We start from the raw sequence: 141,240 nt of genomic DNA, 5'->3' as shown, positions 1-141,240 counted from the left end.
TTTTAATGTATTGATACAAATTTAAGTTTATTTTTGTTAGAACATAATATATATATATATATATATATATATATTTCTACTCTAGTTTAAATATTGTACCTATGCAGCTCATTTAAAAATGTAATATATAGTTGTAGTCCTGGAAAGCTATTGCTTCAAGTTGTTTAGAATAATAAAAATACAGGTTTGTAGTTAGTCATCTATAACAACCAAACTTATGTTAGGTATGTTTTCAAGGTTAAACAGATATATTTTAGATGATATATGGTCTTCAAAAATCTCAGAAACCTATAGAATATGAAATTTAAGATGTTTAAATAACATAAGACTATTTATTACAGTGAAATACATCTGTTTCTGACAACACCAAACTACTTCAAGAAGGATAATAGGCATTGAAGAACCTCCATATGGAGTTTGCATTCTTTATGACAAAACCTAGCCACTGGGCAAGAAACTGCCCTTGATTAAACTGCTAACAGTATGCTTTCCAAGTTGGACAAGCAGGACATAAAAGAAAGGGACTGTCACTCTTTTCCAAGACATGGTAGGACAGTCCTTCAAAATTCCTGCTTCACAGAAAAGTCTGTCAGATACTCTAGGCCTGTAGGCTGAAGATGCATGCCCCAACATTACAGAGGAAACTTGGGTGACTGTCCGGGTAACCAGCAGTTCCTGTAATTTCTATAGTTTTGGAAGTTGTTTGTTCTGTTCTTCCTGGTTACTCAGGTAAAATTTTATCCTTCTCAGGTTTCTGATGGGGATTGAAGACTAGATAGCTATACTGTTTTTGCTACCAATTTTTTTAAAAAAAATTTACAAAAGAAATGATTATAAGGTTGAGAGACATAAAAGCTTAAATTGTTTATCTAAGAAAATATTTTAAGGCTGAGAAGATATTTTCAGGATGGTAATACTAGTTAAGAAAGTGATTTTAGGTATAAAATGTTAGATTCATCAAGATAGAATAGATAATAGTCCCTTCAAAATTTCCAAATACTAATGGACTAGACACTGGTTTTTTTGGTTTTTTTAATATTTATTTATTTATTTATCTATTTATTATGTATGCAATATTCTGTCTGCATGTATTCCTGAAGAGGGCACCAGACCTCATTATAGATGGTTGTTGTGAGCCACCATGTGGTTGCTGGGAATTGAACTCAGGACTTTCGGAAGAGCAGGCAATACTCTTAACCGCTGAGCCATCTCTCCAGCCCCCTGGACTAGACACTGCTAATATAATTCTTAGCAGATAATTGTGTGTGTGTGTGTGTGAGAGAGAGAGAGAGAGAGAGAGAGAGAGAGAGAGAGAGAGAGAGAGTTTAAGAACTTTCTTTTACTTAGACAAAAAGGGGAAAATGTTGTGGGATAATATTTTTGTACACTGTAAAGATATGTCTCTGCCTAAGGTACCTTCTGATTGGTTTAATAAAGAGCTGAATAACCAGTTGGTAGGCAAGAGAGAATAGGTAAGACTTCAGAGGAGAGAGAGGACTCTGAGAAGAAGTGAGTCAGAAACACCTGTGAGACATACAAAATGGAAGAATGGTTTAAAAGTCACATGACAGAATGTAGAGTAATAGAAGCAAGTTAATTTAGGTTAACTGGTTAAGAACAAGCCTAAGCTAATGTCCAAGTTACCATAATTATCCATAAGTCTACATGTCATCATTTGGGGGCTTGGGGGCCAAGAAAGTCCTGCTACAAGGAACCCCTTTAATTTAAGTTACAGATGTTTGTGAGTAGCCATGTGGACTCTGAAAATTGAAACTGAGTCCTTTGTAAAACCAGAAAGTGCTCTTAACTTCTGAGTGGTGGTGTATGCATGTAGTCCCATTCTTGAAGAATGAAACAGGAGGATTGATTGAGTCATGCAGTTCTGGGAGTTAGTGTGCTAACATGAGTAACTGCTCATAATAGTTGGCATTAATATGGTAACTTCCCAGTTGAGGGGAAACTCCATACTGCTTACTGGCCCATGCTTGATAATGAGAAACTAAAACTTTCCATTATGATATAAAAGAAAAGTTACAAATCAGTAGACTAAGCTTATATCTTCAAACCATGAGGAGAAAGAGTACAAAGTAAGCACAATCAAATACAATGTAACAATGTTTCACTTTATTATGAACATATACATGGTAATCACATAAAATAATAAATAGCATTGCAATCATCTTAGTTTGTAGTGATACATTCTATAATTATCTCACAATGAAATCACCTAATGATGTATCTCTTAGAATGTAGCTACATGATTAAACAACACATAGATGTAATAATAACCATAGTGAATATTAATTAGAATATAAAATGTGTTTGATCCCACTACTGATAAAAAGAAAACACATGGGAGCAATCAATGTCATTAAGTGTTGATCAACAAGTGAAATTTCATGCTTGGAAAAATGGTGCACTTGGGAAGCAGGGGCAAGTGAATCTCTGTGAGCTGGAAGCCAGTCTTGCCTACATAGTAATTTCCATGCCAGTTAAGGGTATATAGTTAGATCCCGTATCCAAAAAAATAAATTTTGTCTATCAAATTCTATGAAACTACTAGTACTCTGATGCTAAAACCCCAATTACAATGGAGAAGTTTTTTAATTTCATTTATTTTTATGTATGTGTGCTATACATGTATATACCTGCATGCTAGAAAAGGGCATCAGATCCTATTATTATAGATGGTTGTGAGCTACCATGTGGTTGCTGGGAATTGAACTAAGGACTTCTGAAAGAGCAACCAGTGCTCTTAACCACAGAGCCATCTCTCCAGCCTGGAAAAGATGTTCTAGAAATACCTTTTACAGATCAAAATGTAAAACTGATCAAGAACACATTAGCATATAAAATTCACAAATATCTCTGAAGACTACAAATTATGACTGTGGTGGGTTTGAGAGAGAATGACTCCATAAGCGCATATGTTTGAATAATTGATCCACACTTGGTGGAACTGTTTGCAAAAGACTCTATAGTGGTCTTGTTGGAGGAGAAGTGTCACTGGAGTCAGGTTTCAGGTTTCAAATACCCATGCCATTCTTTGTTAGTGCTTTCTGATTCATGGTTGTGACTCAAGATGTGAATTCTCAGCTACAACAGAAGTGCGGTACCTGCCTGCCTGCTGCCATGCTTCCTTGCTAAGTTGTTCAAGGACTCACCCTCTGAAGCTATAAGTTCCAATAAACTCTTATTTCTACTAGTTTCTTTGGTCATGGTGTCTGACCACATTTAACAAAAAATATCTAAGACAATGACCAAGAGATTATGGGAGTTCAAAGTTATTTTAACACTCTAAAACATATTAATAAAATAATCCACACTAATAAACATAAAACCATGCAGATCACTTCCTTAGATACTTCTGTATTTTTATTTTGGTACGTATAAACTTGAAGCAGTGTCCCAAAATCGAAATGATATGACATGTGATGTTCCAAATGCAATTTTAAAATAATATTTTTCATTTATTTTTATATGCATCTACATGTATATCTGTGTACCACATACATGCACGTGGTGACTTTGGAGGCTAGAAGTTATTGGATCTCCTATGACTGAAGTTACAGATGGTTGTGAACTGTTGTGTGAGTGCTGGGTATTGAACCTAGGTCTTCAGGAAGTATTTTTAGCCATTGAACCATTTCTCCAGAGCCTCACACACATCAATTTTATGATGCATAGGGGTAAAAAGAAAGAGTAAAGTGAAGAACTAGTGAAGGTTCGGTGAGATCTTGGAAGTGAATAAGAGAAATGTAGGCTGCATAGGAAATGAATACAATGGGTTTTCCTGCATTAAAAATTTGGCAGTTATGAATTTCACATGTTTTTCAACTGCTTTAGTCTAAAGAAAAACTTGTTGAAAATTGAAGTTCATATTTTGCTTGAATATTACATAGTTATTTCATTCCTCTTTCACAAAATACGCAAATTAAATCTAATGGAAAACAGAAATTTTATTTCCTGCTAGTTCCAAGTTTCCTCTAAATTGTACAACCCACGCCATATCTGTGGTGGGTAAAAGTTTCACCTTGACACAATCTATCAGATATCAGGCACACACGTAAGGATTACCTATATCAGGTTACTCTTCGGGATGCCTATGAGGGATCTTCACATTAGAGTGGGAAAATCCACACTAAATTTGGACAGTGCCATTCCATTAGCTTGGGTTCCAAACCGTATGAAATTTTTTGTGAGCCAAAATGAACACCTTCCTTCCTTGTGTTGCTCTTTCAAGGTATTTTATCACAGCAACAAAAAATATAATTAATATAGAAAACTGGTTCTAATAAGGGGGTCCATGGCTATGATAAACCTGATTATGTAATCTATTGGAACTGGGGGAAGGTATGGAAGAGTTTGAAACTGTGAATTATAAAAGTATTTGAATACAATAAGCAGAGATTTGTGGACCATTAGTGACAGAAATCAGGTATACCAGAAGGCCAAGAAAAATGCAGACTGTAAAGGACTGTCTTATAAGGTTTCCATAAGGAAAAGGGACTTTATCACTAACTGGAGCCATTCATGTGATATTTAGGTTTAGAATCTAACTTCATTTCTGCACATATCCTGAGAACTTCCATGTAGTTGAGTTTAATAATAAAGGATGAATTTTATTGGTAGTGGAAATGTTAACCACACTCAGGCTGTGTCATGACTACTTTTTGTTGTGCTTATGCATAGCTACAGAAAATATAAAAAACAGTTTGTCAGTGAGCAAAAAAGCAGGAAGAGTTAAACTTTTCAGCCAATAAATATCCTTAAAAAAAAGAAGTTGTAACTATTAAAAAAAAAACCATTGTCCCCTGCATTGAGGCAGTAGGAACTGTGGCTAAGGGGGAAAGTTCATCCGTCAAAGCCTTCAGGTTGTAAAAATATGAACTGATTTGAAGAGAGAACCTGAACTAAGAATGCAACTGATTGGGCTTCTTATACCTCGAAATTGCATGCCTAGAAAAGTGTTGCCCTTGGAGTCATCACCCAGAAGTAGAAACAACTGTAGCTCAAGGTAGCCAAGCTACATCTTATGCTGGCAGCAAAAAAGTGTGGGAGTCATTCACATGGTATCAGTTCACAGGCATTAAAAGAAGCAAGACTGAGAGCCTATTAGGGTCTTTCTCCTGAGAGGTCATTGTGAGAAGCTATGAAAGCAAAGCCTACATTGAAGTGGAGATCACAGGAAGTTGAAGGTACCAGACTATGGGATGTCTGCCAGAGAAAGCTGCATGTATGGAGTAGACCATCCCTAAATTAAAGGCTGTGTGTGCTTCAGGAACCACATCTGGTTGGGTGGGATGTCCTAGTTTTTTGAAGCCCAAATTATTCTAACACAAACCCTAGATGCTAAGTATGTAGCTGAAGGATTTGGTGTTTTCCAGGTGGGATTTTCGGTATTGCTTTGGTCCTATTTGCCTTGCTATTCCCCAATTGTTGCTGTTGTTTTTACACAGGGTTTCTCTGCGTAGTCTGGCTATCCTGGAACTCATTTTGTATACCAAGTTGGCCTTGAATTTAGATATCATCTACTTCTGGTTTCCAGGTGCTGGGATTAATGGGCATGTGCCATCATGCATATCCTATAACTTTTGTGTTAAAAAGGCCTTGAGAGATTGCTTTGAGTCTGAAAAGAGACAAGACTTTTAAAGAATGGTACTGTCAAAAACTACATGGATTTGAAAATTAGACTAAATGTATATTTGCATTATGACATGGCCGTAAGTCTATATGGTCAAGGAGAGGAAGTTATGACTTAAGTATGATGTATTTGTATGTCATGTTAACAAAAGGTAGACCTGCGATGAATAATATTATCAACTTGATTGATACAATCTACAATTAACCACTCAACCAGCTTCTGATCACACCTGAAATATATTTTCTAGATCACTTGAGACTCCAGACATGCCTGTAGGACATTTTCTTGATTAAGTTAGTGTAAGTGGGGAAAACCCACCCTAAATGTGGACAGTAGCATACCATGGGATTGAGTAGCAAATTACACAAAATAAAAAAAGCTTGCTGAACATGGGCATTCACTTGCCCCTGTGTTATGACTTTTGATGACATATGATTAGCTACTTCTGTTGCATGACTTCTATATTACGATGAACTGGAGTCTGACCTGTGAGCCACTTCTTTCTGTCACGGAATTTTATCATAGCAATGAGAAAGGCAGTTAATAGGTTGTCAAATATCCTCCATAGTGACCTCCGTGAGCCTAAACTTTACATGGTAAAACTATGTAACTTAGAGAGATATAATCTTAAGACTATATGTTTTCCAAATAGTCTTGAGGATAGATATTATGTCATTCCACAAATACATACGTAAAAAATACATGCAGGCTAGGCATGATGGTGCACAACTTTAATTGTAACATGGGTGAGGCAAAGGCAGATGGAGCTCTGTGTGTCTGATGCCAACCTGGCCTAAGCATCAAGTTCCAATTAGCCAAGGCTACATAGTGAGATCCTGTCTCAAAAAAAAGAATTCATGACTAACTTAATATCACACAGCACAGAATATATAAACATAGAATTTTCAACAGTATGAATTCTCTTTTGTATATTGTTTATTTCTTTCTTTGACTATGTAATTTATTGTACACAGTATACGTCATGAATTTCTAATGCTGCGTAATAGGCACTCAACATCCTTCCTGTGGGTCTTATAAGCATTTTTGCTATAGTTAATTATTTAAATAAATACTTCATATTCATGTTTTAAATCCTATATGAATTCTCTTACATTGAGCAAATTGATGTTCATTTATTAGCATTTGCTCTGCTTGAACTTGAAATGCCTCTAATGGAACCATGTACTGGGTGTCTTTGGCACCATTGAATGTCATTGTTTTAGGAGGTTATGAAGATTTTAGGAGGTAGTACTTAGCAAAAGGAAATAGGTTCTGTGTATATGATCATGGAACACATTTCCCTGGCTCCTAGTATGATTTCAAATTTATGTCCACTATTAAGTGAACACCTCTGGTCTTCCAGATATTCCTAACAACATGACACCATGAGAGACCCGATGACTATGGAATGAAACCTCTAAAACCATGACTCCATGAATCATGAACCCACATAGGTTTATCCTCTTTAACTTATTTATTTCAGGTATTTGATCACAGAAAATTATTTTTGCTAACACATCTCTCCATTGTGTTAGTGATTGTAGGAGTTTTCGTCAGTATGAATTCTCTATATTTTTAATATTTACTAATATTTACTAATATTTACCCTTTCTTTTTTGAATAAATGGATAATTTGTATAAGTATAAATTCACTGATAAATACTAAAATCAATCCTGAGTTTCCTACATATAAAGACCATTTCAACAATAGAAATATTCTGATTTAGCCATTTGTCAATATGCACTAGTAGTTTTATTAATTTTCTTTTATTTATAACAAATTTCAAAACATATATCATATATATATATAACAAATTTCAAAACATATATCATATATATATATATATGTTCAAATTTTCTGAACCTGATAAATCACAGTAGGGCTTTATTGCCATTTTGTTAATAATATACAAAAACACCAGTATGACTTCTCTGGAATATATTAAGGACAAAATAAAGTAAAAATATTTTCTTATATTTCTTACAGTCACTAGGTTCTCTGCAGTATGAATTCTCTATAAGCAACTTGTCCATAAAGAATAGTGACAGTTAAATATCCAATACACTAAAAGTTTTATCAACAGTATAATTTAATCAAGTTTTGGGGAGAACTAAATTATGTATAAAGACTATTATGTATTGCTTACAATCATGGAATTTCTCAAATGTGTGAAAACTATGGTGCTTAATAAATTGACTACATTTCTTTTTTTTTTGATTTTTCGAGACAGGGTTTCTCCGTAGCTTTTGGTTCCTGTCCTGGAACTAGCTCTTGTAGACCAGGCTGGCCTCGAACTCACAGAGATCCGCCTGCCTCTGCCTCCCGAGTGCTGGGATTAAAGGCGTGCGCCACCACCGCCCGGCTTGACTACATTTCATTAAAACTTTACTGTATTCCTTATATTCATGAGTTTTCTTATCAGTATGAATTCTCTTTCACATAATAAAAACTGAATCCTGAACATATATGCATATTAAATTCATTATTTATCTTACTGGTATGAAGGTTTTAATATTTAGTAACTCCTCAAATACAATAAAGGCTTTCTCATATAGCTATCATCCATAAGAATACACAGTATGAATTCTCTCATTTTCAGAACAAATTTAACTAGCTGAAAATAACTTCCTTGTTCTGTATTTTCATGGAATTTCTTACCCCGAATGAATCCTCAGATGCTGATTACTTACAATGATAACATTTTTCTCACATTCTTGATAGGTATGGTTTCTCACTAAAATAAATGTATTATGGTGTGGTAAAGATAGATTAAATTTAAACCTGTATTCTAATTATTTGCTGTCATTGTGGTTTTTACCAGTATGAGTTCTCTGATGTTGAGTAAATCATTTCTAGACTTACAGTTCATCTCAAATTATTTATATTCACAATATTTTGGATCAGAGGATTTTTCCTAATTTTTAGAAGAATCTGATGCATGATATTACATACATAAACATTCAATTATGAATTACATAAAAGAACACAGAATATTTATGAGTGGTCATATAATATTATAGAGGATAATTAAAAGTAAATCATTTCATCTGAATCATGTTCATACAATTTCAATCATTTATTTTTTTCTTTTAAATTAGGGTCTTGATATATAGCCTAGTTGACTTTGACCTTCTTATCCTTCTCTCTCATCCTCCAAAATGCTGAGATTACAGGTATACCTAACCAACACCTATTTTCATTCATTTAAAAGCATATGTACTAGTTACCTTTCTATTCTTGTGATAAAAATGTTATGGTCAATACAACTTGTTAAAAAAAAACTCTTTAATTGGGATTATGGCTTCAGAGAGTTGGAGTCCAGGATGATTGAGCGAAGGCATGACAGCAGGAACAATAGAGAACTCATATCTCAATTTATAAGCAAGACGCATAGAGCACAAAATTGATAATGTGAGTCATTGAGACCTTCAAAGCCCACACCCAGTGGAGTGAGTCCAATTAGGCTGTGACTCCTAATCCTTCCCAAATCATTCCACCAACCAAGAACAGAGCATTCAAATATATGAGCCTTTCGGTGCCACTCAAATACCATATTACAACTACCACTGCATGGAAGCCTTATAGTCAAATTTATTATTTCTTTTTTTTATTTTTGTAATGCTCTTTCCTAGTTAAACTTGTTATTTCTTAATATGTGTTCTGTGTGGTGTGTGTGTTCTTTGACATAGGGTTTCTATGTCTGTCCTGGAATTCACTCTGAAGACCAGATTGGCTTCAAACTCACAGAAATCCACCTGCCTCTGCCACCTGAGAGCTGGGATTAAAATGGTGTGCCTTCACCACCTGACTTTAATATGTTTTCTTAATTACTATTTGACATATTTGCTGTCTTCTCTCCAGAATGATGTGTTCATAGGCTGGTGGTGATCTGTATGACTCTCCCCCCTATTAACACATTTGCAGTTTGAATTAATCTCTATTGCTGTGAAAAAAAATACCATGACCAAGGCAGCACATAGAAGGAAGGATTTGTTTGGCCAACAGTTACAGAAAAAGTTACAGAAAATTAGAGTGCATCATGGGAGGAAGTGTGGCATCAAGAAAAGGCATGATGGAGGCAGGCGGATCTCTGTGAGTTCGAGACCAGCCTGGTCTACAGAGCTAGTTCCAGGACAGGCTCCAAAGCCACAGAGAAACCCTGTCTCGAAAAACCAAAAAAATAAAATAAAATAAGAAAAGGCATGATGGCAGAAACTGGATGCCGAGAACTCACATTTTGAAAACAGCAAGCATAAAGCAGATAAAGAAACCAGAAGTGGTGTGAGTCTCTGAGCTCTCACAGCCTACCTCCAGTGACACGTGTCCTGCAGACAATGTTCAACCTCCTAAGGCTCCCCAAACAGCACTACCAACTGGTAGGGAAGTGTTAAGTGCCTGAGACTACATGAAACATTTTTCATTCAACCCAAATAGTTGTTTTTATTTTTGCATTAAAAATGGACTAAAATAGCTAAAAGATTAAAATGAAATGGTACCTAAAAGCATCTTATTCATTTGCATGTCTATTTACCACATATGTAGAAGCTCAAAGTAACAAATTCAGTCTTTCACAGTTCTAGTGGTAAAATACATAAGATCAAGAAGTTAATAAGTCTATATTCCATCTAAAAGCATAAGAGGAGATTATATCCCCTACCATCTCCAGATTCTGGTGATTAACAGTATTTCTTATTACTGTATCACTCCGTTCTATGGATCCAGTTTATATAACTTTATACTCACTCTGTATCTTTTTCTGACCTTATGAGGATATTCATTAATGGGGTTAATGACCACCTTTGTAGTTCAAGATATTTATATCTTAATATCCTTAGCGTAATTACATGTGGAAATACCCTTTCCCCCATAAGTAACATTTTAAGAGTATATTGGGGCATGGACAGACCTTATTAAGGATTTCCATTTAGAAAAGTAGAGTATTAAATAAGACTCAATGATTCTTATTTAACTAATTATTTTGGGTGGATGTGGATTTTGAGACAGGGTTTTTCTGTGTAGCCCTGGATGTCCTGAAACTCACTCTGAAGAACATGCTGGCCTCAAACTCAGAAATACATCTGTCTATGCCTCCAAAGTACTGAGATTAAAGGAGTGTGCCACCACCATCCAACTGACTAATTCTTCTTTAAAAAAAATAATGTGTAGATTTTGGAATACTATTCAGTGTTGAAAGAAAACAAAATCAGAACATTGCAGGTGAATAGATGAAACAAGAAAATACAGTATTCAAAGAGATAACCCAGACCTAGAAAGACAAATTTTGCATCTTCTGTCTTACTGGAGGCTCCAAGTTCCAAAGCAAATGCAGAACAGCAAAGTAGAGCTAGGCCATTGTCAGTATAAAAGGTTTGCTGGGGAGAAATAGAGTAGGAAACAGCAGGGTATTAGTAATCTGATCAATGAAATGAGGAAATTGAAGGCTCCTTAAGGAGTGGGAAGAAGGTAAATAAGGATAGAGAAAGAGTCAAGCATGATTAATAAAAACACAAAGTCAGATATTGGGGTTCAGCCTGAAGGTCAGAAAAGCAAAATGGCCAGCCACTGGCTCTTACCTCTACCTTGGTCCAAATATGGTGATCCTGCCTCCAGGAATCTCAGGATGAGACTGCGGGTGAGAACTGTCTCCTCCCATTTTATAATCCTCTCTAGTTCTGGGATTAAAGACATGCACCACTATTGCCTGGTTTCTATAGCAAACTAGTGTGGTCATTGCTGCCTAATGAGTAAGGCTGGCCAGTGAGGCTGTTGTACTTTTCTGACCTTCAGGCAAGCTTTATTTATTAAAATACAAATGAAATGCCAGTACAGAAGGAGGTTAAGTAAAATAGCAGGATACCAGGGATGCAATTAGGGAAATGAGAAAGGGGACCTCCTTATGGAGAGAGCAAGAGATAAATAAATGCAGGAAAAGCTGTGGTGAGGAGCACCTGTAAAAGCTGTTGGCAATTGTCCCAAGTGGGCTGGCAGGTAATCAGAACAGATTCTATGAGTCGTGAGAGAAAGAAGGACTATGAGTTTTCCAATTATAAAGATCAGAGGCTGAGAAAGGCCAGTATTATAGTTGGCCTGGAACTGAGTGGAGGGGAAGCACTTGGGAAGTCCATCTTTCCGTTGTGGATGTTCCCCCCTTTTCTCAGTGGAGACGTAGGTGGCCTGACAGCTGCGGGCTAGACCCCCCCAGAAGCGGTCTCAGTTGTATCAGGACTAGGAGCCCGATCAGGATCGCCAGCAGGTTCTTCAGGAACAGGTGTGAGGAGGGGGTGCCTCGACCTGAGGCAGAGGCGGTTGAGGGTAGGGAGGAGGAGGATCGAAGAGCAGGAGGTCGGACTGGGTGTCAGAGAGGACCAGTGATGTCGGGGATCTCTGTTTTGATTAATCCTGCACTGGAGAAAGAGAAGACAAGGGGCTCGGAGCGGGGCAGACAGGGCTGGCACTGCCATCATCGGGGTCAGAGGGGTGTAAGATGGCCAGGGGACCGGTATTGGGCTTTGTGTTCCTGTAGGTGGGACAAATGGTTTGACTCAGGGTGGGGGTTTCTGGACAAGCTCTCCCAGGTAACAATGTATGGAACCTGGTCGGGGTGGCCATGCAGACCGGCTAGAAGACTTTCATCTTGACCTACAGAATATCTAGATTAAATGTCCCATAATGTGGCTGGCCCACTTTAAAAGTGGGCCATTCAGAGGAGCAGAACATCTGCCAGTGTTTCTTTCGGATGTCCAATGATTGATTATGAGCTCGGTCGGCAACCTCTTTCCAATGATCTAAAGACAGGGTCAAAGGGGTGGTCATTTGTTGCCCCATTGTATCAGATGCAAGTTCAGAAACAAACAGATACACAAAAACGAAAATACAAAAAGACAAACACAGACTCAAAATCAGGAGCCGCGCGGCAACAGATCGGCATAAAACCGAAAGTACAAATCGAGATAGAAGCAGGCGACATGAGTCGTGCTTCTTTTGAGAGCTTTCTGTTCTGTTCTGGTGATAATTACTCTTGGTTGTCAATTTGACTACATCTGAAATTAACTAAAATGCAAATGGCTGGATCACCTGTGAGGGAATTTTTTTTTTGATTGAATCATTTGAAGTTAAAAGACCTACTTCTGATCTGGATCTTTGAAGTGAGAATCCACCTTTAATCAGAGCCACGCCTTCTATTGAGAGCCTATGTGAAGAACATAGAAGAATCTCTCTCTCTCTCTCTCTCTCTCTCTCTCTCTCTCTCTCTCTCTCTCTGACTAGCAAGTCCATTCCTTCACTGACATTCATACTTCTTTGGGATTCCAGCACCTATTGAAGACCAACTGAGACATCCAGATACATGTATTGAACAACTGCTGGACTCCTGGGCCTTCCATTTCCTAGGCAGCCACTGTTGGATTAGCTGGACTGCAACCTGTAAGCCACTCTAATAAATCCCCTTTATGAATATATGTTTCTGTGTGTGCATATATATGTATGTATATAGAGAGAGAGAAATTTATTCTAAAAGTTTTGTTACTCTAGAGAACTCTAATACAGATTTTGATGCTGGGGTGTTTCTAAAGCAACAGAAGTATAAGAATTATTTTTTTTACATCCCATCCACAGTTTCCCATCCCTCTATTCCTCTTAGCTCCCCCCACTTCCTCAGTCCCACAGATTCACTCCCCCTCCATTTTCTCTTCAGGAAAGAACAGGTTTCCAATAGACAACAGCCAGACAGAACAAAACAAGACAAGGAAAAAGCCCTTTTTTAAGTATCTGGAATAGGCTTTCCAATTTGCCAACACCTAGAGTTACCAAAGCCCCTCCAGTTACTGAAGCTATCCTAAGAGCTCAGAGAGTACTGAAAGCTCTTTTGTTAACTGTTTTAGAAGCTTAAGGGGACAAACACATTTAATTATCTTGATTCACCAACTGTGAGAGACAGCATATTTGATGACTCTTTACATAACACTTTTGACAGTTTGTGGGAAAATGATGGTTGCTCCTAACACCTATGGATAAACTGACAAAGGAAAAGAATGACCTTCATGATAAAATCAACCAACTTCTCACATCTCAGAATACAGTGAAGGACAACAATGAACTCAGTAACACAACCTGACTGGCTCTAGATCCTCTTAAACAGCCTAAAGCAGGCTGGGCGGTGGTGGCACACACCTTTAATCCCAGCACTTGGGAGGCAGAGGCAGGCGGATCTCTGGGAGTTGGAGGCCAGCCTGGTCTACAAGAGCTAGTTCCAGGACAGGCACCAAAGCTACAGAGAAACCCTGTCTCGAAAAACCAAAAAAAGAAAAAGAAACTGCCTAAATCAGTGATTTTCAACCTTCCTAAGGCTGTGACCCTTTTCTCATGTTGTGGCAACTCCCAACTATTATTTCATTGTTACTTCAAAACTGTTAATTTTCTTTTATTATAAATCATAATGTAAATGTGTGATGGTCTTAGGTAATCTCTGTGAAAGGGTGATTAAACCCCCCAAAGGGAATCATGGCCCACAGGTTTAGAACCACTGGTTAAACATTTCTAAGCGCCCTGGAGGAGAATCTTCTCTCTAGCAGTCACGAGCTCAAGCTGAAGAAAATAAGCAGAAGTCCTCATTATAAGGTTGACTGAATTCCAGCAAAAATTCAAGTTCCAGCCTCAGAGTTGTGAGTGGTTAAAGTAAGGGCATTACTGATAAAGAATGGAATCCTGATACTTGGGATGGAGGTGTGGAGGAAGACTTTGTTAAAGCTGAGAACTTTGGACCCTCGGATTCTCAAGGGTTTATCTCACCTGAGGAAGTAGCACCCCCAGCCTCACCCCTTGAAATATTGCCATTTTCACATTTCACTGAGGGAATTAATCCTTCAGTTCTGCTAAGTAACTTTCTCTGGAGAATATGCCAGGCAAGACAATACTGGCATCCCACAAGGCCCACCAGTAGTTGCCTCGATAACCTGTAACCTGATTAAAGGCTGAGTAGGCTTCTAGAGGAAAGATAGGAAGTGAAGTCCATGAAGAGGTGCACTATAATACTAAAAAGCTTAATGAGTTGGCTAATTCATTAAAGCAGAACATTGAGAAATACACATAGGAATGGATTTTAAGGGTGTGGATAATGGTAGAAAGAACAAAAAAAAAGTAGACCAGACTGAACTTATTGATATGGGCCCACTTAGTAGAGATTCCAGGTTTAATATGGAAGCTTGCACAGTCAAAAAAAAAGGGTGTCAAAAGGTTGTTTGAATGGTTGGCTGAAATATTTGTCAAATGGGCATAGTCTAATTGAAAGGAGTTGGAAATGCCTGAGAGCCCTTGGCTTTATGTTAATGAAGGGATTTTAAGGCTCAGGGAAATTACAGTGCTAGAGTGGGTATGTTATGTAAAAATACTCTACAATGGGAAGGCCCAAAAGACGCATCCTTCACTAATCCTATAAGGTAAGATGCAAAATGGTGAGAAGGGCACCAGAACATCTGAAAAGCTTTGTAGTAACCTTTTTCCTTGTGCTAGACCTTAGGGCTGGAGATGCTGCTGCTCAGTTGAATGAATTAAATGCAAAGAGTTTAACTGAGCCACAAAGTAGCAGGGGCCATACGGCATCCCTGCAAAGTCAAGGTGTTCGTAGCTATTATAATGGGATGCACAGACGAATGGATGCCCACAAATGCCTAAGCCATAGTGGTCAGTACAGACAAGGTAAAATTTATAGTGGCATTGTAAAGGCGTAAACGAATGCAGACAGATTGTAACAATATATATAGTTTTAATGTAGAAATAGACTTACAGAACCACCGGTCCCGCGGAGACCAGGAAAGCAGAAGAGACAGCTCGGAGCTTGCTCGCCAAATTTATAGGCAGACATTAGCCCGAGGCGAACACGCCCCTTAAGGGGCGGGACTTATCACTACATCTCCCCTTTTTGTCTAAATAAGACAGAACTAGACCAAATACAACTACATACAATAACAACAAATAATAAATATAACAAACAATATTGAGAACAAAAGCTTTGCTAAACATTCTATCTCAAGGAGTCCAAATAATGTAAAGAGTAACTACAATTATATAATCTTCAACTCAGTCAAAGATCTGGGAAGGGAATAAACACTACTCAACAAACGAGATATATCCAAAATGTGCAACAATTGACAGAGACAACTGACTACCTGGGCAATCACCCAAAGTCTCGTTTGCAATGTTGAGTCAACCAATTTTGGCTAAGGCCTAACATAACTGACATACCATTATTAAAGGCAAGGAACTTTTCACAACTATCTTACCCTGTCTTGGCAGGATATGACAGTCCTGTTTTATCCATTGATGCACGCTCTGTATCTGTGTCAGTGGTTGAGGTATGGGCATTTCTTTGCCCCAAGGCCAGTTCTGCCTAATAGAAAGGCTCCAGGTGGAGTGTCTTTGGTGCTCAACATTCTCTCGGGAATAGAGTGGTGTTGCCAGGAGCAATTGTGTCTCACTATCACGAAACTCTGAGTTAGATTAAAGGCCATTTTCTACAGCTCTTTGAAGAGGTTGAAGATTATCTATCTATACTGAGTATAATCTCTATATATCTAAAGAACCTGATTAGTCTAATTATAAATGACAAACTTAGATGACTATTTATCTATATAATTCTCAATATCTATCTAACTTAAAGACTAAGACAATAAACAACTGTGTAACAAATGAGGATAATGACCTCCAAATATAAACACTGTACAAATATACATTGCAATATGGTAAATATATATCAATACACAAACATTATATAAGTATCTTAATCAGAGGTAGAAATGTACATTGCAATATGGTAAATATATACAATATATATATCAATACAATATATGTCAATACATAAAAATGTTTTAAACAGACATAGAAACATGCATGCATATAATAGTCAATATAATTTAACTTTGTTTCAATATACAAGAATTGATACCAATATATTTGTCTAAAAGCAGTAACTCACAATTATAAATCTATTATCCCATCATTCCCTCTTTTTTTTTTCAAAATGATTCCTGAGCTTATAAAATTCCTCCCCCAACCTCCCAACCCCTAAATGATGTCCCTAAACCCAGGGGTAAACTTTACTGGGAGACAGGACGTCGTCCTCTAGAATTATTTCCAGCTGTCATGGGGGCGACGTTCTTTCTGGGGGATCCTGTGAAAGTAAAATGATGGTTAAATTTCAAGATCAATGTCTTTTAAAATTGCAAATAGTCTCTGAGTATTTTGTGGAGGTCTGGCCAGAATGTTGTACAAGATGTGCACCATTTCAGCTAACCAAGTTGGGATCGTCTTGTGCAGCTGGTATCCAAAACAGGTCTTGTAGTAGCGCTATCAGTATCATGACGTCATATCAACCAGGTAGAGTTATTGTTGTGGGGCCCCATCTTCTTCCTGGAAACTTCAAATGTCACTTCAGGAAAAACTCATTGTTCATTATGAAAAACTTAAACATTAATCATGTAGACATACATATATATATATATATATATATTCAATGAAAGGCATGATAGATATATTCAATAAAAAGTATGATAGATATGAAGAAAAGCAAAGATGTTTTCTAAACTCATATTTCTTTCTGTCCCACATCATGGCTCTTGACATGAGACAGAAACTCCAGAAACTCTGGGTTTTTCTCTTACTAACAGGCTTGGAATTGGAGAGGGACTGAGCCAGAGTCCAACTTCAAAACCAGCTCTATATATTTATAAAGAAATGTTTAATAAGACATATATATATATATATATATATATTAATACTTACAAAATGTGTCCATCCATCAGTAATTAAATATTCAGGGTTCCTCAATTTCTTTGAAGATGAGTATTTTCCTGTGGAGATAAGAAAAGAACCCTGCCCCCAACCAATCTGTATTTCTTACCATCAGTATGCTCACCATCCTTGCGCAAGAATTGTTATTTATCTTTTCCAAGTGGCTTCTCTTCTTCAAACCGAACCTTTATTAATTTTGATGGTATCCACAATTTTTCCTCACCTGTGGAGATAAGAGCAAAACCCCTTCCCCAACGTAGCACATATCCTGGCTTCCATTGTGAGGTCAGCACATCCTTGAAATAAACTGGTTGATTTAGTTCAGTAGACTTTTCCATTATCCAATGTCTTTCTGCAGCCGTTGTTCCCTTCTCATTAGCGTTGAGAAAATTCAAGGTTAACAAAGCATTATGTAGCCTATTTCTGGGGGTGTTTTCCACCCCTTTCTGTTTGTTCAACATATCTTTTATAGTTCGATTTGATCTTTCTATGACTGCTTGACCTGTAGGATTGTATGGTATACCTGTAACATGCTTGATATTGTAATAATCAAAAAACCGTTTCATTTTCATAGAAACATAAACAGGACCATTATCCGTCTTTATTTGTGTAGGTATACCCATGATAGCCATGACTTCTAATAAATGAGTGATTACTGAATCAGCTTTTTCTGAACTTAAAGCAGTTGCCCACTGAAAGCCTGAATAAGTGTCAATGGTGTGATGAACATATTTTAATTTGCCAAATTCTGCAAAGTGGAACACATCCATCTGCCAGATTTCATTCCTTTGGGTGCCCTTTGGATTAGCCCCTGCAGGCAGTGGCGTTTGGTTATAGAAAGAGCAAGTAGGGCATTTCTTTACAATCTCCTTAGCTTGTTGCCATGTAATTGAAAATTCTTTCTTCAAACCTTTGCTATTAACATGGTGTTTTTTATGAAATTCAGAGGCTTGTAGCACACTGCCAATCAATAATTGATCAATTTCTGCATTACCTTGTGCTAGAGGACCTGGCAGACCCGTATGGGATCGGATGTGTTTTATGTACATAGGGCAAAGCCTGTTCCTGATCAAATCTTGAACCTGGAGAAACAATGAGGTTAGTTCTGTATCATCAGGTATAAATTCAGCAGTTTCAATATGTAAAATAACTCTTTCTGCATATTGTGAATCAGTGACTATATTAATAGGTTCTTTAAAATCCCTTAGCACCATAAGAATGGCATATAATTCCGCCTTCTGGACAGAATTATACGGACTTTGTTCCACCTTACCCAAGTCTTCTGATTTGTAACCTGCCTTCCCTGATTTATTGGCATCAGTATAGAATGTACGGGCTCCAGTTATTGGAGCATCACGGACGATTCGAGGAAGAATCCAAGAAGTTCTCTTTATGAAGTTAAGCCGCTTGCTTTTTGGATAGTTGTTATTAATGTCTCCCAAAAAAATAGCACAAGCTCTTTGCCATGGTTCATTATCTTCCCATAATTTCTTTAGTTCATCAGCAGTGAAAGGCACTATAATTTCTGCTGGGTCTATGCCTGCTAGTTGACGAAGTTTCAGCTTGCCTTTTATAATTAACTCAGAGACTTTTTCCACATAAGTTTTCAGTTTCTTACTTGGTTTATGTGGTAAAAAGATCCATTCCAAAATAATATCATCTCTCTGCACTAAAATTCCTGTAGGAGAAATTTTTGATGGTAGTATGACGAGAATACAATCGAGCTCTGGATTCACCCTGTCCACATGTGCCTGTTGTAATTTTTCCTCAATCATTGTCAGTTCCTTTTCTGCTTCAGCTGTTAATTCTCTGGGACTGTTTAAATCTTTATCACCATCCAAGGTTTTGTTCAAATGAATTATTAAATCAGATGTTATTCCAATAGCTGGTTGTAGACTGGAAATGTCTCCTAACAGTCTTTGAAAGTCATTAAGAGTCCGTAGGTGATCTCTCCTAATTTGTGCTTTTTGTGTCTTAATTTTTTGCAAACCTATTTTATAACCTAAATAATTAACAGAATCTCCCTTCTGAATCTTTTCAGGAGCGATTTGCAATCCCCATTTAGGTAAAAGTATCTTTATTTCTTCAAACAGTCTGTTCAAGGTATCCATGTTTGAATCGGATAACAAGATGTCGTCCATGTAATGGTATACTATAGATTTGGGAAATTTCTTGCGTATTATTTGCAATGGTTGGTTCACAAAATATTGGCACAGGGAGGGGCTATTTAATATACCCTGGGGGAGAACGGTCCAGTGGTACCTCCTGGAAGGTTGAGAATTGTTATAAGTAGGCACTGTGAAGGCAAATTTTTCTCTATCTTCTTTTTGCAAAGATATAGTGAAAAAACAATCCTTTAAATCAATAACTATGAGAGGCCATCCTTTTGGTAATAAAGAGGGCAAAGGAATTCCAGATTGCAGAGGGCCCATAGGTTGAATAACCTTGTTGATGACCCTGAGATCTGTCACCATTCTCCATTTACCTGATATTTTCTTAACCACAAATACAGGAGAATTCCAAGGGCTGGTAGATTCTTCTATATGTCCAGCATCTAATTGTTCTTGTACCAGCTGTTCTAAAGCCTGTAACTTTTCCTCAGCTAAAGGCCATTGCTTTGTCCATATTGGTTTCTCAGTCAACCATTTTAGAGGCAAGGCTGTTGGTATCTCTGAAGGGACATCAATTGCTTGTTCTTGTACAGCCCGAATGGCCGGTTTTCTCCGTTTGTAATATCTTTTAATATTATTCTCAGAAATATAGGCTTTAGATTTAGCAGGAATGTTAATTTCGGTATTCCATTGTTGTAATAGGTCACGACCCTATAAATTCATTGCGATATTGGCTACATATGGCTTTAATTTTCCTATTTGTCCCTCTGGCCCTATACATTCAACCCATCTCGTGCTCTGCCTTACTCGAGATAGGGTTCCAATTCCCAGGAGCTGAACATTTACATTCTGAAGAGGCCAACACGGATGCCAAGATTCTGGGGTAATGATACTTACATCAGCACCTGTGTCCAGCAGGCCAGTAATAAAAATGCCATTTACACACACTCTCAGTTTAGGTCTTTGATCATTTATAGAAGTTTGCCAAAACACATGTAACTTATCTTTCTGATCATTATTGCTTGTAACAGTAGGCATGGGGCTTCCTAATTGTCCTGATGAGGCATGTTCTCTGCAGAAACTGGATATGACTGAACCATGTTTGCCATGGGGGCCTGTGAGGCCCCCCCTCTCATGTTTCCCGGCTGTATCAGGTTGCCTTGTCTATCTCTTGTAGACCTGCATTCATTCGTCCAATGTCTGCCCTTTCCACATCTTCTACATAAACCTGAAGGCTGAGACCTCCTATTTCTGTTATTTCTAGAAGATGCATTATTATTATTATTATTATTATTATTATTATTATTATTATTATTATTTCTGAAAGATACATCATTATTATTATTATTATTATTATTATTATTATTATTTCTGAAAATCCGTTGTCTACAATTCCTTTTCATATGACCCATTTTGCCACAATTAAAACATTTGGTATTCTGGTGTCTCCTTTTACCATTGGAAATTGCTTCTTCTACCCATGCTTCAGTGCCATAATCAAATGTATCAACATTGAGTGTATGCAAGACCCATTCTTCCAAAGGCGCTGATCTGAGCTTTAAAGGACCCAAAATCCTTTTGCATTCCACATTTGCATTTTCATAAGCCAAAGACTCAATCATTATACGTCTTGCTTCTGGGTCAGATATCCCTATTTGTACAGCCTTAGTTAATCTTTGTAAAAAGTCACTAAAGGGTTCTCTCTGACCCTGTTTAACTCTGAAAAATGATTCCATTCTCTGTCCTGGGTCTTGTACCCTGTCCCAAGCCCTTAAGGCTGCTGTAGTACACATGGAGAGTGTGTTTTCATCCAAATCAGCTTGTTCCTGAGGATCGGAAAAGAGCCCTTCACCTAGAATTTGGTCTAGGGAAATATCAATTCCCTTCGCTTTTTCCTACTGTTCTAAGAGTCTAGCCTCTTGCCTGAATAAGCATTTCCATTTCAATTGTGGTCCACTCTCGAGTACCGCAGAGCTCAGCTGGAGCCAGTCCGAGGGGGTTGCTCTGCTTGTCGTGGCCCAAGATCTTAGCATCTCTTTAACAAAAGAGTCTTGCATCCCAAAAGTCATGACAGCCTGTTTTATTTCCTTGAGATCATTCATACGGACAGGCTCCCATGTATCCTCCTTGATGACCCTAGGGTTTTTGGAACCAATCACCTTCTCTGTTGTTATTACTGGAAAGGCAGGTAGAGCTGTAGGTAGAGCTTTGTGGAAATTGTCCCGGAGAGACTTACCCACAGATGTAGTTAAAATTTGCCTTTCTATTATTTGCTCTTCCTCATCAGAATTTAGAAATTCCTCAATCTTTTCAATTCTATTCACCATTGCCTTCTTCTGCAATGTCTGAATCTCCTGTCCAGAATTATGTTCCAAAGCCTTCATTGAGGATTCTAAAGTATGAAGTTTGTCCGTTAGAGATAACATCTCATCGTTGGACATAATTTTTATGGCATAAACCGTACCTTCTTGTATTGACAATCTTTCCGTCAATCTATCATAAGCTTTAGACAAAATCCGATTGTCACATTCAGCAGTTTTGATTCTCTCAGTTAATGTTTCATTTCCTACAGAAAGGGACTGAATCTTATGGTCCAGATCAGCTGTTCCCTCTTCCATAGTAATGAATTTCTCCTTAATATCAGCCACTAATGTTTCAGTTCCTACAGAAAGGGACTGAACCTTACTATCCAGATCAGCTGTTCCCTCTTCCATAGTAATGAATTTCTCCTTAACATCATCCTGGAGAACTTCAAACTGATTCTTGAGAAGATTGTTATCAGCCTGGAGAACTTCAAACTGATTCTTGAGAAGATTGTTATCATTCTCAATTGTTTTTAAGCGTTCAATCTCTGCCTTAAGAATCCTGGATTCGTCTCGTAAAAACTTTATCATATTTCTATTATCAAACCATTTGGTGCCAATGAAAACTACGAATCCCAGAAGGATCCATAGATGTGGGGTGATAGACACCTCTTGTAAAATCTCCCACATGGTACAATTAAAAAAACTGTTAAATTCTTGAACAGTAATGTGTTCAGACATTTTATTTATAAAAGAAAATTTTTTTACCTGCAATGATCGGTTCCTGTCAGTGGTGGTATCTGTGTTTTTGGAGCCTGTCCTAGAACTAGCTCTTGTAGACCAAGCTGGCCTCGAACTCACAGAGATCCGCCTGTCTCTGCTTCCCAAGTGCTAGGATCAAAAGCGTGCGCCACCACTGCCCGGCCAAGTCACTCAGACCAAATCTGACGCTGTGGCAGCTTTTGTTGCAAAACCGCAGGTACTTGAGCTTCTGCTAATTCAGGCAGTGGGGTTCCGCTCCAAACGTAGCCAAGGCAGGCAGAATGGGCCTGTGTGGCCTAGTATGTCTCGGACTCGGCACTGGGGCCGGAGTCACGAACTGAAGAGGGTGCTGTGTTAGCTAGCGGGCTACCCGCTTGAGTCGGGGGCAAAATAGCCCGACGTTGGACACCAAAATGTAACGGCGTAAACGAATGCAGACAGATTGTAACAATATATATAGTTTTAATGTAGAAATAGGCTTACAGAACCACCGTTCCTGCGGAGACCAGGAAAGCAGAAGAGACAGCTCGGAGCTTGCTAGCCAAATTTATAGGCAGACATTAGCCCGAGGCGAACACGCCCCTTAAGGGGCGGGACTTATCCCTACATGGCATGATTTGTATGGGCCTTTAGTACTGGCTAATCAACCATGGTATTTCCAGATATGACATAGATAAGAAGGCTACCGCATTTTTGTTTTGTCTGTATTTAAGCGGAAAAATTCTCAAATGAAAGATAGGCTACATTGGATCACAGCAAAAAGAAATCTCAGCCTGTGAACAAAGATTCAGATTTGAGCCAGTTTGCATGAACCCCTTGCATAACAGGGCAGCCAGGTTTCCCTGAGAACGAACCTTGATAAAATATCTAAGAATTTAACTGTTAGCCTTTCGGCCTTTTACCAGGATAACTGTACACTGGAGGAAACAGACTTTCCAGGGTATTTTGGATACTGATTCTGATTTGATGTTGATTCTGGGAGTCCCCAAGAAACATTATGGCCATCTAGTTACAGTAGGAGCTTATGGGGGTCAGGAGCTGTGTGGGAGGTCACGTGTGACTCAGTTTCCATCCGGAGTCATTTCTGATTTAATCCCAGCACTTGGGAGGCAGAGGCAGGCGGATCTCTGTGAGTTCGAGACTAGCCTGGTCTACAAGAGCTAGTTCCAGGACAGGCTCCAAAACCACAGAGAAACCCTGTCTCGAAAAAAAAAAAGAAGTCATTTGAGTTCAGGCTTGCTTGCCTTCTCTGCTTTTACTAGTAACCTTAAGGGCTGTGAGAAAGTTCTGATTAAGCCCGTAGGAAAGAACATTTTATCCCAGTTGAAAGAGCACACACATTTTTTCTATTTGGGCTGGTGTGTGAAAGCCAGAGGCACTCTTGTCTAGCGATTAGAAGCTGCTTATCTAAATAAGAGAACTCCTCCCCTGGTTGAGTTTCCTCCCAAGGACAGTGCAGAGAGTTGGTTAGCAGACTGTACTATTCTTTGTTCCTTCTTTTGCCTATATATATATATATATGTGCTACCTGAGAAATAAAATTGGGGCTGTTTGGTATTGACCTTCAGTTCTCCCCATTTATCCTATGTTCCTGTCTTCATTTCTCTTAATCTAACTTTTCCTCAGGCTCATTGCCCCCTTCCAGGGAACCCCAAGCTGATTTCTGCCAGAGTGGGCTCCAACAGTGATTAACATGGATTCACTGGACCCATGAACTCATCCTGTGACCATTTCCCTACTCTCAGAATGTATAATTGTGTAGATGTACTTAGAAGTTGGTAGAATTCTCACGTTGGTTCCCTAAACTGTGGAGTGAGGGCTACTGTGGTTGTAAAGGCTAAATGGAAGCCTTTAGAGTTGACTCTACCAGAAAAATTAGTAAACCAAAAACAGCACCACATTCCAGGAAGTTAGTACCACCATCAAGGACATGAAAGATGCAGGGGTGGTGGTTCCCACTCTGTTTCCCTTCAACTCTCCTCTCTGGCCAGTGCAGAAGACAAATGGATCATGGAGAATGACAGTGACTATTGAAAACTCAGTCAGATTGTGACTCTGACTGCAGTTGCTGTCCCAGATGTGGTGTCCTTACTTTAACAAATAAACACATCTCCTGGTACATGATATGTAGCTATTGATCTAGCAAATGCCTTTTTCTTGGTGCCTGTCCATAAGAACCATCAACAACGATTTGCTTCGAGTTGGCAAAAACAGAAGTATAGCTTTACAGTCTTCCCTCAAAGATATATTAACTCTCCAGCACTGTGTAGTAACCCAGTTTGAAGGAGTTGTTTTTTGTTGTTGTGGTGGTGGTGGTTTTTTATTTATTTTTTTTTTTTTTTGGTTTTTCGAGGTTTCTCTGTGGGTTTTTTTTTTTTTGAGCCTGTCCTGGAACTAGCTCTTGTAGACCAGGCTGGTCTCGAACTCACAGAGATCCGCCTGCCTCTGCCTCCCGAGTGCTGGGATTAAAGGCGTGCGCCACCACCGCCCGGCTTGAAGGAGTTTTGATAGCCTATCTCTTCCACAAAGTATCACATTGGTCCACTATGTTGAAGACATCATGCTGATTGCACCAAGTGAAGAGCAGATAGCAACCTCTTTGGACTTCTTGTTAACTATGTTGGATTGAATAAGAATTGTCCCTGTGATGGTTTGAATGGGAATAGCTCCCCCCCAGACCCATGCTTTTGAATACTTGGTCACCAGAGAATAGTACTATTAGGAAGCGTAGCTTTGTTGGAACAGGTGTGGCCTTGTTAGAGGAAGTATGTCATTGGGAGTGGGCTTTGAGGTTTCAGATGTTCCGTTCAGGCCCAGAGTCAATCTCTTCCTGCCACCTACTGGTCCAGGTGTAAAACTCTCAGCTACCTCTTCAGTACCATGTCTGTCTATGTGTCACCACACTTTCAGCATGGTGATAATGCACTAAACCTCTGAACGGTAAGCCAGCCCCCATTAAATGTTTTACTTTCTAAGAGTTGACTTCACCCCTTCCAATTTGTTCTCCCCAGTTTATGCTTGTGGTTAAGAATGTAATCTCTCAACTTCCTGATCCAATTTCCATGCCTACCTCATGTCATATATCCCCACAATGATGGACTCACAGTCCTCTGGAACTTTAACCCCAAAATAAACAAACTCATGAATCCATTAGTAGCTTTTGGTCATGGTATTTATCGCAGCAAGAGAAAAGTAACAACTATATGATCTGGTGCCAGAGAATGGACTCTTGTTATGAAGAAACTGACCAAGTTGTTTCATGTGGGAATGTGGGAGACTTTAAAATTTCTAATAAATAAGTTTATGGCTATAAGCAGAGATTAATGGGCTTTTCTAGTAGTATTCTGGAAGACAATAGTGCTGAGAGCAATGTGGACTATGGAAGACCAGCACAAGAGGTGTCAAAGGGAACAATATTAGCAACTGAGCCAGGGGACAGTCCTGTGAAATTTTGGCAGAGTCTGGCTTCCTACTCCCCATGTCCTAAGAACTTATCAGAGGCTAAATTTAAAATTAGTGAATTAATTTCTTCACAGGGGGAAATGAAGATTGCATAGTGTTAAATACGTGGATTGATTCTTATTGATAACACACAGATTTACAATGAAAAAGAACAAGTAGGACAGAAATAAATACAAAATGTTCAGTTTCTAAAGGGAAAGATCACTAAGAAGCTTATTGTTATCATCAGGGCATGTGCCAGAAGAAAGTCTGTAATTATTAAGGAGATTAGAACAGTTAAGGAGAAGCCTCATGTGTGGTAATATTTTGTTTGTACTCTAACAAATAAAACTTGCCTGAAGAGCAGAGGGAGGAGCTAGTCATTAGTTAACCATAGAGGCCAGACAGTGGTGGCACACATCATTGATCCCAGTACTTGGGAGGCACATGCCTATAAGCCCAGCATTAGGGAGGTAGAGATAGGAATATAAGGTGGATGGAGACAGGATCTCTTGCTCATTTGGTCTGAGGATTCATAGAGACAAGAGCTCAACTCTTTTGGTCTGAGATTTCATAGAAGTAAGAACTCTAGTGGCTGGCTACTCTGCTTCTCTAATCATTCAGCTTTCATCCTAATATCTGATTCCAGGTTTTTATTATTAAGACCAATTAGAATTCACACTATACTCATGTCCTGCACTAACATAAAGAGAAGGATATCCTCAAGGCAAGACGTGACCCTACTAGGCTTCTAACTTGTGCAAGAAGACTAAGGAGTTTTCTGTTCAAGAAATAAAATGAATAGAAAAGCCACTGTTAATGCAATTTAAGTAGTGAGGGTCATTACAAGATGGTAGGCAAATTTGTCAGTTTAATACATAAGATACTGGTTTTTGACACAGGACTAATGTGAGAGTGATGGCATCAAGTAATCTTTTTTTGACAATTTCAGAAAGCCACTGTCTTAATTGGGGTTTCTATCACTGTGAAGAGATACCATGACTATAGCAACTCTTATAAAGGAAGACATTTAATTAGGTAACTTACAGTTCAGAGGTTCAGTCCATTATCATGATGGTGTAGCATGGTGTCATGCAGACAGATATGGTGCTGAAGAAGGAGCAGAGAATTCTACATCTTTGATCTGCAGACAACAGGAAGTGAGCTGAGAAACTGGGCATGGCTTGAGCATATATGAGGCCTCAAAGCCTGCATTCATAGTGACACATTTCCTCCTACAAGACTATACCTACTCCAACAAAGCCACACCTCCCAATAGTTTCACTCCCAGTGAGCTTATGGGGATCAATTACATTCAAACTACCACATTCTATTCCCTGACCAGCATAAACTTATAACCATATAATAATGCAAAATGCATTTAATCCAGCTTCAACATCCCCATAGTCTATCACAGTCTCAACAATGTTTTGAAGTCCAAAGTTCAAAGTCTCTTCTGAAATTTATGTAATCTCTTAACTATAATCCCCCATAAAGTCAAAATTAAAAAAAAAAGGTCGCATGTTTCTAACATAAAATGGCACAGGATATACATTGCCACTCCAAAATGGAGGTAAAGGAGGATAGCAAGGAAATACTGGACCAAAGCAAGACCAAAACCAGCCTGAAAACTCCAAACTGTGCATCTTCATGTCTGTTGCAAGGGGGCTGCTTGTTCGTCCTGGCCACCTGGCGAGCTTAGCCCCAAAGTAACCACACAGAAACTCTATTAATTAAATCACAGCTTGCCCTATTAGCTCTAGCTTCTTATTGGCTAATTCTTACATCTTATTTAACCCATTTCTATTAATCTGTGTATTGCCACATGGCAGTGGCTTACCGGGTAAGTTTCAGCAGCATGTCTTACTCTGGTGGTGGATCCATGGCGTCTCCCGACTCTGCTTTCTTTCTCCCAGAATTCAGTTCTATCCTCTCCACCTACCTAAGTTCTGCCCTATCAGGCCAAGGCAGCTTCTTTATTCATTAACCAAAACAAGCAACACACAGAAGGGACTCCCACATCACATGTCTGATGTCAAAACACTCTTCACATCTCTAATTCATTTTAGTTTTGTTGACAGCATACTTCCTTCTCTTGGGCTGGTTCTGCTCCCTGTTAGCAGCTTTCTCGGCAGGTATCCCATGACCCTGGCATCTCTAATATGTTGGGATCTCTGAGAAAATCCAGGCTTCCCCTTCAAAGTTTCAAACAGTGGCCTCTCTGGGTCTCAATTCAAGGACACCCCTGATACATGCCTGGCTTCAGCAGCTTTCCTTAGTCACAGAGGAAGGTTCCATAACCCCTTGTCCTTGACTCTAAAGCTAGAACCACATGGCTGAAGCTGCAAATTTCTGCGACTTGTTGGGACTAGAACATGGCCTCCTTGTTCAATTACATATGTGTCAGCTTTGTGTTTTCCATAGTTACCTTCACTGCCTAAGATTAATTGTCCTGAAACTGGATCTGCAGAGCAGGATAGTCTTGAGCTCAGAGATCTTTCAATTACATCTTCATCTTCACCATCATCACCAGCTTTCTCTCTCTCTCTCTCTCTCTTTCTCTCCCATTTGTGTGTAATACTTACCTTCACTGTCTAAGCTTGGCTATTCTAGAACTTGATCTGTGGCCCAGGCTGGATTTATACTCAGAGATCCTCAAGTCTCAGCCTCCCCAGTGATGGGATTAAAGGTATGTACCACCACACCTGTATCTAAGCTTTTCCTTTAATTCCTTTTCACAAATTGGAAATTTAGCTAGGTGGAATCTTGCCCTGAGGTATATCAGTTTTTTTTAATGAGTTGCATGAACACAATACCCCAAACAAGAGTAGAAACATATACACAGTATAACAAAATTAACTTTAAATTTATATTAGTCAACCAGAATCCATACCAATGTAAAGTATTTTGAGATTAATAATTTTGTTTAAAAGTATATTCAATAATCTAGCCTCTTATACTACCATATCTATATGCTATGCCCTTTTTTACATTGGAAAGTGATCTTTGAATTTAACTCTGTTATTTAGCTTTTTACTGACTATGTCCAATAACAATTTGTAATTAACCCTTCTTAAATGATGAGAGACATCCACAACCAATCTTTTGGGAATGTGGATGTTGCTCTCTAGACTGCTTCCTGTTGTTTGTCGGTGCTGTTATCTTTGGGGGATATTGGAACCTGCTTCAACCAAGTCAGCTAGGGTACCTGGAAGGGGGTGTGAGGTTGACAAGATGGCAGATTGCAAGAAATTGAGACAGAAAGTGCAGGATACATTCAGAAGGTCTGTTGGTAAATACCAACCAGCCCTGTTTACTTCAGAACTTACTTTTATACAGATTACAGGCAGAAGGCAGAACAAAGAACAGTAGAGTCAGGTAACCACCTCCCTGCACTGTCCTTGGGAGAAAGTGCAAGCAGGTTTGTTATATATCATGTGAGTCTTCTAGAAGCATCCCCAGATTCCTGACTGCATGACTTCCCTCCATGATGGCACAAACCATTAGGCCCTAAGACTGGGTAACAGAGAGACAGTCAAAGGAAGGAAGAAACCAGAACCATGAAAAGGAATCCCTGTGGTTGGAACTAACACCCATGAAGGCATGGGCTTCTGGCTTTAAGACCCAGTAGCAAAAGCAGTTTACTATGAGTTACATGAGGGAATAAATAACCAAGATAATAGTGAGAAGAACAGATCAGAAATGTGAAAGGCTAGTTAATCAGGCTTACTCTACCATCAAATGAAATTGGTACTTCAGAAAAAGAGAAGTCAAATTCCTCCATTATTTGACAAACAAATTGACTAATAAGAGGAATTAATAAAATGAATGTAGCTGTGCAGGGGTGGTGTACACCTTTAATCCCAGCATTTGGGAGGCAGTGGGGCTGGAGAAATATCTGTGCTACAGATTCAATACAATGCCCATCAAAATCCCAGCAAAATTATTCATAGACCTCAAAAGAATGCTCAACTTCATATGGAAAAGAAAAAAACCCAAGATAGCCAAAACAATCCTGTACAATAAAGAACTTCTGGAGGCATCACAATCCCTGACTTCAAACTATACTACAAAGCTACAGTACTGAAAACAGACTGGTATTGGCATAAGAACAGACAGGAGGACCAATGGAACTGAATAGAAGACCCGGATATCAATCCACACATCTTTGAACACCTGATTTTTGACAAAGAAGCAAAAAATTTCAAATGGGAAAAAAAGCATATTTTTAAAGTGGTGCTGGCATAACTGGCTTTCAACATGTAGAAAAATGAAAATAGACCCATATCTATCACCATGCACAAAACTCAAGTCCAAATGGATCAAACACCTCAACATAAACCCAGCCACACTGAACCTTATAGAAGAGAAAGTGGAAAGTATACTTGAACGCATTGGCACAGGGGACCACTTCCTAAATATAACCCCAGTAGCACAGACACTGAGAGAAACAATTAAAAATGGGACCTCCTGAAACTGAAAAGCTTCTGTAAAGCAAAGGACATGGTCAACAGGACAAAATGATAGCCTACAGAATGGGAAAAGATCTTTACTAACCCCCTCAGACAGAGGTCTGATCTCCAACATGTACAAAGAACTCAAGAAACGGTCACCAAAAGATCACATAATCCAATAAAAAAAATGGAGTACAGACTTAAACAGAGAACTCTCAACAGAGGAATCTAAAATGGCTGAAAGACACTTAAGGAAATGCCTCCCACTTGCCCTTTTGTCTGTGGTGTCCTTGGACTACCAGGCATCCCTGTTTCACTGCTGAGGAGTTCTATGCAGACAGGAAAAGTTCCTGCTCCTGCACTGAGGAGATCCACCCAGAGAGTCAATCACAGCAAAGACTGGACCAAGACACCAAGACTCTCCTGGTTCCATTTGAAGAAAGAGATGGGCAGGTGCCAATGCAAGAATTCTTCCAAACCCCTGAAAGGCAACATGACATCACCAGAATCCAAGGATCTCGAAACAAGAAGAATTGAACACTCTACTCCAGAAGAAATAGAATAAATGGACTTTAAACGGAACTTTATAAAAATAATAGAGGACCTTAAATAGGAGGTGGAAAACTGACATTGAGAAATGGAGATGACAAACAAAAAGGTAGAGGAAATGAATAAATCTCTCAAAAATACCCAAGAAAAAACAAGAATAAGCAATCAAACAGGTAAGGGAAACAGTTCAAGACTTGAAAAATGAAATAGAGGTAATGATGAAAACACAAACCAAGGGAAGGCTGGATATGGAAAATCAGGGTAAATGAACAAGAACTACAGAGACAAGTATTACCAACAGAATACAAGAGCTATAAGAAAGAATCTCAGACACTGAATATACTATAGAGGAAATAAACTCACTGATTAAAGAACAAAACAAATTCAACAAATTCTTAACACAAAATATCCAGGAAATCTGGGACACCGTGAAAAGACCAAACCTAAGAATAATAGGGATAGAAGAAGGAGAAGAATTACTGCTCAAAGGCCCAGAAAATATATTCAACAAAATTATAGAAGAAAACTTTCCCAACTAAAGAAGGATATTCCTATGAAGGTACAAGAAGCTTACAGAACACCAAATAGACTGGATCAAAAAGAAGCATCCCCTCACCATATAATAATCAAAACACAAAACATACAGAATAAAGAACAAATATTAAGAGCTGCAAAGGAAAAGGGTCAAGTAACATATAAAGGGAAACCTATCAGAATTACACCTGACTTCTCAATGGAAACCATGAAAGCCAGAAGGTCTTGGATCAATGTGCTGCAGACACTAAGAGACCATGGATGCAAGCCTAGACTACTATACCCTGCAAAGCTTGCATTCACCATTGATGGAGAAAACAAGATATTCCAGGACAAAAACAGATTTAAACAATACATTGCCACAAACCCAGCCTTACAGAAAATACTAGAAGGAAAATCACAAACCAAGGAAGTCAACAACACCCATAATAACACAAACATCTGACAACCCTCCACCAGCACAACTCAAAGAAGGGAAAAACACAAACTCTACCGCCAGAAAAAATAACTGGAGTTAACAACCACTGGTCATTAATATCACTTAATATCAATGGACTCAATTCACCTATAAAAAGGCACAGGTTAAGAGAATGGATACGAAATCAGGATCCAACATTCTGCTTTTTACAAGAAACACACCTCAAACTCAAAGACAGACACTACCTAAGAGTAAAGGGTTGGGAAAAGGTTTTCCAATCAAAATGACCAAAGAAACAAGCAGGTGTGGCTATACTAATATCTTACAAAATCGATTTCAAACTAAAATCAATCAGAAGAGATGGAGATGGACACTTTATACTCATAACAAGAACAATTCATCAGGAGAAAGTCTCTATCCTGAATATCTATGCCCCTAATATAAAAGCAACCACATATGTAAAAGAAACATTACTAGAACTCAAAGCATACATCAAATCCCACACTCCAATAGTAGGAGATTTCAACACACCGCTCTCACCAATAGACAGGTCATCCAGACAGAAATTTGACAGAGAAATAAGAGAACTATCAGATGTAATGAACCAAATGGACTTAACAGACATCTATAGAACATTCCACCCAAACAGAAAAGAATATACCTTCTCAGCATCGCATGGAACCTTCTCAAAAATTGATCACATAATTGGCAACAAAGCAAACATCCATAGATACAAAGAAATTGTAGTAACAAACCACAATCCCAGAGAACTTAGACAACAATGAGGACACTAAGAAAGACTTACATAGATATAATCTGCATGGGAAGTAGAAAGTATAAAAAGATTAGATCTTCTGAGTAAATTGGGAGCATGGGTACCTTGGGGGAGGGTTGAAGGCAGAGGGGAGAGGCAGGGAGGGGAGCAGAGAAAAATGTAGAGATCAATAAATATCATGTAAAAAATACTAAATAAAAAACTAGGTCAGCTTGGTCTACAGTGAGTTCTAGGACTGGCAGGGCTGTTGCACAGAGAAACCTTGTCTCAAGCAAAAAAAAATCAATAAAAACAAAAAGAAAATATTTTCTTTTAAAAGGGAATCTCAGATTTGTATGTTCCCCAGGCTACTCTCGAACCCTTGAGTTCATGCCTCAGCCCTCACGGTAGCTGGACTTATGAGCAGATGCCACCAAGCCTGACTAGAAGAGTTTATGAGAGATTATAAGATGTCAAGATCTTTACCAATATGACACTAGGGACTGACTTGTTGGAGCTTTAAAAGCAAGAAGTCACAGATTAAGGAGTTAACCTGGATATCTGGCCTGTTGGATGTCCCAGCCTAGTCAGGGAGCACCTTTCTATTGTAATACTGCTGTCTCAAACTATGTATCCTAAAACCTATCTCCAATGTACCTAGCCTCACTCACATGTGTGGTTACACCCTACACACACACACACACACACATACACATACACGGTCACGCCCTCCACACACCTGTGTGATCACACCCCTCAACACACACATGCGGTCATGCCCTCCACACACTCCAGTTTTTCTGGCTCTAGTCAATTTCCTCTCCAGATATTTTGGTCTCTCTCTCTCTGTCATATGGATTCCTGTCTTCTGAATGAGAAAGATAACAGGTAGTAGTTCTACAGATGGATTCACAAGCCTAACAGGGAAAACTGGTCAATCAGAAACAGGCTATCTCAGAAGAGGGGCCTCCAACTCTTATCTTTATGGGATAAATGGATGTGGTCTCCAGCTTTTATCATATGAGAATTATATTCAGTGTTCCTATGGCCTGGGCACAAATAATTTACCTGGATCCCATTGGCTGCGCAGGGGTGAAGGAGGGTTTCAGTGCTACTATAGGTTTACTGTGGATCTGGGACTTTTGGGAGCTGAAGGGTTGTCTGAGGTTGGAGACCCAAGGTATCTGAGAGAATGCGTGTTTTGTTAACTGTGAGCGTGGAGGTGGGGAGAATGTTGGAAACATTAGAACTGTCAACTAGTTAAGCTTTCCAGTTGTCTGTCTCCCAACATCACGAATTGTGTGTAATCAAAGATTTGAACTCCTAGCAAGTGCTAGATCTTGTTTTTCTGGAAATAGAGTTGAACTGAGTAAGTAATGTAACTCTAATGGAATTCACAATCTAATTGAGTTTATAACTGCCGTAATTTTTTTTTTGGAGATGGGTTTTCTCTGTAGACCAGGTTGGCCTCGAACTCAGAGAGCCACTTGCCTCTATCTCTATTACTGGGATTAAAGGTGTGCGTGCACCACCACTGCAAAGGATTGTTCATAATTTTTGTAGTTTCATTTGTTTGAGACAGGATCTTTGAGATAGGACCTCAAAATCTGGGCAACACTCCTGCCTCAGCCTTCCGAATGATGGGCAGCTGATCTTTATAAGTTGTGTATTAAAATAACTGGACAGATATTATGAGTGTATGACAAGGAATCTAATTCTGAAATAAAATATGAAGGCTGAGTAAATTAGGGGACTAACATAGTTGAGGAGCTGCAATAGTGTGCTGTACAATCCTCTGGAATGGATAAGGTGTGTCACTCTAGCAAGTTGTCAAACCCAGCAAGAAGGTCCCATTTGTCAGGTTCAGCCTGGAACTCTTACTAGGCATCCAAAGTAGACCTACAGATACTGAACTTGTGGGATCTAGTGCTAACTCCCGGTGGTGTCAGGACTGGACATACAGGTACCCAGTATGGAAAAGAACAAAACCTCTGGCCACCGAGGTTGAATGTGAACAATTTATCATTAAGTATGTTAGTAAAATGCATGCCTATTACCCTATCTATGAGGATGATAGGAAACACCTGCTTTATATCCAGTATCTGCAACCCTTCCTAGGGTTAAATGTTTTTGGACTTTTTGGTTTTCCTGCTCCAACCAGAGTCCCATAATAAATTTTGCTTTGAACTGTGATATTCCTCAGTGGAAGAATACTTGTCTGGCATGAGCAAAATTCTCAATTTGAACTGTATCACTTGCTGGGGAAAAAGAAAACTGGCTGAGTGGTGCATGCCTGTGGTTCTGGCTAGAGTACAGCCAGTCACAGCTGCTCTGGTACTGAGGTGGTCAGCTGAGTTGAGTAGGGAGGGGAACATAAGACTCCCATCTTAAACAAGCATACAAAAGCAAAAGGAGGGTAGGATAATGATACATGGTTAAAGTTCCTATTCTTCAAAGAATGAGGCAGGAGGATCTTCAGTTCAAGGGCTTCCCAAGCTGCAGAGTAAACCTGGATTGTGTGAGTCCCTGTCTTGAATAATTTAAAACGTCCAGTGTGAGCCAGGCAATGGTAACACATGCCTTCAATCCCAGCACTGGGCAAAGACAGGTGGATCTCTATAAATTTGAGCCCAGACTGTTCTACAGAGCAAGTTCCTGGCCAACCAGGACTACACTACAAACATTCAATGCCCAAGGAGTGACTTAAGTCCACCTTGCAAAGAGTTTTCCACCTACAACCACTACCACCATTGTTTCTAATCTCCAACTTCTGAGTCAAAAACTTCAAGAACTTCAGATTTAGTTTACTTGAGGACTGATGTCCTGTGCTCTGATCAAAGGGATTGCTTTACTGTTTAAGACAGAAAACTGGTCCCACTGTGATCTATGCTGTCTCCAAACTTGGAGAATCCCCCAGCCTCAAGCCTCCTAAGTGCTGGGATTTCAGCTGTGAGCAAGATACTTGACAGAGTTTTAATATGAATTATATATTGTAGCTTTATAACCAAAAGCTACAGAGAAACCCTGTCTCGAAAAAATCAAAAAAAATAATAATAATTAGCCGGGCGGTGGTGGCGCACACCTTTAATCCCAGCACTCGGGAGGCAGAGGCAGGCAGATCTCTGTGAGTTCGAGGCCAGCCTGGTCCTCAAGAGCTAGTTCCAGGACAGGAACCAAAAGCTACAGAGAAACCCTGTCTCGAAAAAATCAAAAAAAAAATGTTATTTCAGTGCTAATTTTCCTGACCTTGATAATTGTGGGAATCGTGTAAAGTGGATACTGAAATACTTAGGGTTAAGCGTCAGGTGTGGACTGTGCAAGATAACAAGACGATAATCAAATCTGTATGAAAAGTGTTCCACGGTGCTATTATGTGCCCTGTTCCATGACAGCTTAAGAGACTTGAAGATTTTAAAGTTGTAATTAGAACAGAGGAAACTACAAATTCCTCATCTGCCTAGGAAGTAGTTGAGTGTTGTGGCTGAAATAGATCTCCCACTTGTCAAGTCTTTGAGATCCTAAAGGAGGATGAGGGTTTTATCCTCCTGAGTAGACTAATGTTAATATAAAATTGCTTGACGCTGCAAACTCAATCCTTTGCCTACTCTACCAGTCTCATGATGATACATCAGGAAATCTGATAGATTTCTCAGACCTCAATTGTTGGGCTCTCCTAGCCACCAGGCGACCAGTACAGCAGCACCAAACAGACCAACAAGATTGCTGCTTATTCTGGCCATTCAAATTGTGTTGCTCAGAAAGCATCACCTGTGCTTGTGGTTTTAATTCCTCTTTATATTCCTTTCCTAATTAGGAACTTTTCCCTTAACCAAGGAGGCAGCATTCAAGCCTTTAATCCCAGCTCCTCAGTTCGGAGGCAGGCAGGCCTAAGTTTGAGGACGGGTCTACAGAGCGAGTTCCAGGAGAGCTAGGGCTACAGAGAAAACCATGTCTCAGGTATAAACAAAGCTTTGATATTCTGAGCAGGGTAATGTGCACTGATACTTGGGATGCTGAAGCAGGAAGACCAATGAAGGTGCAGGTCTGTTGGTAAAGTGCTTGTTAGTGTACACGAGGCTGGCTCCATCCCCAGCACCCCATACACCACCAGGTATGGGGGTGAACACTTGTGAGACTGATGGAAGATCAGAAATTCAAGGTCACCCTTCATTGCACAGCTGTAGTCTTGGGCTGTCAATAGAACTCTGCTCAAGGCAGAGTTCTGAGTTTGATCCTTAGCAACAGAGACACTAACAAAACACCTTTATTGCTGGCAGATGTATTTCCAGTGGCTTGAATCCCTAGGTTCAATCACCAGTGACAACAAAATCAGGCAGGTGTGGGGATACATGCTGATAATCACTACATTTATTTATTAGGGAAATTATATGGGTTACTGCTAAAACAGTGAAAAAACTGAAGTTTGACCCTTTTCTGCTCAGGACGTCCCTTTACTCCCAAGCTTCATGTTGTCCTTCTGGCCTCTCTCAATGCCTTGCCACTGTTACTGTTTCTCTTGCTTCTGATCTTCCTTCTGTTCCCCAGTACCAGAACTTCCAGAACCTTCCCATTCAGATGCCATCTGTTGAGAAAATATTGCGATCACTGAGATTTCCAATAGGTCTAACCTCATCCTTCATACATAACTCACATTCCATTTATAATTCCTTCCACCCGCCTTTGTAAACCATCGCTATTTCCTATGTCTTTCCCTGTAACATTCTGTTCCCAGTAATCTCGACCAAATACCCCTCCGGCCCTTGTACCTTTTTATATGCCATCTCAAAGAGCTTCAGTGATGCCTGCCTAAGTGAAGATCCTGCCTGTCTAATGTTTTCTCCTGTTTCACTGTCCTTCAGCGCAAGCAGTTCTCTCATTTCGGAAATCTCTTCCTTTAGCTTGTTGCACTGTAAAAGACAAAAACAAAAAAAATTTCTAAAATCTTCTGTCTCATTACATGTAGTGCACTATTCAAATTCTCCCACCTCTGCCCTTTATTCATGTTTTCAAAAACCCAAATCACTATCAAACCCAAATAAAAATGACCTTCAATGTATCAGCAAATGTTACGGGAGGTCCTCCCACTCCTCCAGCCTATCGCCGCTGAGATACCAGCCCATTGGGGCGTGGTCTCTATCCCTTTAAAAAAGCGACCACTTCCCTCTCCTCTCTCTCTTCACTTCCTGCTCCGCCGGCGACTAGACTTCCTTCCTGGTTGCGCAGAGGGCTGATGGTGATCTGTAAGTTTTTCCCCTTTAAATAAATACCACCCTATTAATCATAATTCCAAACTGGTGTGGCATTGTTTATGACTTACGCCTTCAGTTGGCACCCAACGTGTGGTTTTAGAACCTCTCCTTTCCCTGCTCGGCTGCCGACCTCGAGTTCGGCTTGGTGGGAGCCCTCCCTTCCTCAGCCGCCGCCTGTGCCTTGCAGCGGCGGCCTTGGCCTCCCCACGTGGATTTAAACTCCACAGGCCCGCGTAGTCTCTGCCCGCGTGGTTTGCTCTTTTCTGAGTCGTTTTAAATCTCCCTTGCAAGCACAGCTCTTAAGTGGTGCGAACCAGAGCACGCGGTTGCTGAAAGCTGCAACCACTCAGGGTGACTCTGTCACGTGGAGACATAAGCGGCTTCCAGGTTGCTCTTCTCTACCCCTGGATTCTGGGTTTCTGGTTCCGTCTCTGGAATTGATTTAATTACATTTACTTTGTTGAGCAACTTACATTTTCCCGTTTTTAACAAATACTAGGCGGACTCTGAAACAGGACCCTGTTTTCGTTGCGACTTGGCAACAGCGCCACCTGCTGGATAATAGGTAATATGGCAGTTTTCGTTTCCAACGCGAATTTTACTGTTCTGGTTACCAATACAATGGGTTATATCATGCAAGGTTTATATGACTATGGGGATAACTTAATTTACTGGTTACTAAGTTTCAGTATTCTTTTGATATTCTATCATTTAGGAAGATCATGGCACTCCTAAGAACCATACAGTCTTTACTAGAAACTCATGCAGGTCAGGAGATTCAGGATTCAAAAGAGACAATAATAAAGACAATAATAAAAAGACTTGAAATGATTGAAGAAATGATTGGAGCTGGTGAACAGAGTAATGAGGCACAAGGACAAGATACAATGCCAACACCAGCTATTAGAACTGGCTTACCCAAGGTTTTAGCGGCATACCCTATACTTAATTCTGACAAAGCGTCAACTTCTAAAGGCTCAAAGGGAGTCAGAGAAGCTAGATGGACGCCAATAGCAATGAATGATCTAAAAGAAATTAAGCAAGCTATTGTTAATTTTGGCTTGCACAATGCATATGTAAAGGAAATGATAAGGACTTGGGCTTCTAATGCTAGAGTTACCCCCCATGATTTCCATCAGTTAGTGTCTGCAGTTTTAGACAATGGACCTTCCTTGATGTTTGGAATTTATTTCAGAGAAGAATCCAAACATGTGGAACAGCAAGGAAGAGAAAAAGGTGTCAAGGTTTCCCAAGATCAAATTCTTGGTGCAGGAGAATATGCTGATCCACAGGTCCAAGCTCTTTATGACGATGAAGTACTGTGTCTATGTCACCAAGCAGCTTTAAATGCTTGGAATAGGATACAAGATCCAGCAAAAAGGGTTGAATCATATACCAGAATTAGGCAGGGACCGAGAGAACCCTTTATTGACTTTTTGCAAAGATTAATTAAGGCTCTGGACATAGGGGTAACAGACCCAGAAGCTAGACAAATACTTCTTGAATCTCTAGCTTTTGAGAATGCAAACATAGAATGCAAAAAGATAATTGGGCCTTTAAAATCTAGATCAGCACCTATGGATGAATGGATTCAGCATACGATGAACGTTGAGACGTTTAGCTATAATGATGAACCTTGGGTAGGAGAAGCGATTTCCACAGCAATGAGGAGACATCAAACTGCCAGGTGTTTTAATCGTGGTAAATTAGGACATCTGAAAAGGGATTGCAGGAACAAAATTTCTAGGAATATTATCTCCTCTGGGAATGACAAAAATAGGAGACCTAGGCCTTTAGGTATATGTAGGAGATGCGGTAAAGGCCGACATTGGTCCAATGAATGCAGGTCAACAACAGACAAACAAGGCAACCCGATATCATTGGGAAACTCCTTGGGGGGGCCTCTCGCAGGCCCCCAAGCCAACAGTGGCCCAGTCATTCCCAGTCACAGTGGAGAACGTGCCTCACCAAGTAAATTAAAAGCTCTAATTTCTGATGTAAAAAGTAATACTGGTCTAAATGATGAAATACGTGTGGAGGATAAGTCAAAAAACCCAGTAGGACAGAGTAAACGTATATTTTGGCAGACTTCTATTAATGATCAAAGACCAAAGCTAAGAGTCTGTATAAATGGCACTTTTATTGAAGGCTTATTAGACACAGGTGAGGATGTAAGTATCATTACCCCAGAATCTTGGCATACGAATTGGCCTCTTCAAGAGGTAGATGTTAAGTTCCTGGGAATTGGAACCCTATCTCGTGTAAAACAAAGCACAAGATGTGTTGAATGCATAGGGCCTGAAGGGCAAATAGGAAGACTAAGGCCATATATAGCCAATATTGCCATAAATTTATGGGGCCGTGACCTGCTACAGCAATGGAATACCCAGATTAACATTCCTGTAGTTCCAGGAACTCATAATTCTGGGAAGGATATGATGATGTATTATGGAAAAAGGTCACCAGCCATTCAGGCTGTACAAGAACATACAGCAAATATTAAACCTTTAGAGGTACCAACAGCCCTACCTTTAAAATGACTAACTGAGAAGCCAATATGGATCAAACAGTGGCCTCTAGCTGAAGATAAACTACAGGCATTGGAACAGCTGGTGCAGGAGCAACTAGACGCTCACCATATTGAAGAATCAACCAGCCCTTGGAATTCTCCTGTGTTTGTTGTAAAAAAGAAATCTGGTAAATGGAGAATGGTGACAGATCTAAGAGCTGTCAACAAAGTAATTCAACCTATGGGCCCACTAAAATCTGGAATTCCTTTGCCTTCTCTGTTACCAAAAGGATGGCCTCTTATCGTTATTGATTTGAAAGATTGTTTTTTTCACTATACCGTTACAAGAAAAGGATAGAGAAAAATTTGCCTTCACAGTGCCTACTTATAATAATTCTCAGCCTAATTGGAGATATCAATGGACTGTCCTCCCACAGGGTATGCTCAATAGTCCTACATTGTGCCAATATTTTGTAAGTAAGCCATTGGAAATAATTCGTAAACAATTCCCCAAGTCCATCATTTATCATTACATGGATGACATCTTGTTATCTGATTCAAATAAAGATACTTTAGAAAGGATGTTTGAAGAAGTAAAGAAAGTCTTGCCTAGGTGGGGATTACAAATTGCCCCTGAAAAGATTCAAAGAGGAAATTCTATTAATTACCTAGGTTACAGAATAGGGTTATAGAAAATTAAAACGCAAAAGGCACAAATCAGGAGAGACCGGTTAAAGACTCTTAATGACTTCCAAAGATTGTTAGGAGACATTTCCAGTCTACGACCAGCTGTTGGGATAACACCTGATCTAATAGTTAATTTAAACAAAACCTTAGATGGTGATAAAGATTTGAATAGTCCAAGAAAACTGACAGCTGAAGCAGAAAAGGAACTGACAATGATTGAGGAAAAATTACAGGAGGCACGTGTGGATAGGGTGAACCCAAATCTTAGCTGCATCCTAGTCATATTGCCTTCCAGAATTTCTCCTACAGGGATTCTAATGCAGAGGGAAGATATTATTTTAGAGTGGATATTTATACCTAATAAACCAAGTAAAAAATTAAAAACTTATGTGGAAAAAGTCTCTGAATTAATTATAAAAGGTAAGCTGAGACTTCGTCAACTAGCAGGTATAGACCCAGCAGAAATTATAGGGCCTTTTACTACTGAAGAAATAAAAAAGTTATGGGAAGACAATGAACCGTGGCAAAGAGCTTGTGCTAATTTTTTGGGAGAAATTAATAGCAACTATCCCAAAAGTGGTAGACTTAACCTTATAAAAAGAACTTCTTGGATTCTTCCTAGAATTGTACGTGATGCTCCAATAACTGGAGGCCGTACGTTCTATACTGATGCAAATAAATCAAGGAAAGCAGGTTACAAGTCAGATGAATTGAGTAAGGTGGAACAAAGCCCTTATAATTCTGTCCAGAAGGCAGAATTATATGCCATTCTTATGGTGCTAAGGGATTTTAAAGAACCTCTTAATATAGTTACAGATTCACAATATGCAGAAAGACTTATCTTGCATATTGAAACCGCTGAATTTATACCAGATGACACAGAGTTGACTTCATTGTTTATCCAGGTACAAGACATAATCAGGAACAGGCTTTGTCCGATGTACATAACACACATCTGGTCCCATACAGGTCTGCCTGGTCCTCTAGCCCAAGGCAACGCTGAGATTGACCAATTATTGATTGGAAGTGTGTTGCAGGCCTCAGAATTTCATAAGAAGCATCATGTCAATAGTAAAGGCTTAAAGAAAGAATTTTCCATTACTTGGCAACAAGCTAAGGACATTATAAAGAGATGTCCTACTTGTTCTTTCTATAATCAAACACCGTTGCCTGCAGGGAGTAACCCAAAGGGCACTAAGAGAAATGAAATCTGGCAGATGGATGTGTTCCACTTTATGGAATTTGGTAAATTAAAATATGTACACCGCACCATAGACACGTATTCAGATTTTCAATGGGCTACTGCCCTGAGCTCAGAAAAGGCTGATTCAGTAATCACACATTTATTGGAAGTTATGGCCATCATGGGTATACCTGCACAAATAAAGACAGATAATGGTCCAGCATATGTATCTAAGAAAATGAAACGCTCTTTTGATTATTATAATATAAAACACATTACAGGTATACCAAATAATCCTACAGGTCAGGCAGTTATAGAAAGATCAAATCGTACTATAAAGGATATGCTGAACAAACAGAAAGGGACCGAAAATACCCCCAGAAATAGATTACATAATGCTTTATTAACCTTGAATTTTCTTAACGCTAATGAGAAAGGAACGACAGCAGCAGAAAGACATTGGATAATGGAAAAGTCTGCTGAACTAAATCAACCGATTTATTTCAAAGATGTGCTGACCTCTCAGTGGAAGCCAGGAGATGTGCTACGTTGGGGAAGGGGTTTTGCTCTTGTTTCCACAGGAGAAGAAAAATTGTGGATACCATCAAAATTAATAAAGTTTCGATTTGAAGAGGAGAAACCTCTTGGAAAGGAGAAATGACAACTCATCCACAATGATGATATTCATACAGGTGGTAAGAAAAACATATAGAATGGGGGCAGGGTTCTGTTCTTATCTCCACAGGAAAACACTCATCTTTGAGAAATTCAAGGGACCCTGGATGTTTGGATACTGACAGATGGAAAAATACCTGCCCAATAGGAAATATCAAGAAAACTGAATGGGTTGTGTAAGTAAAATTAAACCATATTTCTAAATTTATAAAGCTGGTTTTGAAGTTGGACTCTGGCTCAGTCCCTCTCCAATTCCAAGCCTGTTAGTAAGAGAAAAACCCAGAGTTTCTGGAGTTTCTGTCTCATGTCAAGAGCCATGATGTGGGACAGAAAGAAATATGAGTTTAGAAAACATCTTTGCTTTTCTTCATATCTATCATACTTTTCATTGAATATATCTATCATGTCTTTCATTGAATATATATATATGTGTGTGTGTGTGTGTGTGTGTGTGTGTGTGTGTCTGTATATGTCTATATGATTAATGTTTAAGTTTTTCATAATGAACAATGAGTTTTTCCTGAAGTGACATTTGAAGTGTCCAGGAAGAAGATGGGGCCCCATAACAACAACTCCACCTGGTTGATATGACGTCATGATACTGATAGCGCTACTACAAGACCTGCTTTGGGTACCAGCTGCACAAGACAGTTTCAACTTTGTTAGCTGAAATGGTGCACATCGTATACAACATTTTGGCCAGACCTGCACAAAATACTCAGAGACTATTGGCAATTTTAAAAGACATTGATCTTGAAATTTAACCACCATTTTACTTTCACAGGATCCCCCAGAAAGAACGCCGCCCCCATGACAGCTGGAAGTATTCTAGAGGACGACGTCCCCTCTCCCAGTAAAGTTTGCCCTTGGGTTTAGGGACATCATTTAGGGGTTGGGAGGTTGGGGGAGGAATTTTATAAGTTCAGGGATCATTTTGGAAAAAAAAAAGAGGGAATGATGGGATAATAGATTTGTAATTGTGAGTTACTGTTTTTAGACAAATATATTGGTATAGATTCTTGTATATTGATACAAAGTTAAATTATATTGACTATTGTATGCATGCATGTTTCTACCTCTGTTTGAAACATTTTTTTATGTATTGACATATATTGTATTGATATATATATATTGTATATATTTACCATATTGCAGTGTACATTTCTACCTCTGATTAAGATACTTAAATAATGTTTGTGTATTGATATATATTTACCATATTGCAATGTATATTTGTACAGTATTTATATTTGGAGGTCATTATCCTCATTTGTTACACAGTTGTTTATTGTCTTAGTCTTTAAGTTAGATAGTTATTGAGAATTACATAGATAAATAGTTATCTAAGTTTGTCATTTATAATTAGACTAATCAGGTTCTTTAGATATATAGAGATTATACTCAGTATAGATAGATAATCTTCAACTTCTTCAAAGAGCTGTAGAAAATGGCCTTTAATCTAACTCAGAGTTTTGTGGTAGTGAGACACAATTGCTCCTGGCAACACCACTCTATTCCCGAGAGAATGTTGAGCACCAAAGACATTCCACCTGGAGCCTTCTTTTTGGCAGAACTGTCCTTGGGGCAACGAAATGCCCATACCTCAACCACTGACAAAGATACAGAGCGTGCATCAATGGATAAAACAGGGCTGTCATATCCTGCCAAGACAGGGTAAGATAGTTTTGAAAAGTTGCTTGCCTTTGAAAATGGTATGTCAGTTATGTTAGGCCTTAGCCAATGTTGGTTGCTTCAACGCTGCTAATGTGACTTTGGGTGATTGCCTAGGTAGCTAGTTGTCTCTGTGATTTGTTGCATGTTTTGGAAGTTGTTTTACTGAACTTCCTAATTACCCAGGTAACATTATTTCCCTTCTCAGATCTTCGATGGGGTTGAAGACTATATAAATGTAGTTACTTTCTCTCATGACTTGGCCAAGTTATTTATTACATAAGACCTAAGCTAGTTAGAATAGATATTTGTACTTATTGTATATAATTTCATAGTAGGTTTAGAACTCTCTTATTTAAACAAAAGGGGGAGGTGTAATGAGAGGTCCTCCCACTCCTCCAGCCTATCGCCGCTGAGATACCAGCCCATTGGGGCGTGGTCTCTCTCCCTTTAAAAAAGCAGCATCTTCCCTCTCCTCGCTCTCTTCACTTCCTGCTCCGCCGGCGACTAGACTCCCTTCCTGGTTGCGCAGAGGGCTGACAGTGATCTGTAAGTTTTTTCCCCTTTAAATAAATACTACCCTATTAATCATAATTCCAAACTGGTGTGGCATTGTTTATAACTTACGCCTTCAGACATCTGAAGACAAGTATGACAATGCCTCATTCATGTAAGCAAGCACTCCACATCTGAATTATTCTCTTTTCTTTCTACACCAACGTGGTACTGGGGATTAAATTTAGGACTTCATGCATGTCAGAAAGTACTCTACCACTGAGCTATAGGTTTCAGACTGATAGGTTTGCTATTAACCTTCCTTGGTCATTAGTGAAGACTGTAAATTACCTTTAAGCACTGCTGAAAAAAACACATCAGAATCCCAGGGATCTTTGGGATTATGATCAAGTATCTAAATCAGGTATGGTGGTGCACACCTATAATCCCAGCACGAGAATGCTGAGGTTATACTGAACCTCTTAGCACGTTCTAGCCTGGGATAGATATCAAGACCTTGTTTCAAAAATAACAGCTAACATTTATGTCATTAGTGTCTCAGGATGAAAAGACAAAGAACGTGGCTGAAAAGAATACTTGGAAAAATAATGTCTGAAAACCTCCTGACTTTGATGAGGCATTTAAATCTACAGACACAAGAGGATAAATCAAAAGAAATTGATACTAAACCTCTGAAAACTAAGATCAGTATTGTGAGTGGTGGTAACGGAAAGATGGCATATGCAACAGGAAAACTAGAATGTCATTGGGCTTCCCTATCAGTTGTTAGAAAGAATTGTAAGCCTGGATGGCGTGTAGCTATGATGTGGGTAAGAATGAAGAGCAAGGCAGGGAGCTCTCAAGTGAAAGAAAACTTGCTTCCAGCCTACCTACTCCCAAAGAATGGTTAAGAAATGTTCTCCAGCCAGGCGGTGGTGGCGCATGCCTTTAATCCAAGCACTCGGGAGGCAGAGGCAGGCGGATCTCTGTGAGTTCGAGACCAGCCTGGTCTAAAAGAGCTAGTTCCAGGACAGGCCCCAAAAACTACAGAGAAATCCTGTCTCAAAAATCAAAAAAAAAAAAAGAAATGTTCTCCAAGCAATCAAGTGGCAAATAAGGAAAGCAAACACAGGTTTCAAAAATCTGTGATTCAAGCCTAAGGCCTTGCACAGAGGGTAGGCAGTGCTCCACCAATGAGCTACGCCCCCAACTGAATTAAGATTTCTGTGTGACAGGGTAAAAGGACCACAGAAGCATTGTGACAAAAGGAACAGCTGAAGAAAAAACTACAGAAAAATACAATGAAGACACAGTAAGTGCCACCGCTCTAGAGGTGGAGGTAGCTTTTAGAATGAACCTGAAAATGAAGTGGACCCATGTCTAAAACAACAGTCAACTTTATTTAGAACATCAATCTTTTTATACTCTGAGGGTTAAGAGAAACTGCATGAATATAGTTCTCATGGTTTCAAGCTGTATATACACAATCGCAAGGAGAAGCCACACATGGCAAAACCAAGTTTTTCCATAGAGAGATGTAAAGGCGTGCTGGCTAGTTTTATGTCAACTTGTCATAAGCTGAAGTCATTTGAAAGGAGGGAATCTCAGTTAATATGTCTGCTCTTTTCTGAAAGAAATGGAGGTGGAGTGGATGTGGGTCGGGAGGATGGGCGGGAGTGACTGGGAGGACAGGAGGGAGGGGAAACTGCAGTCAAGATGTAAAATAAGAAAGAAAGAAAGAAAGAAAGAAAGAAAGAAAGAGACAATGCACCCTGAAGATCAATCTGGAGGCAAGCCTGGAAAGTATTTTCTTAATTAGTGACTGACGGGAGAGAGGGCCCAACCCATTGTGGGTGGTGCCACCCCTGGACTGGTAGACCTGGGTTCTATAAAAAAAGCAGGTTGAGCTGGGCGGTGGTGGCACACGCCTTTAATCCCAGAACTCGGGAGGCAGAGGCAGGCGGATCTCTGTGAGTTCGAGACCAGACTGGTCTACAAGAGCTAGTTCCAGGACAGGCTCCAAAACCACAGAGAAACCCTGTCTCAAACCCCCCCCCACCCCAAAAAAGAAAAAGAAAAAAAGAAACTGTGAGTGAAATAAACCTTTTCCTCGCCAACTTGCATTTAGTCTTGGTGTTCCGTCACGACAATAGCAATGCTGACTAAGACAAAGAATAGTTTAAACATTTAATTGGTTAACAACTACAAGCAATCATGAATTATCTGAAGTAAATTCACTCCTATCCACCATACCTTGGAGGAGCATGAAAACGCAGTCCAAGAACAATTCAGTATTTTGAAGAAACTGAGGTCACAGACTCTTGTTTTCTCAAAGTGTTCTCACAAGCACTCAGGATTCTTACACGACTCCATTCCTGAATTGTGTCCCAACAATTCTTAGAAAATAGAATTCTAAGACAATATTGAGGCAACACGAAGGCAAAGAAGCTAAAACACAGAAACAAAGATCAGAACAGAAACCAAACTATAGCCTTTATTTATTTCATCTGTTCTCTTCAAACATCTTCTATCAAATTCTTTTTGCTCTTTTTTTTTGAGACAAGGTTTCTCTGTATAACAGCCCTGGCTGTCCTGGACCTCCCTTAGTAGACCAGGATGGTCTCTGCTTCCCCAGGCTGTGATTACAAAGACATGTTAACATGCTGACTTTTTTTTTAACAAAGAGAACTCTTTATTTTTTTTAAAGATTTTATTTATTTATTATGTAGACAACATTCTACCTCCATGTAAGCCTGCAGGCCAGAAGAGGGCGCCAGATCTCATTACAAATGGTTGTGAGTCACCATGTGGTTGCTGGGAATTGAACTCAGGTCCTCTGGAAGAACAGTCAATGCTCTTAACCACTGAACCATCTCTCCAGCCCACGTGCTGACTTTTTATTTAAGTGCTGGGAATTGAACTCAGGTCCTACTGCTTGCATATCAAGTACTTTACCAATTGAACTGTCTCCCTAGCTTTTATTCTTTATTTAATTTGGAGAGAACGTCTCATGTAGCTAGAGCTGATCAAGAACTCCTGCTTCAGTATGATAAGTGACTATAGTTATGCCACCAGCTTAACTTCATATTTGTTTTGTTTAAAATCTTTTAGAACTTTAAATTTCATGTGTATCAGTCTTTTGCTTGCATGTACATGTGTGTACCATGTGCATTCCTAGTGACCGTAAAGAAGAGAGCATTTGATCCCCTGGAACTGGAGTTACAGTTGATTGTGAACCATGTGATAGATGGGAGCCAAACATGGCTTCTTTGTGATGGATCATCCTGACTTCATCTTAAGGTTTGTCTTGGGGCATTTTATTGCTGTTCTAAGGAAAACATTTAACTGGGTTGACTCACAGTTTCAGAGGTTCAGTCCATTGTCGTCATAATGATACACAGTAACGTGCAGGCAGACGTGGTGCTGTAGCTGAGAGTTTTACATCTTGCAAGCAACAGGAAGCCACTGCTACACTGAGGGAAGTTTGAGCAAAAGAGATGTCAAAGCCCACCTCACAGTGGCATATTTCCTCCAACAAGGCCACACCTTCTAATAGTGCCATTTCCTTTGGGGACCATTTTCTTTCAAACCATCACAAGGTCAGGATAAGTTTATTTCTGTTCACTATAAAACCCAAGTTTGACTCTGTTTTCACCTATTTCTGGATTTTGAGATGCTCTGCAACCCACTCTATGAGTCTGACTCACCCTTTCCAAGGATCCTAAGCTCTGCCCTGATGAGACATTCTGCCAAGGAATCTTGAGATATTATGCCAAGATGATCTATCAAATAATCTTATTGCTGTCTACTTCTGTAATTTGCTTGCCAAGTCCTTGTGCTACTTAATTCCTCTGAAAATCCCAACTTTGCACCTTTTCCACTATAAAAGGAGGCCTGAAAATTTCACCCTCACAGATCTTTCAAAACCAGATTTGGAGAGCCAGTCCTATGCATAGTAAATAAAGGCTTCATTGGCCTTAATTTGGGTGGAGACCATCTTTCTATCTCGGTGAAATCAACACTTTGCAGAAGAGGTAATTGCTCATAACTAGTGAGCCATTGTTCTAACCCCTGGATTTGTTTTTGTAATGAATGTCTCATTGTTCTCAAAGGTGACCTTTGGTGAATATTTATTTTGTATTGAGGAAATGTGCTATTATTTTTAACTCTTTTCTTTTCTTTTAAAGATTTTATTTATTATGTCTAGTGTTCTGCCTGCAAGTACACCTACAGGCCAGAAGAAGGCACCAGATCTCATAGATGGTTGTGAGCCACCATGTGGTTGCTGGGACTTGAACTTAGGACCTCTGGAAGAGCAGTCAGTGCTCTTACCCTCTAAGTCATCTCTCCAGCCCCCTTTTATTTTTCTATAGATTTTTTTTCTGGATATACTAATGTCAAAATCATTAATTCTAAGAAGTCTTTCAGAAGCTGATGACTTATGCTAAGCAAGCTTATTAAGAAGTACAGCATCGGGGCTGGAGAGATGGCTCAGCGGTTAAGAGCATTGACTGCTCTTATAGAGGACCCGGGTTCAATTCCCAGCACCCACATGGCAGCTCACAACTGTCTGAAAATGCAGTTCCATGAGATCTGACACCTTCACACCAACAAACATAATAAAGTTAAGTAAATAAATAAAAAAAAGTTTAAAAAAAAAAGAAGTACAGCATGGCATAAGAACAGACAGGAGGACCAATGGAACTGAATAGAAGACCCGGATATCAATCCACACATCTTGAAATATCTGATTTTTGATAAAGAAGCAAAAAATATCAAATAGAAAAAAGAAAGCATATTTAACAAGTGGTGATGGCATAACTGGATATCAACATGTAGAAGAATGAAAATAGACCCAAATCTATCACCATGCACAAAACTCAAGTCCAAATGGATCAAAGGCCTCAACATAAAGCCAGCCACACTGAACCTCATAGAAGAGAAAGTGGGAAGTACACTTGAAGGCATTGGCACAGGGAACCACTTCCTAAATAGAACCCCAGCAGCACAGACACTGAGAGAAACAATTAATAAATAGGACCTCCTGAAACTGAAAAGCTTCTGTAAATCAAAAGACATGGTCAACAAGAAAAAACGACAGCATACAGAATGGGAAAAGATCTTCACTAACCCCACATCAGAGAGAGGTCTGATCTCCAAAATATACAAAGAATTCAAGATATTGGACACAAAAAGATCACATAATACAATAAAAAAAATGGAGTACAGACCTAAATAGAGAACTCTCAACAGAGGAATCTAAAATGGCTGAAAGACACTTAAGGAAATGTTCAACAGCCTTAGTCATCAGAGAAATGCAAATCAAAACAACTCTGAGATTCCATCTTACACCTGTAAGAATGGCCAAGATCAAAACACTGATGACAACTTATGCTGGAGAGGTTGTGGGGAAAAGGGAACACTTCTGAATTGTTGGTGGGAATGCTGGTACAACCCCTTTGGATGTCAGTGTGGCAATTTCTCAGAAAATTAGGAAAAAACCTTCCTCAAGACCCAGTGATACCACTTTTGGATATATTTCCAAAGGATGCTCAATCGTGCCACAAGGACACGTGCTCAACTATGTTCATAGCAGCTTTGCTTGTCATAGCCAGAACCTGGAAACAACTTAAATGCCCCTTGACTGAAGAATGGATAAGGAAAATGTGGTACACAATGTACACAATGGAGTACTACACAGCAGAAAAAAGATATCTTGAATTTTGCAGGAAAATGGATGGAGCTAGAAAACATTATTTTGAGTGAAGTAACCCAGACACAGAAAGACAATTATCACATGTACTCACTCATAGGTGGTTTTTAAACATAAAGCAAAGAAAATCAGCCTACAAACCACAATCCCAGAGAACTTAGACAACAATGAGAACACTAAGGGAGACTTACATGGATCTAATCTACATGGGAAATAGAAAAAGACAAGGTCTCCTGATTAAATTGGGAGCATGGGGACCTTGAGGGAGGGTTGAAGGGGGAAGGAGAGAGGCAGGGAGGGGAGCAGAGAAAAATGTAGAGCTCAATAAAAATAAAAAAAAGTACAGCAACCTATATGCGATTTGCAGGGGCAAATGGTCAAGGTCAGTAGAGGCAATGTTGGAGAACACAGGATACCTCAGACAGATCTGCCTTGGGATTAATAACCACAGCTCTGGCAGAAGAGTCGGATCCCCTGAACCTGCAACCCTGACTCCTCCAAAGCACTGGCTCAAGCCTTACACCTGCCTTGCCAAGTCCACTTCTGAACAAGGACACAGACCTAAAGTTCCCTCTGTCATTTCATCAGGGCCTCTGACAAAGTCTTGAGTCACTCTGGCTCCCCATAAAACATATAAAACATAAAACAAAATATTGGCATAATTTCTTGTATCTTATCAGATCATAAAGAATAAAACTAGAAATCAAAGGCATGAGAATCTACAAAAAAGACACAATCAATCAAGAGATTGAAAAATGTGTTTTTAAATGATTAGTGGTCATTGATAAATATCAGGGGAAGTTAAAAGCTATAGTTAAAAGAAAATGAAAACACTATTCACTGGAATCTGTGTAATATAGCAAAGGCAAGTCTAACAGGACTTTTTTGGGTTGTTTGCTTTTTTGAGATAGGGTATCGCTCTTTAGCCCACATTGGTGTGGAATTCATTATATTGTCTGGGTTGTCCTTGAACTCAAAATAATCCTCCCTCAGCCTCCCATGTTCTGGGATTACTGAAAACTATTGTACCTAACTAAGAGGGAAGTTTATAACTACTAGTGTTTACACTTTAAAAAAAAATATGAGCTCTCTCAAAAAACCTAATACTTAGGGAGTAGACTAGAAAGTTAAAATTAGTAAAGCAAAGGTATTGATTATTCAAATGAAGTGGAAATAGGGAAATGTAAAAAAAAAAGAAAAGCACCAAGACAGGAAAGAGGGTAAAATATGAGATAAAGGTATAAGAAACAACAGCAGCTATTCAGTAGTGGCACACACCTTTAATCCTAGCACTTGGGAGGCAGAGGCAGGCAGATTTTTTTTGACTTTGAGGACAGCCTGTTCTACAAGAGTTTTAGGACAGTCAGGGCTGTTTACACAGAGAAACTCTGTCAAGAAAAACAAAAAAGAAAAAAATAGCAAGCGAAAACACTGTAAAATAAAGGAGAAAGATTCTCTCCAGCCCATGTTATTGTCCTGCTGAGGAGGAAAAGGAAAGGAACACTTTACTTTCTATCATTTATCTTTTCTTGGTGTAGGAGGCAGCTATTTTCTTTCTGAAGTCCAAACAAGTTACACCAGAGAGAGCTGTTTACAGACCTATTTTTTTTTTCTGCTGGGTAATGGCACTGACTAATGTCAATGTTATCTGTATGTCAATATGAAGAGTTTAAAATCTTCGTTCTAACTGCTCCTACCAGCTGAGTCTGAGCACTCTTGGTGGAAAGCATGCTTGTGCCAGAAGTTATTTGCGTGTGTGGAGTTTGGCATGGGAGCTTCCAGAGCCGTGACTGTGCCCCTAAAATTGCTCTGGCCGTCTGAGAATGCAAAGAAGTCATATGAAAGCAATCTGCCTTGGCAGGGCAAGGCATAGGGCACTGCGAGATACTTTGGCTCCCGGTTGATCCTGGTCATGGGAGGCATTACAACAACTCGCAGGGTGAACAGAATCTCTATGTCTTCCCCTCCTGGATCATACAACCGTAACCCCCAAGTATTGTCTGTTAACAGTTAACTCTTTTTCCCTCCTCAGTGAAGGTGATTGTGATTTCAGATTCTCCTGGTGTGGTACGGGTGAAAGAGACTAAGTTCTTTTTGCTAACCCCCAACCAGGAGACACTGACATTGGTTTCACACTCCCAGGCAGCACAATAAAATACTTCAGCCTCCCCCCACCGCCCCCCACTGTCGAGTTCGCTTACCCCGGGACAAATATACCATTCTGAATATCTGCATGCAGGATAAGAGTTTCCGGGGGGGGGGGGGCGGCTGGAGAGATGGCTCAGCGGTTAAGAGCACTGATTGCTCTTCCAGAGGACCTGGGTTCAATTTCCAGCACCCACATGGCAGCTCACAACTGTCTGAAAATGCAGTTCCATGAGATCTGACACCTTCACACCAATGAACATAAAATAAAGTTAAATAAATCATAAAAAAAAGAGTTTCCGGGGGTTCATTCAGGATTCTCCCAAGAGTCTTTTGCTAAAACACACAGGTCAAAAGTTAGCTGGGGCCAGGCGGTGGTGGTGCACGACTTTAAATCCCAGCACTTGGGAGGCAGAGGCAGGCGGATCTCTGTGAGTTCGAGACCAGCCTGGTCTACAAGAGCTAGTTCCAGGACAGGCTCCAAAACCACAGAGAAACCCTGTCTCGAAAAACCAAAAAAAAAAAAAAAAGTTAGCTGGGGGAACCAGGTATCTAGGGGATGAACTCCAGTGGCTAGCCTTAAGGCTTGCCCATTCTTCAAAGTTAGTCAGGTTCCAGGTTAAGTCTTGAGGTGTATGGGAGGTTTTAGTACTATATGTGTACAGAAACATCAGGGTAAAAAATCATCAAGCGTGGCAGAATCAGGCCTACTTGACTAATCTCAGTTTTAGAGGATTTGGGGTATGCTGAAGCTTCCATTTGGAAGGTCCTGGGTTATCCTGTGGAGGTGCTGGCTTGACGTGAGATGCATGGATCCAGGCTGCAATACCGTTCACTTTGAAGGCAGTAGGTGTCGTAAGAAGCATGGTGCAGGGTCCCTTCCAGCGAGGTTCAAGGTTCTGGGACTGGTGTCTCTGAACGTACACAGAATCGCCAACCTGGAACGGGTGCGAGATCTCTGGGTGCTCGGGCTGGTAGGCAGCAGCCAAGGGAAAGCCTGATTCCGACTGTCTGTTAACCATCTCTGTCTGCCCTCCAGGAGGTAGCCCAGGTAGGCTACTTGCTTCTTGCAGATCTGTGGCTTTTTAGCAGATGCCCTGTAGCCCAGTTTACCTAATCTGGTGAGTAGGGCTGAGTCCCTCTGAGGCATTCCTGCTCAGTCTCTGTGGACCAGCAGGAGGTCATCTACCTATTGGAGTAAGATTACCTCTGGATTGGTGGTGCAGAAGGACCCTTAGGACTTGGAGTGGGGCCCAGGACCCTGGCAAGGGGGGCTACCCCGGCCGGGGCTAGCTGGCCCTGGTCAGGCAATACTTAATCCAGTATTGATGCTACTGCTCTGGTGCAGACTTCCAAAATTCCACAGCACTTTGAAGAATTAAGAACAGCTACAGACGAGGACTTAAGGGCCCTAGAACAATCTATCTCCAAGCTTGAAATTTCAATAACCTCACTTTTTTTTCTTTTTCTTTTTTTCGAGACAGGGTTTCTCTGTGGCTTTGGAGCCTGTCCTGCAACTAGCTCTGTAGACCAGGCTGGTCTCGAACTCACAGAGATCCGCCTGCCTCTGCCTCCCGAGTGCTGGGATTAAAGGCCTGCGCCACCATCGCCCGGCAACCTCACTTTCCAAAGTAGTGTTACAAAATAGGCGTGGGTTAGACTTGCTATTTCTTCAAGAAGGAGTACTCTGTGCTGCCCTAAGAGAACAATGTTATTTTTACATAGATCACTCTGGGGTAATTAAGGATTCAATGGCTAAGCTCAGAGACAGGTTAGACAAGAGATGGAGAGACAGGGAGGCACAACAAGGTTGTTTTGAAGACTGGTTCATTCGGTCCCTCTGGTTCACGACACTCATTTCTACCATCACTGGTCCCTTGATCATTCTGTTACTCATCTTAACCTTTGGGCTCTGTATCCTCAATCGACTCCTGATGTTCATTCACAAGCAACTTAGCATTACTCAAGCTTTGGTGTTGAGCCAGCAATATCATGCTCTTAGGGAAAATCCCTAAGAATCCCAAGATTGGGATTCAATCAAATCAGAGGCGGGGATGAAAGACTTTGTGGCACCTCAGCATTACTACATCCCCCCCTCCCTGGGAACCAGGACCTGGGAACCAACCACACGTGCACTGGAGCTTTGAGTACTTTCCTTCCCCTTTGTAGTCTTTCTTCAATAGACCCAGACTCTGGAACTGGGGTGCGAAAACTGGCCAGATCCTGGTGCAGGGCCTCATCGAATAGAGTTGGCGAATTCTTGAATCCCTGGGGTAGTCTCATCCAGGTGAGCTGACCAGAAACTCCCAAATCGGGATCCTTCCATTCAAAGGCAAACAATGGCTGGCTCTGAGGGCTAAGTCTCAGACAGAAAAAAGCATCTTTTAAATCAAGTACTGAGTACCACACAGGGGTCGGAGGCAGGGCACGTAAGAGATTATAAGGGTTGGGCACCGTAGGATGAATGTCTAGAGTGCGGTAATTGATTTCCCTTAACTATAGGACTTGTCTGTAGTCCCCTGTGTCTGGCTTTTTTACTGGGAGGAGAGGGGCTTTTCAAGGGGAATGGCAGGCCTTTAAGATGCCCAATGTTAAAAGTCTCTGAATGTGGGGCCTGATTCCTTCTCAGGCCTCGCAGCTCATGGGGTACTGTTTTATGGAAACTGGCATGGCCGATGGTTTTAATTCTATTGTCAGGGGAGGCTGATTGCTTGCCAGCCCCGTACCTGTGGTTTCCGCCCAGGCCTGGGGGAAATCACGGAGCCATTCGTTGTCGACGGGCAGCTCCGAGGGAGGGGGCAGTTCAAACAGCCTATGTTTATCCTCTAATCTTAAAGTTAGAATTTGAAGAACCTGGCCAGTATTGCCAGTGACTGACTGCTTTCATAGGTTTGGATATGTTGTGTTATGGTTTTGGTCCCTTTAAGAGACAAGCCACGCCCACTCCCTCCCCCATCTGCTGAGGCAGGCTGATCTTCAGCTTCTGGCCTGAGCTCACTCTCTTTTCCATCTTCCTCACAGAGGCAGCTTAGCTTCTGCCTCTCTCCCCACTTATCTGCTTTCCCCCTTCTCTGTCTCTTTCTCCTCTTCTTTCTCTCTCTCTCTCTCTCTCTCTCTCCCTCTCTCTCTGTCCCCCCCTTCACCCTTCCTCCTCCATAACCCCCTGAATAAACATTCAACCTCACCCTGCATGTCGCGTCTATCCATGTTTCTGTCTTCTGCCCGCCCGCCATGTGTCTCCCTGCCTGGAACCAGCCATTGCTTGGGGACCAGCAGCCATCTCTGCCTGGGGCCCACTGCCTGCTGCCACATGGCCCGCCACCACTGCTCTGGGACCAGCAGCTGTCTCTGCCTGGGACTGGCTGCTCCCAGGGCCTGCTGTCTGCTGTCACATGGCCCGCCACCACCACCGCTCAGGCCACCACTCTGGGACCGGCAGCCATTTCTGCCTGGGACTGGCTGCTCCCAGGGCCCGCTGCCTGCCACCACATGGCCCGCAGCCACCATTTGGGACCTACAGCATTTCTGCTGCCTACTGCCACTGGGGATTTTGCAGCATTTTTTAAAAAAGAATAACATGTTGTATCTTTATTTTTATTGAATTCAAGGAAGACTTTAATTTCTTTCTTTAGTTCTTCCTTGACACAGAGGTGGTTCAGTAGTTGGCTGTTCAGTTTCCATGAGTTTGTAGGCTTTCTGGCGGTGGTATTGTTGTTAAATTCTAACTTTATTCCATGGCGATCCGATAAGACACAGGTGGTTACTACAATTTTTTTTGTATCTGTGAATGTTTTGTTACTGAGGAATGTGATCAATTTTCAAGAAGGTTCCATGAGATGCTGAGAAGAAGGTATATTCTTTCCTATTTGGGTGGAATGTTCTATAGATGTCTGTTAAGTCCATTTGATTCATTACATCTGTTAGTTCTCTTATTTCTGTCAAGTTTCTGTCTGGTTAACCTGTCCATTGGTGAAAGAGGAATGTTGAAATCTCCTACTATTAGTGTGTACAGTTTGATGTGTGCTTTGAGTTCTAGTAATGTTTCTTTTACATAAGTGGATGCTTTTATATTAGTGGCATAGATATTCAGGATTGAGACTTCATCCCAATGAATTGCTCCTGTTATGAATATAAAGTGGCCTTCTCCATCTCTTCTGATTGATTTTAGTTTGAAATCAATTTTGTTAGATATAGTATAGCCACAAGTATAGTATGCTTGTTTTTTAAGTCCGTTTGATTGAAAATCCTTTTCCCAACCCTTTACTCTGAGGTAATGTCTGTCTTTGAGATTGAGGTGTCTTTCTTGTAAACAGCAGAATGCTGGATCCTGTTTTCATATCCATTCTCTTAACCTGTGCCTTTTTATGGGTGAATTGGGTCCATTGATATTAAGCGATATTAATGACCAGTGGTTGTTGGGTTCCTTGGGTTGAGGTTTTCCTTCTAGTACTTTCTGTAAGGCTGGGTTTGTGGCTACGTATTGTTTTAATATGCTTTTGTCCTGGAATATCTTGTTTTCTCCATCAATGGTGAATGCAAGCTTTGCAGGGTATAGTAGTCTGGGCTTGCATCCATGGTCCCCTAGTGTCAGCAGCACATTGATCCAGGACCTTCTGGCTTTCATGGTTTCCACAGAGAAGTCAGGTGTAATTCTGATAGGTTTACCTTTATATGTTACTTGACCTTTTTCCTTTGCAGCTCTAAATATTCCTGCTTTATTCTGTATGTTTTGATTATTATATGGCAAGGGGATTTTTTTGATCTAGTCTATACAGAATTGGTGTTCTGTATGCTTCTTGTACCTTCATAGGAATATCCTTCTTTAGTTGGGAAAGTTTTCTTCTATAATTTTGTTGAATATATTTTCTGAGCATTTGAGCAGTAATTCTTCTCCTTCTTCTACCCCTATTATTCTTAGGTTTGGTCTTTTCATGGTGTCTCAGATTTCCTGGATTTTTTGTGTTAAGAATTTGTTGGATTTGCTGTTTTCTTTGATCAGTGAGTTTATTTCCTCAATAGTATCTTCAGCATCTGAGATTCTTCTATCTCTTGTATTCTGTTGGTTATACTTGTCTCTGTAGTTCCTGTTTATTTACCCAGATTTTCCATATCCAGACATCCCTTGGTTTGTGTTTTCTTTATTATCTATATTTTATTCTTCTAGTTTTGAACTGTTTCCTTTACCTGCTTGATTGCTTTTTTTTTGACATTCTTGGGTATCTTTGAGGGATTTATTAATTTCTTCTAGCTTTTTGTTTGTCTTCTCTTCCATTTCTTTAGGGGAGTTTTTCACTTCCTGTTTAAGGGTCTCTATTATTTTCATAATGTTACATTTAAAGTCAATTTCTTCTACTTCTTCTGGATTAGGATGTTCAAATCTTACTGTTGCATGATTGCTGGATTCTGGTGTTATCGTATTGCTTTTCAGGTTGTTGGAGGAATTCTTGCATTGGCGCCTGCTCATCTCTTCCTTAAAATTCAGCCAGGAGTCTTGGTGTCTTGGCCCAATCTTTGCTGTGGTGACTGTGTACTTGGGGGGGTATTCTTGATTTGCCCTCTCTTAGGTCCCCTCAGCACTGGAGTTGTCTCTCAGATCCCCTCCTCCCTGAAGCAGGCTGTGATGGTGAATCTAAAGACCCAAAGATGGAAAGGAGTTCTTGGGGGCAAGATGGGATGGGGTAAATAGAGAAAGCCAGTAGCCAGGGAGACGCCCCACTGAATGGCCAGAAACATTTAGGGAATTGGAGGGGGCCTGTACTCCATTCCTGGAGCATCCGGTAGGCCGGGCAGATACACACTTACCCCTCAGGATGGATCGTCTCAATACAGTAGCAGGGCCTCTTGCTGGCCAAGGACCTCGCAGACCCAGGTCCTACTTCTTGATCCAGGAATATCAGAACAGGATTATTTGCAAGGTCATTCCTTCTAAAGTACCCTTTGGATGACCCTGATATGTCTATGTGTGTTCCTACCTGTGGTGACCCTTACGTGTCTATGTGTGCTCCTACCTGTGGTGACCCTGTGTGTCCATGTGTGCTCCTACCTGTGGTGACCCTGTGTGTCCATGTGTGCTCCTACCTGTGGTGACCCTGTGTGTCCATGTGTGCTCCTACCTGTGGTGACCCTGTGTGTCCATGTGTGCTCCTACCTGTGGTGACTCTATGTGTCTATGTGTGCTCCTACCTGTGGTGACAGCTAATGTGTCTATGTGTGCTCCTACCTGTGGTGACAGCTAATGTGTCTATATGTGCTCCTACCTGTGGTGACCCTGTGTGTCCATGTGTGCTCCTACCTGTGGTGACAGCTGGTGTGTCCATGTGTGCTCCTACCTGTGGTGACTCTATGTGTCTATGTGTGCTCCTACCTGTGGTGACCCTGTGTGTCCATGTGTGCTCCTACCTGTGGTGACAGCTAATATGTTTATGTGTGCTCCTACCTGTGGTGACAGCTAATGAGTCTATGTGTGCTCCTACCTGTGGTGACAGCTGGTGTGTCCATGTGTGCTCCTACCTGTGGTGACCCTATGTGTCCATGTGTGCTCCTACCTGTGGTGACAGCTGGTGTGTCCATGTGTGCTCCTACCTGTGGTGACTCTATGTGTCTATGTGTGCTCCTACCTGTGGTGACCCTGTGTGTCCATGTGTGCTCCTACCTGTGGTGACTCTATGTGTCTATGTGTGCTCCTACCTGTGGTGACAGCTAATGTGTCTATGTGTGCTCCTACCTGTGGTGACAGCTAATGTGTCTATATGTGCTCCTACCTGTGGTGACCCTGTGTGTCCATGTGTGCTCCTACCTGTGGTGACAGCTGGTGTGTCCATGTGTGCTCCTACCTGTGGTGACTCTATGTGTCTATGTGTGCTCCTACCTGTGGTGACCCTGTGTGTCCATGTGTGCTCCTACCTGTGGTGACAGCTAATATGTTTATGTGTGCTCCTACCTGTGGTGACAGCTAATGAGTCTATGTGTGCTCCTACCTGTGGTGACAGCTGGTGTGTCCATGTGTGCTCCTACCTGTGGTGACCCTATGTGTCCATGTGTGCTCCTACCTGTGGTGACAGCTGGTGTGTCCATGTGTGCTCCTACCTGTGGTGACTCTATGTGTCTATGTGTGCTCCTACCTGTGGTGACCCTGTGTGTCCATGTGTGCTCCTACCTGTGGTGACCCTGTGTGTCTATGTGTGCTCCTACCTGTGGTGACCCTGTGTGTCCATGTGTGCTCCTACCTGTGGTGACAACTGGTGTGTACATGTGTGCTCCTGCCTGTGGTGACTCTATGTGTCTATGTGTGCTCCTACCTGTGGTTACAGCTGGTGTGTACATGTGTGCTCCTACACAGCTCAGGTTCTGAAGTGTGGAGCAGAGTCACTAACATTTTTCCTTACTCAGACAGCTCTTGTCAACCCCTGTTAGTCTCATTTTCTTTCCTTCTGACTTTTTCATCAAAAGCAGCAGCCTCCTTGTTCCCATAACCTTTCTTCTCTACAAAGCCCTCCCAGCCCCAAGGAGGCCTGTAGCCAAGAGACTTGCCAGACAAGTTTGGATCCCAAATGAGGAGGAGACTGTTCCACCTGCTCATCATGCTCTCTACAGAGAGACTTTCAGACCAAGGAAGGACCAGCCTGGACACCGGAGCACCTTCTCTCTGGCTTCCAGAACAATCTGTAATTGTTAGGCCTTGGGTTATGGAAGTTCTCCTGCTGAGTCCTCCAGTTTATCCCTACTTCTGGGTTTAGGGCTTTTTGTTTGTTTCTTGGAGACAGAGTTTATTTCCAGACAGGGTTCCTCTATTAACCAACGGCAATAAAACGTATTCACAGCAAACAGAGGGGAATCCCACACCAGTAGACCTTGAACTCAGAGATCCAACTGCTTCTGCATCCCCAGTGCTGGGATTAAAGCTGTGCGCCACCGTGGCTGGCCTGGTTGAGGCTCTTTCAATGAAGCAAGTCATGTGGAACAAATCACAGGCCCTGGTCCAGACAGAGGAGCAGCTTATTCATTTCTCCTCCTCTATGCTGACATTATGAGGAGATAGGAGAGAACTCCCCAATCCACTGACATCCTGAGGCTGGACAGGCACCATCCAAATCCATAGTATTTATTATGAGCTGCCATCTTCCATACGTTCAGCTATTTGGTGGATACTTATATCTACTAGCCCAAAGTCAGTTTCTTTCGTCCTTCCTGTCTGTCTTTCTTATTTGTTTCTGGGACAGAGTTTCTCTGGGCAGCCCTGGCTGTTCTAGAACTTACTTTGTAGATCAGGCTGGATTTGAACTCACAGAGATCTGCCTGCCTCTGCTTCCCGAGTGCTGGGATTAAAGGTGTGTGCCTTTAAGTTTAATTTAAATTGTGCTAGCAATTCTTGGTTTGTTTGTTTGTTTGTTTTTCCAAAGACAATTTCTTAAGCAGTTTATAGATTTTAATAAGAGAACTTCTGGTGCCTTTAATTCTGGGAGGAGCAACTTTGACAGATGGAAACTCAACTTTGCTGTCCATACTTTTCCCTTTGGTATGCAGCCGTTCCTCCAAGGTTAAAACCTTTCATCTTGGAGGACAATTTCTGAAGATATAGGATGCAAAATAGAAAACTGCTTAGAAGAGGCAAAAACCAAACAGTTTGGAAGAAGCAGAGAGAAGCTGAGCTGCCTGTAAGAAGCTCAGACCAGCTGAGGCACCTGGGAAGGAAACTCTCCAATCTGTAGAGCTGCCTGCAGGCTGTGCAGTGTGCTCCAGGTCTTCTACTTTTGTGAACTGTCACCTATGCTGAGGTGGACTTTGGTGACGTAGATGTCTTTCCCTCAGTTGTATTCTAAATGTCACTTTTTTTCTTTAATTTTTTTTGAGTCCTCCATCTGTCTTATATAACTCTGTTCCCTGTTGGGGCCAGCCCCCACAGAAATGCCTTTCTTCAGAGTAGAGGCATGGGGATTTAGAAATACACAACCCAGCCCACACCATTCACACTGAAGTCAAGCCTAGTTCCCAAGATGCTAGCCACCAGACCTTTTTTATTTGTTTCTGATAAAAAAAATATAAAAAAAAACACAGAGAATTCAGTGGCAAACGACGACAGCCCTTTTAGGAGACTGAAATCGGATGTGTAGAAATACTGAGCACAGACTAACAGACTATTGAAGGTGCACTTGTTCCTTGGAGGCAGGTAGTTTTTTTTGTTTTGTTTTGTTTTGTTTTGTTTTTTGTTTTTTTTTTTCTAGACAGGGTTTCTCTGTGGTTTTTGGAGCCTGTCCTGGAACTAGCTCTTGTAGACCAGGCTGGTCTCGAACTCACAGAGATCCACCTGACTCTGCCTCTCGAGTGCTGGGATTAAAGGCGTGCACCACCACCGCCCGGCTGGAGGCAGGTAGTTAATGGTGGAATTACCACTTTGGGTGGCTTGTGTTGCTTGTGCATGGTTTTGCTGCTCTGTTTTACCACTGGGATACTGGAAAATGGGTCTAGAGTAAAGTTAGACCTAGGACACTCGGGTTCTAGAGGACACATTGATGTTAACAAATTATTCCAAGATGCTGTGTACTTTTTTGTTAACTCTTAGCACACAGGGTCAAAAACTATCCCACGGAATTGGTATTACTGCTTCCTTCAAATTGGCCTTTGATTAATTATGTCAAAATGTAGGCAGTATTTTATGATCCCTTGTCTTGTGCTGTTTCCAGTGATGAATGTCACCTGGAAGACAGATAATAGAAGCAAATGCTTCTAAACTAAGTGGACAAAGTGAGTTGCCACGTGACCAAGAAGTCAGTCAGCATTGTTAGAGCTGAGTCCATCTGACTTGCAGTCGGCTGGCACCTTAGTGCTCTGTCTCAGTTCAGCAGTGGCCTTGGGTTTTGGCTAAGAGGGTCTTCTTTCTCCTTAGATTCAGCAGACTGTGCAAGATATTTTTTTTGGTTTTTCGAGACAGGGTTTCTCTGTGGTTTTGGAGCCTGTCCTGGAACTAGCTCTTGTAGACCAGGCTGGTCTCGAACTCACAGAGATCCGCCTGCCTCTGCCTCCCGAGTATTGGGATTAAAGGTGTGTGCCACCACCGCCCAGCTGTGCAAGATATTTTTTAAAAATATTTATTTATTTACTTATTATACATACAATATTCTGTGTGTATGCCTGAAGGCCAGAGGAAGGCACCAGACCTCATTACAGATGGTTGTGAGCCACCATGTGGTTGCTGGGAATTGAACTCAGGACCTTTGGAAGAGCAGGCAATGCTCTTAACCGCTGAGCCATCTCTCCAGTCCCTGTGCAAGGTATTTTTGACAGGAACACCACTATTCCAACCAAAAATAGCCAGGTAAGTTATCCTTCCTAACAAGTTTTATGTTCTATGAGTGTGTAATTGCAGCCACTTTATGAACTTTTAAAAACTTTTTCTAAATGCACACTAGCTGACCGGATGGTGAGATTACCGTGTTTTTTGTGATTTTTGTTTTCTTGCAGTTTCTGGAAAAGTTCTTAGATATCAGTTGGCAGTTGTGATTAAGGGAAAAACAATGCAGTCTCCTAAAAGGGCTGTCGTCGTTTGCCACTGAATTCTCTGTGGTTTTTTTTATATTTTTTTAATCAGAAACAAATAAAAAAGGTCTGGTGGCTAGCAACTTGGGAACTAGGCTTGACTTCAGTGTGAATGGTGTGGGCTGGGTTGTGTATTACCAAACAGGGATATACGGGCATGGCTTAGCAGAGTCTTAGATGAAGAATTACTTGTGCCTGGTTGGATTGTCCCAAAACTTGGGAAGTTGAGGCATGAAAAAATGAGAGTATGAGAACTACCTGGATCATGTAGTGTGCTGTTTTCGCAAGTGGCTGTTTCCAGACTCAAATCAGTCTTGAGTTTTTCTAGAATCTCTCTCTTTGGTGTTTGTGCAGTGATGTGTGTTTCAACACATCATACAAAAGTATGTGATGACATCTCAGGACTGAGCGCATGGTACATCGCCTGTCTCTGGTCTTACGACCCTGGACCGGCCTCAAACTTCCAATCTTAAAGCTTCATCTCGTTCAACGGTCTTGTTTAGCTGAGACAATAGCTGCTGTGTGCCTTTAATATTCATCCTACTCACCTGTGTTTGCAGCGCTAAACCTTTGTTCTGAGAGTAGTGTATGCTAGGAATGATCCAGTATTAGAATGTGACTGTCTCTAGTTAGCCTTTTTCTGTATAATACACGGCGGGGGAAGGAATGATAAATACAGTGAGTTATGTATGATGGATGAGCTGTGTTGAACAGAGCAAACTGTTACCTAATATGAAATCTCAGTGATTACAAATATTTTCTCAACAGATGGCATCTGAACAGGAAGGTTCAGGAAGTTCTAGCACTGGGGAACAGAAGGAAGACCAGAAGGAGGAGAAACAGTAACAGTGGCAGCAGCGCACTGAGAAGCCAGGAGTGAAGGGACTTCGGTCTTTTACTGTGCTTTTTGAGTTACACTGTTTTGTATAACTGGGGGATCCTGTGAAAGTAAAATGATGGTTAAATTTCAAGATCAATGTCTTTTAAAATTGCCAATAGTCTCTGAGTATTGTGTGCAGGTCTGGCCAAAATGTTGTATACGATGTGCACCATTTCAGCTAACCAAGTTGGAACTGTCTTGTGCAGCTGGTACCCAACGCAGGTCTTGTAGTAGCGCTATCAGTATCATGACGTCATATCAACCAGGTGGAGTTGTTGTTATGGGGCCCCATCTTCTTCCTGGACACTTCAAATGTCACTTCAGGGAAAACTCATTGTTCATTATGAAAAACTTAAACATTAATCATATAGACATATACAGACACACATACATACACACACACACACACACACACACACACACACACATATATATATATATTCAATGAAAGACATGATAGATATATTCAATGAAAAGTATGATAGATATGAAGAAAAGCAAAGATGTTTTCTAAACTCATATTTCTTTCTGTCCCACATCATGGCTCTTGACATGAGACAGAAACTCCAGAAACTCTGGGTTTTTCTCTTACTAACAGGCTTGGAATTGGAGAGGGACTGAGCCAGAGTCCAACTTCAAAACCAGCTTTATAAATTTAGAAATATGGTTTAATTTTACTTACACAACCCATTCAGTTTTCTTGATATTTCCTATTGGGCAGGTATTTTTCCATCTGTCAGTATCCAAACATCCAGGGTCCCTTGAATTTCTCAAAGATGAGTGTTTTCCTGTGGAGATAAGAACAGAACCCTGCCCCCATTCTATATGTTTTTCTTACCACCTGTATGAATATCATCATTGTGGATGAGTTGTCATTTCTCCTTTCCAAGAGGTTTCTCCTCTTCAAATCGAAACTTTATTAATTTTGATGGTATCCACAATTTTTCTTCTCCTGTGGAAACAAGAGCAAAACCCCTTCCCCAACGTAGCACATCTCCTGGCTTCCACTGAGAGGTCAGCACATCTTTGAAATAAATCGGTTGATTTAGTTCAGCAGACTTTTCCATTAGCCAATGTCTTTCTGCTGCTGTCGTTCCTTTCTCATTAGCGTTAAGAAAATTCAAGGTTAATAAAGCATTATGTAATCTATTTCTGGGGGTATTTTCGGTCCCTTTCTGTTTGTTCAGCATATCCTTTATAGTACGATTTGATCTTTCTATAACTGCCTGACCTGTAGGATTATTTGGTATACCTGTAATGTGTTTTATATTATAATAATCAAAAGAGCGTTTCATTTTCTTAGATACATATGCTGGACCATTATCTGTCTTTATTTGTGCAGGTATACCCATGATGGCCATAACTTCCAATAAATGTGTGATTACTGAATCAGCCTTTTCTGAGCTCAGGGCAGTAGCCCATTGAAAATCTGAATACGTGTCTATGGTGCGGTGTACATATTTTAATTTACCAAATTCCATAAAGTGGAACACATCCATCTGCCAGATTTCATTTCTCTTAGTGCCCTTTGGGTTACTCCCTGCAGGCAACGGTGTTTGATTATAGAAAGAACAAGTAGGACATCTCTTTATAATGTCCTTAGCTTGTTGCCAAGTAATGGAAAATTCTTTCTTTAAGCCTTTACTATTGACATGATGCTTCTTATGAAATTCTGAGGCCTGCAACACACTTCCAATCAATAATTGGTCAATCTCAGCGTTGCCTTGGGCTAGAGGACCAGGCAGACCTGTATGGGACCAGATGTGTGTTATGTACATCGGACAAAGCCTGTTCCTGATTATGTCTTGTACCTGGATAAACAATGAAGTCAACTCTGTGTCATCTGGTATAAATTCAGCGGTTTCAATATGCAAGATAACTCTTTCTGCATATTGTGAATCTGTAACTATATTAAGAGGTTCTTTAAAATCCCTTAGCACCATAAGAATGGCATATAATTCTGCCTTCTGGACAGAATTATAAGGGCTTTGTTCCACCTTACTCAATTCATCTGACTTGTAACCTGCTTTCCCTGATTTATTTGCATCAGTATAGAACATACGGCCTCCAGTTATTGGAGCATCACGTACAATTCTAGGAAGAATCCAAGAAGTTCTTTTTATAAGGTTAAGTCTACCACTTTTGGGATAGTTGCTATTAATTTCTCCCAAAAAATTAGCACAAGCTCTTTGCCACGGTTCATTGTCTTCCCATAACTTTTTTTATTTCTTCAGTAGTAAAAGGCCCTATAATTTCTGCTGGGTCTATACCTGCTAGTTGACGAAGTCTCAGCTTACCTTTTATAATTAATTCAGAGACTTTTTCCACATAAGTTTTTAATTTTTTACTTGGTTTATTAGGTATAAATATCCACTCTAAAATAATATCTTCCCTCTGCATTAGAATCCCTGTAGGAGAAATTCTGGAAGGCAATATGACTAGGATGCAGCTAAGATTTGGGTTCACCCTATCCACACGTGCCTCCTGTAATTTTTCCTCAATCATTGTCAGTTCCTTTTCTGCTTCAGCTGTCAGTTTTCTTGGACTATTCAAATCTTTATCACCATCTAAGGTTTTGTTTAAATTAACTATTAGATCAGGTGTTATCCCAACAGCTGGTCGTAGACTGGAAATGTCTCCTAACAATCTTTGGAAGTCATTAAGAGTCTTTAACCGGTCTCTCCTGATTTGTGCCTTTTGCGTTTTAATTTTCTATAACCCTATTCTGTAACCTAGGTAATTAATAGAATTTCCTCTTTGAATCTTTTCAGGGGCAATTTGTAATCCCCACCTAGGCAAGACTTTCTTTACTTCTTCAAACATCCTTTCTAAAGTATCTTTATTTGAATCAGATAACAAGATGTCATCCATGTAATGATAAATGATGGACTTGGGGAATTGTTTACGAATTATTTCCAATGGCTTACTTACAAAATATTGGCACAATGTAGGACTATTGAGCATACCCTGTGGGAGGACAGTCCATTGATATCTCCAATTAGGCTGAGAATTATTATAAGTAGGCACTGTGAAGGCAAATTTTTCTCTATCCTTTTCTTGTAACGGTATAGTGAAAAAAACAATCTTTCAAATCAATAACTATAAGAGGCCATCCTTTTGGTAACAGAGAAGGCAAAGGAATTCCAGATTGTAGTGGGCCCATAGGTTGAATTACTTTGTTGACAGCTCTTAGATCTGTCACCATTCTCCATTTACCAGATTTCTTTTTTACAACAAACACAGGAGAATTCCAAGGGCTGGTTGATTCTTCAATATGGTGAGCATCTAGTTGCTCTTGCACCAGAATTCCTAGAAATTCTGAGCCTGCAATCCCTTTTCAGATGTCCTAATTTACCACAATTAAAACACCTGGCAGTTTGATGTCTCCTCATTGCTGTGGAAATTGCTTCTCCTACCCAAGGTTCATCGTTATAACTAAACGTCTCAACATTCATCGTATGCTGAATCCATTCATCCATAGGTGCTGATCTAGACTTTAAAGGCCCAATTATCTTTTTGCATTCTATGTTTGCATTCCCAAAAGCTAGAGATTCAAGAAGTATTCGTCTAGCTTCTGGGTCTGTTACCCCTATGTCCAGAGCTTTAATCAATCTTTGCAAAAAGTCAATAAAGGGTTCTCTTGGTCCCTGCCTAATTCTAGTATATGATTCAACCCTTTTTGCTGGATCTTGTATCCTATTCCAAGCATTTAAAGCTGCTTGGTGACCTTTAGACACAGTACTTCATCATCATAAAGAGCTTGGACCTGTGGATCAGCATATTCTCCTGCACCAAGAATTTGATCTTGGGAAACCTCGACACCTTTTTCTCTTCCTTGCTGTTCCATATGTTTGGATTCTTCTCTGAAATAAATTCCAAACATCAAGGAAGGTCCATTATCTAAAACTGCAGACACTAACTGATGGAAATCATGGGGAGTAGCTCTAACATTAGAAGCCCAAGTCCTTATCATTTCCTTTACATATGCAGAGTGCAAGCCAAAATTAACAATAGCTTGCTTAATTTCTTTTAGATCATTCATTGCTATTGGCGTCCATCTAGCTTCTCTGACTCCCTTTGAGCCTTTAGAAGTTGACGCTTTGTCAGAATTAAGTATAGGGTATGCCGCTAAAACCTTTGGTAAGCCAGTTCTAATGGCTGGTGTTGGCATTGTATCCTGTCCTTGTGCCTTATTACTCTGTTCACCAGCTCCAATCATTTCTTCAATCATTTCAAGTCTTTTTATTATTGTCTTTATTATTGTCTCTTTTGAATCCTGAATCTCCTGACCTGCATGATTTTCTAGTAAAGATTGTATGGTTCTTAGGAGTGCCATGATCTTCCTAAATGATAGAATATTCAAAAGAATACTGAAGCCTAGTAACCAGTAAATTAAGTTACATAGTCATATAAACCTTGCATGATATAACCCATTGTATTGGCAACCAGAACAGTAAAATTCGCGTTGGAAACGAAAACTGCCATATTACCTATTATTCAGCAGGTGGCGCTGTTGCCAAGTCGCGACGAAAACAGAGTCCTGTTTCAGAGTCCGCCTAGTATTTGTTAAAAACTGGAAAATGTAAGTTGCTCAACAAAGTAAATGTAATTAAATCAATTCCAGAGACGGAACCAGAAACCCAGAATCCAGGCATAGAGAGAAGAGCAACCTGGAAGCTGCTTATGCCTCCACGTGACAGAGTCACCCTGAGGGGTTGCAGCTTTCAGCAACCGCGTGCTCTGGTTCGCACCACTTAAGAGCTGTGCTTGCAAGGGAGATTTAAAAACGACTCAGAAAAGAGCAAACCACACGGCAGAGACTACGCGGGCCTGTGGAGTTTAAATCCACATGGGGAGGCCAAGGCCGCAGCTGCAAGGCACAGGCGGCGACTGAGGAAGGGAGGGCTCCCACCAAGCCGAACTCGAGGTCGGCAGCCGAGCAGGGAAAGGAGAGGTTCTAAAACCAAACGTTGGGTGCCAACTGAAGGTGTAAGTCATAAACAATGCCACACCAGTTTGGAATTATGATTAATAGGGTGGTATTTATTTAAAGGGGAAAAAACTTACAGATCACCGTCAGCCCTCTGCACAACCAGGAAGGGAGTCTAGTCGCCGGCGGAGCAGGAAGTGAAGAGAGCGAGGAGAGGGAAGATGCTGCTTTTTTAAAGGGATAGAGACCACGCCCCAATGGGCTGGTATCTCAGCGGCGATAGGCTGGAGGAGTGGGAGGACCTCCCGTAACAGATGTCAACATGACATAAACCTAGAGCAACTACGGGGTTGAATATATAATATATAATTATATATTATATATGGTCATGTCTGTGAGATGTTTTACTTTATTGTCAATTGGTTAATTTCTTTTAGGCTTTAAGAACGTCCCTGTGCTTGCCTTGTAACACTGGAGTTCAGCCATTCTGCTAGACTAACTGGCAGCAAACACCAGACCTTCTCTGATCTCTACCTCCCCAATATTCAGACACTTTGAACTCTGGACTTTGGAACATTGTTGAGACTGTGATAGACTATGAGGACTTTCAAAGTTGGATTAAATGCATTTTGCATCATGATATTGCTACAAGCTTATGGGGGCCAGGAATGTGGTAGTTTGAATGTAATTGGACCCCATAAGCTCATAAGGAGTGGCACTACTGGGAGGTGTGGCATTGTGAGAGAAGAGAGGGTCCATCCCACTGTCGCGCCATCCCTAGGCTTTAGCAGAAAGTCAACTGGGCAATCCACAGAGAGCAAGCCAGTAAGCACATTCCTCCATTGTAGTGATATTTCATTTGTATTTAATAAATAAAGTTTGCCTTATAATAAGAATGTAAAACAGCTGCGCTGGCCAGCCTTACAGACCAGGCAGTGGTGACACACAACTTTAATCTCATTAGCCACGCTAGTTTGCCATAGAAATCGGTCAGTAGCGGCACACACCTTTAATCCCAGCCCTAGAGAGGACTATAAAATGGAAGGAGACAGCTCTCAGACACAGTCTCATTCTGGGGTTCCGGGAGGCATGATCACCATTTCAGACTGAGGTAGAAGTAAGAACCAGTAGCTAGCTGTTTTGCTTTTCTGACCTCACATTGAACCTCAATATCTGTCTCTGAGTTTTTATTAATCGTGCTATATGTGGCACCCATTTGGATTACAAATTCATGAAAAAAAAAAAGTCATTTGCCTAAGACATTTTAGCCACCAGCACAGCACAGAACTGGACCCAAACATAGCCACCTGGGTTCAAGAGAACAACTAGCAGTCCCAATTCCCATCTGCCCCAGAATATCTTTCTTTCCTGCCCTACCCATCTGCTCATGGCTTCCTGTGGCACCCTCAATCTGCTGCCACCCACATGCACCCACACATTTTCCATGGCTCCCACAGTGTTAGCTGAAGTTTTATGTCCTGCTGGGTTCCCACAATCGTTAAGTGCCAAAGAAATCGCACAGAGGTCTACATTAGTTATAAACTGATTGGTCCATTTATAACTTATATTAGCCCATTATTTTTGTCTATGTTAGCCATGTGGCTCAGTACCTTATTCGGCGAGACAGTCACATCTTGCTTCTTCTGTAGCTGGGTCAGGACTGCAGACTAGGAATTCCTTCTTCACAGAATTCTGTTATTATTGACCCACCCCTACTTCCTGTCTGGTTGTCCCACCTATACTTCCTGTCTGGCTACTGGCCAATCAGCATTTATTCATAATATAATTGACAGGGTAAAAACCATTGTCCCACAGCACTGCAGCCCACGTGCACCCACTGCACAGCTGCCCTGACTGGCATCTCTTTCACAAAAATCCATTAGTTTGGTTTTTAGTTCTGCTTAGAAAATCCACAGGTTAGCAACATTGGAACAAGTAAGACCAGAACGCCTGCATCTCTAGACTGCTTTAGCGGTATAACTGTGACACCTGCTGGCCCACATCATTATTGCACCTTAAAATTCTCATCTCAACCAAGATTTTTTTTTTTTTTTTTTTGGTTTTTTGAGACAGGGTTTCTCTGTGGTTTTGGAGCCTGTCCTGGAACTAGCTCTTGTAGACCAGGCTGGTCTCGAACTCACAGAGATCCGCCTGCCTCTGCCTCCCGAGTGCTGGGATTAAAGGCATGCACCACCACCGCCTGGCTCAACCAAGATTTTAATGATGGTAAATCATCTGATAATTGCTGGCAGTATCACCATCCACAAATTTAAAAACCTTATCATCTCTACTATGGAGGGAATTCTAAAGGAGGTATATGACTCACCTGGTACATATACATTCTTAGGCATAGATGCTATTAATTTGTTACATCATATTATATATCCTTAGAGAAATGGTTTATTTTTTTTTTATTTTTTTGGTTTTTCGAGACAGGGTTTCTCTGTGGTTTTGGAGCCTGTCCTGGAACTAGCTCTTGTAGACCAGGCTGGTCTCGAACTCACAGAGATCCGCCTGCCTCTGCCTCCCGAGTGCTGGGATTAAAGGCGTGCGCCACCACCGCCCGGCGAGAAATGGTTTAAAGAGTCAAAAATGAGAAACTTTTAGAAGTGATACAGACTTTACAGACTAGTAATGAGATATTGGATGAAAGTCTTTGTTGCTGGCCACTAGCTACAGGGGGAACTTGCCCAAATCAGGCAGCCCTCAAACCTCACAGTTGTCTTTCATGCACAGAAAGCACTGGATGACACACCCCAGTTAGAGCCATTAGCGTGGTGGTGCGGGCCTTTAATCTCAGCACACAGAAAGAAGGGGGAAGCAGATCTCTGTGAGTTTGAGGCCAGCCTGGTCTACAGTGTGAGTTCCAGGACAGTCAGGGCTACACAGAGAAACCCAGTCTCAAAAAACCAAAAGAGAGGAAGAAAGAAAGGGGGAGGAGAGATGGATGGAAGGGAGATAGGGAAGGAGGAAATGTGTTGTGGAATAATCTTTTTGTACACTGTGAAGGTGTGTCACTCCAATTGGTTTAATAAAAAGCTGAACATCCAATGGCTAGGAAGGATTTTTGGAGCAGAGAAGACTCTGGGGAGAAGAAAGGTAGAGCCACCAGCCAGATGGAGAGAGAGCAAGACATAGGGGTAAAAATCCACAAGTCACGTGACGACATGTAAATGAATAGAAATGGGTTAAGTTAAAAGGGCTAGTGGGACAGGCCTAAGCTATAGCTGAGCTTTTGTAATAAATATTAAGTCTCTATGCTTTTTGTGAGCTAGCATCCCAAAGAAAAGCCTGCCTAAAAAAAGGGTAGTAAGAACATGGAACCATTCAAATACTTGTACAGTGTCAGTATGATTATAAAATGATATAGCCACTATAGAAATCAAAATGATAGTCCCTTACATAATTAAGAAGAGAATTACAGGGACTGGAGAGATGGCTAAGCAGTTAAGAGTAATTGTTGCTCTTGCAGAGGGTCAGGTTTGGTTTCCAGCAGCAACATGGCTCACAACTATATGTTTTGGGGTTTTTTTGTTTTTTGTTTGTTTGTTTGTTTGTTTTTGTTGTTTTTTGAGACAGGGTTTCTCTGTGGCTTTGGAGCCTGTCCTGGAACTAGCTCTGTAGACCAGGCTGGTCTTGAACTCACAGAGATCCGCCTGCCTCTGCCTCCCAAGTGCTGGGATTAAAGGCGTGTGCCACCACAGCCCGGCTCTCACAACTATATGTTACTCCAGTCCCAGGAGATTTAATGCCCTTCCAACTTCAAGGGCATACATCGATGTATGCAGGCAAAACACACACACAAAAATGTAAAAAAGTAGTTTTTTGGGTTCTTTTGAAAAAGGTGTCTCTACATAGTCCTGCCTGTTATGGAATTCACTCTGTAGACCAGGCTGGCCTCAAAGTCATGGAGATCCACCAGCCCCTGCCTCCCAAGATCTGGATTTAAATATATGTGCCACTGCACCCAGCATAAATAAATAAAATTACCATAACACAGAAGTTCTTATTCTAAATCGATTCTAAAGTAACTGAGTGCATAAATGTAAACATGGATCTGTATATCCATGTCCGTAGACGCATTATGTTTAGCAAAACCAAAACAACCCATATGTCCAGCCACAAAATGTAACATTTTCAGAAACAAATCATTTTCTAGCATATTTATGTTTTTCAGATGTATTTCGAGTTTGATTTAGGTGTATGTGTCTGAGCATGTACCACATATGGGACCAGAAGAAGGCATCAGGTCTCCTGAAACTGGAGTCGTAGGAAGCTGTGAAGTGAATGGAAGGGAACCAACACAAATCCTCACAAAGTGCTCTTAACTGCCTAGCTGCGACTCAGGTCCCCGTCGTCCCCTTTTTTAAGGGGATGAAATTCTGACAACACACTCTACAACCTAGATGAACCGCCTAGATACTGTGCTAAGTGAAATAATTCACCTAGAAAAGACAAATAGAGTCGAGTGTGGTGGCAAACACAAAGTCTAATCCCAACACTTGGGAAGCAGAGGCAAGTGGGTGGATCTCAGTGAGTCTGAAGCTAGCCTGGTCTACGTTCTAGACCAACCAGAGAGTTACATAGTGAGACCCAGTCTCAAAACGCCAAAAGAGAAAGAAAAAAAAAACAAAAAAAAAAACGCCAAAAGAGAAAGAAAGGACAAATAGGAGCTGGGTGTGGTGGTACAACCCTGGAATTTAAGCATTTGCAGGTGGAACTAGGGAGATTGGGAGTTCAAGACCGTCCTTGGCTACATAAGTACATGGTTAGCATGGGATACATGAGACCTGGTCTCTAAAAACAATATATGATAATAAGCCAATATTGTATTATTCTCTGTGGAAACAAACAGAACGGTGGTGACTAGGGTTTAGAAACAAGGAAATGGGAAGTTGTTATATAATTTGTATAGCTATAGTCTTACAAGGAAAAGGGTTCTGTAGATGAACAGTGAAGGCCATGGCATAGCAACTTAATTAACTGCGTGCTGCCACTGAATTGAACAATGGGGAAATGTGAATATACCTAATTTTGTTATGGGTATTTTACCATAATCAAACAGTTTCAAATGTTTAGATGTATTCATTGTGCTTTCAGTGTTGTGGTGGTTTGAATGAAAATGGCCCCCATAGGCCCACAGGGAGTGGCACTATTAGGGCGTGTGGCCTCGTTAGAGTAGGTGTGGTCTTGTTGGAAGAAGTGCGCCAATGGTGGTGGCTTAGGAGTTTCAGATGATCAAGTCAAGCCCAGGGTCACTCTCTTCCGCTGTCAGCTACCTCTTCAGCACCGTGTCTGCATGATGCCTGCATGCTTCCTACCATAATGATAATGAACTAAACCTCAGAACTGTGAGCCAACCCCAGTGAGATGGTTTCCTTTCTAAGAGTTGCTATGGCCATGGTGTCTCTTCACAGCAACAGAAACCCTAAGTAAGGCAGAAGCACAAGTGTTTTTGCCTGCGTGTATGCACGCGTGTGTACCACCCAAGTCCCTGGTGCCTGCAGAACCCTAAATATGGAGTCAGATGCCCTGGAACTGGAGTTACAGATGGGTGTGAGACCAAGGCACACACCGTAGGCTAGAAAGCAGCAGGGGCCACCAATAGTGAAAGACAGGTAAATCCATCACCAGAAAAACTGCAGTGGAGAAAGTATGACAGTACGGAGGGCGGAGACCTGCTGACGAAGGGAACTGAGAAAGCTTAAAGAATGTCCTGAAATGGCTTGAGACGAGAAACGGCAGTCTGGGAAGCGATCCCTTCATGAGGAAAGAGATGGTGTGAAGGAATACACACCGTGAGAGACTGATTTTGTGAGAAAGAAGGATACAGAGAAAAAAGTCCCGCAGTCACAAAAGAATGAATCCCAGAATCAACCTCCATCCAACCAAACAGCTGCATTCTGCTCTGCGGACACGAGAGGGCACTCTTGACCTCAGAACGCTGATTACTCTCCTTGGCAAATGCTAAAGCAGGAAAACAAAACATTCAAAACGCGCAGAATTGCGTGGCATTACATGAAGAAAATTAAAACTTAAAATCAAAGACCCTTTAAAAACTAACCATTAAACAGGAAAACTGGAGCTCAACAATCCAATCTAAATTAAATAACCTTAATTATCACTTTATGACATGAAACAGAGAAAAAGCACTATTTAACCAGAATTATAACCCAGAAATTGACAAAAAACTAAAAAAAGACAGAGTTGACTGAAGTCTCAGATATTGAATAAATCAATTCAGAAAAAAAAGAGAGGAACAAAATTAAAGAGAGAGAGAGAAGGAAAGAAAGAAAGAAAAAAAAGAAAAAGCAGAAAGACAGGAAAGCAAGCAAGCAGGTCCTTGGAGAATATGATAGATACAGTTCCCAAAGAAGAAAATAATGGAATACATTCAAAGTATGAGCATCAGAAAACTTTCTGGAAATAAACTTGTGTTACAGGAACTCATCTGGAATGGCAAATTATGATGAGTATCTTAGGAAATCATATAAACTGATAAGAGTCTGGGAAGGTCCGCATGTAATACAGTCACACAATCGTATAGAATAAATAAAAATAAAATCTTCTTAAACTTTTTTAATTAAATGAAAAAAATCCTCCAGATTTCAAAGGGTGAAATGGTATTATAAAAGATACAAGTATGCCTAACTATTGAAACAAAAATATTACTAAGTAGTCTAATTTTTAAAATTAAGTCCTTTTTTGTTTGTTTGTTTGTTTGTTTGTTTGTTTTAGGCCTCCATTATTTTCTGGAGCTATGTAAGACGTGCCAAGGATGTCAGCATTTGAAAGCGCAATTTATTCAAGAAGTTTTAGTTCTTTTTAACGTGGAAAAGTAGCCGAGGGCTCACAGCAGCAAAAGGACTGGAAAGCGCCCGCGGGTCTCGAACCAACCACGCGGTTGGTTGCAGAGTCTGGACACAGCCACGAATGGTAGGAATCAGACCGAAGCACTGTCGAAGTAACCGCTGAGCTACAGCCAGTCCGGCAGCTTCTTCCTGGATATAGCTACATGACTGTGAGAGAAACATACGTCATCCAGAGACTGAAAGTTTTTTGCTGACAGGGCGTGTGGCACCGACCAATCAGATCCTGTTCCGGGCACTAGGCGAGGGCCTCCCGGGTGCCCGCAGCGCCCGCAGAGACTCCCGGACTCACCCAGTGCAGAGCTCCTCCCCTTGTCCATTCCGCTGGTCCAACAACCATCTTTGTGGCTGTGTTACTGTATGTTCAGTCACTCCTCTCCCACCCGAGGAAGTGGAAGCTTTGCAAAGTGCAAAAGGTTATTCCAGACGTAGCTTTGAACTTCGTGGCTTAAAGCGGCTCTCCCAGATGTATATTCGCGTTTGTTCTATCATATAATTCCAAATACCTGGTCAACTCTTATACCTTTTATGTACTGAAAACAACTAACTTTCCTCAAAATTCCTGTCTCTCCATTAGCCACCATAATATATCAGTGTGGATTCTCCCAGACACGATGTTGAACTTTTGTTTTGCTGTTTGGTGGTTTATTCTGTTGATTTAGGTAACTGTCTCAGACACAGCATCTGGAAGGCGAAGACGGAGATCGGCTACAAAAGACCCTGTCTCAAACAAAAGCAAAACTAAGTCTTGGAGAGTTTTCTTGTGTTATATACCTAGCTCACCCGCATTTTAGCGTCTGCCCTAAATGCACTCATTTTAAACATTCCTTTGTATCTATTGATTTATACAGAAGCATGCTATTTGTGTATGATTTTTGTTTTGGAGACAAGCTCACTCTATAACCCAGCTTGGCCCTTAAACTTGCCATCCTCCCGCCCTCAGCCTCCCTAGTAGGGAATCATAGAGTGCCATCAAGCCTGTTTCTTTGTAGGGCTGGGGATCAAACCTCATGAAGGCTATGTGTATCACAAGAACCACTTTTTGTCTGTAAAGAGGGTCTCATATAAGCAGGGCCTAGCTGAGGATGACCTTGAGTTTCTGACCCTCCTAGATTACAGTGTGCCCAGCACACCCAGTTGTAGGAGTTGCCAGGGACTGGACCTAGGGCTTTGCCCATGCTACACAGGCACTTTACCAACTGAGCTATATTCCCATCCACCACCACCCGCAAGTGTTTTTAAGATACAGACAACATGGTGGCAAATGTCCACAATCCGACCATTTATGGGAAGTGGAGGCAGGAGGAACAGGATTCAGGGCCATCCTTCGAACATATTAAGTTCAAGGCCAGCCTAGGCTACAAAAGATCCTGAGAAGCCACGGAGCCACCCTGTGTTTCCTGGTTTTGTTTTGATACAAGGTCTGTGTAGACCAGGCTTGTCTAAAATTCAGAGATCTGATGCTTCTGCCTCGTGATTAGCGAGATTAATTGCATGTTTCACCACACCTGGCTCCAATTTTAAACAATTCCACTAGAAGGAAATCCCCTACCTGTGGATCTTGACACCCTGCTCCAGAAGATACCAATGCCTTTACCAGGCATGGTCATGAGTGCCTGTAGTCCCAAAGTAGAAGGGAGACCGAGACGGGATCCTAAGATGGCCTCAAAGTTTCTCTCCTAATAAGTCAATGAATAAATTAACCCAAGTAGGACAATAGGTACACTTAAGTACAAATTTTCTACACCTTGAACTTCTCTTTGTTCTGTGTTCTAAATTCCCACCCCACCCTCTTTCCAGCCTCCAAGCTCCCATCTGTTTTGCGTGGTTTTTTTTTTTTTTTTTTTTTTTTTCCCCAAGACAGGGTTACTCTGTGTAGTCTTGGCTGTCCTGGAACTAGCTCTGTAGACCAGGTTGGCTTCGAAGTGAGATGCCTCTGCCTCCCCAGTACTGGGATTAAAGGCGTGAGCCACCACCGCCTGCCCCAAGCTCCCATCTTAACACCTCCCCCATAGAACCTAGCCATGTCATTTACCTGTCCCAAGTTTACAAAACCTAAAACACAGTTATAACGGAAATGACAGAGGTGATCTCACCACAGTAGAGAGAAAACATTCATCATTGCTCAGTTGAAAAGGTGATTTCCCAAGGTTAGAATCTCTTCTTACTGAAACCTTATCAGTCTTGGGCCGGGGGTGGGGGGAATCCACTCAACCGTGTTACTCTTTCTAGGACAGGTAGTGTAAGCAATCCTGCCTACGAATGCAAATGTGAACTTACCTGCAATCAGCCTGCAAACTCTAAGATTTCTTTGATATAAAGTCTTGCTATTCAAACCAGACTGCCCATGATTTTATAGCAATCCTGCTTCTGTTTCCCAAGTGCTGGGGTTACAGGTGTGATCACCATGCTCAACACTGTAAATTCCTGAGTCAGGCAGTAAGCCAACATGGAAGCATGTGTTTTTACAGCAGCCCCAATGGCCAAATTCCATGTGAGAATTCATTCATCAAAAGGCAGACCTATCAGTACCGAAATCTTACACACAAACCAAAAGGCAGGGTCCAGGGCTTTGTGAGACCCAGTGTGTCAGATGCTACCTAAAGGTGAGGAACTACATGGATCAGAGAAAGAGTCATATTGTGGCAGTCTCGTTAACTCAAATGGACCCCTTTATCCAGAGCATAGAGCCAGCCAAAGGAGTTTCATCTGTTTACATGACTTGTATGACTGTCCCCTCTGCCCTCATCCCCATCTCATCCTTGAATCCCTTACACAAGGCACAGTACGTGATCCAGGAGTTCTCTGTGTTGGGGCAGGAGTGGTGGTGGTGGTGACCAGTCTATGTCATGCAGTTCACAGGTTATACCACAGTGGGGAAGTTTCTTAGTCATTGTCAATGGAGGAGCCATTTACCCATTCTCAGGCAACAAAAGTATTTTTAGTTGTCACAAGTGGATGCAAGTGCTACTGACATCTACTAAGTGAAGGCCAGGGATGCTGCTCAACATCCTACAGTGCACAGAACAGCCCCTTCAAACATAGCTGGCCAGTTAATCCCAGCACCGAAGAGGCTGAGACAGGTGGATCTGAGTTCAAAGCCAACCAAGTGAGACCCTGTCTCAAAAATACTAAAGAAATACCCCAAAGGCTTACCTAGCTCATCAACTGTACCAAGACTGAGTAACCCAATGCCTGCCCAACTGCAGACAGTTAGGTTCAACCCTGAGCTCTTCTGTTACCATCAGAGGATGCTAAAATTACAGGAGGCTAAACTGTTACTCAGACTCACAAGGGCACAGATTCTATTAGCAGAGAGGGAAAACTCACACTGAGGAAACCTATAGTGGGGGGGGGGGGGGTCAAATCAGAAGGGGAAGGCTCTATGTGGAAACCCTTACTGTAGAAACTTCTGGGACAGGGGATGATATTTAAAGGTTCCCAACAGCCGGGCGGTGGTGGCGCACGCCTTTAATCCCAGCACTTGGGAGGCAGAGGCAGGTGGATCTCTGTGAGTTCGAGACCAGCTTGGTCTACAAGAGCTAGTTCCAGTACAGGCTCCAAAACCACAGAGAAACCCTGTCTCAAAAAACCAAAAAAAAAAAAAAAGGTTCCCAACAAAGTGAAACAGGCCCAGTCAGTGCCATTTATTGTAATGTTGAACAGTGTCTGAGAACCAGGGTCTCCCAGAGTTTGTTTGTCTGTTTGGTTTAAGGGTTCTTTTGTCTTGTTGGTTTCATTCTTTTTTGCATCAAATAGGTTCTTCCAAGAACCTGTTCCCGAGGAAAACAAAAACAGAAATCCTCAGTGATGTGAAACAGAAGAAACAAGGTTAAAAACTCACCAGACACAAGCCACACCAAACACTCATCCCATTTAATTTCCTGTTACATGCACCGAGGAAACCAAAAACATTAGGCCCCAGGGCAGCAATGCCCTGAGATTCTAGCTCAGGCCCCTCTTTGTGATAAATCATGCACACATACCCACACACACATTGACCAGGCAGAAGTCACATGCATGCACAGGTGGCTAGAGAACCGCTGGGCGGGACGGGAGGAAGAGCTGGGCAAGCATACGCCAGCACCTGTGTACTGGAGACCCAGATAACCCTTCTGTTGCAGGCTGAACAAAAGTAAAGATTAGAACAAAATCAGAACACAGGGAAAAGGAGGATAGATGAAGAGGGAAAGATGCAGGGGAACTGGGGGAAAGCAGCCTCAAAGAGGGAGGTCTTTCTTTATTGGGAACGATGGGCAGAGGATCTGTGACTCCAATAATATACCGAGGCTGACAGAATCTGCCACAGCTTCCCCTCTACATCCTGTGCCCTCTCCCGATGCAGAGGGAAACCACATACACCCACCCTCTAGCCCTGCCCATTAACACTCGTAAGGACTTTCTCCAGTACCCAAAAAGAAATGACACCCCACCCCACCTCAACACACACTCAAAGTTAGGTCCAGCACAGGCCAAAGTTAGGCCAAAGAGAACGCCTCAGTAACTCTTCTTGGTGGAGCCAAAGCCAGAGAAGCCCATCACAGCTGCCATCTCATCATCCTCCTCAAACGTCAAGTCCTCCTCGGCCCTCCTTTTCTTCTCCTTCTGCTTCTCTTTCTTGTATGCTTTAGCCTTTTCCTCCTAAAGGGCAAAAGAGAGAAAATTACACAGAATTAGTTCACTCCAGAGTTGATATTGTTGAAAGAGATACGTGAGCTTCAAGATTCTTTTCTGAGCTTCAAGATTCTTTTCTATCTTTCAGCATGACCGACAGCCACAGTAAAGGTTAAAAAGTCAGGGATAAAGCCCTTGTCCAGCACGCATGAGACCCCGAGACTGATGCCTAGGACAGCAGTGGAGGAAGATTGTAAGAAAAGATTTTAAGGGATAAGAAGAGATTCACTGTCTCTGGAGTTCTTAATTATACACCCTAGTTCATCTCTAGTTCATCCAGACAACATCCTGGGGCATGCAGAATATGCTAATATCTGCTCTCAGTTCAGTGTAAATATTATCCTAATATCTCCCGTGCAGAAAATGAGGTACACTGGTTATTTAACTTTCCCAAAATTCATGCAAATACATGGAAGAAAAAGGATTCTGACCCTATAACCTGGATCCATAGACCAACTAGGGACTATAGTTATATTTAGTTACTCCCTCCTATAGTCTAAAAGGGAGTAAAAAGTGTAGGGGAAGCTACACGTGCATGCAAGTATGATAGCAGTGGGAAGTTCTGAACTTTCTTCATTTTGCTATGAACCTAAAATGAAACTAAAACAAACCTGTCTAAAAAACAAACCAAATGAAAAGTTAACTCCCAAGGGATCTGGTCTAAAGAGCCAAAGAGAAATGGATAGGTTTTGAGCCACTTCTCATGAATCTCAAACAAGGACACCCTAGTACACAGAAATCCAAGAACAAAACTGGAACTGGAGATCAGAGAGTAAGCCGAGGAAGAGGGCCACCCCCAAATCACAAGGTACAATGCCAAAGGTGGGGAGCAGGGTCAGGAGAGTCTCACCTCTTCTCTGAGTTCCTTCATCCTTTCCTCAAAATCATAGTCCTTCTGCTTCTCTTCCATCTTCTTCTTGTTGACCTCAAAACGTTTCTTTACCTGATCCAGAGTGGAGCGTTCCACACGCATAGACATACCCAAGTTTCGCTGATCTGGGTGAGGTGAACAGTGAAGGCAACCATAACTTTAACAGTCTCAGCCCCTCAAAAAGTTTGGCCCTTGCTTTTTTTTTTTTTTTCTTTTTTAACCTTTTCATAATAAAATACACAACAAAAATAACTATGGTTAAAAGCAGCTCTGGGTCTCACCTGCTCTCAGAAGTGGCAGCCCCAGATAATTAGCAGATAGCTTTCAACTGCATTTACTAACCAAATTATCAACCAGGTCAGCTAGCCTCCTCCTCTGGCCTCTGTGCTTCTGCACAGGAGTCACATACTCAGCAATACACATTTATAAATAAACAGCCACACACACCAAGAAAACCACCCTACCACACTTCCCCTCGACCAGTCCCAGCTCCAGTCCTGAACTACCTCCATGTCTTACGTTTCTTTCCATTAATGTGATCCAGGAAGTTGATGGAGTCTTTCACCACGCAGTCACAGACATTGCAGTAGTAGCTGACAAACGGGAAGAAAGAGCACATGGGTCAATCTGGTTTTTAAGGATCTTACTGTTTTCAGGGAAGAAACTCAAATTTTGGGGAAACTTATATGAAATCTGTTTCATAATGGAGACATTAACTGGTCTGAGACCAAGCTGGCCTCAGACATGCAGAGTTTGTCCTGCCCCTGCTAGAATTACAGATGTGTATTTTCATAAAGCCTTGGAAGATAGTCTCCACCCACCCTCCAAGGCAGCCTGACTCTCGCTGTCTTCCCTTCCTTTGTAGCTTCCTCCCAATCTGTGCCAAAATGTTCTGTGTGATAGTCAGAACATGCAAAAGCAGTGGTTTATCACTTCCAAGATTAGATTATCATACAGTGGCTTCTGCATTTGTGAGGATGACCTGGTTTGAGGAAATTCATCTCTTTATGTTTTATTGTGAACAACCTTATAAATAGGCCCACAGGGTGAACTTCAGCCTCCAAACCATAGGCATCTGAGAGCTTGGAAGAAGATCTTCTAACTTTATTTAAGCTCCAGTGAGTGCAAGCAAACCTAGTCAATTCCATGACTGCAGCTTCATTGGAGACCCTGATCCAGAACCTCCAAGGAAACTAACTACCCCTCAATTCTGTGCCCATGAAACTATGAGCAACTATTATTATTTTATGATCCTAGAGGTTTAACTTACTAATTTATACAGCAAAGGCATCAAAACAGTGGGCTTACTAAATAATCTGCAGAAATGTGGCTAACTGCTATATATCTATATGAGTCTCCGGATAAACTCTAATTGGACAGAATTGAAGGAATGGTGGCAAAGGGGTGACCAGCTCTGTGGAACTCCTCTACAGGTCACAGAACTGGTATATAGTAACTACAGCTAACAGCTCCACCTAAAACACCCCAGTGCCTTCACAACAGACCATATAACCCCTTTGAGGGTACTACTGATGAGAAGCAGCCCACAGAACAAACTCCCCTGGAAATAGGGCTGAGTTGACTTCAAACTTCAGGAGGGGGCAAAGAAAAACAAAGAATCGAGTTATGGTCAATAAGGTCGCCATCCCTGATCTGAGACTTTTCTCAACACTTCCTAAAACCAATATGAATAGTTTATTAGACCAGCCTTGGTATTAGAGAAGGACAAAAAGCTACTCACCCTCCCATTTCAGACTGTGGGGTCGTCTTGGTAATGACGATCGTCTTCCCAAGCTTGGACTCCAAGTCCACCTTGTAATCCCTGTGCCGAAGAAGCTCCCGCTTGACAGGCTGCACTGGTTTTCCTGAAACAGAACGACAAAGTGGGTCCCTTCAGTATTTACTAGAATCTCTGTGTGTGTGTGTGTGTATGTTTTAAGACAGGGTTTCTCTGTGTAGCCCTTGCTATACTGAACTCACTTTGTCGACCAGGCTGGCCTCAAACTCAGCGATCCACCTGCCCCTGCTTCCTGAGTACAGGGATTAACAGTGAGTATTGCAGTGCCTTGGCCAAAAAGGAAAAGAAATACATGAACCCCAAAATGAAGATGACTACTCTTGTTGTTTTGTTTTGTTTTTTGATTCCTCAACAAAGGGACACAATAGATACTTTATACAGCAGTTAAAAGAGGCCAGAAAAAACTCTAATTGGTCTGGAACTCACTATGTGGACCAAGCTGGCCTCGGATTTGATGGTAAGATTTGATGGTAATCCCAACTCTCAAGAGCTTTTCTCCACTTTAAAGCTAGCACACTTAACAGAGCTTCCTAGTCTAGCTGAACTGAGGAGTTCTGAATTTTTGCTTGAAGTAAACCTCTGAGAAGAGGGGAACTCACACTCCATAACATAATGGCCAATGTTCTCGTGCGTGTGACGGCTAACACTGATTGTCAACTTGACTACATCTGGAGTCACCTAAACCCAAGCAGCTGAGCACACCTGTTTGCAGTTTATTTTTATTTTTGTTTGGAGGGGGGATGAGCTGGATCATTTAAGATGGGAAAACCCAGCTGGGCGGAGGTGGTGCACGCCTTTAATCCCAGCACTCGGGAGGCAGAGGCAGGCAGATCTCTGTGAGTTCGAGGCCAGCCTGGTCTACAAGAGCTAGTTCCAGGACAGGCTCCAAAGCTACAGAGAAACCCTGTCTCGAAAAAAAAAGACAAAACAAAAAAGATGGGAAAACCTACCCTGAATATGGGCCACACCAGGGGGCAGCTCATGTAAAAGGAGAGGGGAAAGCTTTGGGCTTTTTTCGCCTGCTTGTCGTCACATGCTAACTGCAAGCTATCTATCCTGTTGCAGGGGCATTCCTTCTCTAGCCATTGTATCAACTCTACCATCCCCGTAGCCCTTCGTGAAGCGAGCACCCACCATCCTTCTTTTCTCTCTCTTCTGTGAGTCTCTTCTCCGCAAGCTTCTCATATTCATCTTTGTCCCACTTTCGGCGAAAGTCCAAGTTTTTTGTCTGTAGGGGGAAAAAGTGCTCAAGATCCGTCGTTGTGCCTGCTCCCCTGAAGAAACTAAGGGAACCGCCTAACTGCCACCAAGGCGGCCCCAGGACCTTTCAAAAGAGAAGTCTCTCTGGAACGCCCGGGGGTCTGGGGCACTCGGGACCCCAACCCGAGAGACTTCCGAGATTCCACGGTCCCTGCGCCAAGGCCTTACGGGGAAGTCCTCGAACCTGGACCCTGAGATCGCGAAGAGGTGTCAGGAAAACAGCCAAGTCTCACAGCTTGTCTCTACTTAGCTCCGAAAAACCACCCCGGAACCCTCAAACCTCCTCACACCAACACCTACCCCGCTGCCCGACGCCATCTTCACAGCGAAGTGAATGGAAAGCCGTAAAATGCCGTAAAGCGCGCCCGGGAGCCATAAGGCAAGATCATGCTCCAATAAGATTCGAGCCTCGCGTTCTAACTGCGTTAAGGACTGGAGCGATTCTAAGGCTATCCTGTTAGCCCCGCCCTCTGTTCCAAGGAGACGACGCAGGCGCAAAAGGAGCGTGAAGCAACACGGAAGTAAGGGCACTGGCCAACGTTTTTTCTCTCCGACTTTCAAAACAAGCCCTGGAAGAGTAATAGCTCAGCTCTTTCTTGTATTTTACAAAGACTCAGAGGTTCGGAAACAGTACCCCATGAGTGAATCAACTTTACCTGCATCTCAGGTTTTTTTTTTTTTTTTTTTTTTTTAAGACAGGTTCTCAGGTAGCTCAGACTGGACTCTGTAGTGGTGGCTAGTCTTGAACTTCTGATTTTCCTGCCTCCACTTCCGAAGTACTGGGTTTACAGGCATGAGCCACCATGTCCCGTTCATGTGGTGCTGGAGCTTGAACCCAGGGCTTCGTTCATGCGATCAGGCATTCTACCAATTGGACTCTGCCTAGTAAACCTTATTTTTAAAGCTAACACACTATCAGTGGTCTGGATGTCCTATTCACCAGCATGTACTATGAGTGTGGCTCTAAATTATGTACAAAAGACAAGCACTTTTACATTTGAGTTCTTTTCCCCTGAAACAAAGATACTATTCTTTGGTTAAACTTATTTCCATGTCTGGAGAACATTTAAACTCATTCAATTTATGAAGTACAATTTAATCTTGACACTTTCACCAGCCAGCACCCCCAGAATAAAGCACTCAGCACTCTTGACAAGTTTGTAGTGCTTGAGACAGTCTACATACTCCGGGCTATGATGCTGAGAGGATGGTTTTAATCTCCTCAACCTCCTGCCTCCACTTTCCAAGCGCTAGGGTTATAGGCATAGTAGTTTTAAAACAAGATCTATTGGGCCCTGGCTAATCTGAAACTCTCTTTGTATTTTCCTCAGTGTACTCTGCCCATCTGGGTTCCCAATAAAGAAAACCTCCCTCTTTGAGGCTACTTTCCCTCTTCATCTATCCAGCCTCTTGTCTGAACATCCTCCCCTTTTCTGCGTTCTGCTTGTTTTAATCTTTACTCTTGTTTAGTTAACCTCAAACTCAAGAGATTCTGTTGCCTCTGCCCCACCACTCCACTGCTGGGATTAAACATGTGCACATTGGGCAGAAGTTATTGCTGTCGATGTTGTTTTGAAAAGGGGTCTCATGTAAACCCAAGGCTGAATTTTTATCTATTTATTCATATTTTTTGGGTTTTTTTTTTTTTTGAGACAGGGTTTCTCTGTGTTGCTCTGAAGCCTGTCCTGGAACTAGCTCTTGTAGACCAGGCTGGCCTCAAACTCACAGAGATCCGCCTGCCTCTGCCCCCCGAGAGCTGGGATTAAAGATGTGCGCCACCACTACCACCGCCTGGCCCCAAAGCCAACTTTGAGCTTCTCATCCTCCTGCTTTCACCTCCAAAGGGAATGGTGTCCAAAATCTCCAAAGATCAGATCAGATCAGATCGCTAACTTATCATCCATTAAACTCAATGTCCAAAATAATTAAAGAGCCCCACCCTTCTACTGTTAACTGGAAGAAGCAGATGCACTCCTGGTCCTTGAGACATCATCTCTGTTCAATGTCCTTTCTTACTGTCTTTTTAATACTGCACAGACAGAATATAGTCTAATGTAGACAATTTCTCCAAAATCTTGTTCTCAGATACAACACAGTAAGTGAAGTACACATTTCGCTTCTCATTTCAGTGGTCCAGAGTCTTGGCCTAAGGCAACTCTTCCAGAGCCTCGTTCACAGTAACCATCTTAACATCTCTTGACAGAATTCAAAGGCACTTCAGCTCTGCCTTTGCAGCTGGAGTGTGCTTCTTCTGCATGCCAGCCATGTTCACTCAAGCAGAGTAGCCGCTGATTCATGAGTCCTCAGGGCCACTTCTGTATCCAGGACAGATGGAGGCATAAGGCAACTGTACAGCAGCCATGCTGGCCAGCTGTTGTAAAGTCCACCAGAGCTCAGTCCTAGATGAAAACTTTTCTTCTAAGGGCAGCAGACAGAACTCAGGCAACAATCAAGACTCAGACAGTCGCTTTTGAATTTCAGCCACAAGACTTTCTCGATTAATGGTCACCTAAAACATAAGAGAATCCTTGTGTGATAAAACAGAAAATGATACTTAGCCAGTTTTTCCAAATTTACTTCATTCTGAATTCTCTCTTTTATCTGCATGTATGCCTTCTCGCCCGAAGAGGGCACCAGATCTCATTATTATGGTTGTGAGCCACCATGTGGTTACTGGGAATTGAGCTCAAAACCTCTGAAGAGCAGCCAGCAGCCAATGCTCTTAGACTCTAAGCTATCTCTCCAGCCCCCTGAATCTATTCTCACTATTTACACCTGGGACCTATATTATGGAAGGAGAGAAGTGACTCCTGCAAGGTGAAATACACATATATGCATGAGATATATGTGCACAAATACATACACACATACACACACACACACACACACACACACACACTCACACACACACATACACGTAATTTAAAAGAAAAAGTTTTAAATTTATTTTCTCAGAGACCGCATCTCTGAAAAGAATCTGGAATCAGTTGGGTGATGGTGGCATACAACTTTAGTCCCAGGAGGCAGGGGCAACTAGATCTCCAAGTTCAAGACCAGCCTGGTTGGTCTACAGAGCAAGTTCCAGGACAGTTAGAGCTACATAGAGAAACCCTGTCTAAAAAAAAAAAGGAATCTGGGATCTAGGCATGACAATATATGCCTGTAGCCATAGCACTTGAGAGGTTGTAGCACGAAGATCAAGAGTTCAAGGAGAGCCTGGGTGTCACAGTCCCAGACCATTCTGAGCTAAAGAGTGCAACCTGTCTTTAAAAGGGTGGGGTGGGGTGCAGCATTTGGAACTCAGTATTTCCGCAAGGTCCCACTCACTTCTTCTCTGCTGGCCACTGAACGGAGCTTGAGGACACCTTCCTTCTGTTCTTGCTCACCAATGATGACCATCAGAGGAATACCTGTTTTCTCACAATAATGCAGCTGGGTTAATAGTTTAGGGTTGTTTTTATAGAGTATCTCTGCCTGAAAAGGATAAAAAGTAAGTAGGAGAGTTGACGTGGTTATAGTATGTAAGTGCCCAAGAACATACATTTCCAAGGGAGCCAGAAATAAGTAGCTAGCCCTCTAGTGGTAAGCTAAAAATGTCCTGAGTACCACCGCAGGCATGAAATGAGCCATGTTTGGTGTCCACATACACCCAGATCACTCTGATACCAGCGCTACCAAACCTTGATTCCAGCATCCCAAAGCTCTGCGATTAGCTTCAACCGTTCTCGAAGAAAGTTCTTCTGGGGTGTGGCCACAAACACTTGGGTCTCTGTGGTTCGAACCTTCTTACCAGAAGCCTAATAAAACAGAGAGAAGAAACTAAAACTACAGCCTAGGGTAGCTCTCACAACTGTAATCCCAGTACTCAGGTGTCTAGGGCAGGAAGACCCTAAGATCAAGGCCCACTTAGGCTCAGAAAGAAATCCTCTTTCAGATAGTTCTTTTAAGGGGGTTGGGAGGAGTGCAGAGGGAGGAAAGGCTTGGAGAAATGGCTCAGAAGTTAGAGTACTTGTTCTTTCAAAAGATCCAAGTTCAGTCCTCCACATTGACATGGTGGCTCACCCATAGCTCTGACCACCCACTTCTGACCTCCATTGGCACCAAGCATGCACACACCTTCAGGCTAAACACTCATGCACATAAAAAGATAGAATCAATCTTTTAAAAAAGAACGATAGATATTTCCTTTGTACTATCAATTCCAAGAAGCAAAAAGAAAAAAAAAAAGGTCCAAAATGCACCTCCAGAAACTAGTTCTTAGCTTTCAAGGTCACTTCAACTCTATCTAGGACCTACCTTCATCTTCTGCTCCATAAGGAAGAAGATTCTCTCTACTCCAATGCTCAACCCCACACAGGGCACGTTATGGCCCTTGGGATCAAACTGGGCTACCAGGCCATCATAGCGTCCACCAGCAGCCACACTGCCCACATTCAGAGCCTCCGTTGCAGCCTGACCCAGAGACGATAGTAGTACTGCTTCATAGATCACTCCTGTATAATAGTCTAGGCCCCGGGCCAGACTTAAGTCAAAGGAGATCTGTAAGAGAAAAGCTACAGTCAGTCCCAGATCAGACTCTGAGAACCTAGGAGCTCAACAGAAGGTCAATCCCAGCTCTTCCTACCTTTTCGGCAATTCCAAATAGAGTCAGGTATTCAAAGAGCAGCTTCAGGTCCGCCAAGCCCTGCAGGGCCAGCTGGCTTTGGGACAGATTGGGATCCTTGGACATTTCCTCTACCAGGGATGTCCCCCCTGGGAAGAAAAGTCAGGTAAAGTCTGTGTTGTTTGCCCAAGTGTGTTTGATCCAAATTTACCTAGGTGTTTGTTGTTGCTGTTTCAGTCTGAGTTTTTGTTTGTTTGGTTTTGGATAGAGTCTCTCTACATAGCCCAGGCTATCCTAGAATTCATTATGTACACCAGGTTGGCCTCAAACTCATGGAGATCCACCTACCCCTGCCTCCCAAGGGCTGGGACTAAAAACATGTGCCACCACAGCCAGCTTGAATTTATCTGCTCTAACCCACCTTCCTCATTTTCTTTAAAAGAACAAACAAACAAAAAAAAAAAACCCACATTCTTAGTGTCAAGACCTTCTTCTCTGCTTCTGCCTTTGCCAAGAAGACATAAAGCAGTTTCAATACATAAAAGGGAAACTTGATCCAGATCAGACTCTGGAGCTGGGCACATGTCACCCTCAGCCGGTTGACCATGGCTCTGAAAGCACTAGTTCTTACCGTGACATTGGGCATACTCCCCAATCCGATCGGCCACCTCAGGAGCTAGGCCTTTCTTGACCACCATCTCATGTCTCACATCTTCCCAAGACATCTGCATTGAGATAAACATTAGCTCAACCCAAGCTCCTCTTCACCTAACTGACGCAGGACATCTTGTTTTCATTTGGCATACATATCTTGAGGAATTCACAGTAAATTCAGCAAAATCAGAGGCAATTTAAGAAACCCAGCCACAATCCCCACTGTATAGCATAACTCAGACTTAGTTTAAAAATGACTCCTTAAGCCGGGCGATGGTGGCGCACGCCTTTAATCCCAGCACTCGGGAGGCAGAGGCAGGCGGATCTCTGTGAGTTCGAGACCAGCCTGGTCTACACAGCTAGTTCCAGGACAGGCTCCAAAGCCACAGAGAAACCCTGTCTCGAAAAACCAAAAAAAAAAAAAAAAAAAAAAATGACTCCTTAATCTCCCCAACCCCCAAACAGCCACTTTCAGCCATGGTCTCCTTATTCTTCCCTAATGGCATGGATTAGCAGGCAGGGCAGAAACCCAGACAGGGTCTGTTTAAAGCATGTTTTCTCTGTTACCTTGTCTAGTTTGTCCATGGAGGAGCAGATGGTACGGAACTTGCTCTCAGGAACACCACAGACAGCAAACATCCCATCTACAACCCGCCGGTCATTTACCTGTGAACTCAACAGAATTAACCCAAGTGTCTTTGGGTTAATGGGCATCTCTAAAACGCTTGACTCTTAAAGACAATTTCACAGGCCCAATCCAAACTTTTCCTTCATGATGTCCAGCAGGCTGGCCTCACCTTAATGAGAAAGTCCCCCAGCTGCAATCCACTTAGGATTTCACACATGATCTTCAGACATTCTGCATCAGGGATCATAGGGTCGAACTCACCGGCAATGTCAAAATCCTACAAGAAAAAAAGAGGCAGAAAGTCAGGCATAGCGGCACACGCCTTTAATGGCAGCACTTGGAAGGCAGAGGCAGATGGATCTTTCAGGGAGTTCAAGGCAGCCTGGTCAGTTCCAGGACAGTCAAAGATATATAGATGTCTCAAATATCTATCTCAACAAAACCAAAACCCAAAAACAAACCAAGCAAACCAAACAGAAGAAAAACAAACCTCCCACTGATCAGCTAATCCCCAACTTAACCATCACTAAACTACGAAGCCCCAGCCGGGTCCCTTACACATTGGCAGAACTCCCGGTAGCGGCCCTGGACTATGGCTGGGCTCTCTCGCCGCCACACCTTTCCAACTTGATATCGCTTCATCTTCTTCAGTTTATTCATGGCCAGATAGCGAGCAAAGGGGACCTTATGTAAGCAGGTTGAGGAAGAAAGACACTATGTTCCACATTTAGGCCCGCCATTCAGACAGGAGGGAGAACTGGGTTCCTAGAAACCATCCTTGTCTTCAGGCTGGTTTCCACTGTCTCCGAAACCTAGCAGAGTTGGTGTTGATGAAGGCATTTCACTTATGAAACTGAAAGGTGACAAGAAAAAAAGAGGCAGGGACAGCAATGACCTCAGACGCTTAGGTCCGGTCCATTTCCTCCCATCCAGACCATTACCCAACTAACTAAAAAGACCTCAAGCTTCAGAACTGAATTTGCCTACAATCTAAAACCCTTTTTCTAAAAGCTCAGCCCAAGACCACATGCACATTTCCAGGATTCTGTTTAGAGCGGTGCTTCTCAACCTTCCTCACGCTGCGACCATGTAATACAGTTCCTTGTGTTGTGGTGACCCCTCAACCATAAAAGTTATTTCACTGTTACTTCATAACCATAGTTATTTTGCTACTCTTATGAATCATAATGTAAATATCAGATATATGACCCCTGTGGGGTTGCAACCCATAGGTTGAGAAGCTCTGGCGTAGCACATGCAAGATGGTGCAGTAGGGGAAGGGGTATGCTGCACAAATCTGGCACCCTAAGTTCTGTCCCCAGAACTCCACAAAGCTGTCCTGTGATCTGCACATGCGTGTCCACACACACACACTAATTGATTTTCTTTCACGTGCATGTTTATAAATAGCACTCCAATGAAAGAATTTAGAATCTCTGGAGCCAGGGTCAATAATCTGTGTTTCTGCAAACTTCCTGGAAAGATTCTCCATATACACACAAGTTAAATAACGGGGCCTTCAGGTTAGGCTCTGATGGCAGAATTGCCTCCTAGAAGAAACTGGAAATGAAAAGTCAAAATTCCTCTACTCCCTTCTGCCAAGGAGCCCTCTGGATTTGGGACGGGTCAGGTCCAGCATGTGGAAGGATACGGTAAGGTCATAGCGAAGAGACAACAACTCTCCACCTTGATCCTTCAAATCGTACATGAGGCCGAAGTTGTCTTCATACTTCTCGGTGAGCATTTCCTGCGAGTGTCAGACAGAAGAAACCACAGTTCCGTGACTGACTACAGAACACAGATAAGAAGCCCTGCGGGCAACTGAGGGCAGGTAAACAATGGGGTTCCCGGCTCCCTTCTGTCCTTACTGTGAGCTCGAATGCTGGTGTATCCAACCCCTTTGCCCCATGACGTTTAAAGCAGCTGATAATCTCATCAAGAATTTTCTCCCTCAAAACCATCTGTTGAGGGTTTAAATCCCTGGTGCCCTGGAAAACAAAAGCAGTCAAAGCAAAAAATCTAGACCATTTAAGACTAAAGGTTAAATTATACCCACAATCTAAGGTTTGAAACTAACTTGAGCCCCATCTAGAATTTCAAGAATAAAACAACCCACCGACCCCCTGAAAGGATCTAGGTTAAAAGGGAGAGGTAAGGAGAGCTGGCACGCCCTTCGTGACACAGATAGGCAGGGTGGGTAAAGGATGTTGTTACCTTTGGAACCTTGATGATAAAATTTGGTTTCTCTTGATGTGGTTTCAGTTGGGATGTTAACACTGCCTCTGCAACCTGGAAGAAAAAGATGTGCCTTCTCTGGACACTGGCCATAGCTGTGACCTCTCTGACCCTGTGGACCATCAACCTGAGAAGACCCTTGATCCCATACAAAAAGTTTCCTGAACACCACATTATCTACCCTCATCTCCTTCCACCCTCAATAATCCACGTAGAATTTCCAGTTATACCTGCAATACATAGTTCGACCGATCTTTATTACACAAACTTCTTCACTGTTTGGAGTTTTTAAATGTCTGAAAAAGCTGAAGCACCTGAGAATAATAAAAACACAGAACCCCCAGCTGCCACCACTAAATGTCTACAAGTAGGAATTAGAACTCAGTTCTTAACTGGACACGGTGGCACACACATGTAATCCCAGCACTTGGGAGACAGAAGCAGGAGGACCTCTGTGAGTCTGAGGCCAACCTGGTCTACAGAGTGAGTTCCAGGACAGCTGGAGTTACACAGTGAGACCCTGTCTCAAACGAATAAACAAAAAGAACTCCAATTCTCAGATCTTACTCAAATAGCAAAAAAAGGTGGTGCATGCCTTTAATCCCAGCAGTGGGAGGCAGACAGGCGGATCAGTATGAGTTTAAATCAACCTGGTCTACACAGTGAGCACCAGAACAGCCAAGAGTGCAGAGTGAGACCCTGTCTCACAAACAAACAGACCTGGAATCAGGGTAAATGGAACATAAAGACAGAACCAACCCCCAAAAAAGAACAAACCTGGGCCAAGGAGATGGCTCAGTGGGAAGCCATCAAACCTGACCACCTGAGTTGGATCCCTGGGACCCACTCACATGCTGAAGGAGAAAACCAATTCCCACAAGTTGTTCTCCGATATACTTACACTCACAATAAAACCTATGGACTGATAGGAAGAAATTTCCTGGTTGGGGGGAAAAAAATCCCAGACTAGTAAAATGCTGTGACTTAAAAAATGAATAAAAGATCTGAGCCCTGTTGAGCATGACGGTACAAAGCACCTGCCTTTGGAGAGAGGTAACAACCGCTGACCGTGCTAGTGAAATGGCTCATGGGTAATAGGGCTCGCCACTTATCGAGACCATCTAAGTTCAGTCCCCAGACCCCTCAGGTAAAGACAAGAACAGAATGAGCCATGGCACACCAACACCCCATATACATTAATAGATAAATGAACTTTAAAAAAAAAAAGTAATCAGACTTGAAGCCCCCAAGGCCGTATTCCCTTATGGTAACCTCCATACTTTGGAAAGTCCCCATACTTTGGAAAGTCCCCAAAGAGAAGTCTAAATTCAAGTCCACAATCCCTAATTCTAATTCCAGAATCCAACTATCTTTAGAAATGTTTCTCTGAGATTCATTTTAAGGTAAATTCATTTGATGTGCATAAACTCAGTTCATTTATGGTTTGAATCTGGTTCAAATTCTAACATGCTGAGGAATTTCGGATGATTGAGAGTAAACCTCATTATAGTATTTAGTTGTTATGTGGCCCTATAAGTCATTTATCCCTCTGATATCCGCTTACTCAGCTGTAAAATAGAGATAAACCCTCAACATCTGAGATTGCTCCAATAATAAAATGACAAAAGCATCCGAAACTCTTAGTTCAGCGCAGGTACAAAGTGGCTAATCAATACAAACCAACTTCAGGTTTGGAGAGATGGTTCTTTTAGAAGACCTGAGTTCCATCAGCACGGGCTCTGTGATCCGACGCCCACTTGTGGGCACCAGGGGCGGACACATAAAAAAAAATAAACCTTTAAAAATTAAAACCCAATTTTAATAATACAACAGGCTGCGAGTCTATGCTTTCAGGCCAGGAGGCCCCGCCGGGAGTCGGCGGAGTCGACTCAGGGTGGCTCACCTGACTGTGACAGCCGACCGCCCGGGTGCACACAGCGCGGGGAGGTCGCAGGAGCTGGCGGAGCAGCGCCGCCCAGGCACCACACCGCAGGGGCCCCAGGTGGGACATCGTGCAGCAGGACGTCAGCTTCCCGGAGCAGGAGCCAAGGGTCTGGGAACGAGGCCAGCCCGACCTCAGAAAGGCGACAAGGAGTTGAAGAACCTAGAACGAGCCCCTGAAAGCACCCGAGGTCGGCGCTAGTCCGGGGTGGGACTAAACTCCGAGTATCTCACGCTCCCCGACCCGGAAGTGTTTTCGCTCTCGCCAGAGACGTTCTAGGCCACGAAAGCCGGTGACTCGATAGCCGGAAGTCATCCGAAGCTAGGCTAAGTCTACCCAGGCGGGTTAGGCAGCAGTCGGTTCCGGTGAGCGGCCAGGATGGCTGATCGTGCTGCGCTGGAGGAGCTGGTGCGACTCCAGGGAGAGCATGTGCGGGGCCTCAAGCAGCAGAAAGCCTCCGCTGAGCAGGTGCGACTCAGATGGAAGGAGAGGGGCCCGGCAAACCAGAAGGACATAGAGGGTGGTCTGGCCGGAGGATACGCATGTGAATGAAGAGAGTAGGCTGGTAGAATGAAAGGGGCTGAGTGAGAAAGAAGGTAGCCAGGGTGGATCCCGAGAGAAGCGAGGGTAGGAGTATCGAGTGCATGGGAAGGGAGGGACAAATGGATAGTTCAGCGGTGTTTTTCTCTCCCAGATCGAGGAGGAGGTGGCGAAACTCCTAAAACTGAAGGCACAGCTGGGTCATGATGAAGGCAAACAGAAGTTTGTGCTCAAAACCCCGAAGGTAAGCTATTCCTGTGAGAGGCCTCAAAGGGAGGTCCTGATCAGTCTGAAGTACTGCAAAGGAGTAAGTAGTTGGTGTAGGCACCACGCTGGATTGATCGCAACCTGAGTCATTCGGTGATGACAGAAACAGAGCTGCTCAGGGGAGTCAGCCTGCTAATTGCCAGTCCTTCCATTCATTACCTATTCCCCGAGTAAGACTAGTGTGCGGTATTGTACACTGAATATACCATACTGGATATGCCTGTCTTTGTGATGCTTATATCCCACTGAGACAGAGATTTAAGACAAATAATTCCACACAGGGATATGCAATTACAAAATATGACTGGTGATATGAAGAAAATTAGGGCTTGAGAGATGGTTCAGCAGATAAGAGTATGCAGAGAATCCAAGTTTGATGCCCTGCACCTATATCGGGTGGCTCACAGCTGTCTGTAACTCCAGCGCGCACTCTATCTCTGTCTCTCTCTCTCTCTCTCTCTCTCATGCACACACACACACACACACACACATACACACAATGTATAAAAATTATAAAGAAACTTTAAAAAAAAGAGAGAAACTTACAGAGATGTTCTGAGAAAAATAAGGGGGAGCTGGGGAATCTGAGAAGTCACACCAAGGGGGTGATATACTAATGGACCTCTCAAGTGGGTAGGAGATAGCCAGGGAAAGACTGTTAGGATGACAGGCTCAGTAGAGTATGGACACCCTGATGCAGAAAAGAACTTTGATACTTCCTAGGAACTAGAAGAAGACCTGTTCAAATAGAAACAAAGTCAGAGAAACTCAGGCTCGGGGCTTCAGTTCAGATGCTATTCTGTAAGTTCTGTAAACAGAACTCCACACCTTCATTGGGTTCCCTTGGCACTTGATACTTAGTTCCCATTGCACAGACTTTGAATTTTCACTTTGGGGTGTGTATACACGAGAGTATGGGTGCCTGCAGAGGCCAGGAGAGGGTGTCAGATTCCCTGGAGCTGGAGTTACAGGCAGTTGTGAGCCATGCTAATGTGCTCTAGAAGAGCATCAAGAGTGCTTACCTGCTGAGCCATCTCTCCTGCTCTGTGCAACAACTTCTGGTAGTTATTCATGAAGTTTATTTGCCAGAAGCTAAGACTGGGTGCCTGGAAACAAAATTATATTTAATGAATGTATTTTAAGTTGATTTCCAAAGAGAAGCCATCTGTTGTGGTGTACATCTTTAATCCCAGGACCCAGGAAGCAGAGACAGGCAGATCTTTGTGAGTTTTAGTGATATTAAGACAGATCATTAGGTTTAAGTGAAGAGGGACTAATCTACCACAGATTCCCTATTTTTTACTTTATTCAATGATCTTAATAGTTATTGGTCATCATTTCTTTGAGGTCTTATTTTATTGAGATAGGGTATCTCTACATAGCTCTGGTTGTGTGTGTGTGTATGTGTGTGTCTGTGTGTGAGGGAGCAGCTGGAGTTACAGCAGTTATAGGCTGCCCAACCTAGATGCTAGGAACCAAAGTTAGGACAGACTGGGGTACAAGTTCCAGGCCAGTGGGGATGACATAGTAAGATAGGAAAACCTTGTGCCCAAAAGGCAGAGGTAGGATAGAGTTGGATGGTAGGATTAATTCTCTTTAAGCCAGGTTCATCAAGCTGTGCCTTTCTGCATAGTCTTTTTTTTAATATATATATTTTTTATTTATTTAGTATACAATATTCTTTCTGCGTGTAACCCTGAAGGTCAGAAGAGGGCACCAGACCTCATCATAAATGGTTGTGAGCCACCATGTGGTTGCTGGGAATTGAACTCAGGACCTTTGGAAGAGCAGGCAATGCTCTTAACCGCTGAGCCATCTCTCCAGCCCCCTTTGCATAGTCTTTTAAAAACAAAACAAAACACCAAGTCTGGCTAGCCTCAGACTTGCTATATAGCAGAGGTTAGTTTTGAAATTCTGATCCTTAGGTCTCCACCTAACAGGTACTGGAATTACAGGCATGTACCACCACACCCATCCCACACAATTTTTTTTTTCAAAGGGTGAAGAGGCGTTTAAAATCTCAGTGAAATGGGGACTGGGAGATGGTGCAATATTAAGGGTGCTTATTGTTTTTCTAGATCTGAGTTAGGTCCTCAGCACCCACATATAGCAGCTGTTGTAACTCCAGCTGGCCTCCAAGGATGCCCTCACACATGGCATTACAGAAATAATGGTCAGTAATGTCTCAGACTGTTGAATGGGGTGGAAAATTCAGTAAAGCAGAAGCAGCAAGAGTAATCTTGTTGGTGTGACACAATAAAAAACCCAGGGTACCACCCGGGAATCTAATTAGGCCTGCAGACCAAGGTGGGGCAGTGCAAAGTGGAGAGCAGGCTAAATGTCGAATCAGTGATATTGCTGACTGAGTCCAGAATGTGAAAAACTTTTTAGGACAAATTAATCCAGTTTCTTAAGTAAATAACATGGAGGGGCAGGAATAAGAGTGTGGCTCAGTGTGAGAAGGCCTGGGGTCCAAATCAGACACCACAGAAGAAGAAAAAAGGAAGAACAAGAGAGCTATTATGAATTAAATGGACATTGTCATCTAAATATAATATGTTTAGAATATGGCCAGGTGGTAGTAGTGCAGGCCTTTAATCCCAGCACTTGGGAGGCAGAGGCAGGCGGATCTCTGTGAGTTCCAGGCCAGCCTGGTCTACAAGAGCTAGTTCCAGGACAGGCTCCAAAGCTACAGAGGAACCCTGTCTCCAAAAAGACAAAACAAAACAAAAAAAAATTTGGAAAACTTATCTCTTACCCTGAGTTTGACAACTTCTCAATACTTACATTTTCCTGGTGAGATACCTGGTGGCGTTAATAAATTATTTTCCTTTTTTTTTAATTTTTTTTTGATTTATTTATTATGTGTACAGCCTTCCATGTGTACCCGCATGCCAGAAGGGGGCGCCAGGTCTCATTATAGATGGCTGTGAGCCACCATGTGGTTGCTGGGAATTGAACTCAGGACCTCTGGAAGAGCAGTCAGTGCTCTTAACCACTGAGCCATCTCTCCAGCCCAATAAATTATTTTCTGAGTGTTAAATAATGTCAATATTAAGATCTCTATAACTTTCCAATAAGCCAGTGTTTTGTAGATGACCAGTGTAGATGTCATAAAATCATACATGAGCAAAAGAGCCATTCAACATATAAGATACACTAGTAGGGTTTGTTGTTGTTGTTGTTTTTCGAGATGGAGGGTTTTGGGGTTTTTTTTGTTTGTTTGTTTCAGGGTTGTTGTGTTTTTTTTTGGTATTTAATACAAAAAGCACATAGGAAACTTGGCTGAGTTTTATTAAGAAAAACATTAAAGATTTGCAGAAATGGGGCTGGAGAGAAGGCTCAGCTTTAAGAGCACTGGCTGCTCTTCCAGAGCATCTGGATTAGATTCCGAGCACCCACCTGGTGACTGACAACCACCTGTAACTCTAATTCCAAAGGATCTGACATCCTCTTCTGGCCTCCATGGGCACCAGACATACAAGTGATGCATGAACATATGTGCATGAAAAATAAGGTTGAAAACAAGAGTTGCAAAAATGTGGTCAATGTATCATTAAAAGCACTTTTTAATGCTCTCAAAATATTATTTGTGTTCATTTGTAATGGTATATTGATAAATTTTTGCACTTTTAATTTCAAATGTGGCAAATGTACATAGAATACACTTGGAGTTGACAGTAGCTAAGAATGTGAAAAGGTTTGTCCACCAAAGGTTTTGGAGCGGGCTCTAATGTTCCAGACTAAAAACTCTGACCTAGGTGGGAGACAGACTCTACTCCAGACTTGCTGAGTGCTCTCAGGTAGTAACTTGACTTCTTGACAGCCTGTAATTTAGCTAGACAATGTATCTGCCAAACCTGAGTTAGGACTTTTTTTCCTTCTTAAGAAACAGTTTCATTGCTATGGCCCAAGCTGGCTTTGAATTCACTGATCCACCTTCCTCTGCTTCCAAGTGCCACCAAACCCAGTTTCGCTAGAGCTTTTTATCAGAAATAATTTGGTTAAATAGAATGTAAAAGAAACTTATGTTGAAAAATTGCGTGTAAATTTTAGAATTCAACCTGTTGAGCCACTTTGAATGATAATACGTTTGTCTGGTAGATATTGTCTGCTATACAAGCAAAAGTGGTTATTCCTGAGTTTTCCAAAAACTTGCGTTGGTTCTGTATTCTGTGAAACAGAACCTAGCCAGCTGATGGCAGTGACTCCTGGGATTGACAGGGCTTGTTCTGAGCTCTCTTCCCGCTTGGTGGCTGTAGGAAAACCCACGCTTGCAGCAGCATTCGTGTTCCTTGTTGCTGAGCTAGACTCTGGATAGTTCTGCAGTTTATTGTTCTTTTTTTTTTTTTTTTTTTTTTTTTTTTTTTTTTTTGGTTTTTCGAGACAGGGTTTCTCTGTGGCTTTGGAGCCTGTCCTGGAACTAGCTCTGTAGACCAGGCTGGTCTCGAACTCACAGAGATCCGCCTGCCTCTGCCTCCCGAGTGCTGGGATTAAAGGCCTGCGCCACCATTGCCCGGCTTGTTCTTTATTTTTATTTATTTTATGTGTGTTGGTGTTTTGCCTGAATGTCTTTCTGTGTGAGCGTATTGGATCCCCTGGAACTGGAGCTACAGACAGTTGTGAGCTGCCATGAGGGTGCTGGGAATTGAACCCGGGTCCTTTGGAAGAGCAGTCAGTGCTCTTAACTGCTGAGCCATCTCTCCAGCCCCTTGTTCTTTATTTTAAATGTCATTCTTGTTTTGATTTTGACTCCCAAGGGCACAAGAGACTACAGTCCCCGGCAGATGGCAGTCCGGGAGAAGGTGTTTGATGTCATCATCCGCTGCTTCAAGCGCCACGGAGCAGAAGTGATTGATACACCTGTATTTGAACTGAAGGTGAGAGATGGGTAAGGGGAAACTGAACAGTGGACCTGTGGGCTTGTGAAGACCAAAGAGGACAATGAAGGAGTCTAAGGTTACAAAGGTTAGAATTGTAACACATGAATGGGGCCGACAGAGTTCCGTCTGTGTCAACACTAGAGCACAAATGTTTGAGTTCACACACGGATGATTTTCAAGCTTTGAAAGCATGGCCAGTTTGGTCAGAGGGCTGTGTTATAACCAGTTGAAGACATCGCAGGGCAGAGACGGCTGTAACATCCTGAAGTTCTATTTTGGTTTCTGACATTGTTCAGCTCTCAGACGTTATAAAAGCATCTGTGTTTGCTGACCTGATAATGCATTCCTACAAGCTTATCTTCAAAACCAGAAAGCTGTGTGCACAGATATTCCTGTTGACTTATTTTGGAAATGTATTTTAATTGGAGCTACATAAGCATAATAGGACAATGTTAGCAAACAAATCTTTGCACTGCTGTTCTAAGATGGTCTCATTGAACCCAGGCTGGCCTTGAACCAGAAGCCTGGTGCTTCTGCCTTCCTAGTGCCATAGTTACAGGTGTAGCTCACTGCCCCAAGTCTCACTGGAAAATTATACACCTTTTTTATTTATTTACCTTTCAACGATGGGGAGGGTTAGATTTATTTTTATTATGTGTCGTACAGGAATGTGTGTACATGTACCCAAGGAGGTCAGACATGTAGGATGCCCATGGAGCTGACTGACACGGGTGCTGTGAATCAAACTTAGGTCTTCTGCAAGATCAATACGAATTCCTAACTACTTTATCAGGACTGGAGAGGTAGCTCAGCAGTTAGAGCACCTGTTGCTTGTGCAGAGGAACTGGGTGCAGTTCCCGACATCCATGTGGTGACTCACATCCATCTGTAACTCTAGTTCTAGGGGATCCAACACTCTCTTCTGACCGCCATGGGCACCAGACATGCCTTGATGGACACACACACATAGACAAAGCATTCATACACATAAAATACATTTTTTATTATTTCAATAATAATACCTTAGAAATGACTAAGGTGGCTCAGCTTGGGAAAAGACATTTACTATCAAGCCTGATGAGTTTAATCTTGAGAATTTACAAGATGGAAGAAGAGAACCAACTCTCACAATTACCCACCCTCCATATGCAAGTCATGGCCCATGAGCGCACACAATATAAATAAACGATTTATTTTTTTAAAAAGTAAATTAAAAGTAATACTTTCAGGGGCTAGGGGTGGCACACACCTTTTATCCCAGCAATTAGGAGGCAGAAGCAGGCAGATCTCTGTGAGTTCAAGGCCACCCTGGTCTACAGAGTGAGTTTCAGGACAGCCAGGGCTACATAGAGAAACCCTGTCTCAAAAAAACGAATGGGGGGAAAAAGTAATAGCTTTGCCACAAAATAGAAAAAAAAAAAAAAGCAGAATATCAACACAAAACTGTGACTCCCTTTTATTTTCGTTTTGTTTTGTCTTTTTGAAACAGGGTCTTTCTATGTAGACCAGGCAGGCCTTGAATTCACAGAGATCTACCTGCCTGTACCTTCTGGGTCCTGGGATAAAAGGTGTGCCTATTACTACTTTTTTTTTTTTTTTTAGATTTATTTATTATTTGTACAGTATTGTCAGTATTCTGACTGCATGTAAGCCTGCAGGCCAGAAGAGGGCACCAGATCTCATTACATGTGGTTGCTGGGAATTGAACTCAGGACCTTTGGAAGAGCAGGCAGTGCTCTTAACCGCTGAGCCATTTCTCCAGCCCCTATTACTACTTTCTTATTGTAACTATGTCAGACTTGTAAGCATTATGATAAATAGCAGAGGAATTATAAGACTATAGAGTTGAGATTAATCATGTTAGAATAGTAAGTTTTTGTGTTCATAATGGTCTTTTAAGGGCTGGGAATACAGCCCAGTGATTGCCCACCAAGTACAAAGCCTAGGTTCGATCCCTAGCATCACATAGCAATAATGATAATCAACTTATTTCTATCCAGGCATGGTGGCTCAAGCCTTTAATCCCAGCATTCAGGAGGTAGAGGCAGACAGATCCCTGGAAGCTCAAGGCCAGTCAGGGATACATAGTAAGACCCTGTACAAGCTCGAAAGCAAAGTTCAAATGTAGTTTATTATTGTGATCACATTGCTTCTTGGTTTCTCCAGGAAACACTGACTGGGAAGTACGGAGAAGACTCAAAGCTCATCTATGACCTGAAGGACCAGGGCGGGGAGCTGCTGTCTCTTCGTTATGACCTCACTGTATCCTTCTGCACTGGGTTCTTAAGACTTTGGACGAATTCGCACTCACTGACTGGGGCTGAACTTGGGTTTAGGGACAGCAAGCAGGCATAGGTAAGATTACATATGAAACCATTTATAATTTATTTCTTTAAACCAAGATAAAGGACTTTGGCTCAGCGGAATATAGCCTTAGAAATCTTCATCTTTCTGTCAGGGCCCTGTTCCTAGTTTTACAACAGTCTCCTGGCTCAAGAATAACTTTTCCTGAGCTGGGAAGCAGTGGTGCAGGCTTTTAATCCCAGCACTGGGGAGGTAGAGACAAGTGGATCTCACTGAGTTCAAGGCCAGCCTGATCTACAGAGAGAGTTCCAGGACAACTAGGGATGTTACACAGAGAAACCTGTCTTGAAGAATAGCTCTCCCCTACCTTCCCAGTGGGAAGAACTTTCTGTAATTGGCCAGTATTTCCTTTATCTCCAAGTGTCTTAGTTAGTGTTCTTTGCTGTGGAGGGGCACCGTGGCCATGGCAACTCTTATAAACGAAAGCCATTTAATCAGGGGCTTGCTTACAGTTCAGAGGGTTAGTCCATGATCATCACGCCAGGGAGCATGGCAGCACAAAGGCAGGCATGGTGCTGGAGAAAGCTGAGAGCTTTACATCCTGCTCCACGTGCAGCAAACAGAAAGCACGAGAGCACCTTTGAAACTTCCGAGCTGAATCCCGTGACACACCTCCTCCTAACTACCTAATCCTCCCAAACAGTTCCTCAGCTGGGGACTAAGCATGGAAAAACACAAGCCTGTGTGGCCAGATTCATTCAGACCACCACACCAAGCCACTCTGCCAGTCATCTAGTTAGGAATTCACATGGCCTTTTCCTCTGGTGTCTAACCTGCCATGTCCCCTTCTCTCCCCTAGTCAGCATAGTCCAGAGAGACACGAGTGAAAGGGAAAGGCAGGAGTCCTCACCGCCTGCCTTTCCTACTCAGCTGCCTTTTGTGGTTACAGTTAATCTTCTGACAGTTAGAAGCGCTGTAACTCTTCCAGACAGGGGTTTTATCTATACAGGCAGGGTTAGACCCCAGCTTCTGTGGGTGATGATAATTCCCAGCAGCCACAGGAGGCTCTTTTCCTTAACACTCTGTCCTCAGGTCCCTTTTGCTCGGTATCTGGCAATGAATAAACTCACCAACATTAAACGCTACCACATAGCAAAGGTGTATCGCCGGGACAACCCTGCTATGACCAGAGGCCGTTATCGCGAGTTCTATCAGTGTGTGAGTGTCGGAAAACCATGGAGCATGATGGGTAACTCAGGCCCTCTCTAATAGGATCTCCCGAACGCTATGGTGTCCTGAACAAACTGGATGACCTCGAAAATGCTCTTAAATTTCTGTGATATTTTCGGGTAGCCCTCATAATGGTTTAGTGAAAATGAATAAGACAGTCAAATCTGGGGTTTGGGGTATGGGGGTGTATATTTTAGTGCTGGGGACTGTACACACTGGGACACTAGGCAGTTGTTCTACCACTGAGCTACATCCCTAGCTCCAGGTTTTTTATATTAAACAACAGTTTTACAGTCACAACAGAGGATGAGGAAATTCAATGTGTGCTGTTGTCAAGTCTTCTAGATGAAACAGAAAATGAAGGGGAGGCCTGTGCTTCAGTGCAGACAGCACAGGTTTCAGGAGTCTCACATGCCACCCTCTCCCTCTCTGTTTCCTGACAGGATTTTGACATTGCTGGCCAGTTCGACCCCATGATTCCTGATGCGGAGTGTCTGAAAATCATGTGTGAGATCCTGAGTTCACTTCAGATAGGCAATTTCCTGGTCAAGGTCAGGGCTGGGTGGGACTGGGGGGCCTGGCCCCTCAGCGATCAGTAGCCAGTGGGATACCGACGATTGGGAATTGTGCAAAATGAGCAGGTTTCTTCCTCCCCATACCTTGCTCCTCACAGGTAAATGACAGGCGCATCCTAGATGGGATGTTTGCTGTCTGTGGTGTTCCTGACAGCAAGTTCCGTACCATCTGCTCCTCAGTGGACAAACTAGACAAGGTAACACCCGCGCACCTGACTCTCTCTAGATCCTACCCTGTTTTAAGCGATGAGAAAGTGTAAGAGGAAGAGGTAGCTGCCTCTGTACTCCCTGGAGGAGTTCTGGCCCCAGCATGTAGGCTGAAGGGCAGCTTTGCTCTCAGATTGCTTCTTGAACGGGCCCACACTCATTCTGTGGTAGAGAAGTTGTGTAGTGGCCTCTGACTGTTGTTGTCTGCCCAGGTGTCCTGGGAGGAAGTGAAGAATGAGATGGTAGGAGAGAAGGGCCTTGCACCGGAAGTGGCTGATCGCATTGGGGACTATGTCCAGCAGCATGGTGAGAAAGGAACCTAACAGCCACGTCACTGCCCTCAATCCTAAAGTTGAAACGTGTGTGTGTGTGTGTGTGTGTGTGTGTGTGTGTGTGTGAAGGGGTGTGTTGTTCGTGTGTACGTGTGAAGGGGTGTGTGTGGGTGTGTACATGTGAAGGGGTGTGTGTGGGTGTGTGTGTGTGAAGGGGTGTGTTGTTCGTGGGTGTGTGTGTGTGAAGGAGTGTGTTGTTCATGTGTGTGTGTGTACGTGTGAAGGGGTGTGTGTGAAGGGGTGTGTGTGAAGGGGTGTGTTGTTCGTGTGTACGTGTGAAGGGGTGTGTGTGTGAAGGGGTGTGTGTGAAGGGTTGTGTTGTGTGTGTGTATGTGAAGGGGTGTGTTGTTCATGTGTACGTGTGTGTGAAGGGGTGTGTTGTTCGTGTGTACGTGTGAAGGGGTGTGTGGGGGTGTGTGTGTGAAGGGGTGTGTTGTTCGTGGGTGTGTGTGTGTGAAGGGGTGTGTGTGTGTGTGAAGGGGTGTGTTGTTCGTGTGTACGTGTGTGAAGGGGTGTGTTGTTCGTGTGTACGTGTGAAGGGGTGTGTGTGGGTGTGTGTGTGTGAAGGGGTGTGTTGTTCGTGTGTGTGTGTGCACACGTGTGTACATGTACTGCACCCAAAAGGCAGGCCTGCTTTTTTTTTCTTGTCAGTCTGACCTACAAATTTGTTTCCTCAGGTGGGGTGTCTCTGGTGGAGCAGTTGCTCCAGGATCCTAAACTCTCCCAAAACAAACAGGCCTTGGAGGGCTTGGGAGACCTAAAGCTGCTGTTTGAATATCTGACCCTGTTTGGCATTGATGACAAGGTAAGTTGGATTGGAGACAGGAGCCCTAGCCGACGCTATGGCTTAGGGTCCCTGACCCTAGTCTGGTACTGACCATGACCTTACCTCCACAGATCTCCTTTGACCTGAGCCTTGCTCGAGGCCTGGACTACTATACTGGGGTCATCTATGAGGCGGTGCTGCTACAGATGCCAGCCCAGGCTGGGGAAGAGCCCCTGGGTGTGGGCAGTGTAGCTGCTGGAGGGCGCTACGATGGGCTAGTGGGCATGTTTGACCCCAAAGGGCGTAAGGTGCCATGCGTTGGGCTCAGTATTGGAGTAGAGCGAATCTTCTCCATTGTAGAGCAAAGATTAGAGGTAAGTCCAGGGGGTGGGTAGAACGCCGAAGGGCGGGTAATGGTACCCAGGCTACCTTTGATCTTTTAGGAACAGGTGCTGCTTTGGGCAGGCACCTTTGAGAAATGCAGAAGAGATGGATGGTTATGGACCATCTTCATGTGTGTCCTTATATATGTTTTATGATTCTGGAAATTGAACCTGGGCCTTGTGCACTCTAGGCAAGCACTGTTAGCACTATGCTGTTTTTCACTTAATTTGAGACAGTGTCTCATTAGGTTACCCAGGGTGGCTTTGAACTCTGTGTAGCCCAGGTGGGCCTTGAATCCTCCTGGCTCAGCCTCTGAATAGCTGGGCTAGGTTAAGCCATCGGGCCTGGCTTCTAGGATAGTTTTGTGGATCTTTATTCTTTCTCCCCTGAATCAGAGCTATCAAAAATCGAGGCTGGGGTATCTAAGATGCACCGCCATGTACTGGGCCTACATGCTTGGTGCGTTTTCAGCTAGACACTTTTTCTTCTTCAGATAAGCAATCAGATAATTTGCTCAAGGTCGTGATACTTGTAAGTAGGAGAGTCAGAGTGTGATCCAGATAGTTCAGTGTTGTGTTAACCGTTCTAATGCTGCCTCTCAGTGGAAAACATGTCTGAGGCCCTGGGCTTGCTCCAATGGCTGTTCTGACTCCCTGGGGCCTGGAGTAACTCCAAGGATGCTCCCTTTTGTTGCTGGTACTCTTAAATGGCTCATTGCATTTGATTTTCAGGGATGTTCTAGTAACTTTCCCACTATTGCTGATTTTTTTACCTCTAGGATGACACCATCCATGCTGCCTACTTGAGGTCATTATTCTAGTAGGCAGCTTATGTTGTAACTTTGAAAACAGTTTCTAGCCGGGTGGTGGTGCACGCCCTTAATCCCAGCACTTGGAGGCAGAGGCAGGCAGAGCTCTGTGAGTTCGAGGCCAGCCTGGTCTACAGAGCTAGTTCCAAGACAGCCAGGGCTGTTACACAGAGAAACCCTGTCTCAAAAAAAACGGGGGGGTGGATAGTTTTCCAGAAAAAGTTGAGGGGCAGGAGTAGCCTTGTTCTGCATCCACACATACCTAGTCTCAGATGGAGTAGATGGTGAAGACTAGACGCCAGTGCTGGTTTGAGGTGGTCTCACCGTTCTCCCTTGTGACTGTGTTGTGGCCCCTAACCTAGATGGAAAGGAATTTTAGCTTTACTGTACTGCTACCCTGGAGTATTTATTCCTTTTTGTTGTTGTGTTTTGGTGTTTTGTTCTGTAAATTTTTTTTTTAATTTTTTGTGTATGGGTGTTTTGCCTACTTGTTTGTCTGTGCCTGGTGCCCACAGAGGCCAGAAAAGGGCATCAGATCCCTTGGGACTAGAATTGTAAACAGCTGTAAACTGCCATGTGGGTGCTGGAAATCAGACAGACTCAGGTTCTCTGGAAGAGCAGCCAGTGCTCTTAACTGCTGAGCCATCTCTCCAACCCGCTTATTTGTTTTGTTTGGTGGGTTGGTTGGGTTTGGAGGTGTTTTTTGTTTGGTTTTTTGGAGACACACTAGCCTCAAACTCACATATTCAAGGCGAGCCTTGAAGGCCTGATCCTTCTGTCTTCACCTCCCAAGTACTAGAATTATAGATGTACCCAGCTTTTTGTTCATTATTTATTCTGACAAGTCATACAAGTCAGTTCATTTCTTACACCCTCTGGTAGATGAGAAGGCTGGGACCCTGCCCTAGTTGAGCTCACAGAACTGGACTTAGTCTCTCGGGATCCTAACTACAGCCCTTCCTGTTGTTCCTTGATCGCTTAGTCCCGCTCTGCTCTTGCCTGCCTCTCCCCAGGCTTTAGAGGAAAAGGTTCGGACCACAGAGACCCAGGTGCTCGTGGCATCTGCACAGAAGAAGCTGCTGGAGGAGAGACTGAAGCTTGTCTCCGAGCTGTGGGATGCTGGGATCAAGGTACAGGAAGCAGTCCCCAGGGTGGTAGCAAACGTGGGAGTACTAGGCACAGACTCATAGAAGTCCACATGGTGCCTCTCCTGTTACTCCTGAGATGGAGCTAAGCAAGTGCAAACTGTTTAAGTACGTGTGCAGTTTTGTTTTGGTTCAAATAAGGCCAATCATTCTTCCTGCTGCGCCCCCACCCCGAAGTTTCCCCCTGAGAACACAGAAGCCTTTGTTTTCTTCTTGGGTCATTTGCAGGCCGAGCTGCTCTACAAGAAGAACCCAAAGTTACTGAACCAGCTGCAGTACTGTGAGGACGCGGGCATCCCGCTGGTGGCCATCATTGGCGAGCAGGAGCTCAAGGATGGCGTCGTCAAGCTGCGGTCCGTGACGAGCAGAGAAGAGGTAAGGGGGCAAGCAGGACGATAAAGGACATGGGGGCATCAAATGCTTTAAGATCTCCAGAGTCCACATGCACCGTTTTACTGGGGGCATTATCTACCCTGGCGTATCTAATTGGGTTTATGTCCCAGTGAGCCAACCCTGATAACTAAAAGTAGGCACTCAGTGAATAGCTGAGCGGAGGATGCTCATACCTTCTCCCTCCATCCTGGCCAGGTGGATGTCCGAAGAGAAGACCTTGTGGAGGAGATCAGAAGAAGAACAGATCAGCCCCCCTCTATCTGCTGAACTGGGCAAACTTCCAGAGGAAGCATGGTTGACCTTGTTTGAACTAAAACAAAACTGCACATATATTTAAACAGTTTGCACGTCTCTGATCCAGCAGAAGACTGAAGGGTAGTCAGAACAGAGGCTTCTTGTTTTTATTAATACTTTAATATTGGTAATCACTGGCAAAAAAAAAAAGTCCAGGTACTACATTTTCCTTGTCGGGATGGAGAGGAACAGTGTAGGTGGATTAATCAAGGTTCTGCCTCCTAAACTCCTGTATGGACCTGAGGTGGCTTCATTGCAGAGCCACACACCAGATGAACAGATGTCTCCCTATAACCTATCGCCAAAAAGTCCAATAAATGTCTCCACCGCTAACTTAGCCTGTCTGTGTCCGTGATGCCTAATCCTACCTTCCTCTTCAGGCCCTGAAACATTCAAACCATTCTAGTAACTGGTATGAAAGAGCGACGGTCCCGTCAGAAACCCACTGGTTAAAGGACACCCACACTGTGGGCACAGTGTCCATCCTGCCCGGACTCTGCCCCACCCACACCTCTGGCGATGGAGCTCCACCCACACACACAGGGTTTAGCTTGCGTGCCCCCCAGGGGCTCGCGCACGTGCAATGGGTACCTCCTTGAGAGGCGGGGTTGCTCTCTGAGCCAATGAGAGCTTGAGGGGGCGTGGAGGACAGGGAATCTTCCAGAGACAGAAGCTCAAGGAAGTTCTAAAGCGTACTGGCAAACCTAGGAGAGAGCTATGCAGTCGAAACGTGAGTGTGAGGTAAGTAAATGAAGACCTAAGGGGTCTTTGGGTCCCGTCTGCACAAGGGGCTGTTACCGTGACCCCAGTACCGCAGGCGAGGTGGGACCGCTGGTGATGCGTCATTTCAACCTACCTCTTTCCACCCCAGCAATGGTGCGAGAGGGTGAATCCAGAGAACAAGGCAGCCCTGGAGGCGTGGGTAAGAGAGACTGGCATCCGCCTGGTTCAGGTCAACGGGCAAAGAAAGTATGGCGGGCCACCCCCAGGTATGGTAGCCCCACCCCCTGTGTCTCTACACCAGCCTCGGGTCACTCTTGTGGGAAGGGCCTGTCCCTAAGCTCCAAAGTCAGAAACCCGAAACTACCTGACTGACAAACCCTCTGTTAGATTCGGGTTTTGTCTGGCTTCCCTTGCCACTCTCCCACTCAGTGCCAGCCTGGTTGTTTATGCAGCCCAGTGGCCCCATTATGCTAAGGACCAGGAGCCAGAAGGGTGTCAATATTTCTAGATGATCTTCTCACCCTCCCCAGCTATTTCCTGGGGCTTAGAAATAAAACCATCTCGGTAAACCACAGTACCCCTCCATAATCTCTCCCTCTAGGCTGGGTGGGCAGCCCGCCACCTTCAGGGTCCGAGGTGTTTATTGGACGACTACCCCAGGACGTGTATGAGCACCAGCTGATCCCACTCTTCCAGCGCGTGGGGCGTCTCTACGAGTTCCGCCTAATGATGACCTTCAGTGGCTTGAACCGCGGCTTTGCCTATGCGCGCTACAGCTCACGGCGCGGTGCCCAGGCCGCCATTGCCACTCTGCACAACCACCAGCTGCGCCCTTCTTGCCAGCTTCTGGTGTGCAGAAGCACCGAGAAGTGCGAGCTGACAGTAGACGGGCTGCCACCGAGCTTGAACCGCCACACGCTACTGCTCGCCCTCCAACCTCTGGGTCCCAGCCTGCAGGAGACATTGCTGCTACCCAGCCCTGGGTCGGCGCCCTCTCAGATTGCACTGCTCAAGTTCAGCACACACCGAGCCGCTGCCATGGCCAAAAAGGCCCTGGTAGAAGGTAGGGGTGGAAGCTGCGGGAGGGCGGCTGGCTACTTAAAAGCATATCCCCAAATCTTAGACATGTGTGGAGTTCACAGACTGCCACCATGCAATAGTACTACAGCCACTACTTACCTAAATGTAAGCTACCACTTGTCTACTCCCATACGTTGTATTTTTTTTTTTTTTTTTGAGACAGGGTTTCTCCGTGTAGCCTTTGGCTGTCCTGGAACTCGACCAGGCTGGCATCAGACTCACAGATACTCCACCTGCCTCTGCTTCCCAAATTCTTGGATTAAAGGTTTGCGCCACCACCACCTGCTGTTGTATCCTGTGTTAGTCCTTGATGTTTCCCTGTTTTCTCAGAGCTGTAAAGAGTTGAGATGGGCCTGCTTATCTTTGTAGCTCTTGCCCTTCAGCAAATTAAGCAGTGCTGTTTCTGCTTTTGTGATGATGGTGGTTAGGTGAATGAAGCCTGAATGCCCTGTGTTGCCCCAGGGATAACTAGATAGTGGTATTATAGCCCCTTCACAAACACTTGCAGTGAGACTTGGGGAAGTCATTGTCACACCACCAGGAAGTAAAGGCATTAAACACAGCCTGAGGCAAGTCACTTCACAGGCCAACTCCTGCCTGAGTGTCTGTCTCTGGTCCCGGTACTCAGATCTGCCCTTATCTCTTGCCTTTGTCTTGCAGGGCAGTCACGCCTTTGTGGAGAACAGGTGGCTGTCGAGTGGCTCAAGCCAGACCTGAAGCAGCACTTCCGCCAGCAGCTTGCAGGTCCCTCACTGCGACTCCTCCGGCCCAATGGCAGCCCGCAGAGCAGGAACAGGCTAGGGTTCCAAGGGGCTCGGGCCGCCCTGCAGCTGCTGTGTCAGCGAATGAAGCTGGGCAGCCCAGTGTTCCTTACCAAGTGTTTAGGCACAGGGCCCGCTGGCTGGCATCGCTTTTGGTACCAGGTTGTGATCCCTGGACACCCAGTGCCTTTCAGTGGCCTCATTTGGGTTGTGCTGGCCTCTGATTGGCAGGATGGGCATGAGGTGGCCAAGGATGCTGTTTCTGCACAGTTGCTGGAAACACTGAGTGAGTCTAGGACCAGCTTGTGGTCTCCTGGGGCTGAAGCAGGTACCATGGTTAAGCAGTGACCCCTCCCCCTCTTCTCTGCAGGCATTCTAAATGGGTAGGCAGAACCTGTGCCTGTCCCCAGCCCAGCAGGCCTGGGCAGCCACTACTGAATCACAAAGTGACAGGGCCTGGCTACAGCTTCCTTGCTAGGGCAAACCCTGTCACACCTAAGTGCTACTTTAGTTGTGAAGAACTTTGCCATTCCCTATTGAGCCCAGGGTCTGATCTGACCTCTGGCCTAGTATCCTTGGTCAATTCCCAGTTTGACAAGTAACTCACCATACCCACACAAAAGAGCTTACTATGAATCTGTGTTTTTATTTGAGCCAAAGGCCCTTCCACCACTTGTTACTGATTTGGGCTTACCTGGTTTTCTTTTTTTCTACATTGGTTGTATTTATATTAAACCTCTGGTTGGTATACACATGTCTGTCTGTGCTGTCTTGCTGTAACAGAGTTTGTTTTACAATGGTAAGGTGAGCAAATGCTTTCCCACTTTGGGGTCATGAGTACATAAAACAGAGTATTGGGAACTCCTATTTGGGGACTTGGGGTGTCACTCAGTGGCAGAGCTAAGCTTATACTCAAGATTGTAGGTTCAGTCTACATCAAAACACAAATCTCTTCAGGGCTGTCCCAGAAAACACGGCTCCCTGTCCTGACATTGTCCTCGTGCCCTCAGTCACTGTTGTCATCGCTGTCCTTCGCCACCTCCTCTGGAGCCTTGGCATCCTCCCCATCTTCTCTCAGCCCTGCAAAGAAGTCATCAGTGCTCCAGGCCTTACTGCTCAAGGCACGAAGTGGTCCTCCCTTTTTCTTGCGTCGCCGATAGTCGTCCACAACCACAGTCCGCAGCTGAGTCATGTTCCAAAATTTGAGTCGCTGGTCATGGCCACTACTGGCCAAAAATTGGCCACAATGGGACAGGGCTAGCTCCTCCACAGGCTCCCCAACGTGCTGGCCCACAGTGCCTACCACTCGGTTTGGCAAGATATTCACAGCCCTGAGCAGAGAACAGTGTTAGGTCCTGGCTGGCTTGCCTCTTACTTCCTAAGCCCCAGGGCTGCTCTGGCTTCCCTTACCTGATGGTCCCATCAGTGGAGCCAGTGCACAGCAGGTTCTCGGTGACTGGAACCATGCAGTCAATGGACTCTGCCCTCAGGGCAAAGCGGTCACTTGTGGCCCCAAAACCATTCCAATTGAAGAGGTAGATGGTACCTTCGCTAGATCCACAGGCCACCTTCTTCCCATACTGCAGGTTAACAAGGTAAACCGTGTTTGTGGAGCGACTTCACAGTGAACCCCCTGGCATACATACCCCATCCCATCATACCCAGCTGTACTTTCATGAGGGTGACGGAGGTTAGGTCGCCTGACTGAGGCTCTGAGAGTAACTCAAATCGGCGTCTCTTGATGTTGAAGACACCAAGGCAGCCATCCCCACTGTAGAGAACAAACAGATTGAATGGGAAGCTCATAACACAAAGTGGGTACCAAGTGGTCTAGTGGGAGGCAAAGAGCAGGGAGTCAGGTTTAAGGCTGTACCTGGCTGTCAGCAGCAGCTTTTTGGCTGGGTCTAGAGCCATGTCAGCAATGTACTCCTCATGCTGCCGCATATCCATGAGAGGGCCCTCTTTCCGCTGGTCCCAGAGCCGGATACCACCTGTGTCATCCCCAGTGACTAGAACATTCTCATCCACAAGCAGCAGACTGTTAATGGGGGCACTGGAGAAACAAAGAATATGAAGCTGTTCTAATAGAGACCTCTCCGTCCTTACCCCTACCCCTCACATGGTATGCGTATAATTGATTTTTCTTACCTGTGAGCCTTGGAAATTCGTCTTTCCAACTGTCCTCGTTCGACATCTAATACGTGGATTGCTTTGTCCTTAGAGACAGTGACAAGTTCTGGGGGAGAAGGCCCAGCTTACAGTATTGCTCATTGCCATCTAGCCTCTCCCACACGGCTGGCTGCCCTCCCCAGTACTCACTCTGCCCATCCTCTGAGAAGCCCACAGCTCTGCAGGACTTGAGGTGGTGTCCTGAGGACCAGAGTTCCTTGGTTTCGCCCTCCTGACAAGAGTATGAGAAGCTGAGGAAAGGAAGAGAGAGTGAATGCTCCCATACCACACCTGAAAGGCATGGAGCACAAAAATCCAAGCTTCCCATGTAGGTCCAGTGCTTCCAAGACAAAACAGCTTACCATTCTGCTTAGCAATTTTCTTTGTAATAATGGAGATGGAACTCAAGCCTTCACACGTGCTCACTAAAACTCAGCAACTGAGCCACACACCCCCAGCCTGTTTAATCATTTCTCTTTCTTTATGTATATTTTTTCTTTTAGTTATTCTGGTTGGTTGGTTTTGGTTTTTCAAGACAGGGTTTCTCTGTGTACCTGGCTGTCCTGGTACTCACAGACCAGGCTGGTCTTGAACTCAGAGATCCACCTGCCTCTACCTCCCAAGAGCTAGGACTAAAGGTGTGTGCTACCACCAACCAACCCTTTTAGCCTGGAATTTGTAATTCTTTGTCTCATCCTCAAAAGTCCGAGCCTGGGGAAATACTGGGTCTGGACCACTGTGGGGGCCCAGAAATACTTGATTAAACTAATGGCAACCTGGGTGTGTTGATGGAGGCCTATTTTCTTAAGAATTCTTGCCAGGCAGTGGTGGCAGATGCCTTTAATCCCAGCACTCTGAAGGCAGAGGAAGGTGGCTGTCTCTGAGTTGAAGCCAATCTGGTCTACAGTGAGTTCCAGGACAGCCAGGGCTGTTAGACGGGGAGGGGGGGGGGGGGGCGCACGCCTTTACCAAGCACTCCGGAAACAGAGGCAGACAGATCTCTGAGTTTGAGGCCACCCTGGTCTACAGAGCAAGGACGGTCAGAGATACTTAGAGAAACTGACTTAAAAACATTGGGGGAAAAATAATCTGAGATTGGAGTCAGGATCCTTTGAGACTATTCTGGGTCATAGTGAGATCTGTCTGAAAGAAAAATAACTGAGCAGGGCTGTGGTGGCGCACGCCTTTAATCCCAGCACTCGGGAGGCAGAGACAGGCAGATATCTGTGAGTTCGAGGCCAGCCTGGTCTACAAGAGCTAGTTCCAGGACAGGAACCAAAGCTACAAAGAAGCCCTGTCTCGAAGAAAAAAAAAAAAAAAAAAAAAGAAAGAAAGAAATAAAAAAAGAAAAACTACTGACAGAAATCCAGTCCCAGGGCTGGAGAGATGGCTCAGTGGTTAAGAGCATTGCCTGCTCTTCCAGAGGTCCTGAGTTCGATTCCCAGCAACCACATGGTGGCTCACAACCATCTGTAAAGAGGTCTGGCGCCCTCTTCTGGCCTTCAGGAATACACACAGAATATTGTATACATAATAAATAAATAAATAAATAAATCCAGTCCCAGAAGTTGCAAAGGTCATATCAGAGTCCACAGAAGCTAGAGAAGGGCACAGTTAATTACTATACATTTTTACCAATGTCACCGTACTGACAACTTAAAATAGAGGTGGAGGGCTGGGAAGATGGTTCAATGGATAAAGTGCTTGCCTCCAGCCTTGGGATCCCCAAAACCTATTTAAAAGTTGGATAGAATTGTGGCCAACTCTATTCCCAGCATTTAGGAAGCAGAGATGGACCCCTGAGGCAAGCTGGCTAGCTAGTTAAGACTAGCCAAGATCGTCGAGCTCCAGGCTCAACAAGACACCTTGCCTAAAAATAAAATAATAAAATAATAAAAGATGGAGAGGGACGTGGAAAGATAAACTGGAATCAATGTGAGGCCTCCACAAGCACACTTGCTGAATGTTACTGAACGAGTCGGGCCGTCAGAGTCTCGTAAAATGTTTTCCCGCCACACTCTCTACCCTCACCTCCATCCCAGAAGAGCTTTAAGACCCTGGAGCCCACGCGCCCACCACACCTCCGCCCTACACCCCACTCACACGAACACGTCCCCGTCTACGTCCCCTGCTGCCAGCAGATCGCGGGTGGGATGGAACGCCAGGCCACTGGCTGGGGCTTCCAGCACGATGTCTTCTGGGGTATCACGGATCCGGGGTGCTGCCTTCGTGGAGTCAAGGTCTTCTTCTTCATTGCTAGAGTTCTCTGAGGGACTCTCCTCACACATGCGATCCATAGGACCCACGCGCGCGCCAAGGAGCCAAGCACATCTAATGAGGCGTGGCTTAGGTCGCTCCTTCCGGAAAGAGGCGGGATCGGAAGTGCACAGGGAAGAACGTCAGAAGGGGACGGACCTTTTGCCTCCGGTGGGCGGTGGGAGTGGAGCCGTCGCTACCCTACCCCCCTTTTATTTATTTATTTATTTATTTGTAAATAAAGCTGAGTGAGTTGCAGTTCATTAAAAGTTTCTTTTTTTTAAAGGGCTAAGAAAAAAAGAGCTGAGGAAGAAAGACACTTCAGAAAATACGGTCTTCGTTTCAGAGGATTTCCCCTGCCTCAGTGTTTTCCTGTATAATGAATGCCTGTCACGGCGCGCTGCGTGAACCTTATGGAGTCGGTTTCTCTCCTCCCACCTTTACGTAGGTTCCAGTGATTAAACTCCGATCCTCAACCAGCTGTGCCATCTCCTGCTCCTCCACCCCAGACCTACCTTACCTGACCCACTGGTGGCCTGTGCTTGGGCTAGCTGGCTAGACTGACCTTTGAGACCTGCCCTCCCTCCTAAGCCGCTTTACATATTTGGGAACACCCTAAATTCTACCCTATCCTTCCATCCAATCCTGTCCTAACAGATAGAGGGGGATCCCAATCATTCCTGACTTTGTGAAACCTAAGACCAAGGCTAGGGGCAGGCACATTGCTCAAGAAGGAAAAAGAGTCCATGCAACCCTAAGATAACAGACAGGGATTATTAACAGGAGGCAGCCTTCACACATGCTCAAACAGCTGCCCAGGCCAACATCTTCAGGCCTCCAAAAAAAACAGTGAACAGTCCAGTCTAGTAGTTCGGCTCCTGACCTTTGATGGGCTACCCAGAAAACAAGCATGACAGCTGATGCTCTGAGCATCCCTGTTAACAAAGGTTCCAATAACGAGGTTGCTTTCCATGGCAGTGCGGTAGGCCTTCTAAGGCATGTACTGGATGGTAGCACACTTCTTCGGGGCAGGGAGACAAAGGCAGGTGGATCTTGTGAGACTATCAGGCCAGTCTGATCTGTATACTGAGAAAGGAAAATAATGTGAACATGAGGGACTGGAGAGATGGCTCAGCAGGTAAGAACACTGTCTGCTTTTCCAAAGGGTCTGGGTTCAATCCCATCACCCACATGGCAGTCTACAACTGTCCATAACTCCAGTTCCAGAGGATCTCACTCACACAGACACACATGCAAGCAAAACACCAATCAATGTTGATAAAACAAATTATTGCCAGGGAGTGGTGGTGCACACCTTTAGTCTCAGCACTTGGGGAGGCAGAAAACAGGTAGATCTCCTAGTTGGAGGTCAGCCTGATCTCCGGAGCAAGTTCCAAGACAGTCAGGGCTATACAAAGAAACCCTGTCTTGAAAAACAAAAAAAAAAAAAAAAAAAAAGTGAGCATGAGGTGGGTTTGAAAGAATCATCTATCTGAAGAGGGATTAAAGGGTTAGAGTATTGTAGAAACAATATTAAGCTGGCAGTCAACCCTCAGATCTTGCTTATTGATTCTAGGTATTCATATGAATCATGTCTCTGTGACCGTTTTCCTCATTAGAACTGTGACCGACAACCGTAGGACCATGGCACCATTTGTCTAAAGCCATTCTAGGTACTGATGAAGACAGTCCATTTTCTGCTTAAGCACTACTGGCAAAGCTGGATGCCTCAAAGAGCCCTCTTCTGCAGCTGTGGGTTTAACACAGTGGTAGAGTGCTTGTCTAGCATGCACAGCTGAGTTCGATGTGCAATGCCACCAAAACGAAGATGTCCTTTCCTATCAAGATGAAAATGGTCGAAGTCAATGGCTAAGCTTAGTGACATCCAGCTTCCCTAGGAATTGGTGAACCCACAGATGCTATACTCAGCCAGGAAAAGTGGAGACCCTAATGGACACCAGACCAAAGAGCGGAAAGGAGACCGTTCGCTCACTCCGGGCCTTGACAAACTTCTCAGGGTGAAGGGCACCAACACCTTTTGGACAGGATATACCAGTTTTACCTCAAGGAGTTCCCCATCCCAGCCCCCATCAGTCGTTTAGCCAGCCAGGCCTTGAGTGGAACTCAACAATAATGCTCCCCACTAAGGGTTTAAACTCATAAAAGGCTTTTGTTTCCACAAGTGATTTTTATTAATACAGCTTCACTAAGCTCAATCCTATGCAGCCTTGAAACCAGTCTAGCAGGATGATCTTAGTCCCCAGAGAATCTCCAGTCTCAGACTAGGACCCCAGATAGAACTAAGTCTGGCCATTTAACTTGACATCTCTCTTGCCATCAATGACTCTTCCCTTCCCTCTTGGAAACTGACCTAGCAACATACATTGGGAGAACCTGGCGACCAGTGTCAGCTCTGATATGCTAATAGGCACAACTACTGAAACTACCTTCTTCAAGGAACCCTCCAGAAAGAATGCCCAACACAGAAGACAGCGGGTTTAACTAATTTTAATTGAACATGTTGGGCATGGTGCTGCATGCCATTAATCTTAGCACTTGGGAGGCAGATCTATAAACAAAGTTATACAATATACGTTTATAAACATTCACAAACAAAAACAGTTTGCAACCTTTCTAGGAATTGTAGAAACAAACAGCTGAAAGCACAGCCATGTGGTGACGGTTGGAACTAGAGATTAGTACTTTGGTCTTTTCACTTCAACCCTGAAATCAAAGCAGAAGCAGATCAGCAAAGGATCAGACACTGAAAAATTCCCACCAGGCCCAAAGAGAAAGAGTAATGCTGCTCACCCATCAGCCTCCATCTTCTTCCTCTTCTCAATGATCTGTACAAGAACAGTAGTAGGTTATAATCATCCTTCTAATGATTTACACCCACCTAAAGCCCAAAGATGACCTCACTCAACTTCTATGGCTAACCCACCTGTCTGCTCCTGGATCTGTCAGTGTCTCTTCTCTACTGAAACCCCCCACCTAGGAAAGAGTCCACTAACCGCACTTATTTTCTTCCACTGGCGATCAAGCTCTGCCTTATCATTAGTTTCTTTGAAGCGTCTCGTCTTCCGTCCTTCAGACATCTTGATGCCATACTGGAATGCAGCCCTGAAAAGGGTCATTGTCAGAAGAAGGCATTAGAAGTCTCACAGCAGTAGGGAGACGTTCTTAAAGTACCTATCAGGAAACACTGCAGCCAGCTACTGCTTCCTCTAACCCATTTTGGGCTAGTCCACCAAAACGCTACACCCTACTTCTCTGCCCATATTTACTCACTTGGGCAAAGCCTCCTTGTTGTTCATATACTCGCTATATTCCTCCTGAGTATCAAAGTCCCAGCGGCCTAAGGGACCCTTCTTGTTACCCTGTGGTAGAGCAGGTAGGGAGGAAAAGCTATTAGTGGAAAGGTAATTTTTTCTGAACAAAACCAGATGCCCACAATCCACAATAATGATCCACGAGTATAAATCTTACCCTAATAAATAACATTCCTATAGACTTAGATTATATATATTACTCTGAACATTAAATATATACCTTAATTCTTACAAAAATTCTAAAGTGAGAGTTTTATTTCTCTTTTTATGGTATAGAAACAAAGGCAGTTGTAAACAAGGAAAGAACATGGCAAGGTCACAAAACTAGCAAATGGCAAAGATAAAATTAAACAAGGCTCCAAGACTAAACCATGTTCTTGGGTATGTGGCTCAGCAGTAGAGCACTTGCCCAGCATATGTGAAGTCCTAAGTTTGGTCCCTAGGACAACAGAAAACAAGAAGCTTCTGAGTCTGGGATGCACTCAGTGATACAGTACTTGGCTAGCATGCAAGGGTTCTCCAGCAGTGAAAAATAAGTAAAAATTTCTTTTATCTGGGCATGGCAGTACACACCCATTACTTATAATCTCAGGACTAGAAAAGTGGGGACAAGAGGGGGAGTTTAAAGGCATCCTCAGCTACACATCCAGCCTGGGCTACAAGATCCTCAAAACAAACAACAACAACAACATGCTCTTAACTAATCACTTCAGGAGAGCACTGACTCCTGCAAGTTGTCCTCTGACCTCCACACTCATGCTATGAACACACTAAGTAAATATAAAACAAAAATTAAAAATTACTGATCAAAGGCTGCCAACAACCTTAAATACTCTTTTAACCTCATACCTGGTCCATTTTGCTATAATCTACCTCTTCATCACTATCTACAGCCATGTCATCCATCCTAAAGAGAAACAGAAGTTAACAGATGCTTTAGATCCATATTACTGTATTTCATTCAGAAACCCACCTGATACCCTTCTCAGAACTAAACAGAGAATTCACCCAAGTAGAAAGTGCCCTTAGTTCCCAAGAGGTCAAATTTAAATCTCATAACCACCCCAACTTCCCTTACTTAGAACCCACTTACGTGGCTGGATAACATTCTGCATAACTATTGGACATGCCAAAGAAATCACCCAGCTGCTTCTTGTCTTCTGGCTTCTTCAACATATGCCATGTTAAAGAAAATTCCATCAAATGCAGAAAAATTTGGTCGAGAGGGACCAGAGGCTAGAGGCTTTAACATGAACATTTCAGAAACCAGCTGTGAACTTGAATTGGTTCTCTAGTTGATACAAAGCATGATTTCATCCCAGCCCACACAGCATGAAAGAAAGAGAGCAGACAGGTAAACGGGAACAGAGAAACAACTGGAGCTGGATGAAAAGAAAATATAACCCAGGAACAGCCAGGCATAGAGTGCATGCTATAATCTTGGCACTCAAAAGACAGAGACGCTGTCTCAGTATTAATAAGGAAAAACAATTAAAAACCAGGAAAAAATGTAAATAAAGGATATGATTCAGTGCCTTCCCAACCAGCAGACCCAGCAAATTTTTCATTGATGGACTTGATCAACTCTTTGGCAGACCCAGGTCCTGGAAGAAAAGACAACTCTGCTCAGACTCAAACTAATGCCTTTACAACCTCCTCCCACTAACCTGATTCCAGCTTTAAAAATGTTCTTACAGGGCTCACAAGATAGTTAGCAGGTAAGAACCCTTGCTGCCAACCCCAACAACCTGGGTTCAATTCTAGGAACCAAAGGGTGGAAGGAGAGAACCAACTCCTAGAAATTGACTGGCACATCCAAGTCCAAATAGACACACACATGCATGCACTCACCAAATAAATAAAAGTGGTAGTTTTTTTTTTTTGGGGGGGGGGTTGTTTTTGATCTATTTTTTAAAGTTTTTGTTTGTACTTGAGGCAGTCTCACTATGTAGGCTAGGATGACCTAGAATTACGGAGTTTAGGCTAGCCTCTAACTCCCAATCTTACCTCAGCCTCCAGAATGCTGGGATTATAGATGAATACAACCACATCTTGCAAATTAAAACGTATTTTTAAGGCAAAGGAACCCTTTTATCTATCAAAATTTTAACCAAATTCCAACTAATGCACTACTCTGGTTAACAGTAGGATCTCCAGAATACTGTATACTCAACCTCAGCCTCACCTCAAAGCCTCAGAACTGAAAGAATTAGATGTGAGAGCAAATGTGCCCTGCCTCGTCCATAAATTAAGACATGGTTCTTAAGAGAGCACAAAACTAGGAGGCAGCCCAAATGCTAGAGCAGCAGGGTTCTGCACGGAGAGTAGGCCTGCTAGTGCAGTGTAAGATGCCATTGACACAACCCACCTTTGTCAACATCCATGGGCTGCAAAGAAAACAAAAACTCAAGTTAGTATCATTATGAGGATTTTCTATTCATCTCTCCCTCAAGTCTGAATCGATTCCCTAACCCACTTCTGTTCCATTTCCTAGACGGTTCCCACCCTAGGTTAGTTGGCCCAGTTACTGCTGTGAAGCCACACAGCTGCTGAGAAGGAAAAGTGTCCTGTGCCTGGCTAGAAAGGCATTTCTAGGAGCAGTTTTCACAGTCTGGAATCAAGGTCCCACATCTCACCTCATCATCCACTTTTGGCTTCTCAAAGTAGCTGTGCCTTTTCTTTTCTTCTTCTCGCTCCCGCTCCCGGTCTCGCTCCCGGTCTCGCTCCCGCTCCCGGTCTCGTTCCCGCTCACGGTCTCTGTCCCGTTCCCGATCACGTTCCCGTTCCCGGTATCTCTCCCGCTCCTTGTCCCGAGGTGTCTTGGTTGTGGAGGGAACATAATCCCCAATGTCTTCAAAAATGCTGGAATAAAACAGGTATCACTAGTTGCTAAAATTGTACATACTCATGCTGCCATTTCTCCAAAAGGGCCAAAGACAAGAAACACAAATCTTTTGCTCACAGATGCACGGGGCTGTGATACATACTTCATGTCTGCCTCAGGAGGTTTCTTTTCTTCCAGCTTTCCTGCAATATAAAGAGCTTGTCTCAGTGACTTTTTAATTATATACATATATATATAATTATATATATTATAAAAAAGAGAGGCATGGTGGCACACGACTTTAATCCCAGAACTCAGGAGGCACAGACAGGCAATCTCTGAGTTCAAGGCCAGTTTAGTCTACATATGGAGTTCTAGTGTTGTCAGGACTACAGAGAGAGACCCTGTCTTAAAAAATAAATAAATAACAATTTTTATATTATAAGTGTTTGGCCCATATGAATGTCTGTGCACCACAAACATGCTGAGAACACTCAGGCCAGAAGAGGGTGCTGGGTCCTGGGGAACTGGAGTTCCAGATGGTAGTGAGCAACCCTAACAGTGTTGGGAATCAAGCCTGGATGCTCTTTTCTGCTGAGCCTCTCCAGCAGCCTCAGGGCCTTTTAACCATCTGCTGTTTATAATGGACAAAAATTCCCACTCTCCTTGCCACTTCAAACCCAAGCAGTGGGCTCTGAGTGGATCAAGCAGAATTTGGACACACTCATCTTGCCCCAGCGTTCCATTTCATCATTCTCCTTTGTTGTCTAGAAGCTATCCAATGTCTACAAGGTCATCAAATGCCCTCCAAGAGTAAGGTTCCCTTCCCTTCCCATGAGGTACCTTTATCCTTTTTCTTAAGCTTCTTGTTTCGGGTACCCTGCCTCAGGTATGACAAAATCTGGGTGAGCTTGCTGATAACAATGTCATTCGTAGTCAGTGTTGTCTGGGCCTGGAAAAACCCAAAGAAGAAGAAGAATATCGCTCTTAACAGGAACCTCACCAGCTATTATCCATTCACTTAACTCAAGAACAAGTTATACACAGTTGTTAGCTAGGAAGATGACAGGTAAGAAGGTGTATTGAAGGGACGCTCCACACAGATGAAATGGTAGGACAAAAACACTCAAGGAACCCAGAAGAGCTGGAGAACAAATAGGGAGGCATGCTGAAAAAGGCTACAAAGTCCAACTGTTGCAGGGGCTCACAGACTTTCTACACTGAGCCCTAAGAACAAGAAACCACAGAAAACTCCATAGTAGTGAAATAAATATTTGCATTTATAAAACATCATCTTAGTCATGCATAAAATCCATTAATGGAAGCTAGAGTGGAGAGATTCAGGCAATGGGTGTTAAGAGTACAAGGTTTCTTTGGGAGAATGTTCTAAAACTATGGTAGTGGCTATACAATTTGGCGAATATGATAAAATTATTTGAAATAGAAACTAAAAGGGTAGATTATATGGTATGCGAATTGTAACTCAATAAAAACAACACACTAGCTGGGTGGTGGTGGCACAATCCTTTAATCCCAGCACTCGGGAGGCAGAGTCAGGCGGACCTCTGTGAGTTTGAGGCCAGCCTGGTCTATAGAGCGAGTTCTAGGACAGGCTCTGAAGCTACACAAAGAAACCCTGTCGCGAAAAACAAACAAACAAATAAATTGTGGTTTAGACTAGAATATTGCTGGTGGAAAAGAATGGATTCAACTGAAACTGAGATTTAAAAAAAAAAAAAAAACGAAAGCAAAAACAAAAAAACTGAACAGAACATGAGGATACCATAGGTGAGGAACAGGACAAAGGCAAGGCAGATCTGAAGATTATAACAGGTTCTTAGAACTTAGCTCCTCACCTCCATGGTGGGACAATCAGCCTTGCTGCGGATAAGAGTGGTGGGGATATCCGTGTCTGCATACTCATCATCCAGGTCTACCACATAGGCCATACGGCCTGGTAAGAACAGCTCATTGCGCTCATATGATTTACTCTTGAACAGCATGCGATACACATTGCGGCCTACACAAAAGGAAAGATTAACAAACGGCCAATGAGAAACTTCTACTATTACAGTAGTCATTTATTAATTACCTGTCTGTGCTGGGCACCAGGCCAAGTGCTATCTGTGCTCTGCTACATTAAATCTTCAAGCAACCCTATGCTGTGAGATGGGGATCAGTACTTTATATTGATTAAGAATACTAAAGTTGCCAGGCAGTGGTGGCACACACTTTTAAGCACTCAGGAGGAAGAGGCAGGCAGATTTCTGTGAGTTTGAGGCCAGTCTGGTCTACACAGCTAGTTCCAGGCCATCCAGGGCTACACAAAGAAACCTTGCCTCAAAATAAAATAAAATAAAATAAAATAAAAAATTCCACCTGTATCCAGGTCCTCAGTACTGAGATTACAAGAGTATGCCACAACACCCAACTTTTATACATGTGTTCTGAGTATCAATTCAGGTCCTCCTGCCTGTACTTGCAAAAAGAAAAAAAAAAAAAAACACTAAATTATCTCTCTAGTCCTCCATACTACATTCTTTATATTTTTACTATTTTATGATCAGCTTTTAAAAAATTAATTTGCCTTATTTACTTATTCTTTTACTTAATATTTATTTGAAATGGGAGTCTCATGCTGCCAAGGCTGACCCAACTCTTGATTATCTTCCCAAATGCTGGAATTATAGGTATGCACCACCATACAATTAGCTAGTTTGGGCTTTCTAAAGCAAAGTCTTACTATGTACCCAATATTACCTTTAACTATCTCCTGCCTCAGTCATGTGAGTTCTAGGTCTATAAGATTATAGCATCACCTCCAACCTATCCTACCTCCTTTGATGCACACATATTAAATACCTAAAAAGGGCCAGGCAACGGTGGTGCATGCCTTTAACCCCAACACTCGGAAGACAGAGGCAGGAAGATCTCTGTGAGTTCAAGGCCAGCCTGGTCTACAGAGTGAGTTCCAGGATAGGCTCTAATGTTACACAGAGAAACCCTGTCTCAAAAAAATAAAACAAAAAACAAACCTGAAAAGGTTTCTGGTCTAAGAGGAGACATTAATGACATGGAAAATAATCCATGTCTGAGTTCTCTAAGAATAATTTGTGAAGAAAAAGCTGGTTTAGGGGCTAAAAGAAGGAAGTTTATCCTAGTGATGTCATATTCCTTACAGTCCACCTGAATGCACTCATTACTACAGAAACTACTCACCAAGTCGTGTTTTAAATTCAATTTTGTTTTCAGGATCCTCATCTTTCCTGAAAACAGAAGAAAAATATGTTGGTGGGGATGCTAAAAGGTGCTCCACCTTGGGTGTCACCCTCTAAACTTCAAGCCCTCACTGCTATTGACTCACTTGGTTTCCTTTTGGGGCTTTTCCATGAGTTCCTCTTCCTCCTTCTCCTTGCTGGCAATCTCAGCACGTACCTAATGAAGATAGGAGGATAGGAGTATACCAAGAGGGAAGTGAGGAAGCTGGGCCTTAATCACACCAGGGTCATCAAAAAAGACATCCCCAAGAAATTCAGACAAACAAGATGAGCAGCCACTAGTTCTACAGACAGGCCACCTTAATTCTAGTGCCAAACTAGATGGTCTGGACAATCATGTGTCATTCCCCTCACAGAGGTCCAAACATGAGCCTAGTAGCTCTCTTCACCTCTTCAACTAGAACTCACCTTCTGAAGCAAAGCAAAGTCCAAGCCTTTCACCAAATGGGTATGCTCCATATCACCACCCAAGAATTTGGACTCCTGAATCAACTGTCTCCTCTTTTCTGCAGCTGATTTGTCCCTGGAAGCAAGAATAGAAGAGCCTTATTGAAACAGTCCTTTATGAGTGACAAATCCCTTCTGAGATGTCTGGAGCATGCTCTGGAGGAGGGTGAACTGTAAGAAACATTTACAGTGTGAATATGTCCCTGATAGATGAAAACAGGCCTTAGATCACCACAGTACTCACGCCTCAGCAGTGGGGCCCACAGCCCGATAGTTGGCCGTGGTACTAATCAGTTCAGTTTCCTCATAATCTTTGTTCACGCCATCTCTCCGTTCCTTGGCACGGTCCCGGTATTTCTCTGCAAGTTCTCTCTCTCTCTCAATTTCTTGTTGGCGTAGCTTGGCGTAGTAACTGTGACCAGAGAAAGGAATATGTAAGGCTTACCAGCTCGCGTCTCAAGGTCAGCACAACTGCTCCTGTTTTCCTGTAACTTCAAGTAGCTCTCTATGGGAAAGACTATGTTTGTCTTTTAAAACTGCCCATCACCTCCTGAACATCAGAAATTCAGTTTCTTCCACCTCAGGTCTGTAACTGCTACCACCCGCCCTTTCAGAGCTACACTTTCCCATCGGGAAACTCTGTTACTATACAACTCCTCTCTTCCTTTCCCCACAAACAGTATCCACCTGACAAAGCAACCATCTTCTACCATCCCTTTACCTTTTCTTTTTCCTCCTTCGTGCAGCTGGGTCTTCATCCTCATTGTACTCTCTTGGCATCCTAGAAGACACAAAGAAGCTCACTCATAGTAAAATAATGCCCCAGCCCTGAAAACCCGCACAGGACCTGGAGGACATATCAGAGGCTGAAACAGCAGGCTCATAGTCTAAGGCCAGCCTGAACTACACGGTAAATTCCATTCAAGTCTAGACAATGTCTCAAAAAGAGAAAGAGAGAGGGAGAGAGAGAGAGAAGTCATAGTGATGGCACACACCTCTGAGCTCAGCACTCAGGAGACAGAGGAAAGCAGATCTCCATGAGTTCAAGGCCAACCTTGTCTACACAGTGAGTTCTAGGTTAGTCATGGCTACATAGTCAGACCATTCTTAAGTAAAAGAGAAAAAGGAAAACAACACAACATAAAAACCAGTGTTCATCAGGCAGTCACATTATCAATATCTATATCTCTGAAATTTTAAAAAGCATCATATCAAATTGACACTGACATTAGACATCACCTAAAAAAACCTGTTGCAGAGCATGAGTCTGTAAGGTATCAACAGCCCCAGAAATCTGTTCATCTGTACCAGCAGTAACTCTATGACAACTATTCAAGAGGGAACTGTAAGAATCACAGCACCCAAGTCATCACTAAAACTTTGGTCTTTATGAGAAAAAAAATCAAAAGCAGAGACTTTAACAGAGGATTAGCTTTCAAGAACCTACCAAATTCTAGTTCCATAGAAAAGGACAGACAGGAATGAAGAAGACTTACTCATGATGGCGTGACTTAGAAGGCGGTGCAGAAGTAGGTGCAGCCCTTGGGGTCATGAGAAGTTTCCTGAAGTCTTCATTGGTAAGTTTCGATCTTTAAAGAAATTGCAAAGATTTTTAAAATTAGTACCCAAAAGGAAACAGAAAAGAGACCTGCAAATACACGGTTAACGTTACAAAAACAAGAGAAATGCAAATGAAAGCAGATACTCCTCTTCCAACACATTAGTGTTAACTACTAGAAGTTTTATTATTTTTTTATTTTTATTTATTTATTTACAGTATTTTGAGACAAAGTTTCTCTGTGTAGCCCTGGCTGTCCTAGAACTCCCTCTGTAGACCAGGCTGGTCTCAAATTCTGATCCACTTTCCTCTGCTTCCCTAGTGCTGGGATTAAGGGTGTGTGTCACTACCATCCAGCTTAGAAGTTTTATCAAATCAAATGTGAGTGAAATTTGAGAACATGGATACTCTCATACAGTTGCAGAAATGCTGGAATGGGGACTTAATTCTTTACTAAACTGGGAATACAACAAAGGACGAGGCCTAGTCAAAACTGGGACGTGCTGGTCATGGTGGCACATGCTGACGAATGCTAGAAACAAGCAAAAGGACTGCTAATCTGAAGCAAACCTGGGCTATACCTAAAGGGCAACGGCCTAGCTCATGTATAAGGCCCCAGATTCAATTCTCAGCATTACAAAAAAAAAAAAAAAAGGAATTCTTGGGTTACAGCATGGGAGAACATGCCCTATAATCCCAGCACTTGAAAGAGTGAGACAGGAGAAAGTCTGTCTCAAATAAATAAATAAAAATTTAAAAAAGAAGTAAGATACAGTAGTTCATGCCTGCAATCTCAACACTTAGGGAGACTTGAGGGAGGAGGAATGCCATGAGTTCCATGTCAGTCTAGGATAAAGTGTGAATCTATATCCAAAAAAAAGAGGGCTGGGGGGAGAGCTGGGTGAGTAAAGTGCTTGCTGTGTAAGTCTAACAACCTAAGTTCAGGTTTCCAGAACCCATGAACAGCTGGGCACAGGAGTACAAGTGCTGTAACACTGGGCGCTAGTGGCGCCACGCCTTGAATCCCAGCACTCAGGAGGCTCTCTGTGAGTTCAGCCGGATCTCTGTGAGTTCGAGGCCAGCCTGGTCTACAGAGAAAGTTCTAGGACAGGCTCCAAAAGGCTACAGAGAAAACCTGTCTTCAAAAACAAAAAACCAAACAAACAAAAACATCCAGGTGTCTGTAATCTTAGTGCAACCATTATCAGGGGAAAAAACTAGACTCTCCCAAGTCATAAATTCTCTTCTAATGTAATGTTCTGTAATGTTCCTGATTCACAAGGTTCACAGAGCTAAAGGGCTAAATGGTCCAGACTTTTTACTTGTCTTTTTTTTGGTTCATAATTACAACTTTACTAAAAGCAATCATTCTCTGTAACTTACAAAATTAAGCATAACTACATTATCTCGGTAAGGTGAATGAAGTTATGATAAAGCTTTCTGTGGGAAAATAGTTTCAGCACGATGTATAGATTATCGGTTTCCTCCCAATAATTCACCTACTATGAACTTTTTGACTATTCTTGCCAACAAAATATTCAGAATTCTTTCTGAATAGCTCAACTCAGTCCCTGGTTCAAGGACAAAGTACTCACTGGTGGAAGGAATGAGGATCATCCACATCGTGGCCATCTGGGGCCAATGGATTAGAGAAGGGTTCACCTTTAAAAAAAAAAGAAAGAAATATTGACACTACATTAATCACTCGTTTAATGGGTGAGCTTCCGCGCAGAAACTGGCGATTATAAAAATGAACAAAAGAGAAGATAAGAGGAGCAGCGGTTACGCAGTAAGTGCGGAACTGGAGGACTAGGAGAAGCTCTGTCACCAAAAGCTGGGGTGGTGACCGACACCTGTACACCCAGCACAAGGGAGACTGAGGTGGCAAGACTGCCAAGAGTCCCCGGCCAGTTTGGGCTACACTAGCTAGCTCAAAAGAAACTCAAAAAGACTATCTCAAAGAGAAACAAGCAGAAGGGCTGTCGGTGGTGGCCCGCGCCCTTCACCCCAGCACTTGAGCGGTGGACACATAAGGATCAAGAGTTCGAAACCCCCCTGGGGTTCGAGATTCCGTATCACTTGGGAAAAAAGAAAAAGTTATAAAGACGGGCTTTCCTAAACGAAGTGGAGAGTCGACAACAACAACAAAATTTATTTAAGAGATCGTTCTTAAACTACATGAAAGAACCCAGCATCCGGTAATCCCAACTCTTCGGGACTTTGTGGTTTGCCTGACAGCGAAGCGAGCCCCTCCCCTGCCGTGTCAAATAATCTAACCAAGTCCCCGAACCGAGGCACGGCCACGGTTGACTAAGGCGGGAGCAGGGAGGTGGGGCTGCCTCCCGGATTCAAAACGCTGCTCCTCCACTAAGGAGCGAACCTCGGGGGCAGCTCGGCCGGGCCTCTTCTGGAGACCAGCGGTTGGCGAGGCTCCGACGTACACGACACGTGGCATAAACCCAGAGTCCGGCGGGCACAGAAGAGCAGCAGACTTACTATCTCGCTCCGGCATTTTGGCCGCGGTCTCTCAAAGTCGGCGGTCGTGAAATCGCCTCAACAAAACAACAGCTACAGGCTTCTTCCCACAGTGCACCGCGAACACTGGCCACGGCGTTCTGCGTTCCCGGCTTCCGGCTTCCTCAGCGTCACGCCTCACAGCCTCTACGAAGCCCTCACGTCATTGGCTAAGATTTATCCCGCCCCTCCCTCTGGCATCCAATCGATGGCGGAGATTAGAGGGCCCGCTATTGGTCCGATGGAGGCGGCTGGAAAGTCGTGATTGGGCGCTCCTTTGCTAGCAAAGATGGCAGCCGCCGCTGCGGGCCGAGCGGTCGGGAGCAAGCTCGGGCTCCGTGAGATTCGCATCCACTTATGCCAGCGTTCGCCGGGCAGCCAGGGTGTGAGGTGAGGCGTGGCGTCGGGGGGCGAGCGGGATTCGGAAGCGGGAGTTACGACCTTGACCTTTGGGGGGGAGGGGGGCAGTCCGTGCCCTTAGCACTAGCAGAGGTCTCTCCGGCCCTGCAGGGATTTCATCCAGCAACGGTATGTGGAGCTGAAGAAGGCGCACCCCAGCCTGCCCATTCTAATCCGCGAATGTTCGGAGGTGCAACCCAAGCTCTGGGCCCGCTACGGTGAGTACTGGTCGCTAGAAGCAGGGACCCGGGTCGCAGAATTTGGGTTAGACAAGAGGACTGAGGGACATAAACTCGAACTTCTCCTGGTGATGAAATTCACCTAGTTGTGTGATGGGATTTTTGTTTTTTCGAGACAAGGTTTCTCTGTAGCTTTGGAGCCTGACCTACAACTCGCTTTGTAGACCAGTCTGGCCTCCAGCTCAAAGAGATCCACCTGCCTCTGCCTCCCAAGTGCTGGGATTAAAGGCGTGCGCCAGTACCATCTGGCTTTTTATTCCTGTATTCCTGGCAGTGAATATATGGAGCCTGGCTGGGTCTAGGGTAAGAACCAGTAGTTTTTGCAATTCACAATGAACTTAAGGTTAAAAAACAAAAATGCTCTTCATGACAATGTATGTCCTTCCAAATTATGCCACGAATTACGCCTTAGTCGGTGCAAATTTAGGGACTGAAAATCTCAGTAACATTGAGCACTTCATGCCTAAGGCTTGTGCTGTGTACTTTTCTTGTATATAAGTTGTTTTGTTTTGTTTTTTTTTTTTTTTGATTTTTCGAGACAGGGTTTCTCCGTAGCTTTTGGTTCCTGTCCTGGCACTAGCTCTTTCTAGACCAGGCTGGCCTCGAACTCACAGAGATCCGACTGCCTCTGCCTCCTGAGTGCTGGGATTAAAGGCATGCGCCACCACCGCCCGGCTATAAGTCTTCATTAATATTGTGAATGGGTACTTTTCTTTCATAGTTATTAGAAAATTTAACCTAAACATAGACTCTTATGCAGCTAAACCAGAACATTTTTACATTTTATGCCCCCTCCTTATAGTGTACATGGCTCCCATCATCCCGGTTGCTACTTGCATCTAACCATTTATATTACTGTCTCAAAAAAGGCATTCCTGAACCAGCCTTAAAATCCCAGGTACAGATCCTCCCAGGCAGAGGCAGGAGGATCACAAACTCAAGCCCTGACTGGGAAATTTAGTGAGAGCTTGTCTCAGAATTGTAAAGGTACAAAGAAGGCTAGTGACTGCCTTTCAGTGGGAGGCCCTGGGTTTGATTGTCAGTACTAAAATAAGGCATCCCCTGACCAGTAATAACATTACCTATTTATTACATGGCACTAGTCCAATTCATCACAGTCTGTTACCTTGACACATTGACTACCAGATAGTAGGTAGCTAATACACTAAATGGTGAGATTTTTATCATTTCAACCCTGTCAAAGGACTGTCTGGGGGTGGAGAGAGTCACGTGCTACTACAGATAGCTCGTAACCGAAGACTCTAATACACCAATAAAACGGTTCCTCCTAAGCACACAGGACGGACAAGAGGGACGTTAGCGTGTGGTGTTGCATGTGCATAGCACCACACATTAGCTAAGTGGTCTGTGGCCAGCCAAAAAGTGGACAGTTGGGCAAGGACAGACCCCTGCTCGGTAGTTAATGCCTACAGGGACCTAAAGCATCACTCAGCCCTTTCTCCCCAGGTAAATTCTAGTAGGACCTGGGATTCCAAATAGAGTCACTGGATTAATGCTAAGCACAGCAAAACCTCTTTAAAAGGCAGGGTTGTACCATATAGCCACAGTCCGCCTTGCTATGTAGGCATGAACTACTATGTTCAGCAAGCCATGTCTCTTTCCTTTCTTAGTCTAACAACTTGAAAATAAAGACACTTTCTAATTCTGTGGCCCATTGTGCAGGATATTCATTAAATTACCTTTCCTCAGCTTTTGGCCAAGAGAAGAATGTGTCTCTGAACAACCTGAGTGCTGATGAGGTAACCAGAGCCGTGGAGAATGTGCTGAGCAAAGCCTGAAGTGTCTCCACTGAGGACTGAGCAAGGGCACCAGAACCTGGGCTCTGCTGGACTGAACACAATGTGGGAAAACGTGCTCTTCCGTTCCTTATAAAGCTTATCGCTGTACAGTGTTGCTTCAGAATGTTCTCATCCTTATTCCCTGTCCCTCTCCCTGTGCAAACACCAAGGCAAAGCAGTTTTACATAAAAATTTATTCCTCATCAAAGACCACCAGCTATCAGCTGTGGTATCATGTCATTAACCAACCTGCTTAAGACAGTGAAAAAAAAAAAAAGACGGTGAAACAAGACAATCTCAAGTTCAAGACCACCCTCGGGGACATAAAAAGCTACCAGCTTCTAAATCAAAATAGGGGACCCTGGGGTAAACAGACCACGGGGGATAGGGGTGACATTAGGCAGCTGGGTCATCCATGAATAGCTGTCTGCTGGAGCGCAAGTATCCTGTCCTGAAGCTGGGCTTCTTCCCGATGCCTTTCTAGGGCCTGCAGCCCTGACTGCTGCAGGAAGGCCTGGGCAGCCTGAGGACAGAGAAGGACCAACATCAGGTCGTAAAACCCAATTCCAATTCCTATAGTTAGTTCCATGGGTCGGCCCACTTAAGACAATACATTCCTAACAGGTAGGGTTATATGATAAGATCAGTGACTTCTAAGCAAGGGACTGGGAAACCAAGCCCACCTCTGGCTGATACAGGAATAGCAGCTGTAGCAGCTCCAAACTTTGGCCTACTACTTCAGTGTCAGAGAGAACCAGTGTGTTGAGCAAGCAGGAGAGCAAGGGCCCTGGCCACAACCGCTGGCAGTAAGCTGGACCCTTCTCTACAACATTGCATAGAACTGTAAGCACCTGCAGACACAAGGACACCCCCCAAAGGATGAAAACCAAGAATTATGATCATGTAAGCAAGGCTGACTATGTGCCCAAGCACTATTATAAGCTTCTTTATATGTAATTCCCACAACCACCTCTGAGATAGTACCCATTTATGAGTGAAGAGGTTGACGCTTCCAATGGCTTGGTTTTTTATTTACCCAAGGACCATAAGCAAGTAAGCTTTAAGACTTATACCCAGGGGGGCTAGAGAGATGGCTCGGTGGAAAAGTACTGACTGCTGACTGTTCTTCCAGGACACAGATTCAATTCCCAGCACTCACAGGGCAGATAACATCTATAATTCCAAGATCTGACACCCTCACACAGCCATACATGCAGGGAAAACAACCCATGCAGATAAAAAAAAAATTATTAAAAAAACATCTAGACTGTACTAGCTCTGAAACTAAACCACACCACCTATCAGCTTAAGAGAGCCCACTTCCTGTTTGCTTTGACAGGCAGTTCATAGACATAAATTCTGATACGAATACATACCAGCACACTTATCACGTTTGATAATGGCAGCAGCTGCAAGAGGGGCTCGATGAGATCCAGAGACAGCAAGGAGGTACAAACAGTAGGACTATTTGCTGGAAAGGAAAATGTCATATGATGTACCAGAGTTCTGAACTGTCACCCTTACAATCTGATCCACTACAGCCTAGGCCATGAGGAACTATCCTCTAAAGATTCAGAGCCTGCTCAGTCTGCAGTAAGTATTGCTACTGTCCAAATGATGGCAAGAAACAAATGTCAACTCAGACGGCTGCCAGCTTGTCCCTGGAGCATGTGCAAGAGGACTTTAGGGTCTTCCTTGAGTCTCCACTCCGTTCCACATGGCCCCTGACTACAAATTTACCCTAATTACAACTTTGAAGACCCAACGTACCCAAGTCTGGTTGGATCTCCTTCCAATATACCCATCCTGTCTCTGAAGTCCCCTGCCCTTGGTTCTCCCAGCTGGAAAAGTTTATTCCTACTTCCTGTCTCCAGTAGCTTTAAGCTCTGAAATCTAGCTACCAAGAGGCTAAGCATGCCATGAAAGAAAGGGTTTTGTGTTATATACATGGCACCCAGTACTCAACGTATGAACACATACTTATGTGTGTGCTACAGATGAGAGCCAGTCTAAGGCTTTCAAGAAATTGTGTGTCCACATGGGGGAGCTCTTGCTACATTTTCAATCTCCAAGTTCCAGGAACCTCCATGAAACCTAGGCTTACCACCTGCCCCAGAATTTTCAGAATGACTAGGTAAGAAGAGGACACGCTTGGCTGGGTGGGTCTGCAAAAAGTGAGAGCAATTCATTTAAAAGATTTTCCTGACAAAGCTTTAATGGTGTATTATTTACTGTGCATCTCTGGCAATTCTGGGGAACAAGCTAAGGTTGGAAGAGAGGAAGAGTTGTAGGACTGGTAACCTAAGCAAAAGGTAGGGATCCCTGAGATTGCTTTTATCCCATCCTGAAGGAACTAAGACCCAGGCAATTTATTGGGAGGATGGAAAACCAGGGGTTGATGGAGGTATGGTCTTCCTCCAAAGGGGTCCTTTAAGGGACCCAGGGACCCCTGCAAGACGGTTATGAGATGGGAGACCTTCATTGACAAAGTAGGCAAAAAGTGTGGGCCCCTCCTATAGCATTTCAACTGCCCTGCCCAGCTGCCCTTATTCTCTTCCTTCCCCTCCAATCTGTACTTTGTTTCCTAACAAGTCTACCCCTCCTTTAGTTTTATAAATATTTTAATGATGATAAAAGACCAGGCCTGTGCAAACTATAATAGCATACCAGTGAGGTTGTTGAGGAGCCAGAGGCCCTCAGGCAGCAAGCTGGGCTGTTTCTGAAAGAAGAACTGAAGAAGAATAAATAAGGCTGCTACGACTCGCTCGTCTCTGAGCTCCATCTGCTCCATGGCCTCCACTGGCACTTCCGTTAACAGGTTGCTTAGGCACCGAAGCACAGGGCAGGCAAGCTGCAAAGACAAGTTGAGGGTGGTGGGAGGAGGAAGAGGCAGCAGATATAAAGGGGCAGCATCTAAAGAAAGGCTCACAGATCCTTTTTTACTTACTAACTCCAGTCCCACATCATCCATTCTCTGGACAGCCCCAGCCAAGTCCAACAGTAGCATTGCCAACGTGGGCAGAGCCCCATGGGTGAGAAGCATAGCATTGTTGACCTGGCTGGGTAACGGATGGCAAGCAGTCACTATCGAGTCAATCCTGTGCTCACGTTACAAAACAGCCTAGGTCTGTGGGCTGCCCGAGCAAGAGAAAGCACCACAGAGGGTGAGAACTCGCCAAAGCAACTCTAGAAACTGAATTCAGTCCAAAGACTTAAATCATAAGCAGGGAGCCTCAGGAAACACATTGTCCCAGTTAGCCTGTTACCTGCAAATGATGTAGTGAAGGCACCAGGCAAACTCCACAGCAACCCCAAGGTTCAGCTTTGGGCCTGGGTGCATCAGTCGCAGCATGTGCTGGGGCAGACTGGAGTCCAGAAGAGAGCTGCCAGCAGAAGCAGGCTATGAGCAGGAACCATGGGGATACCAATGGCTCCTTCAAACACTTAGAGCAAGAAAGTATCCAAACTCCAAGTTCTCTCTAGCTAGATACAGAGAGTTGAAAATGTAGAAATCAGATCTGATCAGGCACCCATGGACGATACTGCCCATGAGGGTCAACCACGGCCGGGTATCTAAAGACATCGTTTTACTCACGGAATGATCTGCTCTGGAGCTTCCTTGGCCTGCAGAAGCTGGGACAAGGCATATCCAAGGGCTTCCAGCACAGCCACATGGGGGGACTAGAAACAGACAGGGTAAGGAATCTGACTGGAAAACGGGTCATAAGGACCTGGGAGACTTTTCCCTCCTTGTCACAGGACAGAGGTTAGAGCTACCAGGGGAATGTGGAGAGAAGCAAGGGAAGGCTTGCCAGGGCAGGGACCAGGGAGCACTCACCTGGATGCAGGCAGCCAAGGCCGGAACAATGCCCTGTGGCAGGAGCTGCTTTCTCACAGCCTCGCTCTCCACGATCAGGTTCCCCAGGGTATACAGACACAGCTCCTGAGAGCAGGCAACGAAAGCACTGGGCTGGGCTCATCACACCAGGCCAGGGGCGGGAGGAGGGGGATAGCATGTCCCTGTCCTTGAAGCTCACAAGAGAGGAGAGATGATGGGTACGAGCACTGCCTTTTATGTTCCTATACCTGCCAGCTGAAGCTGGCCCCAAAGGCATACATATAAACTCTAAGCCCAGAGCGAGGTTAAAAGGGGCAGGCCTTACTATGAAGTCTGAGCTGTGACCAGAGAGGTAGGTGAGGAGGTAGGAAGTGGCTGGCAGGCAGGCCTCCGCCACTGCAGACTGCTCAGAATGAGAGAGCTCATGTAGGCACCGAGCCGCCTCAAGCTGCAACAGGGCCCGGTTGCTGGTCAGGAGCCCGACAAGAGTCCGCATGCTGCCCTCCAGCCTACATGAATGACACCAGAACCCAACTAAGCCTGTGCTCTATCCCCTCCACTCTGTGGAAAACCCCAGCCAACCACTCACGCCAACCCCACTCACCTGATAAAGGTCTGCTGTGTTTCAGGGTGCTGCAGGCCTCGACGAAGGCTGACCAGAGCCTTCTCCCTCTCCTTTTCATCTGTTCCTCGTTGTGCTAACCGAAGGAACTGCTGGACCTGAGTGCCAACACGGGAAAAGGATGACATGTCACTGCCCTGACGCAAGTCCTAAGTCTGTCTACCAGCTTCATGCGCGACCATCTTCAATACCACTACGATAGCACTACTCGGAACTTGTTATTGATAACAATACGGCCTGGTGTGATGGCACAAGCCTTTCATCTCAGCTAAGGCAGGCAGATCTTGTGGAGTTTGAGGCCAGCCTCATCTACATAGTGAGTTCCAGAACAGCTGGAGCTATAAAGAGACCCTATCTCAAAAATAAAATAAAATAAATGAAAAATAAAAATGGTTCCTAAGCACCACCTTTTCAGAAGGTGAGACAGACAGGGGATCCTAGTATCAGCCCTGCTGCTAACTTCCAAAGAAATTGAAACTGCTTCCTCATCTGAAAAAATTAGAATGATATCTACTCTGCCTTACTTGTTTGTTTGGTTTCTTGAGACTGGGTTTCTTTGTGTATCCCTGGCTGTCCTAGAACTCAATCTGTAGACCAGGCTGGCCTCAAAATCAAGATGTGCCCGCCCCATCACCGCCTGGCTTACTCTGCTTTCTTATAGGGCATTTCCAGGATATTAAACCCCTCTACCTGACAAAAGTTCCTTTCCTCCCAAGCAAACTACACTCCAGCAAACCCTACAATACCATGTTGAATACTTCCAAGCTTCTGCACACCCATCACCTCTGTCTGATACACACCAGACTCATGTCTTAAAGGTTTATACTTAGCCGGGCGGTGGTGGCGCACGCCTTTAATCCCAGCACTCGGGAGGCAGAGGCAGGCGGATCTCTGTGAGTTCGAGACCAGCCTGGTCTACAAGAGCTAGTTCCAGGACAGGCTCCAAAACCACAGAGAAACCCTGTCACGAAAAACCAAAAAAAAAAAAAAAAAAAAGGTTTATACTTTTCACGGCCTCAGGGAAGTTAGTACCTCTGGCTTCCTCCAACAAACTTGAGTTTCTCTTATGCCTCACGTTTCCTCCCATGATAAAAAATGGTAGGAAATGTTTCCTTCATTGGTCTTTGAACACTATTATTATTATTATTATTTCTTCTAATTTTACTTTTATGAATGTTTTGCTTTGCATGTATGTCTGTTTACCACGTGTGTGCCTGGTTCCTGTGGAGGTCAGAAGAGGGGATTATTCTCCTGGAACAGGAGTTAAAGGCAGCTGTGAGCCATTATGTGGGTCCAGGAATCAAACCTGGGTCCTCTGCAAGGGCAGCCAGTTTTCTTAACCATTGAGACAGCTCTCCAGCCCCATCTTTGAACACTTTGAACTCTACCTTGTCAGTCTTTGCATGCCTCACTGCTCAATGTCCCGGCATAAAAGAAACATACAACGAATAACTGTCATATCAAAGGTGCAACTCCTCTGTAGAAGTAATATATAAACACAGGCACTGCTGAAACAAGACATAAGCAATGTCTGCCGAATGTATACACACTTTCATTTACTTATTCAGTAAATCTGTGCTGGGGATGAAGCACAGTTGGTAAAGGCTTGCCTAGCTCATTCAAATTCCTGGATTAGATTCCCAGCTCCCAGTTAACCAGGTGTGGTGGTGAACAACTATAAACCCAGCACTTGGGGTGTGGAAGCCAAAGCATCCAGCAAGGTTCAAGGTCATCCTCAGCTTAGAGAGTACAAGCAACCCTGTCAAACAAAATAAACAATAACAACAAAAAAAGCAATGAACAGCTTTATTCCAGATATTGTGCAGGTGTCTAGATTTTTTTATTTTTGTTTTTTTACAGGGTAGCCAAAACTGGCCTCAAACTCAGGAGGTTAAGAGCACTGGCTGCTCTTCCAGAGGTCCTGAGTTCAATTCCCAGCAACCACATGGTGGCTCACAACCATCTATACTGAGATCTGGCGCCCTCCTCTGGCGTGCGGGCATACATCGAGGCAGAATGTTGTATATATAATAAATAAATAAATCTTAAAAAAAAAAAAAAAAAAACCTCAGGATCCTTCTGCCCCAACACCCCTAAGTGCTGGGATTACAGGTGAGACATAACACACCTGCCTCATGTTCCCACCATCCCTTCACATCGGAGGTCTGTATCTAGGGCCTGAACATGCTAGGCAAGCACTCTACTAAGGGGCTACAGGCTGCTCCTGAATTTGTACGACAAGACAGGGTCTAGTTAGGTCTAGTTCAGAGAGCTGGATGTGGTGGTGCGCATTAGTAAGTCTAGTACCTGAGCTAGGACAGGAGGTCTGCCAGGTTGTGACACTAAGAAAACAAAACAAACGTCGGAGGTAGTAAGAGCAAAGCCCCTGAGACAGCCAGTGTATGTTCCAGGAACTGAGAATGGCCGTGGTTGTATTGAATAAGTGTTAAATCAATAAGAGATTGGACTATGCGTAGTTTAGCAGGTCACTGGAAGGATTTTGGGTTCTGTGTTTCTACAACGAATCAGGGTAGTAGATGCAGACCCTTTTAGAAAGATACTGTCCTATCCGGATGGTTGAGACAGCCACGATGGAGAGGCTCGTAGAATCCAGAAATCTTTAAGAGGTTTAGAAAACAAAAGGCAAAGATTTAATTTGAAGACGGACTGATGTCAGGATGAGGGACACAGAGTAATTAATTCTGTTTCCGGCTTGATCCAGCGAATGGCTGGAGGGGTGGAGTAGCTGGCATTCAAGTTTGGGTCGCCCTGCCCTCTCACCTCGGCCTCCCCAAGGAGCACGGCAGCACTTTGACCTTCGCCTTCTTCCTGAGCATCTTCCCTTAGCAGCCTCTTGCTGACCAACTGCTGCTCCCTCCGCGCCTTCCGCAGGGCTGGGGGCAGAGGAATGGCTCAGTTAAGGAGGGGAAAACAGTCAGCAGACACTCAGGGCCAGGGGTCTCACTCCCCTACTCCCAACCGCCACATTCGCATCCGCTCCACTCCCTCATCCGTTCGCACCTGCCTCCCGCTCCCGCCGGCGGCATCGCAGCTCCTCCACCCCACACGCCACCGTCCTGAGACGGCAGTGCCGCCTACTCCACATTGTGCAGCGAAAGGAAACTCGACCGGGAAAGCATAGAACCGCGCAGGCGCTGAACAGAACGGAATCCAGACTCTGCAGGGGGTGAGGGGCGGGGCTGTACGTGAGGGGCGTGACTCCGTGGGTGAGGGCGGGGCAAGGGCGGTGCGATGACCCGGGCTGCGTGATCAAGCTAAAATTCAGTAACTGTAGATCGAATTCTGTTGTCTCTCCCAACTCAAACTCAGTAAAGAGACGCGGAGTTTGGCCTCCATAGACCCGCAGTGTCATGCTCCACTCAGCAAACACAGCTTACCCCCGTATCCTCCACGCTCAGTATAACAGCCAGTTTCACAAATTACTGGGATTCCACTGGTGAGCACTTCCTAATGCTTGAAGCATAATGTCCATTGAGGGTTTGAGAGACAGCTTTAAGAGCATTTACTACGGGCTGGAGAGATGACTCAGTGGTTAAGAGCAGTGTCTGCTCTTCCAGATGTCCTGAGTTCTATTCCCGGCAACCACATGGTGGCTCACAACCATCTGTATGAGGTCTGGTGCCCTCTTCTGGCCTGCAGACGTACACACAGACAGAATATTGTATGCATAATAAATAAATAAATATTAAAAAAAAAAGAGCATTTACTACTCTTCCAGCACTCTCCTCTGGCAGCTCACAGCTATCTGTAACTCTATGTATGTAACTCTATATGTAACAGCTATGTGTAACATGCACATAAACCCATGCAGATACACTACCATACCGTAAAATAAATCTTTCCTGGAATGGTGGTGCATGTCTTTAGTCCCAACATTCAGAAAGCAGAGGCAGGGGAATTCTCGAGTTTGAGGCTACCCTGGCCCACATAGCAAGTTCTAGCAGCCAGAGAGATTCTGTCAAGAAAGAAGGGGTGGGCCACAAGCCTTTAATCCCAGCACTTGGGAGGCAGAGGCAGGCGGATCTCTGTGAGTTCGAGACCAGCCTGGTCTACAAGAGCTAGTTCCAGGACAGGCTCCAAAACCACATAGAAACCCTGCCTCGAAAAACCAAAAAAAAAAAAAAAAAAGGAAAAAAGAAAAAAGAAAGAAAGAAGGGGTGGGAGAGGGGAGAAAGAAAGGAAATAAGAATAAATTTATTTAATAAAGATATTAATTTATCTAATTAGATATTTAATAAAATATTTAATTCAGCCGGGCAGTGGTGGCACACGCCTTTAATCCCAGCACTCGGG

General features: G+C 43.2%; 8 protein-coding genes and 1 non-coding gene across 11 annotated transcripts; 4 read left to right on the top strand and 5 right to left on the bottom strand.

Annotated features, from left to right (window-relative positions):
• Positions 1 to 63,963: 63,963 nt before the first annotated feature.
• On the top strand, positions 63,964 to 64,028 carry LOC121443052. The gene has a single exon (XR_005973626.1). It is a non-coding gene; the product is annotated as a small nucleolar RNA SNORD63 (small nucleolar RNA).
• Positions 64,029 to 79,920: 15,892 nt separating this feature from the next.
• On the bottom strand, positions 79,921 to 85,250 carry LOC121443006 (zinc finger matrin-type protein 2). 3 transcript variants are annotated; one of them, XR_005973618.1, is made up of 7 exons: positions 85,198 to 85,250; positions 84,772 to 84,865; positions 83,581 to 83,704; positions 82,359 to 82,432; positions 81,819 to 81,964; positions 80,733 to 80,935; positions 79,921 to 80,067 (listed from the first exon to the last, which is right to left on the bottom strand). XR_005973618.1 is itself a non-coding variant. In XM_041644675.1 (7 exons), exons 1-6 carry the CDS (start codon positions 85,213 to 85,215, stop codon positions 80,792 to 80,794), a joined length of 600 nt encoding a protein of 199 aa, XP_041500609.1. In that variant the 5' UTR covers positions 85,216 to 85,250; the 3' UTR covers positions 79,921 to 80,067; positions 80,745 to 80,791. The 3 variants fall into 3 exon arrangements, 2 of the variants coding, with proteins under 2 accessions (XP_041500609.1, XP_041500608.1); XM_041644675.1 differs by having other exon boundaries at positions 80,745 to 80,935; XM_041644674.1 differs by having other exon boundaries at positions 79,921 to 80,935.
• A 1,351-nt stretch (positions 85,251 to 86,601) lies between these two features.
• LOC121442941 (histidine--tRNA ligase, mitochondrial) lies at positions 86,602 to 95,196 on the bottom strand. Its single transcript, XM_041644582.1, has 13 exons — positions 94,921 to 95,196; positions 92,997 to 93,071; positions 92,651 to 92,770; positions 92,434 to 92,529; positions 91,341 to 91,466; positions 90,952 to 91,059; positions 90,722 to 90,820; positions 90,132 to 90,225; positions 89,522 to 89,649; positions 89,194 to 89,436; positions 88,578 to 88,694; positions 88,225 to 88,371; positions 86,602 to 87,406 (listed from the first exon to the last, which is right to left on the bottom strand). The coding sequence occupies exons 1-13, from the start codon at positions 95,026 to 95,028 to the stop codon at positions 87,347 to 87,349; spliced, it is 1,521 nt and encodes a 506-aa protein (XP_041500516.1). The 5' UTR covers positions 95,029 to 95,196; the 3' UTR covers positions 86,602 to 87,346.
• Positions 95,197 to 95,272: 76 nt separating this feature from the next.
• On the top strand, positions 95,273 to 109,420 carry LOC121442940 (histidine--tRNA ligase, cytoplasmic). Its single transcript, XM_041644581.1, has 13 exons — positions 95,273 to 95,427; positions 95,654 to 95,743; positions 100,527 to 100,646; positions 102,816 to 102,911; positions 104,046 to 104,171; positions 104,627 to 104,734; positions 104,857 to 104,955; positions 105,178 to 105,271; positions 105,975 to 106,102; positions 106,195 to 106,437; positions 108,269 to 108,385; positions 108,629 to 108,775; positions 108,989 to 109,420. Exons 1-13 carry the CDS (start codon positions 95,338 to 95,340, stop codon positions 109,058 to 109,060), a joined length of 1,530 nt encoding a protein of 509 aa, XP_041500515.1. The 5' UTR covers positions 95,273 to 95,337; the 3' UTR covers positions 109,061 to 109,420.
• A 384-nt stretch (positions 109,421 to 109,804) lies between these two features.
• Positions 109,805 to 112,170, top strand: LOC121442957 (dead end protein homolog 1). The gene is made up of 4 exons (XM_041644601.1): positions 109,805 to 109,828; positions 109,959 to 110,076; positions 110,412 to 110,873; positions 111,551 to 112,170. The coding sequence occupies exons 1-4, from the start codon at positions 109,805 to 109,807 to the stop codon at positions 111,997 to 111,999; spliced, it is 1,053 nt and encodes a 350-aa protein (XP_041500535.1). The 3' UTR covers positions 112,000 to 112,170.
• A 107-nt stretch (positions 112,171 to 112,277) lies between these two features.
• On the bottom strand, positions 112,278 to 116,171 carry LOC121442942 (WD repeat-containing protein 55). The gene is made up of 7 exons (XM_041644583.1): positions 115,924 to 116,171; positions 113,971 to 114,071; positions 113,800 to 113,887; positions 113,525 to 113,704; positions 113,323 to 113,422; positions 113,062 to 113,231; positions 112,278 to 112,982 (listed from the first exon to the last, which is right to left on the bottom strand). Exons 1-7 carry the CDS (start codon positions 116,115 to 116,117, stop codon positions 112,658 to 112,660), a joined length of 1,158 nt encoding a protein of 385 aa, XP_041500517.1. The 5' UTR covers positions 116,118 to 116,171; the 3' UTR covers positions 112,278 to 112,657.
• A 2,397-nt stretch (positions 116,172 to 118,568) lies between these two features.
• Positions 118,569 to 130,166, bottom strand: LOC121443004 (protein Red). Its single transcript, XM_041644672.1, has 20 exons — positions 130,012 to 130,166; positions 129,111 to 129,177; positions 127,454 to 127,546; positions 126,679 to 126,738; positions 126,202 to 126,369; positions 125,919 to 126,033; positions 125,597 to 125,667; positions 125,452 to 125,498; positions 124,089 to 124,252; positions 123,076 to 123,184; positions 122,396 to 122,435; positions 122,045 to 122,270; positions 121,777 to 121,795; positions 120,934 to 121,012; positions 120,502 to 120,582; positions 120,258 to 120,315; positions 119,368 to 119,456; positions 119,091 to 119,199; positions 118,888 to 118,922; positions 118,569 to 118,800 (listed from the first exon to the last, which is right to left on the bottom strand). Exons 1-20 carry the CDS (start codon positions 130,025 to 130,027, stop codon positions 118,773 to 118,775), a joined length of 1,674 nt encoding a protein of 557 aa, XP_041500606.1. The 5' UTR covers positions 130,028 to 130,166; the 3' UTR covers positions 118,569 to 118,772.
• A 93-nt stretch (positions 130,167 to 130,259) lies between these two features.
• On the top strand, positions 130,260 to 132,574 carry LOC121443005 (NADH dehydrogenase [ubiquinone] 1 alpha subcomplex subunit 2). Its single transcript, XM_041644673.1, has 3 exons — positions 130,260 to 130,419; positions 130,540 to 130,646; positions 132,378 to 132,574. The coding sequence occupies exons 1-3, from the start codon at positions 130,319 to 130,321 to the stop codon at positions 132,464 to 132,466; spliced, it is 297 nt and encodes a 98-aa protein (XP_041500607.1). The 5' UTR covers positions 130,260 to 130,318; the 3' UTR covers positions 132,467 to 132,574.
• Positions 132,575 to 132,651: 77 nt separating this feature from the next.
• LOC121443002 (transmembrane and coiled-coil domain-containing protein 6) lies at positions 132,652 to 140,110 on the bottom strand. Its single transcript, XM_041644671.1, has 12 exons — positions 139,948 to 140,110; positions 139,708 to 139,820; positions 136,909 to 137,024; positions 136,630 to 136,813; positions 136,305 to 136,409; positions 136,062 to 136,147; positions 135,733 to 135,849; positions 135,414 to 135,525; positions 135,134 to 135,317; positions 133,843 to 133,937; positions 133,150 to 133,317; positions 132,652 to 132,989 (listed from the first exon to the last, which is right to left on the bottom strand). Exons 1-12 carry the CDS (start codon positions 140,030 to 140,032, stop codon positions 132,876 to 132,878), a joined length of 1,479 nt encoding a protein of 492 aa, XP_041500605.1. The 5' UTR covers positions 140,033 to 140,110; the 3' UTR covers positions 132,652 to 132,875.
• Positions 140,111 to 141,240: the final 1,130 nt, after the last annotated feature.

Source organism: Microtus oregoni, unplaced genomic scaffold, assembly GCF_018167655.1.
Source record: "Microtus oregoni isolate MIOR12 unplaced genomic scaffold, Mior012 000098F_ref0000018, whole genome shotgun sequence".
NCBI classification, from domain to species: Eukaryota; Metazoa; Chordata; class Mammalia; order Rodentia; family Cricetidae; genus Microtus; species Microtus oregoni.
Note: the sequence above shows the minus strand (reverse complement) of the source record. Positions and strands in the feature narration are given on the sequence as shown.

Excerpts from the sequence above, each read along its gene's own strand:
- LOC121443006 (XM_041644674.1), bottom strand. Across the intron at positions 81,965-82,358 it reads TCACATTAATGGAAAGAAAC|ATCAGCGAAACTTGGGTATG; the intron begins GTAAGACATGGA and ends CACCTCACCCAG. Across the intron at positions 80,936-81,818 it reads TGAAGGAACTCAGAGAAGAG|GAGGAAAAGGCTAAAGCATA; the intron begins GTGAGACTCTCC and ends TTTGCCCTTTAG.
- LOC121442941 (XM_041644582.1), bottom strand. The coding sequence starts at position 95,028 with ATGTCCCACCTGGGGCCCCTGCGGTGTGGTGCCTGGGCGGCGCTGCTC. Across the intron at positions 89,650-90,131 it reads GGAGTATGCCCAATGTCACG|GGGGGACATCCCTGGTAGAG; the intron begins GTAAGAACTAGT and ends TTTTCTTCCCAG. Across the intron at positions 88,372-88,577 it reads TTTGGGATGCTGGAATCAAG|GCAGAGATACTCTATAAAAA; the intron begins GTTTGGTAGCGC and ends TATCCTTTTCAG.
- LOC121442940 (XM_041644581.1), top strand. The coding sequence starts at position 95,338 with ATGGCTGATCGTGCTGCGCTGGAGGAGCTGGTGCGACTCCAGGGAGAG. Across the intron at positions 100,647-102,815 it reads CACCTGTATTTGAACTGAAG|GAAACACTGACTGGGAAGTA; the intron begins GTGAGAGATGGG and ends TGGTTTCTCCAG. Across the intron at positions 102,912-104,045 it reads CTCTTCGTTATGACCTCACT|GTCCCTTTTGCTCGGTATCT; the intron begins GTATCCTTCTGC and ends CTCTGTCCTCAG.
- LOC121442957 (XM_041644601.1), top strand. The coding sequence starts at position 109,805 with ATGCAGTCGAAACGTGAGTGTGAG. Across the intron at positions 109,829-109,958 it reads AGTCGAAACGTGAGTGTGAG|CAATGGTGCGAGAGGGTGAA; the intron begins GTAAGTAAATGA and ends TTTCCACCCCAG. Across the intron at positions 110,874-111,550 it reads CAAAAAGGCCCTGGTAGAAG|GGCAGTCACGCCTTTGTGGA; the intron begins GTAGGGGTGGAA and ends TTTGTCTTGCAG.
- LOC121442942 (XM_041644583.1), bottom strand. The coding sequence starts at position 116,117 with ATGGATCGCATGTGTGAGGAGAGTCCCTCAGAGAACTCTAGCAATGAA. Across the intron at positions 114,072-115,923 it reads GTAGACGGGGACGTGTTCGT|CTTCTCATACTCTTGTCAGG; the intron begins GTGAGTGGGGTG and ends TCCTTTCCTCAG. Across the intron at positions 112,983-113,061 it reads TCCACTGATGGGACCATCAG|GGCTGTGAATATCTTGCCAA; the intron begins GTAAGGGAAGCC and ends TTCTCTGCTCAG.
- LOC121443004 (XM_041644672.1), bottom strand. Across the intron at positions 126,370-126,678 it reads CGAAGGAGGAAAAAGAAAAG|TTACTACGCCAAGCTACGCC; the intron begins GTAAAGGGATGG and ends CTCTGGTCACAG. Across the intron at positions 126,034-126,201 it reads GTGGGCCCCACTGCTGAGGC|GGACAAATCAGCTGCAGAAA; the intron begins GTGAGTACTGTG and ends TCTTGCTTCCAG.
- LOC121443005 (XM_041644673.1), top strand. The coding sequence starts at position 130,319 with ATGGCAGCCGCCGCTGCGGGCCGAGCGGTCGGGAGCAAGCTCGGGCTC. Across the intron at positions 130,420-130,539 it reads CCGGGCAGCCAGGGTGTGAG|GGATTTCATCCAGCAACGGT; the intron begins GTGAGGCGTGGC and ends CCGGCCCTGCAG. Across the intron at positions 130,647-132,377 it reads CAAGCTCTGGGCCCGCTACG|CTTTTGGCCAAGAGAAGAAT; the intron begins GTGAGTACTGGT and ends ACCTTTCCTCAG.
- LOC121443002 (XM_041644671.1), bottom strand. The coding sequence starts at position 140,032 with ATGTGGAGTAGGCGGCACTGCCGTCTCAGGACGGTGGCGTGTGGGGTG. Across the intron at positions 139,821-139,947 it reads CCGGCGGGAGCGGGAGGCAG|CCCTGCGGAAGGCGCGGAGG; the intron begins GTGCGAACGGAT and ends CTCTGCCCCCAG. Across the intron at positions 135,526-135,732 it reads CTTCACTACATCATTTGCAG|CCAGGTCAACAATGCTATGC; the intron begins GTAACAGGCTAA and ends TCCGTTACCCAG.